The 144,179-nt window shown below is 39.7% G+C and overlaps 6 protein-coding genes and 1 long non-coding RNA gene across 20 annotated transcripts; 6 read left to right on the top strand and 1 right to left on the bottom strand.

The window, feature by feature from the left end:
- Nucleotides 1-17,707: 17,707 nt before the first annotated feature.
- LOC143888591 (uncharacterized) lies at nt 17,708-18,784 on the top strand. Its single transcript, XM_077393035.1, has one exon. The coding sequence runs from the start codon at nt 18,116-18,118 to the stop codon at nt 18,782-18,784; it is 669 nt and encodes a 222-aa protein (XP_077249150.1). The 5' UTR covers nt 17,708-18,115.
- A 4,325-nt stretch (nt 18,785-23,109) lies between these two features.
- LOC143888590 (uncharacterized) lies at nt 23,110-25,919 on the bottom strand. Its single transcript, XM_077393034.1, has 4 exons — nt 25,635-25,919; nt 24,180-24,774; nt 23,581-23,807; nt 23,110-23,436 (listed from the first exon to the last, which is right to left on the bottom strand). Exons 1-4 carry the CDS (start codon nt 25,917-25,919, stop codon nt 23,110-23,112), a joined length of 1,434 nt encoding a protein of 477 aa, XP_077249149.1.
- Nucleotides 25,920-29,749: 3,830 nt separating this feature from the next.
- LOC143887673 (Lactoylglutathione lyase / glyoxalase I family protein) lies at nt 29,750-40,053 on the top strand. Of its 2 annotated transcripts, none has more exons than XM_077391801.1 (5): nt 29,750-29,908; nt 32,857-33,028; nt 33,370-33,453; nt 33,535-33,738; nt 39,711-40,053. In XM_077391801.1, the coding sequence occupies exons 1-5, from the start codon at nt 29,858-29,860 to the stop codon at nt 39,800-39,802; spliced, it is 603 nt and encodes a 200-aa protein (XP_077247916.1). In that variant the 5' UTR covers nt 29,750-29,857; the 3' UTR covers nt 39,803-40,053. The 2 variants fall into 2 exon arrangements, with proteins under 2 accessions (XP_077247916.1, XP_077247915.1); XM_077391800.1 differs by having other exon boundaries at nt 29,754-29,908; nt 32,854-33,028.
- Nucleotides 40,054-49,261: 9,208 nt separating this feature from the next.
- On the top strand, nt 49,262-51,453 carry LOC143888589 (uncharacterized). The gene is made up of 3 exons (XM_077393033.1): nt 49,262-49,919; nt 50,016-50,821; nt 51,397-51,453. The coding sequence occupies exons 1-3, from the start codon at nt 49,262-49,264 to the stop codon at nt 51,451-51,453; spliced, it is 1,521 nt and encodes a 506-aa protein (XP_077249148.1).
- Nucleotides 51,454-60,167: 8,714 nt separating this feature from the next.
- On the top strand, nt 60,168-97,486 carry LOC143887671 (uncharacterized). 5 transcript variants are annotated; one of them, XM_077391795.1, is made up of 10 exons: nt 60,168-60,529; nt 60,705-60,755; nt 60,875-60,928; nt 65,150-65,257; nt 67,009-67,080; nt 67,176-67,226; nt 80,432-80,494; nt 80,648-80,772; nt 96,518-96,691; nt 97,176-97,486. In XM_077391795.1, the coding sequence occupies exons 1-9, from the start codon at nt 60,335-60,337 to the stop codon at nt 96,561-96,563; spliced, it is 765 nt and encodes a 254-aa protein (XP_077247910.1). In that variant the 5' UTR covers nt 60,168-60,334; the 3' UTR covers nt 96,564-96,691; nt 97,176-97,486. The 5 variants fall into 5 exon arrangements, with proteins under 5 accessions (XP_077247910.1, XP_077247911.1, XP_077247912.1 ...); XM_077391796.1 differs by having other exon boundaries at nt 97,164-97,486; XM_077391797.1 differs by lacking the exon at nt 80,432-80,494.
- A 4,393-nt stretch (nt 97,487-101,879) lies between these two features.
- LOC143887670 (replication protein A 70 kDa DNA-binding subunit D-like) lies at nt 101,880-117,120 on the top strand. Of its 9 annotated transcripts, none has more exons than XM_077391788.1 (13): nt 101,881-102,133; nt 102,396-102,467; nt 114,538-114,724; nt 114,841-115,108; nt 115,189-115,291; nt 115,353-115,480; nt 115,621-115,699; nt 115,787-115,916; nt 116,015-116,172; nt 116,243-116,357; nt 116,434-116,634; nt 116,757-116,817; nt 116,904-117,120. In XM_077391788.1, exons 3-11 carry the CDS (start codon nt 114,551-114,553, stop codon nt 116,629-116,631), a joined length of 1,353 nt encoding a protein of 450 aa, XP_077247903.1. In that variant the 5' UTR covers nt 101,881-102,133; nt 102,396-102,467; nt 114,538-114,550; the 3' UTR covers nt 116,632-116,634; nt 116,757-116,817; nt 116,904-117,120. The 9 variants fall into 9 exon arrangements, with proteins under 9 accessions (XP_077247901.1, XP_077247902.1, XP_077247903.1 ...); XM_077391793.1 differs by lacking the exon at nt 114,538-114,724 and adding an exon at nt 106,178-106,257; XM_077391790.1 differs by lacking the exon at nt 101,881-102,133 and adding an exon at nt 102,140-102,221.
- Nucleotides 117,121-120,584: 3,464 nt separating this feature from the next.
- On the top strand, nt 120,585-122,601 carry LOC143887491 (uncharacterized). The gene is made up of 3 exons (XR_013254203.1): nt 120,585-120,722; nt 120,889-120,960; nt 122,365-122,601. It is a non-coding gene; the product is annotated as an uncharacterized LOC143887491 (long non-coding RNA).
- The last annotated feature ends 21,578 nt before the right edge of the window (nt 122,602-144,179 follow it).

The following is a 144,179-nucleotide window of genomic DNA, read 5'->3' as shown; positions in this document are numbered from 1 at the left end:
TTTGATCCAGGCAGTCTATTGCTTCCCCTACATTGCCAACATAGCCTTTTATTGTCTTACTTAACCTAGACATTGTGGGATTACCCTTTCTGAGATTCCTACTCCGGGATCAAACTCTGTAGTCATCATTATCATGGAGGAAGGCATGATACCTTGAACCTTTAGTGCCAATTCATTACCCTCGAAGAAGTGCCCGATGTTTTGAAACTTGTCTTTCATTGAGTATACATCAATCCTCCACTATCAAAGTTGATAGAGTTTAGTTGTGTCAATGTCAACTTTAGCATGATGTTGCTGTCAGACTTTCTCATTGAGTCAAAGTTCAGTTCTTCGTGGAGTCCTTGTAGAGCCTATTGAGGTATGTCCAAAAATCATCAATGTACTTGAAATTTCTATTGAAATAAACTCTAGGTTTTAGCGTCATCAGTATTCTTGTGATTCACTCTTAGATCAAATGTTTAAATAACTAAAGACACCCTTCTCGGATGAGAATGCTGATGAAATTCTCCTAGAGATCTGAAACATGGTCAAACGAGAGGAAGAGCGTCATGCATAGCCACTCAAAGAAGAAATCAAAGCTATCGATAGTGGTATTGAAATCCAAAACTCAGGAAAGATGGATTGGCAAAACTTTATCTCCCGATGAGCGCGAGGAATTGATAAACCTATTTAGAGGGGTATGACGTAGTCCTGCTTGATCCTATAAGGATAAACTGGGTGAATACCCTGTCATTGAGCAAAGCAAGACTCCATCAGCTTTAGACATCAGTCGAAAAGCAAAATTTAAGAGAGTGAAGCATCAGACAGTCGAGCTATGAGAAGTTTAGAGAAGACTTTCAGAAAATGAAGTCATAGATTTGAGCCTTAAAAGAGCACTTGGGCTGCATGTTTTTAATGAGATTCCAAGGTGGAATACTTCAAGAGTAAGAACATTCTTAATATATATTTTTTTTTTAAAAGAAAAAAGAGGAATATGAGAGAAAGACAAGAAGGAGAAGGGAATGTGTCCCTAAGACAACTCCTTAAGAATACCAAAGACCCAAATGATGAAGTAAACGAGATAAATGGAATATGAGAATCGTATTCACCATTTGGAGACAAATGAGAGGTGCAGAGTCTTGAACATAATGTCAAGATCTCTGAGACAAGTGTAAATTCAAGGGAAGCATTATGGTTGAAGTCTTGCCATAAATACCGCCAGACTCCTCGACAAAAATACTCAAAGCCGTTGAACCTTATTCTTCAAACGCTTGTACATTAAAACACCAGGAGGCCATCCTTGGACGTTTGAGCCTTTATAGCCAAAATTCCAACGTTTAAAAAATCTTTTTGTGAGCCCTTTAACCCAATACTTTAAAACCAAACAATTCTTTCAACCACATTATAAATCAGGGGCATTTTATGCACCCGAACTACGCGGTCCTAATCCCCAACTCTTCAGGGGTACGTAGGCAACCTGATCAACTCAAGTTCGGTCAACCTTGGGGATAAAAGCTAAATCATCCCCCTTTCAAAATTTTGAACCTAAAAAGCTAAATCATTCTTTGACAAACCCCAAATCGAACTATGCGGACCTGATCCTCCATTTTTGGGGTACGTAGGCAATCTGGCAAGACCAGATACGGTCCAAATCATTTGAACTAACGAAACATTCAACCCTTTTGAACCTAAGCCCACCTAGAAAGTCCTCCTGGTGAAACAAGCAGAAGTTCAAGAAAAACAAAAATAGAAAAGAAAAGAAAAATGAGAGTCTGAAGTCCCACTAGGTTGAAAATCCGAAAGGGCCGCCTAGGCTAAAGCGATGATCATTTACTTGCTAAGTCGACAATAAAAAAAAAGAAGTTGGCTTATGCAGGAGTTAGGGTAGCGGTTGCTGTATCAAAAATCTGAAAAGGCGATCCAGTCAGGGGCAAGGACTTCTCATAAAGATGGAGTTTATGAGATGCAGAAAAAGTTCCTCAGCCAGGAAGAATTCCAAAGTACAAGTGGTACGGACAATCCAAGCAGAAGCCGAGGTAAGTGGTTTACTAGACCAAAAATCTGGAAAGCAAGAGTCATGAGTACTTGTAAGGAGTGAACCGATGAGATGAAAAGCAATCTCTTAGCGGGGTAGGATCCTACAGACAAAAGGTTGATGGGATACAGAAGGAGTTCCATAGTCATGAAGAATTCCAAAGCTTGAGTAATATAAGTGATCCAGGCAAATGTCAAGACAAGCGGTCTAAAGACTGAAGCCTTGGAAGACAATAAGTCATGCCCTCTTAGAGAGGAGAAATCAATGAGATGGAGAAGCAGTCTTCAAACAGGGCAGGATCCCGGAATCCAAGTAGTGTCGACAAGACCTACTTTGATGCCTTTCTAAACTAAGGGCATTAAAACTGAGCAATCCGAAGGGGATAATAACCATGACGAAAGTCTTGATGGAGGAAATTAGAACCTCTTGACATAGTCTTCGAGATTACTCTGAGAGCGGCTAGCCTTACCATAAAAAAATAATCAAACATCAGATCTGAGAGTGAATCAAAAGCTATTTGAGTTCTTGAAATAAATGTTGAGTCTCTTCAAAGTGAGTCAAGTTTATTGAAAAATCTGAATCCTCCTTGATCGGGTCCTTGGAAGTCTGCTCCTCATTCTTATTTGTTTCTTTCAAGGTCAAGAGTTGTCTGGCACTGGAAGAGCGGGTAGATACCTTCTAAAATGAAAAGAAAAACTCAGAATAGATCCTAGTTTAGGAATTAAAGAAGGCCAAGAGATATCTGGTTCAGACTTGCCAAAAACATCAGAGCCTCAAGCAGTGAGCAGTAACAGAAGAAAATTCTCAGACTCAGCCATTGTGGAAACTGTCCTACCACCAAACCAAAGAAAAAACCCATGCAAACACAAAATTTTCCTACATATCCTGGTTATGCTTTCTTAAGACTTTTATCATGGAAGTACATCACACTAGGGGCATCTTTTATGACCTATAAGGTCATAAAAGATACTAAGTACACAAAGATAACTGGGATAGCTATTCTCAGCAGATAGAGACAAGAGAAGCTTGAGTACATTACTTTGAGCCAAATTCCTCAATTTAAATCATCCTCAGCAAAGTCAATGTTTAGAAAATCAATTTTCCCATCGGAGTCTAGAATTAGCTCCCAAAGTTTCCAAAACCTAAGCAGAATGTTGTTCACCTTTTGAAAGAGTCAATACCTGAAAAACCCATCAAGTTACATGAATTCTGTTCTCAGCACATATCATGCACTGCCAATTATTCTCAGCAAGAGATAGCTATCAATTGAGAGTTTGTCTCACCATTTCAATGAGAGTCAGTCTCATCATTTCATTGAGAGTGTCTCAACATCCCACTGAGAGTCTGTCTCACCATTCCATTGAGAGTTTGTCTCATCATTCCAGTGAGAGTCTGTCTCATCATTCCTGCCAAAGTCTCCCTGAGAGCATCCAGCCAAAGTCTCCCTGAGAGCACCCAAACCAAAGTCTCCCTGAGAGCACCTGCCTTTGAGCAAAAACCAAATTGTCCCTGAGACCATTCGCCCTGAGCGTAAAACCAAATTCTCCCTGAGAGCATTCGCCCCAAGCATAGAAAGAAGAAAATTCTCCCTGAGAGCATTCGCCCCGAGCGTAAAATAAATATTCTCCCTGAGAGCGTTCACCTCGAGCGTAAAACAAAAATTCTCCCTGAGAGCATTCGCCCCGAGCGTAAAGCCAAATTCTCCCTGAGAGCATCTGCCCCGAGCGAAGAACCAAATTCTCCTTGAGAGCATTCGCCCCGAGCGTAAAATCAAATTCTCCCTGAGTGCATTCGCCTCAAGCGTAGAACCAAATTCTCCTTGATAACAGTCGCTCCGAGCGTAGAGCCAAATTCTCCCCAAGAGCATCTACCCCGAGCGAAGAACCGAATTCTCCCTAAGAGCATCCGCCCCGAGCGAAGAACTAAGTTCTCCTTGAGAGCACCTGCCCTGAGCAAACAACCAGAGTATCCCTTCCATTCAAGACCCCTGAGGCACCTATTCCATTTGAAGACCCTTGAGGCACCTATTTCATTTCAAGACCCCTAAGGAACCCATCCCATTTGAAGACCCCTGAGGCACCCATTCCATTTCAAGACCCCTGAGGCACCCATCCTATTTCAAGACCCTTGAGGCACCCATTCCATTTCAAGACCCCTGAGGCACCCATCCTATTTTAAGACCCTTGAGGCACCCATTCCATTTGAAGACCCCTGAGGCAACCCTTTCATTTGAAGACCCCTAAGGCAACCCTTTCATTCAAGACCCTTGAGGCATCCCTTACATTTGAAGACCCCTGAGGCATCTGATCCTTCTAAGATTTCAATATTCGCAAAATCATTTTCTGTATTCTTTTCTTCTTCTACTAATCTTGGGCCAGTCAAAATGTGATGTATGTTCAGCTTTTGCATTCGTGCGACAATCACGCTCTGCCAAAGAGGGGCATCTGTAGACATCCCATTTTGACCGGGCCCTATACCCTCCATGTTTGTACAAAATTCCTTCAAATTAAAGAATTAGGGCCCTAAATTTCACCCTAGTATAAGTTAGGGTCCCAACTATGTCCCTGCAAACTTTAATAAAAAACCGAGCAAAAATTTCTAATAAGACGAGCCGAATTAGAATTGTAGTGCGAAAGGGGAGTGAAATATCTTGTAAGGCAGCATGTTTTTACACTAGAGCAGAAAGGGGGGTGATTTATCCCAGTAATGTCGCCCATGAAAAGTTTTATTTGAAAATACCCCTCACTTAGTTAAAATACAACATATACACGAATAGGGGGTTGTCCAAGGTAACCTAAGGGGTGAAAATTTTCTTTTAGTTAATTTTTCATTAAACATTTTTCTAAATGGCCACCATTTTGCAATAAAAACCAAAGCAAAATTTTTAAAAAGGGGATTGTCCTATGATCTAATGGGGGACAAAAATTAAGGGAAAACTCTATAAATAGAGCCTTTGGGCTCTCATTTGAAAAAAATTAGGACTTTTAATCTAATTTTCGAGAGAGGGAGAGAGAGTTTTCTAGAGAGAGAGAAGATTCTAGAGAGAGAGCTTTTTAGAGAGAGAAAGAAGGAGATCTAGAGAGAGAAAGAAGGAGATCTAGAGAGAGAAAGAAGCTTTCAATTAGAGATCCAAGAGAAGAGCACAAGGTTAGTAGATTTTGAGTTTGATTTTGAGTTTTCTTTGAAAATCTAGCCTAAAATGGAAAATCTAAGTGGAAAATGCTTAAAAATTGTTAGATCTAGCAACCTAGGGCTAAAATCTACCAAAATATATTTAAAAACATGTCTCATTTGAAGATCTAAAGGAATTCACCTCAAATTTTGAGTTCTAGTTGAATTTTGATGTGAAAATAGCAAAATAAAGTGTTGTTCAGGTTCATTTTTATCATTTTTCATCAATTTTTAATAAAAATTCATGGAAATTTCTCACGTGAAAGGTGTAGTACTCGTTGAGATCTTCGATTTGGCGTATAAATGCCCAAAATTCGCCAAGAAACGAAGAAGTTATGGCCGTTTTTAAGATTTCAGCTCAAAATTCGGTGTAAAATGGTGAATCTATGTGTGTTTTTGTGAAAATTCCTTAAAGATCTTCAAAACTGAAACTAACATGGTTAGATCTAAGCCTAATCAGCATGTATTACCATATATTTGTGTTAAATTCCCATAGATCTTGTGTTTCAATGAAATTTTGATGTGAAATATCATGAAATTGTATTGAATTACATGCTGTCCAAATTTTATTTTTAAGTTTTTACTAAAATACGGTTAGATCTAGTGAAAGTGATACACATTGAAGTTGTAGATTTTTTTGCGATCTTCGATTTGACATCCTCCGGGCCTTGTAACGATGAAAAATGAAAAAGTTATGATGATTTTAAGATGTCAGCCAAAAACACTACATTTCCAGATTTGGACTTGATCAGAAATGGCCTTTTTCGGGCCACGTCCGGCAAGATCCAGCCAAAATTGTCAACAGAGAAACCTTTATTGGCTCAACTCGCTAAAACTTTGCAGTTGAACACTTTTCTTGAAAATGTATTGTTGATCCTCATTTTTGCAAAACCAAATCAAAACTTTTGAAAAGCAAAACTGCATAAATGAAATCAGAAATCAGCCCAAAGATGGCCTTTTTCCGGCCACTTCCGGCAAGATCCAGCCAAAATTGTAAGTCAAGAAAAGTTTATTCGATCAATTTTCTAAAACTTTATAGTTGAATACGTTTCTTGAAAATGTATTTTTGATCATCTGTTTTGCAAAATCAAATCAGAACTTCTAAAAAGCAAAACTGCAGAATTGAAATCTGAAAGTTGCCCGGAGATGGTCATTTTCCGGCGGCTTCCGGCGAGAACCGGCCGAAGTGCATAACTAATCAAAAATTTTATGATGTGTTTCCTAAAACTTTGATGTGTATCACGTTTACTAGATTTGCCATTTGGATAGCGTAATTTTAAATACAAAGTTTAAGCTTCCATTTAGAATGTAAATGTGTGCTTTTGATGTTTGATTCATGCTTAGCCTAGTCGGCAATGAAGGCGTTAGCCCAAGCCCATCCATAGAGGACTTGTTTAGTCCGAATAGCTATCCCCTATCTCATTTAGAAGACTTGTTAAGTCTTTTAGACGTGTTTAAACCATAGAATCCTTCCTTCATTGCAAACTGCAATGAAGGCGTTAGTCCAAGCCCATCCTTAGGGGACTTGCACAGCCCAAGTAGCACTCTCATCTTTTATTTAAAAGACTTGTCCAGTCTTTTAGATGTGTATCACTTAAGACATTAGGTTTCCTATTCATTGCATGGGCAATGAAAGAGTTATCTAGAGCACTTTTAGGAGACAAGCTATGTCTCATAGAGAAAAAGTCATACCCCTTGGAGACAGGCTTTGTCTCATTAGTGAGCCAACCCACAGAAGACTACCTAAGTCTCGTTGCTACTACACCCTTACTAGGTTAAAGACTAACTTAGTCTTATAGTTGCCCTAACCCTATTTATCATTGCAGGGGCAATGAAAATGATACTTGGAGCCCACTTTTGTGTCTATGAGACTTGCCAAATCTCGCTAGCACCCTTCTTATCTCCCCTTCTTCTAGAAGACATGCTTTGTCTTGATAGCACCCTCTCTTAGAGTTACCAGTTTAGCCAGAGAGTCAGTCCACTAGCATAGGAGTTTGTCCTTAGCCAGAAAGTCTTTCCTCTAGATAGGAGTCTGTCCTTTAGTGTTAGGAGTCACTCCTTCAGTTTCAGGAGTTTCTCCTATCATCATAGGAAGTTAGGATTATGTCCTACTTTTCAGAAGTCATGTGATTCTGTTCAACCCTTGCAAGGCATAGGATTCTGTCGAACCCTTGCAGAGTCGAGATTCGTTCTACCACACCCCTGTAGACACCCCTATTTTGACTGTGCCCTAAACCCTCCAAGTCGAGATCTGAAAGAAGCTTCAACACAGGTATTTAGATGATGAGGAGGACAATTTGCTGAAACAGTTGAAAAAGACGCAAGCCAATGTGTCCATTTGGGGTTTACTGATGGTGTCGCCAAAGCACAGACAGGTTGTGCTTCGTGAGCTGAATTCGTCCCAAGTATCAGTTGAGATTACTCCTGACGAACTGGTCAGTTTAGTGGCCGCGACAAGAGCTTCCCAGGATATGTCTTTTACTGACGAGGACCTTCCTCTGGAAGGAAGAGACCATGTTCGACCTCTCCGAATCACCATAATTTGCAACAAAACGAGAGTGCCGGAAGTCTTAATAGATAATGGGTCGGCTTTGAACGTTTGCCCATTAAATACTGCCACTACTCTAGGGTTTGGACCGCGAGATTTCATACCATCTGAGCAGGGTATATTGGCGTATGACGGCACTAGAAGGGATGTGATCGGGATATTAGCCACTGAGATTGAGATTGGAGGAGAGACTTTTGAAGTCGAATTCCAAGTACTTGATATCAAAACTTCTTTCTTTCTTCTCCTGGGCCGACCTTGGCTGCATAAGGTCGGAGTTATTCCTTCGACACTGCACCAGAAATTGAAATTCGTCCGGAATAACAGGGTGATTACAGTACGAGGAGATCCAGAGCCTGAAATTGGGCAGATAACTGCCGAATCAGTTGATGAAAGTGCCAAGGATGTCAGCTTGACAGGATTCTCACTAGAGGTCTCTACTATAACTATGAAGGAAGCCATGAATCAGGAAATCATGTTTCTATCAAGCACCAATGTTAGTGTCGCAAGGATGATGCGACAGTTTGGTTATATCCCGGGAGCTGGCCTGGGAAGAAACCTACAAGGTCTGACTGAGTGGCCATTAATGAAGGCGATAAATGGATTATTCGGGTTAGGGTATCAGCCTACTCGAAAGGAAGTCCAAGAGATGAAAGCATACATGTTGAAATGGGCTACATGTCGCCGCCGGGGTTTAGAGTTTCCGATGGGACCGTTTAGCATGGTCATGAATGGCAGGTTCAGAAAGGAAGGGGCTGATTGTCCGTTTTACGGTTTTTCTGAGCCTTGGTATGATGAGACTGGGAAGAAACTGCCAGGTCTAGAGATTTTCTTTACAGATGAACTGCCGAAGAACTTTTTCTTTGAGCAAATTGCAGAGGCAGCTGAATCAGAGAAACAAGACTCAGATTGGGTTGAGACATTTGAATCAGAGCTCCTAGATTCCTTGTTCCAAGTTGAGGCACCAGTCATTGCGATGATTGGAAGAGACACACCCTTCATTAACCCCAGAAACTCCATCACCCCAGCTGAAGGACCTCTAGATAACTGGACCTCACATGTTATACCCCAAGTATTCTTTCAGTATAGTCCAGTCCCTTCAAAAGAGTCAGTCGTTTCAAAATTTGTGTCAGTTTCTGACTCCGTCCCAGAGTATGTCATTTCTAACTTTTCTTTTGATGCAGGTACTGTAGAGGTTAGTTCTACTCCTGGAGTGGGTGACGAGTCTGTCCTTGGTGGTGTCAAGTCTGAATTAGAGGACAACTTCATTGATTCTTTGTCTGTATATATTTCCCATTGTGTCGATACTGATGTCGACTTATTTTTTCATTCTGTTTCAGAGTCTGTAATGCCTGATGTGGGCGAGTTATCTGATGTAATCATTGATTCCGATGAAATAAAAGACTCTTTTACTTATATTCCTGTACTTGTCTCTTCTACTGATTCTGCTTCTAAACCTGATCAAGTAAATAATAATAACAATCAAGACTCCCCCTCTAATGAGGTAGCCGACGAAACTCCTTTTGAAATCAAACATATGATTCAGCAAGAGGAGAATCGCCGGGCTAAACCACTTGAAGAGGAAATTGAAACCGTAAATATAGTTGATGAAACCTTAATTCGAGAAATATGAATTGGCAAAATTTTATCTCCTGAGGAGCGCGAAGAATTAATCGCCTTGCTAAAAGAGTTTAAGGAGGTTTTTGCTTGGTCTTACGACGACATGCCGGGATTGAGCGAGGACATTGTCCAACACAAATTACCTTTAATCCCTGGCATCAAGCCGAAGAAGCAAAAACTCCGAAAACTTAAAACAGAATGGGAGTTGAAAGTTCATGATGAGGTTAAGAAACTACTCGAAGTAGTTGAGTACCCCGAATGGCTTGCAAATATTGTACCAGTGCCCAAGAAAGACGGGAAAGTCAGGATGTGTGTCGATTTCAGAGATCTGAACAAGGCAAGTCCAAAGGATGACTTTCCGCTTCCGAACATTGATCTCCTGGTTGACAATACAGCTGGTCATGCGCTCTTATCTTTCATGGATGGATTCTCTGGGTATAACCAAATTAAAATGGCGCCTGAGGACATGATGAAGACGGCATTTATTACTCAGTGGGGGACTTATTGCTACAGAGTTATGCCGTTTGGACTCAAGAATGCTGGTGCCACCTATCAGAGGGCTGCGACTACTCTTCTTCACGATATGATTCATAAGGAGGTCGAGGTCTATGTAGATGACATGATTGTCAAAGGCAAGACTCGGCCAGAGCATACAATAGCTTTGAGAAAGTTCTTCGAGCGAATCTGAAAGTTTCAGCTTTGCTTGAACCCTAATAAATGTGTATTTGGGGTCACATCAGGAAAGTTGCTTGGATTTATGGTTAGCGAGAGAGGAATCGAAGTGGATCCTCAGAAAATCAAGGCAATCCAAGAAATGCAGCCACCAAAGACGGAAAGGCAGATCCGTGGATTCCTTGGCAAAGTGCAATACTTGAGAAGATTCATATCTCATTTAACTATGACGTGTGAACCCATCTTCAAGTTATTGAAAAAGAATTCTTCCAAGAAATGGAATGAAGAATGTCAGGAAGCATTTGAAAAGGTCAAGCAGTGTTTGTCTTTGCCTCCTGTCCTATCCCCAGTCATTTCTGGTCAACCATTGTTGATGTATTTGTCCATCACAGATACAACAATGGGATGTATGCTTGCTCAGCAAGATGCAGGGTCTAAAAAAGAAAAGCCCATTTACTACATTAGCAAGAAAATGCTAGAGTATGAAATCAAATACACTGTCTTGGAAAAGACGTGTTTAGCATTGGTTTGGGCAACTCAAAGGCTTAGACATTATCTTCTGTCGAACAAGGTATTTTTGCTCTCACGGATGGATCCGCTGAAATATTTGTTCGAGAAACCCGCTCTTACTGGAAGAACAGCCAGATGGTTGTTATTGTTGTCTGAGTTTGACATCACCTATGTCACTCAGAAATCAATTAAAGGACGGGTTATCGCTGAACAGCTGGCTGATGCTCCTGTTGAGGAGAATGCTTTTCTGAAGGCAGATTTTCCTGATGAGGAGATTATGGACATTGAAGAAGATACTCTGAGTTCCAAGTGGCTTATGTACTTTGACGGAGCTGTCAATAATCATGGTCAAGGAATAGGGGCAGTTTTAGTATCTCCAAAGAAGGAATACATTCCGATAGCCATCAAGTTGCAGTTTGAATGCACCAACAATATGGCAGAATATGAAGCATGCATCGCCGGACTTGAGGCAGCTTTGGCTTTGCGAATTCAAGACATAGATGTGTTCGGAGATTCAATCCTGATTATTTGTCAAATAAATGGGGATTGGAAAACAAAAGAGGCAAGATTGATCTCATATCACACTTATCTTGCATCTCTGGTCAGGAAGTTCAGGAATGTCACCTTTACTCATCTGTCGAGAACATGGAATCATTTTGCTGATGCTTTAGCCACTTTGGCGTCAATGTTAGATATTTCTACGACAATGGAGGTTCAGCCTTTAGCTGTAAGGTTGCAATGGGCTCCAGCACATGTGAATGCCATTGAAATATCTGCCAGGTGTCCAGATGGGAAACCATGGTATACAGATATCAGAAATTTCATTTCAGGCAAGGGGCATCCGCCTGAGGCTTCCAGCAAAGAGAGGAAAACTCTTCAGAGGTTCGCTGCCAACTTCATTATATGTGGTGAAGAGTTATACAAAAGGTCATTTGACGGAATACAGCTTCTGTGTGTTGATGAAGATCATGCTGCAGAGCTCATTGAGCAAACACATGAAGGTGTTTGTGGCCCTCACATGAACGGTAAAATGTTGTCAAGGAAAATCCTTAGACTTGGATTCTATTGGCCCACAATGGAAGCAGATTGCTTCGCATTTGTGAAGAAATGTCATAAATGCCAAGTCTATGCAAACCTTATTCATGTGCCTCCGTCAGAGCTACATTCTATGACCTCGCCATGGCCATTCTCAATATGGGGAATTGATATCATTAGCAAAGTCTATCCTAAATCGTCAAGTGGACATGAGTACATTTTGGTGGCCATTGATTATTTCACGAAATGGATAGAAGCTGCTTCATATGCTTCCATAACTTCGAATACCATTGCGAAGTTCATCCGTGCAAACATCATTTGCAGATATGGAGTACCTCATGAGCTGATTTCTGACAATGGATCTCATTTCAAGAAAGAGGTAGTGCGCCTGTGCGAAGAGTTCAAAAGCAAGCATCACAAGTCATCTCCTTACAGACCTCAGACTAATGGGGCTGTAGAGGCAGCAAACAAGAACATTAAGGTCATGATCAGCAAGATGACCGAGACTTACAAGGACTGGTCGAACAAACTTCCTTTTGCTTTGTGGGCTTACAGGACATCAATTAGATCCTCTACAGGTGTAACTCTGTATTCTCTAGTATATGGAATGGAAGCAGTCCTCCCTATTGAGCTGAGAATTCCATCCTTAAGAGTTATGATGGAAGCAAATCTGCCAGAGTCTGAGTAGGCCAAAGCCAGACATCAGGAATTACAGATGATAGATGAAAAGACGCTGAGAGCCTTGTATCACATCCAAGGGTATCAAAGAAGAATCGAAAGGGCATTCAACAAGAAAGTCAAGATCCGAGAATTGAAGCCAGGAGATCTCGTCTTGAAGTCTTACCGGGCACCAATATTTGATCCCAGAGGAAAGTTCAGACCAAATTGGTCTGGTCCTTACATTGTTGATGAAGTCCTGCCTAGAAAAGCCGTTAGACTCCTCAATGAAAATGGAGAAAAATTAACAGAACCTACAAGCCTGGACCAACTAAAGAAGTACTATGCTTAAATACACCAGGAGGCCGTCCTTGATCGATCAAAGCTTAAAAGACAACAACCTCAAAGTCAAAAACCATTTGCAAAACCCTTTTGAGCCTAAAAACGAAAACATTCTTTCTTTGATAAACTCAAACCAGGGGCATCTTTTATGACTTGCGTCATAAAAGATAATAGCCTGAACTACGTCATGACCTGATCCCTCTCTACAGGGTACGTAGGTAGCCTGATTAATTCAGGTTCGGTCAAATCCTTCAAATCTTTCAAATCCTTAAAAAGATGAAAGAAATAACAAAACAAACAATCTTTGAAACCCCAAAAGGGCGAACTACGCGGACCTGATTCCCATTTCTTTGGGGATACGTAGGCAATCTGGAGGGCCAGATTCGGTCAAATACATGAAAACTTACCAAAGGTTAACCTGTTTGAACCCAAGCCTACCTAAAAGTCCTTCTGGTGTACTTAGGGCCAGGTTTGTAGAGAAACAGAAAGAAAAGAAAAATGATGGAGTCTTAGACCTGCTAGACTGAAAACCCGCAAGGGCTGTTTAGGCAAAAGTTAGGGTCATTCACCCGCTAAGCTGAAAAACTGAAAGGGCGGCTTAGACAAAAATTAAGGTGCAGAGCCTGCTGGATGGAAAATCTGCAAGGGCAGACAGTCCAGGCAAAAATTAAGGCATGCGGTCCGCCGAATCGAAAACCTAAAAAAGGCGATTTGGTCATGGCAGTGACTTTATAAAGGACAAAACCTCTGAAAGCCAGCAAGATTTTTATTTCTTCGGCGGCACTACTCCAAAGTCTGAGTGAGCGCCAGTGGAAATTCTTCTGACGCTTTCTAAGCTAAGGAGGTTAAGACTAAGCAATCCAAAGGGATAATAACCATGATGGAAATACCGGAAAGAGGAATAAAACACCTTTAAATACGGTTTTCAAAAGATTCTGAGAGTGGTAGACTATACCATCTTAAAATACTTATCAGACTAAGAAAGCAAATTCAGTCTCTCTTCGAGTTTAGGTCATTGTGTCCATCGAAGTCTTCATGTGTCTATAGTCCGAGTCTTTTCTCTGCCAAATTGAGGCTAAGCTTCGGAGTCATGTGTGGGGAAGCCTGTGTAGTTTAATATCCCTCCCAAAGCTGGGGTAGCAAGAAGCAAGAAGGGAAAGGTAAAAAATGATGAAGTTGTGTCTCCTCAAAGGTGATACGCAGTGGAACGAAGTTCAGAAGATGGTAGATTCTCAAGTCCATCTGGCAGGCTTTCAAGCCCATATGAAATCGTAGAGATCATCGGCAATAAAAGGTGGTTGTCAGGCAGATATAGTCTGTTGTAAACCTGAAAGCTTTGTAACCTTAAATATTCAAAAAAATGAAAATATTTTTAACCATTTCCCTGTATGTTGCTCTCTTATGAATTTGTCATGGAAGTAAAATCATACTAGGGGCATCTTCTATACCCTGAGCAATCAGGTCATAAAAGATATCAAATGATCAGCATTGTTTGAGATGGCTATTCTCAACAAATGAAAATAGGAGGAACTTGAACACAGTCTTTGAATTCAATTCCTCAGACAAAATTCCTTTGAGAGTCTGTCTTGGCAATCCTCCGAGAGTCTTTCTCATCATTCCATTGGAAGTTTGCCTCATTATCCGCAGTGGAGTTTCTACTCGCAAATGAAGTTTGTAATCAAAATCGAGCATTCGAATAAATCATTTTCTCCCTGAGAGCATCCACCCCGAAAAAAAAAAACCAAATTCTCCCTGAGAGCATCCACCCCGAGTGAAAAAAAACCAAATTCTCCCTGAGAGTATCCACCCCGAGTGAAGAAATCATTTTCTCCCTGAGAGCATCCACCCCGAGTGAAAAAACCAAATTCTCCCTGAGAGTATCCACCCCGAGTGAAGAAATCATTTTCTCCCTGAGAGCATCCACCCTGAGTGAAAAAACCAAATTCTCCCTGAGAGTATCCACCCCGAGTGAAGAAACCAAATTCTCCCTGAGAGCATCCACCCCGAGTGAAGAAACCATATTCTCCCTGAGAGTATCCACCCCGAGTGAAGAAACCGAATTATCCCAGAAAACATCAGCACTAAGCAAAGTATCCGAATTCTCTTTGAAAGCATTCGCTCCAAGCATGGAAACCAATTTCTCCTGAGAGTTTTTCGTCCTGAACGAAAAATCTAAATTTTCCTTGAATATTGTTCGCCCCGAACGTAGAAAGAACCAAGACCCCTGAGGCAACCGTTCCAATGAAGACCCCTGAGGCAACCATTCCATTTAAGACCCCTGAGGTATCCCTTCCATTTCAAGACCCTTGAGGTAACTTTTCCAAATGAAAACCCCTGAGGCATCTCTTTCATTTAAAACCCCTGAAACATCCATTCTGTATCGTAACCTCTGAGGTATCTGATCCTTCCAAAAGTCCACTATTCACAAAAACTTTCTCCTATCTCCTTCATTCTTCTTTCTCTCCAATCAATTTTGGGCCAGTCAAAATGTGTTGTCTGTTCAGCTTTGACATTCGCGCGACAAGCACGCTCTGCCAAAGAGGGGCATCTGTAGACACCCCATTTTGACCGTGCCCTAAACCCTCCAAGTTTGAGCAAAATCCCACCAAATCAATCAATTAGGGTCCCAAACTTCACCCTAAGCTAGGTTAGGGTCCCATCTGGCTCCCCGCAAAATTTCGTCCAAATCCGAGCATGTTTACCTAGCGAACGGGTCGAGCAAAGTCGTAGTACGAGTTCGCATAAGGGGGTGAATTATCCTGGAACGGTACCAAGCGGCTTCCGAATAGGACACGATTCAATCGTGCGCCTATCAATTTCCGCGCAACCGCGCGCTCATAAAATCTGGGGGTGCCAATATCAATGCTCATTTTTCTATTATAAATATCAGGTTTTCTCTGTTTAAAAAAAAAGAAAAAAATCTTCGTTTAGAGAGAGAGAGAGCGAGAAATAGAGAGAGAAAACCGATCTCACCCAAACCTATTTCTCCCGATCTTCTCCGATCAACCCGTTATTCTCCGGCGAATCCTTGCCAGAAGTCATCCATCTCTTTCAACCTCCATCATCTTCCCTACCAGATCACAGATCCTTCAGATCTCGTTTTTCCCTAACCATCTTTTTCCCGATCGTCTTCTCCGGCAGATCTCCGGCCGATCCACCGGTGCTCTGGCTAGATCTGTAACCTCCGATCATATTCTCCATTCCTTCTTCACTTCATCACCTGCTAGCTACCGCACTACTTCATCTCCGATCATTCTATGGTCTCATTCCTTCATCAGCAAGATTTTCCGATCTACATCTTTTTACTTTAGAGATCTTAGATTCTAAAGACCGTAGATCTGCTCATCCAGAAGCTCAGATCTGCAAAAGAGAACCGAGACGAATTCCTTTTCTTGCCTTCTCCGATCATCTTCTCTAATAGCCTTATCGGAGCTCCGACCGGCTAGCATTTCAATCAAAGCTTTAGATTCGAACTTAAAGCCGTGGTTTAATATCTCAAATATCAGATCTAGTTTCCGAAAGAAGCTTCAACACAGGTATTTAAATATTTCTCTCTTAATTAGTTTGATTATTGATTATAATACTGAGTATTCTTATCCTTGAATTCATGATAAAAATTTTGATTTTAAATTCAAATCTGCATTAAAGAGAAGAACAGAGAAGAGAATAGCACTTTGATTTACTTTTGTTGTGGCTGAATTTGATAAGAAATTTTTTTTTGGAAAGAAATGGATATAGGAGATTCCGATGTACTCAATTTGTTTAATTTATAGTAGATCTGAAAGATTCAATGCACTTAAAATTCTAGATCCAAAGTTCGGTTCACAATTATGAAAAACAAGAATCTCAAATCTTGTAAATTTCATAGTTCATGTTGCTACAACTCAAAGATCGGTAATTCTTGTCATTTTACTATTCTTGGATCAAGTACTTGAACTTCCTGAGTAGAAATAACACTTGAATTCTGTTAGACATCATTGAATTAAATCTCTGTCGCCGATCTTGAAAATTTGTATGAATTTTTTACTAATCTTTTATCATTTATTTTTATATATACTTGTACAGTTTAACTGCAAATTTCTGCATTCAATCCATATTTGTTTTCCGCTTAACTTGTAATCTCATAATTGGAATTCATGTTAATTTCTTAAATTAGCTAAACTCTCTTCACTTCAAGTTCTGGCTGAACTAGCTCTTTACATGCATTATATCAAATAATTTCTGTCAGATTGCACAGTGAACATAGCAGAAACTTCAATTTCTGCTATATTCCTTTGAAGAAACCTACCAATTTCTCATCTAATTCCTTTGAATTCATGAACCCTGTCTTGTAGTCTGTCATTTCCTCTATATTATAACTGTTTGGTTAATTGTAATCTCTTGATAGTGTTTTCCACTTGCTAACTACCTATCTATTTCCTGAAAATTTTCTAACTGATTCATAGGATTTAGCAAAATAAACAAGTTTTTTTTTACTCAGATATATCTATATCAGTATCAATCCACAATAAATCCTCTATTCTGTTCACCTCTGAATTCCACTCATATACCTGATAGGTTCAAGGAGGATATGAAGAAGTATGACAAAATTCCATGGTCCAAAATCTGCATTGTGCATGTAATTTCAATTTAGAACCAGTGCCCCAAATCCATAGCCCTCTTGATAACAGCAGCCCTCACATGGCTTTGACATGTATAGCTCATTTTTTTTACTTAGTTTTATACTGTGCTTTGAATCTTATTAGAACTAGTATTTGAAGTTCTTTGCTCGAATAGAGAGGGAGAACAGTATGCAATTGTTGAGTCTCTTTGTTGATGTGTTCCGTAAAGTAATCTCCATGAACTTATATTGTAGAGTTATCCTGTAAAATCTCATTTTCCTTACTATTGTTTCCTTAAAATTGCTCGATGGCATCAAAGCTCTTTGTTGCCCTCTCCTCCTATTTTCTTAGGATTAGTTGAAAAGAAAGGGAGTATTGAAGGAATCAAGAAATCCCTCTCCTAGACTCTGTTTCGCATCACTCTTTCTATTATCTTGTATACATTCCTTTCTCTCTGTTGTTCACTGATTACTTTATGATTTTGTAGTTTTCAATTGGTAGTTGTGAATTAAGGTGTGTAATGAAGAGGTTGCCATTCTCTGTTCTCCTATTGCTTTCTTAGCTTCTACTTATCAGGTATCGATTTTAGGGCTTATTCAAGGTTCATTTCAGCTTTCTTGGTTTTTAGTTCTTGGGTTTTGCTGGGGTTAAGGGATTTTATTCAAGGAACGACAAAGTAATGGTGTGCCAAGCAGCGAGCCAGACGAGATTCCGGGCATTGAAAAATGAAAATGGGATTGCAGGGAGTGCTACCATAATCGTGAGAGTTATAGCATGCTTTCAACCTTTGCAGGATTGCCAGGCTGAGTACTTTCGCCATTTACTTAAACCTGTTACGTAGATTGTTTCCTTGTGTAGTCATTTGAATCAAGCTAGAGTTTTTAGTTTCTGAAAGAGGCTATTGTTTTCACTGCAACTAATCGAACCTGTGATACAATCTTTGGTTGAATGGGGAAAGACTGCAGCCCGTGGCATTATCGGCAGCATTCTCCATGGTATTCACTCAATTTGAACTGCCATAGCATTCCGTCCGATCCGGGACAGCAAAATATTAATCAGATGATGTTCCCTTCATACATGGCTTCTACAAGCAGAACCCTATCTGGGTTTGCTGCCTCTGAACTTTCACCTCTAAAATCAGTTGTCTTTAATGAACCACAAGCGTGGTATTGCTATGACACTCGCCAGAATGTCACTCGGGCTCCAAAGATGCTTGGGGAAAGTTCTGTTGTTTCCCCTTGTGGTAAGACTACAACTAATTTGGGTTCTGCTACTGCTAATAAGGGTCTCCTTTCATTTGATCAATCTGGGAACCAAACGAGCTTGATTTTTAGCTCGTTTGGTCCTCCCTTCCAACACCCGAAACCGATCAATGCAAGTGGGTGTTGTGCTGAACTGCCAATAAACAAGGATTCTCCCATCCCTGATCATGGGAAGACAGTGAGCTGGTGTGGTGAGTCAGATGAAACTCATGTCACGGGTGAGCATGAAAGCGAGATTCATGAAGATACAGAAGAGTTTGATGCATTACTGTACTCAGACGAGACTGACGATGATGAAGTAATTAGCACTGGTCATTCCCCAATCGAAATAGCAGGATATCAAAAAGGGCGTTGAAGGTGCTAGCCCAAGCCCATCATTAGGAGACTTGCTCAGTCCAAGTAGCACTCCCCTCTTTACTTAAAAGACTTGCCCAGTCTTTTAGGTTTGTATCCCTTGTACATTAGGAGCCTTATCATTGCACGGGAAATGAAAGAGTCATCTAGAGCCCAACCCTTTTAGGGAGACAAGCTATGTCTCACGAAAACATAATCAAATCCTTTGGAGACAAGCTTTGTCTCATTAGCGAGTCATACATAGGAGACTATCCAAGTCTCAAATAGAACACCTCCTTTAGGTTAAGGACCGACTTGGTCTGTTAAGAACCATTTCCTTTTTATCATTGCAAGGGTAATGGAGCCCATCTCTGTGTTTAGGAGACTGGCTTAGTCTCACTAGCGTCATTTCTTTATCCCTTCTTCTTTTAGGAGACTAACCTAGTCTCATTAGTACTCCTCTCTTAGGGTTGTACACTAGGAGTCAATCCTTTTCTAATTTCAGAGTCAGTCTTTAGCAAAGGAGTCTATCCTTAGCTAGAGAGTCAGTCTTTCAGTTGTAGGAGTCAGTCCTATCATCATTAGGGGTTAAGATTCTTTCCAACCACTCATCAAATCATGTGATCTTTTTCCACTCTTGCAAGGTATAGGATGCTGTCCAAACCTTGCAGAGTCGTGATTCTGTCATTTTTCCCCCGCAAAGCATAGGATGCTGTCCAACCTTTGCGGGATATCAGGAGTCTGTCCTGCCCTTATGATGATAGGATTTTGTCCTCTTGTGTCAAAAACTCAAAAAAACACTATAAAATAACCAAAATACCAAAAACATTTCAAAAAACCAAAAATCTTAAAAATCTTGAGTCTTTCAGAGTAGTTAGGAATTCTATTCCGAGCTACGTTGGCTTGATCCCTTTCAACAGGGTACGTAGTGCAGCTTGGGATCCACATCCCAAGTCCAGCCAAATCTTTAAAAACAAACATTTCAAACCTTCAAAAAAATACAAAAAAAAATCTTCAAAAGCCTTTTCAAAAAGATCTTCCCCCAGCATTAGGAGTCTGTCCTAGATATTTAGGTTGTTTTAGAGTTAGGAGTCTGTCCTGATTTGTTGATATGGTGTGTCCTGTCGTGTGAGCGTCCCTAGAGTTAGGAGGCCTCAAGTCGATCGGTTAGACATCCAGTCGAACCGATGGCTAGACTAGGAAGCATATAGTCAGCCCATGGTTTTCCTTAGGTTGCACAGCCTAGTTACACATAGGATGTAGGGTCCACCTGCATTAGCTTAAGGTTAATCAACCTGCATTAGTTAGGGCATATAGAGAGTCCCAAAAATTACAACTCACATGAACTTAAGCAATTGTACAAAAAAGCTTTAAAAATCAGTCGAGTCTAGTGGATCGAGTCTAGGATAGCGGTTCTAGATGGTTAAGCATAGTAGTGTAGAATAGGGCATCGAACTACGTTGACTCCGATTCTTCCCGAGGCCGGGATACGTAGAGCAGCTGGGATGGACGGCCATCTTGATCCGAGTCAAGTCGCATTACAGTTAGGATTTGTCTTGTCCTGTCATATATAGGATTGATTTGTGTTTTATATTTTGATGTGTTTTCTTACTTTCTTGTACTGATACTATACTTTTAGCTATAGTATGCATGTGTTTGCACACTAGAACTTAGACACCAATTAGGTATGACATTCATAACTTAGCTCTTTAGGTTTGTCACTCAGAATCTAGCTACCCTTAGGCGACACTTCTTTCATTTCTTTTATGTGTGCTTATTATTCATCTCCGAGACATGCATGATTAGATAGACGTCTTCTCGGAGATACTCGTTCCCATTTCATATAACTTTCGCCCAAAACTCTTCAAAATTATTAAATAAATGGCATAAGAGACCAGGTGTTTGCACTTGGGCGGACGAGGTGCTCTTCGGACCTTCCAAATTCGTAACTAGGCACGAACCTTCTTTTTATATCTCTGGTTATCCGTTGCAACAGAGCATAGCATGGGATCATTGGCCCACTTCCTTGGATGGCGACTCTTTTTTGTTTAAGATACGCCTCGAATCTGGGCTAGTCCCCGAATCGAGAGGTATCTCACCCTTTGTATTGCCACTCATGCTGTGAGGGGCACATTCTTTCGAGAGTTCCTTGGTAGAGCTCTGCATTCATGTGGATGATCCTGAGACTGCGCGTGGGGGCATGTCCCCCGCCTCTCTCTCTCGGATCGGGGTCCACAGGCTGGCTGCAAAGTATAGGATTCTGTCCAACCTTTGCGGGATGTCAGGAGTCTGTCCTACCCTTATGATGATAGGATTATGTCCTCTGTGTCAAAAACAACAAAAACACTTGGAAACATGAAAATTCAAAAACAACAAAAATTCAAAACCCAAAAACATTGAAACATTCTAAATGTCTAGAGTCATTAGGAGTAGTTAGGAGAATCTGTTCCGAACTATGTTGGGTTGATCCCTTTCCACAGGGTACGTAGTGCAGCTTGGGATCTTTATCCCAGGTCCAGCCAAACCTTTAAAAATAAACATTTCAAACTTTTCAAAAATACAAAAATTCTTCAAAATCTTTTCTCAAAAAGATCTTCCCCTAGATTTAGAAGTTTGTCCTAGATATTTGGGGTATTTTAGTGTTAGGTGTCTGTCCTAATTGTGTTGATATGCTATGTCTTGTCGCGTGAGTGTCCCTAGAGTTAGGAGGCCTCGAGTCGTGGTCGATTAGACACTTAGTCGAACAGATGGTTAGACCAGGATGCATTTAGTTAGCCCATGGTTTTTCTTAGGATGCACAGCCTAGTTACACTTAAGATGTAGGGCCCACATGCATTAGCTTAAGGCTAACCAACTTGCATTAGTTAGGGTATATAGAGAGTCCTAAAAATTACAATTCCCTTGAACTTAAGCAATCGTACAAAAAGCTTTAAAAAGCAGTCGAGTCTAGTTGATCAAGTCTAGAATAGCGGTTCTAGATGGTTAGGCATCGTAGTTTAGAATAGGTCATCGAACTACGTTGATTCTGATTCTTCCCGAGGCCGGGATACGTAGAGCAGCCGGGATAGATGGCTATCCTGGTCCGAGTCAAGTATTGCATTAGAGTCTTAGGGTTTGTCGTGTCGAGTTGTGTGTGGAGTCAAGTGGTGATGTGTGTTTTGTTGTGTTTTCTTACTTTCTTGTGCAGACCTTATACCTTTAGCTGTAGCATACATGTGTTTGCACACCAAAACTTAGACATCATTTAGGTATGACACTCATAACCTAGCTATTCTTAGGTGACATTTATTTCTTTTATGTGTGCTTATTATTCATCTCCGAGACATGCATAATTAGATAGACGTCTTCTCTGAGATATATGTTCTCATTTCATATGACTTTCGTCCAAAACTCTTCAAAATTAATAAGTAAATGGCATAAGAGACCAGGTGTTTGCACTTGGGCGGATGAGGTGCTCTTCGGACCATCCAAATTCGTAACCAGGCACGAACCTTTTTTTATATCTCTGGTTATCCATTGCAACAGAGCATGATATGGGATCCAGGGCCCACTTCCTTGGATGACGACTCTTCTTTGTTTAAGGTACGTCTCGAATCCGGGCTAGTCCCCGAATCGAGAGGTATATCACCTTATATCACCACTCATGCTGTGAGGGGCACATTCTTTCGAGAGTTCCTTAGTAGAGCTCTCCATTCACGTGGATGATCTAGAGAGACTTCCTGGGGGCTCGTCCCCCGCCTCTCTCGGATCGGGGTCCACACCAGCAGGGCTTCGTACTCGCCTCGTTATTGGAGTCCTTAAAGTCAAGTCACAAGGCATATTCTGCCAGGAACTCGTCTAGTCCCATCAGTAATATGCCTGCTCCACACCTGGCTTTGCTAGCCGAACCGTCCACATGTAGTACCCAGGAGGGCAAGTCTGCCTTGGTTTGTTCTACTAACCCTGGGGGCGGGGGGCTTCAGCGAACTCGTCATCTAAGGCCAAAGAGATGACTGGGACCACGGTTTCTTCCTCTACAGGGGAGTCTGGTGCGGGGGGGGGGGGTGAGCTCCACGATGAAGTCCGCGAGGACCTGTGATTTGATGGCTGGTCTCGGCCGGACCTGAATGTCAAATTCTCCAAGCTCGACCGCCCAGCTTATCAGTCTCCCAAGGTCTCGGGTTTTTGTAGAATCTTACGCAGGGGCTGATCCGTCAGGAGTACAATAGTGTGGGCTTGGAAGTACGGACAGAGTTTTCGGGCAACGGTGACAACGGCGAAGGCAAATTTCTCGATGTTATGGTACCATACCTCCGCACCGTGAAAGATCCGGCTCACGTAATACACTGGGTGTTCCCGTTTTTCTTCTCATCGGACCAAAACGGTGCTTACCGCAGTTGAGCTCACTACCAGGTAGAGGAATAGCTCTTCGTATGGCTCGGGTTTAGTGAGCACTGGTGGTGCCTGGAGGTACTGCTTCAGAGAGTCAAATGCTTCTTGACAGGCAGGTGTCCATTCGAATTCTTGTATGTTTTTCAGGAGCTTGAAGAAGGGCTGGCACTTCTCAGCCGACTTGGACATGAAGTGGCAGAGGGCGGCAAGCCGTCCTGTCAGCCGCTGAACTTCTACGACATTGGTTGGTGCTTCCATGTTCAAGATAGCTTGGATCTTCTCTGGGTTGGCCTCGATTCCCCTCTAATTGACCATGAAGCCTAGGAATTTTCCCAAAGCTACCCCGAAGGCGCACTTGGCCAGGTTGACCTTCATTTGCTAATGTCGTAAAATGTCGAAGGTTTCCTTGAGGTCGGCGATGTGTCGCCGGGCCTCCACACTTTTTACCAGCATATCATCCACGTAGACTTCCACATTTCTTCCTATTTGCTTCTGAAACAATTTGTTGACGAGCCTCTGGTAGGTGGCACCGGCATTTTTCAGGTGAAACGGCATTACTGTGTAGCAATACAGGCCTTGGTCGGTGATGAACGTGGTTTTGGGGACGTCCAGCTCGTGCATTTTTATCTGGTTATATCCGGAGAAGGCGTCCGGGAAGCTGAGGAGCTCGTGCCCTGAGGTGGCATCAATCAGTTAATCGATGCGAGGCAAGGGGTATGGATCTTTGTGGCAGACGCGGTGAAGTCTATGCAAGCCCGCCAACTCCCATTGGCTTTTTTTACCATCACAACGTTGGATAGCCACTCGGGGTACCGGATTTCCCTGATGAATCCGGCTTGTAGCAACTTTCAACCTCGACCTTGATGTGTGCTTGTCTTTCTACAACGAAATTTCTTTTTTTTTCTATCGAACGGGTTTGTGAGTCGGGCTCACACTTAACATGTGAACTGCCATTTCCGGAGGAATGCCCGACATGTCGGAGGGAGACCATGCAAAAACATTCTCGTTGGCTTTTAAGAAACTGATTAGCTGGGCTTGCAACATACCTGTCAATGAGGAACTGATCCGGACTACCTTTTCCAAGTGATCCTTGGACAAAGGGATGGAATCTAACTCCTCGATGGGTTCGTCCCTGACTGTCCGGGCTTGTTCCCTGGGCTCTTCGCTGCCAATCGCAAAATTCTTCATTGGAGCGTTGCTTCCTTTTAGGCTGGTGTAATAACATTGTCCCGCCACCATCTGTTGCCCGTGCACTTCTCCCACACCATTTAGGGTTGGGAACTTCATCTTGAGGTGGGGAGTGGACACTATGGCTCCTAAGTCTCTCAGGGCGGGGCGCCCGATGATGGCGTTGTAGGTGAATGGTACGTCAACAACCAAGAAGGTCGTCATGATCGTTCTTTGGAGAGGGTATGTTCCGAAGGTGACGGGGAGGTCGATCTTGCCACTAATCTGCACGGATGTCCCGGAGAATCCGTATATGGAGTATTCAGCATGTCCCAACCTTCCCTCACCCAACTTCATCTCTTCAAACGCTCCGAGGTGTAGTACGTTTACTGAGCTACCTGTGTCGACCAGGATTTTCCCGACATCGAAGTTGGAGATGATCAATTGGAAGACCAGAGCGTCGTCATGAGGGACCTGTAGTCCATCATAATCTAGATTGGAGAAGGATATGACCTCATCCGCTTGAGGGGGGTCCGTCCAGGCCCTTTTTTATGGCATTTCAAGGGAGAGCACCCTCTCTGCATACGCGCATCGCCCAGTTGTGGTGGGCCCCCTGGCCGCTGGTCCTCCGGTATACTATTAATCTTCCCAGCTATGGTGGGGGCTGCTCGGGGTCTGGCCCATGGCGTTGAGGCTCCTCCTGATGCCTCTTGGGCGATCGATGGTGTTTGGAGCTGTGGCGGTGGTCTTGGGAGCAGTGCCTGCTGTGGGATCGATGCATGCGTGTCTGCTCCTTGAGTGGCGAGGGGGAGAAGGGTGATGTGCTTCCGCTTGGTGATGCCAACGCTCAATCCGTGTGGGGCTTTTGAGATACTAACTTAGGTGGCCTTCCTCTGCCAGTTTCTCTACTCAGACTCTGAGATGGTAGCAACGATCGGTCTCGTGACCGTGGTCCATGTGGAAATCGCAGAATTTTCCAGTGAGATGCTTCTTGGGGTCTGTGCTCATCTTCTTGGGGGTCAAAAGACCTTGATCCCTAATTGCGAAGAGGACATGGGAGAGAGGGACTTTTAGTGGGGCGTTTCCCAATCTTTCGAAAACGGGAATCAGGTTCCTGTTTGTAGGCTTCTCCTCGGCCTGCACTCTTCCCACGCCTCTTAAATCCTCTCTTTTCTTTTCTCCGGACCTGCATGGCTTCTTTCTTGGCCACAGGCTTCCTCTGGCCGGATGAGTTTGTTGGTTCTGGATTCAAGTTCTTGCAGGTCCTGTGGTGGCTTTAGCGTGAGATGTACCTTGAGGTTCTAATATGGGGTAGTATGCTTTAAGGCTCCCACCGCTATCTGGATATCAATGTTGGCCAGCTGAGACAGTTCGGCGTTGAACCTAAGCATGAAGTATCTTAGGGTTTCGCTTTTTCCATGTCGGAGAGCTAGGAGGGCGTCAACGGGGTCATGACGAAGGCGGTTGTTGGCAAACTGTGTCATGAACTTCCTTTCGAATTCATGAAAAGACCCGATGGAGTCAGGCTCCAGGCGCAGGTACCACTCACTGGCAGTTTTTCTGAGCAAGGAGGCGAAGGCCTTGCACATGAATCCATCCGAGGCGCCGCGAAGCGTCATGACTCTTCTAAAAGTCTGTAGGAACTCCAGTGGGTCGGCAGTTCCATCGTAAGAACCAAACTACGAAAGGTCTATTCCCGTTTCCACGGGGGCCTTCATTATGTCAGAGGTGAAAGGGCAAGAGGTCTCCCTTTCCCATTCTTCCAAGATGTCGTTGGCATATGGCCTTTTCATGTCCTGCTTAACTTCCCGAATTTGTCTTTGCAATTCGGCCAGTTGGTCCAAACCTACCAGCTGGGCCGAGGTGGCTACCTCCTCAGCATGTGTGGGGGGCAACCCATGGGGATGAACGGTCCAGGTGAGGTCAACGAGACTTCGAGTAGCCTGTTTGAATGCGGGAGGCTGACATCCCTTAGCACAGTGAGCCCTTTCATTGGGGGGCATCGGGCTGTTAGTTGAAGGGGAGGCGGCCTGAGCCTGCTCCTGTTGTCGTCAATGGTGACAATCTCCTCCTGACTCCTCGCTATTTGTCCCGTAGGCCTCCATCCGCCCGTGGCGGGCATGGGGAAACTCGGGAACCGGTGACATGGGGTGGGGAGGCAATCTTTGGAGGATTTCTTGCTGAAGTTCGTTTAACATTTCCATGGTGGGAGCCATTTGGGGTGTGCTTGAAACGGGTGGCTGTAGATCCAAAGCGCGTAAGTTTTCTCAGGAAAGGGAAATGTTGGCCACTGCGTGCTGAGCCTGACTCCTAGTCATCACTCCAAGTTCCTGCTATAGGTTAGGGTTTCTCATCGTTGCAAGATACTCGAGCTCAAACGAGTCCCACGGATGGCACCAATATGATGGTGCGAGAATCGGGGTCTGTGATCGTGCGGTGGGTAGAGAGCCTCCGTCCGATATCTACAATCACAAACAAAGGGGTCAGGGGTCCGGGGTGGGTCCCGAACGACCACTTCAACACCCAAGTCAGATTCCAACTCGATCGTATAAATAACAACAGGACTAGGGAAGGGGATGGCCGAGTTTACAAGGATAAACACGCGGGATTTTTCTGTTACTTAGGTGGTCAAATTGGCTAGAGGATCCGGGGAAGAGGGGAAAGCGGGCGTCCAACACCTTTTTCCTCACCTCTCCTTGGGTCTGGCCGCCTTAATGAGCAATTAAAGCTTTCCTTTAATGGTGCTCTTTTTGTCTAGTTAGGTTTTTCCTTCTCCCAGGCAAGAGAGATCGAGAGAGGGCCCTTCTCTCAGGAGGCTTTGTCACGTGTTTATCCTTTCCTTCCGCACGCAATCCCCTTGCATGGTGCGCCACGTGGACATTTTCAATCATTTTGGAGAAAATGCCTTCTTTCTTTGGGTTGGGCCATGCTTCGGTTGTCAGTGGTTGGTGGCGTGCATGGCTTATTAGTGGCTCGCTGATCTGGTTTCTGATCTTCCCCATAATCGTGATGATGAGAGATTGAGATATTATGGGCAAGGTTTTGGTGATGAGAAGGTGCCACGTGGCGGAACCAAGCGGCTATGTCGTGTTTTACACCCTTCGCAAAGGCAGACGATTATGGATAAGATCTTGGTGACACGTAAATGACACGTGGCGAGATCCTACGGTCGTGCCATGTATGAACCTATCACAACCCACCCTCTTGAGGGAAAGAGAGGAGAAAGTAAGAGAAGTTTTTCACTCTTCTCTATTCTCTTTTCTTCCTCTTCAATAACTTTCTTCCCTTCTCAAGTTCTCTCTCTCCCTCTTTGATTCCCATGAGAAATCCTCTTTCCTTTTGGTTTAGAACCAAGAAGAGAGGAATGGTTCTTCTCAATCCTCGGTGTCTGTGGGAATCCAAGGAAGGCATCAATTTGATGTCCAGGGCACATGTAAAACTTCTCTATCCTCTCTTCTTCCTGTTCAAAAACTTTCTTCCCTTCTCAAGTTCTCTCTCTCCCTCTTTGATTCCCATGAGAAATCCTCTTTCCTTTTGGTTTAGAACTAAGAAGAGAAGACTGGTTCTTCTCAATCCTCGGTGCCCGTGGGAATCCAAGGAAGGCATCAATTCGACGTCCAGGGCATATGCTATGAGAAAGTATGAAGCCAAGCGGGGAGTAAATCAAGCACAGATTACTAGTCAGGTAATCAATTCGGTATTGTTTTCTTGTTCTGCTGTATTTTATTTTGACAACAAATGATCATCTAGAAACCAGGATCTTGGGAAAATGATTAAAGGGATCTAAAATTTTTGAATTAGTTCCACCAAGGGATTCCGTTGCGCCTGCGAATCCCTTTGGCCTGTCTAACACAATCTTCTCTTTCCGCCAACCTCTGGACAAGGTTGGTCAAGGTCTCCATCCGTTGATCCACCTGCCTGGCCAATGACTCGATATCCTATAGCAGGCTACTATATGATCTGGCATGGTTCTAAGAACCCTGCATGTTGGGCATTGGGTGTGAATTCTAGTGAACATTTCGGCTTCTCTTCAAGGGTGCCATAGTGCTCAACTCCTTTTTCTTAAGAGGACCTAATTGGGCCCCACAGTGGGCGCCAATATGTTGCGGCTCAGATCCGACGTCCTCGGATGGGTCCTGTGGTCTAGATGTGGAAGAAGGGTGGTTGTCTTGACTGGATGTCCCTGCTCTCAAAGAACTCGGTTAGGAATGCCCGGAGTCGAAATTCGAGGAAACCCTCCGATGCTTAAGTCAAACGAGGCAATAGATAGGAGCTAAATAAAGAAGGAAGGGCTCGGAGTCCTTACGTACCTGGGTTGTGACCGTACCTGGGTTGTGACCTTACCCTTTAATCAGAGTGGGAGCTTCCCTTTGATATATGGAGGTTCCAGGGATCACGGACCGGCGACATTGGCAGTTGTTATGGTCGCCGGTATGGACAATGTTATGGAGCGAATTGCAAGTCGGTGGCACGACGACCGATGCGACGTTGTATGGTCTTCTAGGATTTGCGGCTTGATAATCCGAGGCGATACTGCTATATGCCAAGATTTCCGTGCGCCGACTGGCATTGAGATTTCCGCCGAGAACTTCGGTTTGGCCAGGTCACGTGGCGGCATATTATTGGCAGATGGTGAGGCACTGTGTCACGTGTCAGCACGCTATGGGCACTCGGTTTTGATCCAAAGAGCACGAGAGGGTAGTATTGTCATTTTAAGGATAAACAGCCAAAAAAATAAAAAATAAAAAAAGAACAAGATTACTGACGTTGGAAGAGGGAGTTTGTTCGGTTCCACTCCCGCATTGAGCGTTCCTCATTACAATTGGGGCCGCGCCCAACTGAAGCGTTTTTCCAGGGCTGCAACTCGAGCCGGGTTTTACCCGACCCGCATCGACCCGACCCGAAAATAACCTGGGTTGGGTTCAGGTTTCATGGGTTTCGGGTCGAGCCGGGTTGAGCATTCAAAAGCCCGCATGAATCTCGGGTCGAGTCGGGTTTGAAGGGGCCCGACCCAACCCCGACCCGAGTTACATAAGTTATAGTATGTACATTTTTTTCTATTGTTAGTTAAAAGTTAAAAGTGAAAACCTACGCACCCACTGTTATTGTATGTGAGTGTAATTTCTACTTCTATGAGTTGAGTTGATTTAAGTGTTTGATTCAGCATTGTTTGATTCAAGTGCAATGTGAGTGTAATTACATCATTGTTTGATTCAAGTGTAATGTGAGTGTAATTTCTGCTTCTGTGAGTTGAGTTGCCTTGCCAAACAAGAATTTTCCTTAAAAAATTGCTTTAACGTGAAAAAACCCGACCCGACCCGACCCGAGATTTATCATGGGTAGGGCCGGGTTTGGGAATCGTGGGTTTTCCGAAAAAAAAAAACCCGATCCTACCCGCCCGACCCGAGTTGCAGCCCTACGTTTTTCTATCTTACTGTACATCACTGGATCTGGTGGCTGTCGTTTGTTGTCAGTCCTGACAAGAGAGGAACCGTCATCTGCACGAGGCAACAGCCAGAGTGTTCAAAGGGTGAGACCTTCTCTTCACTGGAATTGAATGGCGTCCGTTCTGGGTTTCTCTCCATTACTTGCCTTCCCTTCCACCGAGGTATTTTGGCTCATCTAGACTCTAGAAATTTGGGTTTTACAGCTTATGCTTTGTGTTGAATGTTTCATCTGATTTTATCTAATCCTTCGTTAGATTCAGTTTAGCGTCTGAATTTCAGGGATAAATGGGCTGTGGTTTTTCTAGGTGATGTATAAAATCGAGTTTGGTACTTCTTGGTATCTTTCTTGTGGTCAATTTGGCTTTGCAATTCTGGGTGCAATTTTTGTGTTTACTGCAATATAAAGAGGCTTTTCAGATTTCAGTTTACTCAGATTTGCACCCAGAATGCAAGTGGATTGCACATTCAAATTTTTTGATTGTTTGGGGGGGGGGGGGGGGGGGGGGGGCGGGGAGTGCGTATGTGTTCTGTGCTGCTAGAGGCTTTCTTAACATGCTTATCAATGGTTTGGGTGCACATATCAGTACAAACTGGTTGCAAACTGGAAATGATCAACACAGAATACATAGACTGAAGATATTTCTTCAGGAAGAATTTGCGACAAAGGACTTGGGTCTTCTCAGGTATTTTATTGGAATTGAGGTGGCTCACTCTAAACGTGATCTTTCCCTATCACAGAGAAAGTATACTTTAGATATTCTAGAAGAGACAGGCTCCATGGGAATAAGACCAGCATCTGATCCTATGGACCCGAATGTCAAACTAACTACTTCCTGATCAAGGAGATTTATTGGAAGGTCCAGGTCGATACAGGAGACTAGTGGGAAAGTTTATTTATTTGACTGCTACCCGACCTGACATCTCGTATGTTGTAGGAGTGGTCAATCAGTTTATGAGTTCTCCTCACACATCTCACTGGGCTGCAGTACTTCAGATTATCCGATACTTGAAAGGCACACCAGGAAAGGGATTATGCTTTAGGAAGAATGGACATGATACATGATACTATAGAAGGATTCACTGCTGCTGATTGGGCAGGTTCTCCAAGAGATAGGAGATCTACAACCGGTTACTGTACATTCGTTGGTGGTAATATGGTATCCTAGAGAAGTAAAAAGAAAGATTTTGTGTCTAAATCTAGTGCAGAAGCTGAGTACAGAAGCCGAGTACAGAGCTATGTCTTATACGACTGGAGAGTTAATTTGGTTGTGTTTCTTCTTGTCATAGATTGGTTTTCCTCCTTCGAGACCATCACGGTTGTATTGTGATAATCAGTCAGCTATTTATATTGCCAACAATCCAGTTTTCCACGAGAGAACCAAGCACATTGAAGTTGACTGTCACTTCATTCGTCAGAGGATCCAAAGAAGAGAGATATGCACCATGTTTACTAGATCCACATATCAACTGGATAATGTGTTCACCAAAGCGTTAGGGCCTACAAAATTAAAGGACGCATGTAACAAGCTAGGAATTGATATATACATTCTAGCTTGAGGGGGAGTGTTAAATACATAGGGGTATTAATGTCATTTTATATGTGTCTTCATATATACATATATAATAAATGGTGGAGAGGGAAATACGACTCTCTCTTTTTTTCGTATACGGTATCTTGTTCTTCTTCTTCTTCTCAATAACAATCTCTACAACCCTAGATCTTAAATCAACAGCCTTCATTGCTTGTTGATATGCGGATTTGCTTGTCGTGCTCTCATTCAGGGGGAGACCGATCGCTCTCGCCGTAGTGCTACTTCAGGGGAGCTGCACTTTTTGGTGGCCGTCGATCTCGCTGTTGTACTCTTTGTTGTTGCTGTCTTTTTGTTATGTTTTCATTATGTATTTACCACACTGGCTTGAGGATGAGTGTTATACCAAGCTGGATGTGTGTATGAGCTTCTTGTACCTTTTGATGTATGGTCCTTTTTTGCTGTATTTTTAGTTGTTTGTTGTAGTTCTTTGTAGCAAAGCTGGAGTTCCATAGTATATTTAATAATGTTGTAGTGTAGTTTAGTCAATACTTAGAGTATTAGGGGTATTATTGTCATAGCACCATTGTACCATTGTTGCCCTAGATGGGCCTATATATACATCGTATACATGAGGAGCTCCCTAGTGGTGACTCTCCATCCTTCACTCTTGTTCTTCTTCCTCTCTAACCCTAACTCCATTTCTAACAAACCCAAGCCTGACTCAAGGTTGATGAAACCCGAACTGAAATTAGGCTGGATGAGTCAGGTTCCGGTAGGAACCGACCCAAGTTGCACCCCTAGTATTAGCAAATATTATATCAGCCTTTTAACCCACTTCTCCTCAATCTACTTAGATTATATAGGGGATATCAATCATCACTTGCAATTTTGTGCTTGTTTCCTCATTTTGAATTTTTTATAGATCATATAATGTTATACTCGCTGACTGCTCCTTGACTCCTATTTGAGTTAGGAACCATCAATGGATCTTCTTTTTTTTTTTTACTCCCTTTTGTTTTGAGTTTTCTTACTGGCATTCATAATTAGTAGCTTCACCAAGAATCTTTTTTGAAGCATAACATTCTTCACTAGAATTACCACCCCTTTTGTTTCTCCAGGCCTGAGAATATGGAGAGACTCTTATGATTTTTGCCACAATGAAAATTTTCACTTGTATTTTCACTCCAAACTACCATATTCTTACACGATTTCCTGCTATTGTTAACTTGATCATCGCCTCTTTGCACCGATCACTACTATCATCTCCACTCAACTTCCTATTATCTTCATTACAAATTCCGGCATACTAAATGTTTATTTTGATAAAATTGAGGTCTAAAATCGGGAGCAATGGAACCCTCAGCACTTGAAATTCAAATTTGTTTAATTGACCTTATTAAATTTCTTTCGATATTAGACTATATCCATTCTGTATAGAAAAGCAGCAAGTACTCTGATCTATCAAAGCAATGGATGCAATGGATTTACTGCTTTGCAATTTTGATCTGAAGTTGTTGGTGACACTTATAATTCGTTGTTACTTGTTCTTTCTTACTGACTATGGACAATTGTAACAGGTGAACCGTGTTCCCTCCAAGCTTATTTCCACCAAATCGTCATTGAATAAGACTTGCCAGGCAATCACGAGAAATGGGAAAAGCCATAAACCTAGCTTACTGATAAAAGCTAAGATGTCCACTGAAAGGGATTTTCTTGTGAAAGAATCTACTATTATTGATGATAAGGATGGTTAGTTTTTCTGATTCACAATTGTTAATTAGATGTAAAATGTATACTACTGATATTTCCCTATATTTTTTGGAACTAAAATTAGTGTCACATGTCTTAAAAGATGGGAAATAGTCACTGCAGGCATTTTAAAATCATTAATGATCAATGTGCTGACCAATTCGTAGCTGCTAGCCTATGCAGATTTCATTTTATAAGCTTCAACTTTTCAGCTCAATTAAAAGATACTAAGAAACTAGAACATTTTGAATTTCCTATATAACATCAATAGTCTGCAGATCTTGGGTATTTGGTTACATTACCTTCTTGGTGTCCTTTTATTAAGTATGTTACTTGTGCAGGTATTGGAGTTGTTGGAGTCCACCATGTTGGATTGCTATGCCAAACCCTCGAAACTTCACTTGATTTTTATCAGAACCTTTTGGGTATGTCAGTTATCCATGCTAAATCTTTAAGTGATATTTTTCCTTCATCAGACAATTTATAATTTATCATATTAAAATTAGGTCTTAAGATAAATGAAGCAAGGCCACATGAAAAGCTTCCTTACAGAGGTGCTTGGTTATGGGTGGGTTCCGAGATGATTCACTTGATGGAGCTTCCAAATCCTGACCCCTTAACAGGGCGCCCAGAACATGGTGGTCGAGACCGTCATGCTTGTCTTTCAATTCAGGATGTGAATAAGCTGAAAGCAATTTTTGATAAAGCTGGTAAGTCGTCAATGTTATAGTAACCGATTGTGGATTGTTATGTTATTTTTCTTATTTCCTTGATGTAGTTCATATTTTAAAAGGTTCTAGAGGGTTTCTATCATAGTATTTAAGCAAAATTGTTTTGTATACATTAGTGTGTCACTTGGGCCATCGTATATCAATATAAGGGACTTGTTAAATTTTATCAACTGTACCTTTGTTATCGTATGTCAGTTTAAGGGACTTGTTAAATTTTATCAACACGACCTTTGTGGTTCTCATCCCCAGAGGAAGGGCGGTGTAGATTAAGGATTATAGGTCAGCAAGCTAGATGAATAGTTTATACTAACTTATAACCATGATGACTAGGATTTCGTTGAGTATCTATTGAGGAGGATGGGTTATGGGGAGCAATGGAGGAGGTGGGTGATAATTTTCAAAATAAAAATAAAAATGGAGGAGGAGGGTGATGGCCTGTATCTCTTTTCCATTTTTTATCCTATTTAACAATGGTTCCGTGGGTCTTTTTGAAAACTCCATGGGGCTATGGCAAGAGATCACCTTTCCCTTTGCTTTTCACATTAATGGATGAGATGTCAAGGCGATTAATAGCAGACAGGAAGAGAGGAGACTTATTGAGGCGTGGTGATGGATGATGGTGGAACAATGGATTTTGTTATGCATCTGCCAATTACACCCTTGTTTTCTATGGTGATTCTGGGACTCAAATCTAGAATTTGAAATTTACTCTTTAGATGGTTTGGAGCAGTGTTAGGAGAGTGAATATGAGCAAAAGCAGGGTTATGTGGTTAAATGTGTCAGAGGGTTGGATGAGTGAGTTGACCTATGCTTTTGGTTGTGAAGCCGAGAGATAACAAATTTTATATCTTGGACTCACTCCGAGAGTTGCTTTAACATTGTGTCGATTTAATGCCCTCCGTGGTTGAGAGAATGGAGAAGCAGCTGGAAGGTGTTGTCCAATCTTTCTACTTATTTTATTCCCTCTTCAGGATGCCTCATGAGATAGCTAAGATGCGAAGATTTTCTATGCGAAGGAAGGGAGGAAAGAAAGAAGATTAAAGGTAATACGAAATGGGAGGACGTGTGTCTACCACAGAAAGGTGGGAGTTTAGGCCTTGCGAATTTGTTGTTGAGAAACGTAGGTTTGTTACATAAATAAGAAGAGAGGAAACGTTACTGCAGAGAATTGTTGCTGGGTATGATAGGGAAGGGTGGGGGTTGAACATTAAAGAGCTAGGTATTAGTGTGTGTGTGTGTGTGTGTGTGTGTGTGTGTGTGTGTGTGTGTGTTGGGATTGGAAGGATTGGGGAATTCATGTCTATATTTTTGTGCAGATGAATTTATATTAGACCATAATTGGTCATGCTAAATCTAGAAGGATTTGGTGGGGGTTTATTAGAGTCCAAGAAGACTTTATGCCTCAATGTCAAGCCTTTCTGAGTCTCTAAGGATTGTCTTTGACAAATTGGTGAGGATTTGGGTTTGAAAGAGTCGCGAGGTTCAGGGAATTCTTGCATATATTTTTGTAATGTTTAATTTATATTGAACCGTCATTGATTATGCTAAGTCTAGGAATATCCACTCAAGACTATTTAAAAAGTACATTTTCGGGAGTATTATTTTAGTTAGGCTTTGTTAGAAGTGTATTTGTGTTTGTGTAAGTGCCTAAGGGCATAGTGGTCATTGTATTTACCTCCTTAATATAAATACATTAGCGAGGGGGAGAATACCCTAACTCACTGTTTTTTTTCTTCTCTTCTCTTCTCACCACTCTCAACACGGTATCAGAGCCCTAGGGCATGGATGCCTAGGGACCACCCTTGATTCTCCTTCTTCTTCTTCTTCTTCTTCTTCTCCCCACCTCCATTCAAAACCCTTTCAAAGCCCTAAAACCCTAAAACCCACAAAACCTCTCTTCTTCTTCTTCTTCTTCTTCTCCCCTACCTCCAGCCCCACCACACCACTCCCTACAACTTCCGACCCCCCCCGGGCGGAAACCCCCACGCCACCCCCCTGCAACTTCAGCTCCCTCCTCCACCTTTCCACCACTCCCACGCTCCTTGCCTAAGCCACCCTCGCCGGGAAATCCTTTTTCCTCTACCTCCAGCACCCCGTGCCACCCCCTGCAACTTCCGACCCCCTGTAAAACCCTTTTTTCCCTTCCTCCTGCCTTCTCTTCCCCCGTTTCCTCAATGGTCTAAATTTCTTATTCTCCTTTCCATGGTTCCGACTATTCGCCTTCTTCCCTTGTGCGGCCCTCATATGGCATCCCTTTCATTCTCTATTATCATTCGTTTGGGTCGTGGTGTTCTCTCTCGCCTTGTCTAGTGGCTCTGTATGTCTTAGTTGTGTTCTATATCTCTCGTTGGATGCCATATCTTTGCACTTGTCTCTTCATGGTTCTTTTTGCCCATCTTCTCCCTCGAGGCCGCGGTTTCTAGCACGCATTCTGTTGCTGATCTCTCGTCCTATCTCTCATTATCGTGTATTGGATGTCTTGGCCGTGAGACCCTCTCTCTCCTTCCTTCATGGAGCCTCCTGTTATTATGGACCTCCTTGTCAGCCCATCTCCTATTGGCAGTACTTCCCCTAGCCCCTCGGCACCTTCTTCTAGCTACACCCCTTGCTCTTATTCTCCCTCCTTGGTGCAGTCTATGCCTCAGATGACCTCTGAGAAATCAGATGGCTCTAATTATCTCAATTGGCGCCAGTCTGTTGAGACCTTTCTTCTGGCCAAGGGTCGGGTGTCCCTTATTAAGCGTGATCCTCCTCTCTCTTCGTATCCGACTTATGATCGTTGGCGCCAGGATGATGCTATGATCCGCACGCGCCTCTGGTAGAGTATGATACGTGCTGTTTCACGGCCGTTGATGAACTTGCCCTCGCCCAAGGCTATTTGGGATCACACTGCTCTCATTTACTCTAGGGTGGATAACCTCATCTGGATCTTTTCCACTTATTCTGAGTGGATTCGTCTTGAGCGTGGGAATGACTCTCTCTCTCTCTCTCTCTCTCTCTCTCTCTCTCTCTCTCTCTCTCTCTCTCTCTCTCTCTCCACCCACTATAGCCGCTTCGCTTCTCTTTGCCAGCAATTGGATGCTTTCATGCCCCTTACCTCGGATATTACGGTCCTCAAGCATCAGCATGACCAACTCAGGGCTATTCATTATCTTCATTCCTTGGGGCTGGATTTCTCACAGTTTTGTCAGCAGTTACTCACCTCGGGATCTCTTTATTCTCTTACTGAGATCTATTCACGAGCCTAGCAGTCTGCTCCTGGTGGCTCCTCTACTGCTCTTCTCATTATTGCTGCTGCCCATAGATTAATTACGTGTTAACTCAACCCTAGGTTAGTTGTTAAGTGTTCTTTTAGTTTTCCGTGTAAGCCCTAAACTGTCCTAAAGTCTTAATCCCATTAGGACTGTAGGATTTTCCCTATTCTAGGTATTGTCCTGCATCACTACCACCACAATCTAGGCTGAACTGTTAGGTAATCCCGCTAGTTTAAGAAGGAACTGATCAACCCTGATCTGTTACTGTAATTCAGTTCACTCATTGTGCAAGGAGTTGGCTAGTTCAGTAGTGGATTTTAGTACACCAAAAAGTGTGGCGACCCTCATTTGTAACTGTAATTCAGTTCACTCATTGTGCAAGGAGTTGGCTATTTCAGTAGTGGATTTTAGTACACCACACAGTGTGGTGATAGCATGATAGTAATTAGAAACTTAGATTTGTGATTGCACATCACACAGTAGTACCTGTACTGTATCACAGCATCAGTTAACAACATGTGTGCTGGTCACTTGGATGTCGCACAATTATTTTTTATATTGTTGCCGTGGAAATCGTGACAATCAATCAGGACAATAGTTGCCAATGTTGTTAGTGAAGTGGATGTTAACCATAGAATAGGAGCATGTTGGTTGAAGTGGAAGCTTGCCTCAGGAGTTCTGTGCGACCATAAAATCCCTACCAAGTTGAAGGGAAAGTTTTATAAGCCAGCCATGCTGTACGGCTCAGAATGTTGGGCCACCAAGAAGCAGCATGTCCATAAGATGAGTGTAGCGGAGATGAGAATGCTTGGATGGATGTGCGGCCACACAAGGTTAGATAGAATTAAAAATGAAGACATTCGTAAAAAGGTGGGGTGGCACCAATTTAGGAGAACATGAGAGAGCACCGCTTAAGATGGTTTGGATACATCCAACATAGGCCTTTGGATGCTCCAGTGAGAAGAGGCGACTCGTGCCAAGTTGATGGAGTAAAAAGAGGTAGGGGTAGACCGACAACAATTTGGGTAGAAACAGTGAGGAAAGACTTGATAGCTAGGAACATAACATAGAACATGACCTTGGATAGGATAGAATCGAAGAAAATAATCCACGTAAAAGAACTCAACTAGAGCCAGGATTAGAGCCGGGTAGATTCCTTTCACCTTCTTCATGAAATTTTTCTAAATGATTCATTTAGCCGTCCCCAACTAGTTTGGGACAAAGGCTTTGTTGAGTTGAGAGCTGTCAGTGAAGTGGATAATTTCTACTGATTAAAAGATTGAAATGTTTTTGCATAATTGCTCTTGCAACATGTAGTACACTAGACAACAGGCCAAGAGTGGATGCTTCAAATCCTAAAGCACAGGATAGTAAAAGGAAGAGGTCAATTAAGATGTAAAGACCCAGATTCCATTAAGTAAAGGATCACAGATCAGCAATTTGGGAAATGCAACAAATATTCCCGTCTTTGTGAGGCAAAAATCTTTCTCATTAAATAAACAAGGGTGAAAAGGAGTTACAATTAAGATACACCTTTGGTACTTTGTCCTTTTCTATAATTAAATAACATATTAAAAAACACAGTGAAAATATACACTGTTAACCCTTGTTACACAAACCAAAGTAAATACATTTGTGCATTTTGATGCCATGTGATTAACCTATCAGCTTCAGATGAACTTTTCTATTGCTCACAAAGTCACAATGCCATCAGTTAATAGTTAAATCACCTCTGCCAAATACCTTAATTTTGCTCCATTTGTCGCTGTCAATTTCCGTCTAAATTCTGTTTTGTTTAATTTTCATCGAGGCTGACACTGTCATGCATTCACTGTTTTCTTTATTAAGACTTATCTTGGCTCCTTCCATTGATCATCATCTGAAATTGAAATTTTATCTTTATAAATTTATCAAAAAGTAACCAATCCTGTTATATTTCACTTGCTACTTCTATTGGTAATCGATTACATGAGGTGTTAGAAATTATGCCAAACGTCGAGTTACCCCATTTTACTTGTTTATGTCATGAATATATAATATATATATATATATATATATATATATATATATATATATATATGTTAATGGTCCGGCGTTCTTGTTGGATGCAAAAGAAAATAGGTTGCACAAGTGGTCTCATTGCTTCCAATGCCACAATGAAAAGGAGAGAAAATTACAATTATAAGCTGGGAAACAACCAGTTACTCCGAAAGCTTAAGCTATTGGAGATGGGCATTATTTGATCTTTTACTCCTCAGGTATTTTCAAAAAAAAAAATACAATCCCCCTCAGGATTGCCCATCTTTGGCCTACACGTGGCACATGTGGCCCCTCTTTTGGGTTGGCTATTGCATGTGGATTCTGATATCAAGGAGTTCTGAACCCAAGCCAATTGCTCTGATACCATGTGAAACAACCAATTACTCCAAAAGATTAAGCTTGTGGAGATGGCGTTATTTAATCTTTTATACTTTAACATAAGCAAATCATTTACTGCATCATCTATCGTTTCTGTTAAACTGCCTGACCAGTGTGTCTACTTATTGGCCCATTACAACACTATTCTATTTGCTTAACAACTTTTATTACTCATTATCAACATATTAAGGAATCAGTACAAATACAGATGGGTCAGAATAGTTGTTTAATTGGTGAAAAAGCACGTTTTTCTGAGCTCGCTGTTTGCTTCTTTTACAGGTATTAGCTACACTCTTAGTCGATCTGGGAGACCGGCAATCTTTGCACGAGATCCAGATGGAAATGCATTAGAATTCACCCAAGTTGATTAACACTTCTCCTTAACATCTGAAACCTTATCATATAGTGTATGTCTCTACACGTCTTCCGTGGGGTGCCTCCTTAATTGTATATAAATCTTGATAGGTTATGCACAACTCACCATATCGTAGGTTCCATAAGTTATTGTCAGCTTATTTTCTTCCTTGTTTGTAAATTTCTGCCTAGTGACATCCACTACTATGCCTCTGAGGACTCAACTCTTGCAAGAATCCTGAATAAACTAGTACCAATTTACAATAAACCTCTTTTCTTCGTCTCGGGGGCCCAAAAAATCATCGACCCAAAATGGCTACCAGTGTATTTTGGGACATGTGATGTTGGGAGATTAACAAATATGTTCCAGGTATCATTGTTATGCACTAGATACAAATGTATTGGATGTTACCAGCCAAAGAAATTGAAGAGTGAGGACTGGTGTGGATTGATTACTCACCCAATCTTCACTGTACATCTGGCTCATTGTATGATGATTGGACTGGACGTTTGGTGGTTTCTAGCTCATGGCTTGCAGAGATGAATGACAGATGGCTTACATTCGGCGGGCAAACATCTATTTAGAATCTCATTTGATGCTGCCATATCCGATGGCCGCTAATAAGTTATCCACTAATTAAAGTAGCGATTGTAAACCAAGTCAACACGGCATGGTAAGAGGTCACCAACGTCTCACTAAACAGTGAAGTGAGGAAGTGAACCTCATATCACTCCTTGTATTTTTTATTTTTTCACAAGCAGGTTAATCTTTGTTTTTGAACTTACAATTCACTAGTTGACTGTTTGGTACAATCTAGGGCTGCAACTCGGGTCGGGCGGGTCGGGTTTTGGAGAACCCAACCCTACCCGAGAAATATCTCGGGTCGGGTCGGGTTTTTTTTCGGAGAACCCACGATTCCCAAACCCGGCCCTACCCATGATAAATCTCGGGTCGGTTCGGGTCGGGTCGGGTTTTTTCACGTTGACGCAAATTTTTAAGGAAAATTCTTGTTTGGCAAGGCAACTCAACTCATAGAAGCAGAAATTACACTCACATTACACTTGAATCAAACAATGATGTAATTACACTCACATCACACTTGAATCAAACAATGCTGTAATCAAACAATGTTGTAATTACAATCAAACAGTGCTGAATCAAACACTTGAATCAACTCAACTCATAGAAGCAGAAATTACACTCACATGCAGTAACAGTGGGTGCGTGGGTTTTCACTTTTAACTTTGGGATAATTACATTTACACCCCCTCTAGTTTCTGACACATCCACTTCCACCCCTATAGTTTAAAACGTGACAAATACACCCCTGTAGTTTCAATTTGTTTAAGGTTTGCCCCCTCAGCTGAAGGTTCGTCCATAGATTGAAGGGTTAGGATGATCCGATGGAGCTGATTTTTTGGGCACACCATATCTATGTCAGGACCCATCAAATGAACGCTTTGGATCATCCAAATAATGTGGGCCCCTACTCGAACGCTTTGGATCATCCAAATAATGTGGGCCCCTACCCGAATCCAAACACTACCAAAAAATCATCCAAATAATGTGGGCCCACATTGTTTGGATGATCCAAAGCGTTCATTTGATGGGTCCTGACATAGTTAGGGTGTGCCAAAATAATCAGCTCCATCGGATCATCCAAACCCTTCAATCTATGGACGAACCTTCAGCTGAGGGGGCCTACCTTAAACAAATTGAAACTACAAGGGTGTATTTGTCACGTTTTAAACTATAGGGGTGGAAGTGGATGGGTCAGAAACTAGAGGGGGTGTAAATGTAATTATCCCTTTAACTTTTAACTAACAATAGAAAAAAATGTACATACTATAACTTATGTAACTCGGGTCGGGTCGGGTCGGGCCCCTTCAAACCCGGCTCGACCCGAGATTCATGCGGGCTTTTGAATGCTGAACCCGGCTCGACCCGAAACCCATGAAACCTGAACCCGACCCAGGCTATTTTCGGGTCGGGTCGATGTGGGTCGGGTTTTACCCGGCTCGAGTTGCAGCCCTAGTACAATCATTTCCCTCTATGGGCACGCATAGCTACGAGTAATTTGGTTTCATGACAAATCGGTAGTATTCAGGTGGAGATGAGCTAAAAATCTGGAAACAAAATCCAGAAGGGAAGTGATATATCTGCCCCTTTTGATTACTTGGGACACCGAGCAGCAGTGTACCCGTGAAGCCATCTGGACCCCAACGATGCCGACTCCTATCCTTCCCATCGGAAGGTGGGATTGTGTGGAAAGGTTCCCACGTCTGAAGGAGATTAGCTTAGTTCAGGTCGAGGACAAGGTCCTCATGCTGTCCTAAAAAGAAAATATTGAGATGTCAATATTCGTATCGTCCAATGTCATGAAATAAGTGAGATCCCCGGATATACTTACTAACTGATAGTGTTGTGGGGCAACTTTCATTCTTCTCGTTTAGTAGAGGTCGCATAGTAGACGTTGTATCCCATCTTATACTACTTAACGAGTTGCGCAGAATTCCGAATTCATTATGGGCCCGTTTGGATGCCGAGAAGATTTGGATTTGGATTTCTCTCATTTGCAGCCCTTTTTGCATTGTAATTTGGATCGGATCAAATTCTTGGATTTCTAATTCAGCAGCTGACAGTGAAAAAAATCAGATTTCTAATTATGCTGTGGAAATAAGAAATTGGAAATCCACAGATGTGGCAGTTTCCTTTACCCTCGTTGCTCCTCAACCTCTCCCCTCCACTAGGAAGTACCCCCTTCCCTCTCTTTCTCCCTCTACATGAGCTGCCGGATCTACTCATTTTGTATTAAAAACTCAATTCCAAATCCAAATCCAAATACAAAATGAGAGGCATCCAAACGGTCCATATGTGCAAATCGAGGTCGTAACCACACGTGCCAATTCCTAGGTTTAGGGGCCTAGCCGGGCGGATCTAGGGGGGTCAAGAGGGGGCAGTTGCCCCCCTAAATTCTGATTTTTTTCCCAGTCGATAGGTTATTTATGGATTTTTCTTAAAGGTGCCCCCTTGAAATTGGGGATTTTTTTCCAAGTCAATAGGTTGGTTTGCAAGTTTTTGTAAAGTGTATCCCTAAAATTCAGGAATTAATCCTTCATACTATTAGCATTATCGTGTAAAGTTCCTATATTATAGGAATAAACCCTCGCAGCGAGCCATCTCTCTCACTCTCTCTCACTAAAAATCTAAATAAACGGCTAAGATAATGTCACCTTAGGTAGATACATAACTATGAGATTTTATATATTTCGTGCAAGTATTTTTCAAAGAGTACTGCAGGCCCACTTCATAGGATGATCCAAATTGTTCATTTGTTGGGTCATAACATAAATTGGATGCATCGCGTAAATCATCTCCATAGGATGATTCCTCTGATCTAAAATGGAATCACCCGTTCAATCAGATGGCTAGGATCAACCAATGGAGATGATTTACTCAGTGCGGTACATGAGATGTAAATAGTGGTGCCCCACCCATCAAAATAGTAGGTGTAAATAGTGGGCCCTGCTACATTGAAATATGAGGGGTAAAATTGTTGTCTCTACCTTAAGTGTGGGTTACGGGGAGATGGTGGGCCCATCTATCAAAATTGGAAGTGCAAAATGGTGGACCCTAACATGCTACAGCGACCATTTCCCACCCCCCCCCCCCCCCCCCCCCCCGCGCACAAAGCATATTCCTGGCTCCGCCCCTGAGTGTACGTGGCAATCATCACCATTGAATCTTTATGTCGTGAAGTACATCAGCCCCTCTGCAGTCATTGATACACTGTTGCTGGGTGTCCCAAGTAATCAAAAGGCGCAGATTTATCACTGCCCAGTCCAGAAATGATCGTCTCTGGTGAAGAGATGTGGCTAAAAATCACGAACACGAAACATAAAACTCCACTCAAAATCCGGTCAACCTTTTCTTGATTCTTAGATTCTTAGCCACATCTCATCACGGATTTATCACTTCCCGTTCCAAGATTTTGTTTCCCGATTTTTTGCTACATGACCCTTATCTCCACTTGGAGACTACCTATTTATCATGAAAACAAATTCTCCGTGGCCAGACATGGCCTAAATGATAAATTTTGGGCAGTGATATTCCCCCCCTAACAGAAATCGTTTTGACTTTTATGCTTATAGAGTTAACAGTTGCTTCTCCACGCCCTCATAAAAGTCAACTGAAACGGTTAGGGGGGGGGATATCACTGCCCTATAGGAAATGTGTAATGTTGATTCTGTTTGGATGTACAAAAAAGAAGAAAGAAAGGTTCCTTATGGGCGCTGATATCTCCCCACCCCTTGTAGGCTATTTCCGCCCCCTGGGCTGGCTAATGTATTCCCACCATTTGACCGGTCTCTCTCTCTCTCTCTCTCTCTCTCTCTCTCTCCACAGACACACAACAGGAACAGTTGGTGGGCCCAACAGAAACCGTTGGTGGAATGGTGGGCCCATCTTTGAACAACGTAGGCCCCGCCCATACCACACCATAGGATAATCTAAACCGTCCATTTGATGGGCCATAAACGTAAATAGGTTGCGTCCCAAAATATTTTTCCATAGGCGAATCCTAGCCCTCCGATCTAAATAGAAACTACATCTTATGCAACCTCTATAGATTGTAGGGTTGTGATCATCCTACAGAAATGATTTTTGGGGCACAACCTATTTACATTGTGACCCATCAAATGGACGGCTCGGATCATCCTATGGTCTGGACGGTACACTTCATTTTCAAAAATATGGTTGGGGCCTAAATTGGTACAAACCACACCATAGGATGATCCAAACCATGGACGGCTTGGATCATCCTATGTTGTGGACGGTATGCTTCAATTTGAAAAATATCGGTGGGGCCTACGATTGGGCCTTAATGTTAGTGTACGACCCACTCCATAGGATTATCTAAACCATGGACGGCTTGGATCATCCTATGTTGTGGACAGGCCTTAATGTTACTGTACGACCACAGAATGATCCAAACCATTCATTTGATGGTCTTAATGTTACTGTACGAACCACACCATAGGAGGATCCAAACCATGGACGGCTTGGATCATCCTATCTTGTGGACGGTACGCTTCAATTTGAAAAAAAATCGGTGGGGCCTACGATTGGGCCTTAATGTTACTGTACGACCAACTCCATAGGATTATCCAAACCATGGACGGCTTGGATCGTCCTATGTTGTGGACGGGCCTTAATGTTACTTTACGACCAACTCCATAGACTGATCCAAACCATTCATTTGATGGGCCACAATATAAATAGGTTGTGCCCCAAAAATCATTTTCATAGGATGATCACAACCCTACAATCTATAGAGGTTGCATAAGATGTAGTTTCTATTTAGATCGGAGGGCTAGGAACAGCCTATGGAAATGATATTTTGGGACGCAACCTATTTACGTTTATGGCCCATCAAATGGAAGGTTTGGATTATCCTGAAGTGGTATAGGCGGGGCCTACGTTGTTTAAAGATGGGCCCACCCGTCCACCAACGGTTTCTGTTGGGCCCACCAACTGTTCCTGTTGTGTGTGTGGAGAGAGAGAGAGAGACCGGTCAAATGGTGGGAAAGTGACATCCTAACGTTTAACATTAGCCAGCCGTCAAAGGGGGGGGGGGAATCAGCACCCTTCCTTATACTCTTGATACATAGGAAAGTTTAAAAAATGGCTTGCATAAAATTTAGGGAAAATGACCAAATAGAAGGGGTTTCTACTGACTATGACATTTGAAGAGGGGTGTTTTCTAAATCACCAATCAAGAGTGCATATGACTAAAATGCCCTTGACTCTCTCTCTCTCTCTCTCTCTCTCTCTCTCTCCCCCCTATCAAATCACCTTTTTGAAATGATTACATTTAGAAAACAAATCCAAAAACCTACCTTTTTCCCTCTTCTTCTTCTTCCTCCCACCTACCAAAAAAAAAACGTACGTATGAAAAACCCAAAAACCTCCATTTTTGAAACCCAAAAACCTCCATTGTTAGATGCCAAAAGCTCCATTCTATTGCTGAAAACCTCATTTTTAGATGTCAAAGCCTTCCTAACCCTTCATTGCATTGTATAACGCCTCCATTTACAACAACTATTGGAAAAAAACGTTATTGGATTTGGAAATCGCAAAAATCTTCACTAGAAACCACCATTCCATTGCACAAAGCCTCCATTGAATGGAAAGGTGTGTATTTTTACCCCTCTCCCTTCTCTTTCCATTATGAGGCATGTTTATATAAACTTGAATGAAAGTTTTCCATGTCAAACTACTGTCTTCCATTGCAGAAAGCCTTCAATCACTATTTAATCATATTTAAATTACTTTAAACACTTTATAATCATTGTTATTTTACTGTAAACCACTAATTTCTTAAGTTAAACAAGTATTTGACTACCATAAACCACTACTGAAGTGGGTGTTTATAAGTGGTTTATATAACTTCTTTGGTTAAGAATCCTCAGTAGTGGTTTATAATCGTAAGTAGTAGTTTATTAAGGCTTACCAGTGGTTTAGAGTGTTTATAATTGGTTTATAAGGATTAACAATGGTTTAAAGTGTTTATAAGTGATTTATACAGGGTGAGCAGTAGTTTATAGTGTTTATAAGTGGTTTATATGGGCTTATAAGTGGTTTAGAGTGTTTACAACTGGTTTATATAGGGTAAACAGTGGGTTATATAAGCCTATCAGTGGTTTAGAGTGTTTATAAGTGGTTTATGTAGGCTTATCAGTGGTTTAGAGTATTTATACATGGTTTATACAGGGTAAGAAGTAGTTTATAGTGTTTATAAGTAGTTTATATAGGCTTATCAGTGGTTTAGAGTGTTTACAACTGGTTTATATATTGTAAACAGTGGTTTATATAAGCCTATCAGTGGTTTAGAGTGTTTATAAGTGGTTTATATAGGCTTATCAGTGATTTAGAGTGTTTATACATGGTTTATACAGGGTAAGAAGTAGTTTATAGTATTTATAAGTGGTTTATATAGGCTTATCAGTGGTTTAGAATGTTTACAACTGGTTTATATAGGGTAAACAGTGGTTTATCTAAGCCTATCAGTGGTTTAGAGTGTTTCTAAGTGGTTTATGTAGGCTTATCAGTGGTTTAGAGTGTTTATACATGGTTTATACAGGATAAGAAGTAGTTTATAGTGTTTATAAGTTGTTTATATAGGCTTATAAGTGGTTTAGAGTGTTTACAACTGGTTTATATAGGGTAAACAGTGGTTTATCTAAGCCTATAAGTGGTTTAGAGTGTTTATAAGTAGTTTATGTAGGCTTATCAGTGGTTTAGAGTGTTTATACATGGTTTATACAGGGTAAGAAGTAGTTTATAGTGTTTATAATTGGTTTATATAGGCTTATCAGTGGTTTAGAGTGTTTACAACTGGTTTATATAGGGTAAACAGTGGTTTATATAAGCCTATCAGTGGTTTAGAGTGTTTATAAGTGGTTTATATAGGCTTATCAGTGGTTTAGAGTTTTTATACATGGTTTATACATGGTAAGAAGTAGTTTATAGCGTTTGTAAGTCGTTTATATAGGCTTATCAGTGGTTTAGAGTTTTTACAACTGGTTTATATAGGGTAAACAGTGGTTTATCTAAGCCTATCAGTGGTTTAGAGTGTTTATAGGTGGTTTAGAGTGTTTATACATGGTTTAGAGTGTTTATAAGTTGTTTATACATTGTAAGCAGTGGTTTAGAGTGTTTATAAGTGGTTCATGTAAGCCTAATAGCAGTTTAGAGTGTTTATAAGTGGTTTATATAGGGTAAGCAGTGGTTTGGAGTATTTACAAGTGGTTTATATAGGGTAAACAGTGGTTTAAAGTGTTTATAATTGTTTTATATAAGCCTAGGAGTGGTTTAGTGTGTTTACAAGTGTTTAATATAGGGTAATCAGTGGCTTAAAGTGTTTATAAGTGGTTTATATAACCCTATCAGTGGTTTAGAGTGTTTATAAGTGGTTTATATAGACTTAGCAGTGGTTTTAGAGTGTTTATAAGTTGTTTATTTAGGATTACCAATGGTTTAGAGTGTTTATAAGTGGTTTATATTGGCTTAACAGTGGTTTATAGTATTTATAAGTGGTTTATATAGGGTAAGCAGTGGTTCATATTTCTTTGTCATGACTTAGTAGTTGTCTAGAGTGTTTTAAAGTGGCCCAAATTATCTTAGTAGTGGTTTATGTTGTTTTATGGAGACTTAGCAGTGGTTGAAGTTGTGCATAATTCTAAAATTGGTGCTTTACTTGTTAATTGGAATGGTTTTTTCCAATTGGTTATTTTGACAATGGTTTAATTTTGTGTAAACAAAAGAACGGTAGAACGAAGAGCTTCTTTTATCTTACACGTTGACAGCTTTGTAAAGGATGCGGTATCATTGGAATACGTCGGCGGGAAGAAGTTGCCATTAATTCTGAGTCGGAAAATAAAATTTAGAGAATTTGACACTCTAATTCACAGCAAAATTGGGACTAATCGAAGTAATGTTTCTTTATCTATCAATTGTCGATATATTTTAGACCCATATCAGATCATCTTATACAATATTCGAGATGATAACGACCTTGATCTGGTGATGAAGCTTTTTGATAGTACGGTTATTAATTCTTTGAGCTTGTGTGTAACTAAAGAGTACAATTTTGGAGGAAACAATTCTCCTCACCCTACGAATGTCGGTCTGCCATATCGGTGTGGAGATCCTCCTGATGAACGAAGATGTTGTGATGGATATACGAGTGATAGGTAAAATAGTTGATTGTTTACAATCCATTCGTGAAATTGCCTTCCCTTTATTGTTACTCACATTTGCGCAGATGTCACGCCAACTTAAGTGAAGTTTATGAAGATCCTATTTGTTACCGGAATGTTGGTGTTGCAACGATCCCTACCTCATTTGCACACGCTTGGAGGCCAAAAATTAATTCTGTCCCTGCATCACCGAGTCCATCAGCCGTTGCTCGAAAAGGAAAAAAAAGAAGACATAGCGGTAGTCATAACATACATCGGTAAATTATAGTAGAGAGCAATTGTTGAGTGCTATTCATATTCCTTCCTTTCATTTATGAATCAATTATTTTATCTCTAATTGCTACCCGATGTGCAGCTACGAAGTGGACTTGAATCAGGATTTTGATGATCCCAATTTTAATGAGACCGAGTTTGAGACAACCCACCCAGGCCAATACGATGCGGAGTTGTCTAGGAATTTTGGAGGTGATGTTCATGCTAATGATTTGATTGGACCGAACGATGGCAGTAATAACGATGATGATGACTTTGGTGATGATGAAGAGGACTTCAGTGACGGTGAGGACATGGGTGATGAGCAGGATGAACCTACTAATTATCTAGGCAATGCTTTGGGAAATACCTATGAAAGGCAGTCGATGAAAGCAGATGAAATGGTTGTAGGGGCTGATGAAGTAAATGAGATTGTGTGACTTGAGGATTTCACGGTTGGGGCAATGTTCCCAAATCTTAAAGTCTTTCAAAAGAAAGTCAGAGACTACGCAATCCAGCATCATTTTGTGTTTGTCCCACAGAAGATAAATCCCACAAAGTATGGCGTTAGATGCAAGGAGCGTAGTTGCCCGTGGCGTATCACAGGGACCACTTACACAGATTATGTTAAGGTAAAAACATTTATCCCCCAGTACACATGCTCAGGCACAGTGAAAGGGAACGATCATCCCATGGCGACTGCAAAATGGGCTGCTGAAAATTGTGTAGCCTTATTCCCGCGCCCAGAAGACGTCAAGGCTACTTTGATAAGAGAGTACATCAAGGTCCAGTGGGGTATAACATTGTCCTATCGAAAAGCCCACATGGCGAAGGAGCTTATACACGAAATTAAGTGCGGAAATGCCGAGGCGTCTTACCGCATCCTGCCTGCGTATACTGAGGAGTTGGTAAGAAGGAATCCTGGCACAATAATGCGGTTGTGCCGATCCCGAGAGTTACGGCCAAGAGGGGATGATACTTTCACCCGTTTATTTTGGTCATTTGGCCCTAGCATACGTGCGTTCAACCGAACAGTTAGGCCCCTGGCCCTAATTGACGGGACCCATTTGCGGGGGAAGTACAGGGGGACTCTACTAGCCGCAACTGGGATAGACGGCAACGGTGGGTTATTCCCGCTGGCATTTGCAGTAGTGGAGGGTTAGACGTATGAAAGCTGGGTATGGTTTCTGCATTTGTTCCGTCATAATTTCATTTCAGCGGGCCGGGATGTCATCACGATTGGGTCCGACCGGATGAAGGGGTTGCCTAGAGCCGTAGCTGAAGATTTGCCCAGGTCACACCATAGCTATTGCATCCATCACCTCAGTGCCAAATTCCATTCAACCTTTAAAAATAAAAAGCTCCGGAAACTCTTTATGACAGCTGCATATTCACTAAGGGAGGGTGCTTTTAAGGATGCGATGGAGAGTATTAAAAGTCAGAGTAAAAGAGCACACCAATGGATATCGGACATTCCTAAAGAAAATTGGGTGAGCGCGTATTTTGAAGGATGCAGATATAACGTGTTGACAACTAACGCAGCTGAGTGCTTCAATGCCGTTTTAAAGGGAGCAAGGGAGTTGCCAATTGCAGCACTTGTTGAACACACAAGATGGAAAGTTTGCGACTTCTTTCAGTTCCGTCAGAAGACATGTGGCAAATGGACGACTCGTTTGACACCAAAAGCGGAATCCTGGTTGGCGGAAGCACGTAAAGAAGCAGGTGGCTATACGCCGTGGCAGTGTAGTTGGACCGAATTTCAAGTAACGTCCAGGTATCACGTTGACCAAGTGGACATAGGTAAGCAAACATGTACGTGTCGTATGTTCCAAACGATGGGAATTCCGTGCGGGCATGCGATAGCGGCCATGGGACTAAACCACCAAGATCCATACAGTTACTGCCAGAATTGGTATCTGGCCGATGCATATCGGAAGACTTATGATGGAGTAGTTTATCCCACGTTAGATCGATCGCAATGGCCAGATCCTTCCCATACTTTGCCGTTGGTATTGCCGCCAAAAGTAAGACGACAGCCAGGGCGACCGAAAAAAGTTAGAGTGGAGAGAGGACTGCAAAGAGGAGTGCATCATAAGTGCGGTACCTGCGGGCAACTTGGACATAATAAGAGATCGTGCAAGAATCCTCCCATCGTAAATCGTCAGCAAAACGAGGCTCCAATCGGGCCTTCCGCACCAATGGAGAACATGTATGATCAATCTAACATGTTTTTTTTACTAGTCCTCAATACAACCTGTGCGGGCTTTAATCGATTCTTGCAAATTTTATTGCAAGCCTGGTCTATCCTGCCTGCCTCCGTTTTTTCTATAAGTATGAATTGCAGGCCCGGCATTTTTTGGAATACATTAACATTTTTTGAAATAATTGTTTTGGAATACGTGTATGTTTTTTGGAATAATTGTATGTTTTTTGGAGTACATGTATGTTTTCTGTAATGGGGTGCTATAATTAATGAGAAATAAAGTTTTACGAAGCAAAGGGGAGCACGTAGAATCTACACAAGAACAACAAGCTGAATCTACAAGCATTGTGCATATCCTATGACCAATTACTCTTTAATTTATAAATACTTTGGTAGAACTGGAAGAAAAGAGACTCAGAATTGTATTACAGCTCTGAAGTAAGCATACCTTAATTTCCTTGTCAAAACCTGAAAGCGACTGATCATAGAATCTTCCTATGAGGTGCTTGGCCAGCATACGAACTACATTATCCAAATTATCATCCAAGAAGATAAGCCTAATACATCATATGTCACTATATATAAAGAGTCTGAGCAAAAAGTATCCATCATCATTAGAGAACTGAAGCCATCTACTGCTCTGGAGGTGGTGGTGGAGGATATGAGGAACTGGCAGGCTGCTGACCCCACTGACCACCGGAGAGGTACTGGTAATAGGTGGTCCACTGGTCATCAGTGTGTGTAGTAAGAGTCTGAAAGCGACTGCCCATCTCCGTGTCAACGTGAGTAGTGAGCGCCTGGAAGCGACTGCCCATCTCCGTGTCAACGTGAGTAGTGAGCGCCTGGAAGCGACTGGCCATCTCCGTGTCAACGTGAGTACTGAGCGTTTGGAAGCGACTGGTCATCTCCCTGTCAACGTGAGTTGTGAGCTTCTCAAACTGAGAAGCCATGGATAGCTGAAGGGCCTCCTGCATAGCGGTGAAATCCTGAGATGCCCGTGGTGCCACAGGTGCCTGAGTATCCTGATCCGCCTCTTCTTCTTCTTATCCTTCTTCTTCTCCTTCTTCGTCTTCGTCTCCAGGTGCAACTTCAACTACTTCTTTGTTTAGAGCCATGCGCCGGAAAGACTTATCATCAAATGGAGCGGTAGGAATGATGGTTGCCTCACTATCCAGAGCAATGCCAAAGTTGCGGAAGATACACGTAAGGAGCATGCCATATGGCAAGGAGGCTCTAGACCGCTTAAGTGTTTGGAACATAAAACGGAAGATGATATAGGGTAGGCAAACCTTGCGACGCTCAAGAATACAATAGATGAGGTAGGCCTCTAAGGGCCTTAGAGCATCGGTCATGCCCCCGCGAGGGGTGAAGTTGCTGAACATGAAGTTGTGAAGCATCTTAGCTTCAGGAATGAGATGGGAGGCTTTCACTATCATGTTGGATCTATAACTCCGGGTAATCCGACCATACACAATGTCGTGATCAAGATCATTAAGTGAATGGATCCCATTTCCAGGCCAAAAGTAATGCTCAAAACCATCGGGACTAATCTCAAGCATCTTAGCAAGTTCATGATAATTCAGTCAAATCATTGTTTTCTTGACGCGAGACTCAATTTGAAAGTACGAAGGAGTGATTGTGAGATTGGCATAGAAAAGACGTCCCAATCTAGGATAGATAAGCTCATCAATATGAAGAAATTGTGTCCATCCAAGAGCGTCAAACCGAGCTTGAAGGTTGAAGTGTTTAAGGACGTCGGGCTCTATGAAGCGTCTGGTGCGGACACCACGATTAGCCATTTTCGGCCATGCCTTCTTAGCTCGTGCAGATGAGAAGTAGGAATTTGGAATAAGCTCCGGTTCGGAAGCCGGAGCCGTAGCTTTCTTAGACCGCTTCCTCGATGGTCCTTCATCGTCCTAGCGTTGGGAAGAACCTCTGATTTGGACATTTTTTGTTCGAGGCATGTTGAGAACAGTTAGGGAATAAGAGAAGTTGTAATGGAGGGTAAAACGGAAGATGGGAAACCTTAGATTTCTGAAAATGGAGAAAATGAAAGAAAATGGAAGAGAAATTGATTCTAATGGAAGAGATGACGAAGAAAATGAGGAATGTGGAAGAAAAATTGGGAGTTTTAGCAGGGATGATGCATTTTATGGGTTTTTGAGTAAAAAAGAGGGTTTTGGAGGATGAAGATGATGAATTAAGGTTAGATTTGAAGGGATTTTGAGGGAAAATGGTTAATGGAGTTAGGGTTTGGAAAGGGTTTTGAGAGAGAAGGGAAAAAGAAGGAAAATTAGAAGAGGCAAATTAGAAAAAAATTGCACGTTCGAGGGTTTAAACGCGCTTAGAGAAGTCTCGGAATTCTGAGACTATCTCTCGGAATTTCGAAATAATTTTTTTTAAACCATCAAAATCGCTGCAGAATTCCGAGAGAAACTCTCGGAGTTCCGACCACATACGTTTTTCATTGTTAAAAAGTTCGATGTTTACTGCGGAATTCCGAGAAAAAAATCTCGGAATTCTGACCAGTTTTTTTTTAACAAACAATTTTATATATTAACTGCGGAATTCTGAGAAAAAATCTCAGAATTCCGAACGTTTTTTTTTTAACTGCGGAATTCCGAGAGAAATTCTCGGAGTTTAACTGCGGAATTCCGAGAGAAATTCTCAGAGTTCCGAGCAGTAGTAAAAAAAAAATTTCCTAAAAAATGTCCATTATTTTGGAGCCTTTTTCCATTCATCCTATCCCCATGAAAACATATAAATTGAATTTGTTTCGAATAGTGTATCTCACTGCAAGCAGCATATGTGAAGTCATGACCATGTGCAACAATCAAATCCTAATCCAACCAATTATTAGATGCCAAGGTCTTGAAAGTTACATTCGATTTGAACCTGCATTGGAGTTGCAAAATGGAAGAGACGGTCTGATCCTTACACAATGGAGAAATTTACACATTACAATTTGGAACTGAAGAAATGGAATAAGTGGTCTGACAATCAGCATAATACATTACAATTTGGAAATGATATGTCTCGAGAGCGTCGACTCACCATAAGCACTCGGCCTCACAATCAGCATAACAATCACTGCCCTCTAAAAGTGGAACATAAGGTGCCTAACCCTTCAATGGTTCCCTCGGTAACAATCACCTGCAACAACACCACCATAGCCCCTACAAGTTGACATTCGTGCCACACCGGGCATCTAAAAAATCCTCCAGTAGTTGTCTTCTCATGACCGTGATCTCTGCCTGACTGAACTTTGGCGGAACATCACGTGCCAGGCAATCCATCTCCTTCAGCACAAACAACCCACAATCATTGCTGCAAAAGAAGAAGACATCATCGACCAAGCTCGTGGAGAGCAAATAAGAGGCACAATGAATTTAAGTTTCTTAACACCTGATTCTAATGAAATTTAGTACCTGTTTCTCTGTATGGGCCTCTTGTCAAGTTCTTCCACTAGAAACTTACTTACATCCACCTTCCACTTTTCTAAGTATAGCCCCTCGAGGTATCGAACCTATGAAACAATCATTACAGGGTAACAGTTTTATATACTTACAAATTTAACGAAGGAAGGTGAGACTCGAACTCACCAATGGTCGAACCTCTGTCCAGTACTTAACATCTTTCAAGGAGTTGTAGATGTAGAACTTTTCGTCCACCATATCAAGGACCAGAAGAATCCAATGCTGAGGGACATGCACCGGGAAGAGGACTCTTTTTAGGCTATCCGGCGGGCATTGATTCAAGTGGCAAACGTAAGTCTCAACGGAGTCGGGGCCGGCGTAGCCCTTGTCAGTTAAACAATCCTACATAAGCAATACAAGCAAAGTGATTCGTGAGCAAAACACATTCAAAGCTTCCTAAAAAATTATAAAAAGAAAGTTTGGGAATGAAAAACGATTTATTCTTACGTAGAGGTAGGTGATGATGGAAACACAGGCTCTTTCTCCAAGTTTTCTATTCCGTTCATCCCGGACGTTCAGATACTCGGCGTATACGTTCATAAGCTACGTAAGATAACATATAGATATTAGACATGAATATCACTAGTGAAAGAAGTCAGTATTAGAAAAAATAACCAAAACACTTACCGGAGAAGTTAACCACGCTACGGGGTCGTTAAGAATAACCAAGTCTTCGGCACACATGTACTCGTTGTTCATCTGTATGACTCGGTGGCTGCAAAACTCCGGATTGTTTAGCATTTACAAAGGCTAGATAACTATATTACAGAAGAGCTTCAATCCAATTAACCTTTTGGGAACTGCAAGAAGCGGTCCGAGCAACCGATGGTTTTGCGGCTCTGTCACCGTCTGTTTATTGTTCGTCTTCTTACGCACAAAACCTGTATACGGCGAACAAGTGTATTGAGAGGCTTTCTTCCTTCTTAAACCCAGCTTCACTGCTCTCTCAATACTCCAAAGTTTCGGACCCACATGTTTTACTGGAGTGTCGTGGATGGAAATTACTACCGGCTCTATTCCCTCCCGTCGGTCTTGGCTTCCAAAAACGAGCAACTGCCGGTCGTCCCCTCCATCCGGACCTTCACCTTCAACCACCTCCGGTGTATCCTGGCTGGGAATGATGACCAACTGTCGGTCATTCCCTCTTTCATCATCTCCCCCCTCCTTCATCTCCATCCTGGCCTTCGGCCTCCTGCTCCCCTTCAGCCTCCTGGTCCCCTTCAGCCTTCTTCCTCTTCAACTCAGCTACTTCATCTTCCAACTCAGCTCATCTTCAAGTTGTCTTAACCTCCCCATTATGAAATTGAATTCAGCCCTGCTTATAGGCTTCTCTTCTCCATCCACTTTATTCTCTTCCCTATCAGTTTCTCTTTTTGTCCATCTTCTTCTCTTAACAGCTACGTTGCTCCGAAAAACGTAAATGTGAAGTTAATAACATATGAAATATATAGTTTTTGAAAATGAACTTAAAAGACCGTACCAGTAGACTCAGAGACACTATCGTTTCTTCCTCTGAAATCTGAATGTCTTGGAGGCTATCCTTGTCTCCAACACCTTTTCTCTTATAAACCTACGAAGATTAAAGGAAATTTAGATAACTTGAATACAATGACCCTATGTAAGCAAGAGATTGATGTTTCTTACCACTGATATCGGAGTAGAACATTTTGCGATCGAAACATTGTCGACATCTAAGACATCATCTTCTACGACGGACTGTCGCTGTCCCTCTTCTCGAGGAAGAAGAGGATCGTCGAGATTGTCTACATCATCTGCTACGATGGATAAAAGACTCTCTTCTTCAGGAATAGGTAGTAGGCACTTCAGAACCTGAAATCAAATAGTTCATTTCGGTTAGAATAAGTGAGACCTAGAGGAGTACAGAAGCTTTAGGTCTCACCTCCTTCTTCTTTAGCTTCCTATCACGGATCAGGGTAATGCGGGTTGTCTGCTCCTTCATCCGTGTATCGATCCTCGCGGTCCACTTCAATAGGCGTGGACGCGCATCTGGAACTGAAGGTTCCCACAGGGTAGTATGCTCGAATAGCCACACATGGAATGAAGACGTACGCTGATTAGAGAACAAAAAATTAACTTACATATGCCTTATATGGTATATACTATATGTACTCTTTACCTGTAGCACAATAGCACATCCGGTGACATATCCCATCCTCTTCTTCGAATATGAATCCAATGACTCTATGAGGATGTCATAGACGGGGTATGCCCAACCAATTCCTCCGATGGTCTCTGCTTCTAAGTAGGGGAAAATGGAGGATTTCGTCTTGTGATCCGTGGAGTCGGCATGTGCAAAAAGCACAGAGCAGCACAGGAGTAGCAACACATGTCTCACTGTCGCCTGGATCGATAAAATCTCTTCCGACATGGACTCTGCCCTAATAACCTTCGCAATCTCAGCGAATCTTGCCGTTGGACTGGCAAACCTCCAACCTTCGACCTCCTCTGTCGAATGCTAGTCTATCCGTATTCTATCCCCTATAAGGCTTAGGCCTAATGCTAATGCTACATCCTTAACCTCAAAGGGAACTACGATGCCGCCTACTCTTAATGCCCTGGACTTGGGTATCCAGGATCGCACGAGGGTGGTCAAAATTGCCTTGTGCAATTTTACACCTTCTAGGTTAAGCAAGCCCCCAAATGGGCTTCTACTTAGGATATCAGTATGTACATTGCTCAACTGCAGGGACTGGAAGAAGTCGTAAAACTTGGAGGGGCAGCATCTTGACGTAACATAAGACGGCTGGAAAATAAAGCATTATTAGATATATAGCACATTACCAGAAATACAACACTTAAAAGAATAACATGAGGCATTACCATGATTTCACGAGATGATTACTATATGCAAAAGATGAATTCGAATCCAAATAATCAGATGTGGACCTATTCAAACACAATGAGTGGAAACAAATTAACAAATATCTATTTAATTTCTTAGAAGCCTATTAGGGTGTTGAGCAAATCTCTAAGGAGAATTAAACCCCTAATTTATCTATTAAACCACTGTTAACATGAAAAATTAGGGGTTTAAACACCTGATTGCTCGCAAACTCAAACCCAATATACCAGTGAAATGTCTATTCTATTTTTTTAATAGCCTAGTAGGGTGCTGAGCAAATCACTACGGAGAATAAACCCCTAATTTATCAATTAAATCACTATTAACATGGAAAAGTAAGGGTTTAAACAACTGATTTCTAACAAATTCAGCCCCTATAGAGCAATGATATGTCCATTCATTTTATTACAAGCCTATTAGGGTGTTGAGCAAATCACTATGGAGAATAAATGCGTAATTTATGAATTAAACCACTAATTTCTCCTAAATTAGGTTTTTAAACCATCAATAGTTAGTTAAAACACCTTATTTATCAATTAAACGACTGATTACTCACAAATTAGGTGTTTCAACAAATAATTTCTCAGAAATTACGAGTTTAAACCACCGATTTCTCAGAAATTAGGTGTTTAAACCACTGCTTTCTAACAAATTAGGGGATTATAACCATCAATAATTAGTTAAAACCCCTCATTTATCAATTAAATCACTGAGATTGGTTTAAACCACTGATTTTTCATAACCCTAACTGACAAAACGACTAAATCATTGATTTATCAAAACCCTAAATGACAAAACGACATAGAGAGTGAGAGGGAGAGAGTGACAGTGAGAGAGATGGGTTACCAACCTGTGAGATTTGCCGCTGAGATTTGCAGAGAGAGAGAGAGAAAGAGAGAGAGAGAGAGAGAGAGAGAGAGAGAGATAGAGAGAGAGACGGAGAGACTTGCCGGAAAATTTACGCCGGCGAGGGTATTTGCAGCGACAGAGAGAGAGAGAGAGAGAGAGAGAGAGAGAGAGAGAGAGAGTAAAAACTGTTTAAGAGTAAAAAGTAAAAAAAAAACAGAGAGTAAAAACAGAGAGAGAGTAAAAACCGTCTTTTACACTTGAGAGCATTTTTGTCCCATACCAATCCAAACCAGTCAACATCACTTCAATTTGGTGATTTACAAAACACTCCTCTTCAAATGTCATAGTCAGGAGAAACCCCTTCTATTTGGTCATTTTCCCTAAAATTTACAGCCGAGAAAGGACTATCATTATCATGTGAAAAGTAAGTCACTAGACTTTATATGGTGTGCCCGTATTGTCCCTGTGTTTTTCAAAAAGTACTGTATGACCCAATTATATGATGATCCAAACCGTTCATTTGTTGGGCGACAATGTAAATAGGTTGTGCCACAAAAAGCATTTCCATAGGATGATCTTAACCCTCCGATCTATATGCAGTCCCTCTGTAGGTTGAATGGTTAGGATCATCCCCTAGAAATGGTTTTTGGGGCACAACCTATTTACTTTATGGCCCAATAAATGAACGGTTTAGACCATCCTATGAGTTTAGCCGTACAATACTTCTTGAAAAATAATGGACCAATAAAAACTCAATTACCAACCAAACAATATTTGGAGAAGGAAAAAATGTTGATTTTCACTATTTTTGGATTATATTTTTCTATGGGTTTTTTTGCAAAAGAAGTCTTAAACTTTACTTGATTTGCAAAAAGAGTTTTATAGTTTGAAAATTTGCAAATAGGTCACATTCGAGTGAAATTTGCAAATCAGGTCTTGCCTTTACACATGACGGATGATGGATTTCTTTTGACTCGTAAGAAGACAAAAATATCCTTACATATGAAAAGACAAAAGTTACCTAGGCCAAAATACCCATGACAATCAATTGATAAGTTTCCGGTCTAAGGGTGTGGTAATATCATTTTATATACTAGAATTCTTAGCCCATGCATGTAAAAAATATGGGTCCACCCCATCAAAACATTGTTGGTAACTGCAATAATATGAACTTAGAAAAAAGTGAAAAGACCAAACCTAGTATAGATAATCCTCAATAACTGTAGAGTTGTTGTACGTCCTGGAACGCTTCGCTTAAGATGTTATTCGGCCCTATTCAGGTGCAAGGATCTGACGACCGAACCGTCTCCAGGATCATGAACTAAATGTTGGTGTGCACCTTACCAAACACTTTGAAGGCAATGCTTCGAGTCTCTTTGGTTAAGCAAATCGGGTTCTACAATCTTCTTGTGGAACATAATCTCACAAGATCGTACTGTGGACCAATATCACACAACACTTTGAGGCTTCTTGTGCGGACCTTAATCTCACACAGAAATAGTGTAACAAATCAAACTAAAATTATGAGACACCCTTGGTTTGCTTTTCCTTTCTCACACAACAATGGTAGAAATCCTTTTTCTTCTCAACCCTAACCCGACCTATCTAACTTGAAAATTGGGTTCACCTAGGGCCAAACAGAAAAGTACAATGACTTAAAGAAAATCAAGATAAATTAGAGGCCAGAGGTCAGGTTCGGGTTCGGTTGCCAAGGCCTCAACCTAAACCCAACCCGAAATTAAATCGGATTTGCTAAGCCAACCTGAGCCAAAATTGGGTTGAACCCGCCTCTTCGGGTTGAGCCCGACCCAAGTTGCATACCTAATATTATTAGGGGACAACATTTTACCCCAATGGTTATTGTTGGGTGGCCCGGGCATTTGGGCATTTGGGTTAATGGGGTGGAGCCCACCATTTTACACCGGGAATACTAGTATTTTTATAGAGATTTGCTTGGCATTTGGCAGAGGGTCTGAGCATGACCAGCCACCTCGTGAATGATGACAAAGTCTGCTGAGAAGTGATCCTCTCCGTCAGTGAAATGCCTATTGGGATGGACGCTGGCAAATCTCATTTTTGTATTTGTTTTAGAAGTGTACAGGCCTTTGTTGGCGGGTGAGGGAAGACCAGAGCGCAGGGGTCTGAAATGAGAGTAAGTGTGTGGCCTCCAGCCGTAACAACTTCTCCTCTTCCCTTCCTTCCTCCATGCTCCTCTTCACGTCGAAATCTCTCTTTCTCGGCTTCCTCTACTCCTAATTGTTCAACCCACCACAAATTCGAAAAGTACCACACCAACCCCATCAAGTACTGGAACAATTTCTACAAGCTCCATCAAAATAAGGTCTTATTCCTTCTCTTCATCATAATTTTTAGGGTTTTGAGGTTTTTACTTGAAATCAGGTCGTGTTCCGTTTCAATTCGATACACTTAAAAGCCATTTCCTAACCTTTTTCATCATAATCTTCAAATTTACCCACTTTCTATCTGATACAATTAATTAATCACAATAATGCCAGTTTTTCAAGGATCGCCACTACTTAGAAAAGGAATGGGGACGCTATTTCTCTGTGAGTATAAAAAAAAAAAGCAAATTTGTTGTCTTTTCTTCTTTTTTTTTTTTGGTCTCTCACTCAACTCAGAGGAATGAACTTTTTTCTAATTGATCCTATTGTTCTCTCATTCTCAGTTTCACAACGACGATAAGTGCATTGATGCTACAAAAGGCAAGGTTGCATTAGAGGTAATTAAATTCTTCTCCCCTCTCTCATTATTGTACTAATGACTTCTCTCTTTTTCATGTAAATAAATTATAATTTAAGGCTTCATCCAAAACACTATGGTATCATCCAAGACAATGTGTAAAATTTGTTGTTTAATCCAACACTTTAACTAATGTAGTAACTTTACTGCACCGACAAGACAAAAATAAGTACCATTAAGCTTGATGGTAACTAATTAGGAATGAATGGCAAAGGGCATATCAGAAATGGGAAAGAGGACAAGAAAAAATAACTTGAAAAATGAGAAGATAAACAATGAGGAATTTATCGGGATAGAAAGGTTATAATATTGCATCATATTGAGAGGTGAGAAAGAGAAGGTGTGTAAATAAATTTCTATCTTACACATATTTTAAAAATAACCTTGTTTTTGGTTGGGTTTCTAGCACGTGCCTATTTTTAAGTTTGATTTAATTTTGTAGGACTGGAGGATAGGTGATTTGGAAGAGAACTAAGGTTGGTCAAATAAAATGATGGGAGGGAATAATGAGAGCCAGAGACATAGTCAGGGGAGATGTGAGAATAGAAGAAGAAGATACAAAAGTAGATGAAAAATATAGAAGAAACAAGGAGGAGAGAACTTTAGATGGTAGGAGCGAAAACATTAAGGCCGAGAGAAACCAATGTTGGAAGAATGCGAGGATTCTCGATCATGAACCAACCCTTAGGACATGTAGTATGAAGAAAGAGAGGGGGAGTGGAAACTGGCTCTGAAACCATCGACATTTGAAGGAATTAATAATTTACTGGGTGAACTACATGCACAAGTATTTGTGGGGTTGGCATGTTTAGCACATGCATGGGTTATACTAATGGAAGTACAAAGCCCATGGACAAAATAAAAAATAAAATAGAAGGTTGAATACTATGTAAATAGATGTCTTTAATCTCTTAATATCATTAGGTGGGTGAATAGAGATGAGAGATATCAATGTAGGTACAGATGCGTGAAACAACGATCAAGATTGTCACCATTAAAATAAAAGAAAACATTAGGACCCGAAAATAGCACACAAAATAAAATAAAAATAAAAATGAGTTCAAGTTGACACCCATCATTTTACACCACTCCATCAACAAGATGACACTATCACTAACTAGTATATTGCTCTATCTACACCCTATTTAGGTAGAGTCTCCGCATTCAAATTTCCCTCTTTACCAAGATGATGAAAATGAGAGCTGTTGCATTCAAATCATATATACAGCCTCATCTATGCAGTTTTCTTAAAAAAAAAAAACAAAAAAACAAAAAAAAAATCTATATAGTTTTCTAGTGGCCATGAGACAACCTCATCTATATGGTAGATGTTTCATGTAGTAAAATGTGTTGTTAAATTTTTTTGATGTAATGGCTTTTTTTTGTATTTTTTAAATATTTTCCTTTCTTTTTTCTGTGTAAAATTTTTTAACCACTTAAAAAATTCCACCGGCTTTAGCTTTTTCTCCAGATTGGATCACTAGAGTGGTCAATATACTGGAACTTTCTATTCTAGTGAGCAAAACGAAACACCCACCTGAATGGAATTAGTAACTAAGCCTAATTTTTCTGAAAAGTGGAAACATTCAATGGAAATTAAAAGTTTGAGAAGAAAAGGTGGAAGAGGGCTTGCATGAAGATGAAAGATGGAGATTATAAAAGAAACGAATGCCAATTCAAGATTTGAAGGGGAATAGATATATAAGAGGAGAGGAGATGAATTAAGAACCTGGAAAGTTAAAGAGGTAAGATCCTTTTTGCTATTATTGAGCTCTAATTCTGCTTCTTTCCTAACCTTTCCTCTCATACAAAGTTAGAAAGGAAAATAAGAAGAAGAGAAGAAGAGAAGCAATAAAAGGAGAGAGAAATTCACTCATGTTCTGTCACTCAAAACAATATTTTAGAAGAAATATAAGGTACGGTACAATATGAAATTATGGAAGCAAAATATGTTCAAAAGAAAAAAATTATGAAAAAAAGTGCCTTGGGGGTCATAAACGTAAATGACTAAAACCCCAACTTCCATATATATGAAGTAGGGGTGCAACTCGGGTTGGGTTGGATCGGGTTGAGGCCAAACCTAGCCCAACCCGAGATAGGATTCCCTCAACCCTAACCCGATCCAACCCGAGCCTTGGGCCGAGGATGGTCAACCCTAACCCAACCCTCCTCTAAATCTCTCAAGCCTAACCCAACCCATCTAACCTGTTTTTTCCAAATCGGGTCTGGTTGAATCGGGTTGGGTTCGTGTTCACCTAGGGCCAAACAGAAAAAAAAAACATAACCCTGAGAAAATCGCGATAAAATTAGAGGACGGAGGTCGGATTCGGGTCGGTTCCCAACTCCTCAACCCTAACCCACCCCGAAATTAAATCGGGTTGGCTTTCCCCAACCCTAACCTAACCTAACCCTAGGAAATGCCAACCCAACCCGAGCCAAAATCGGGTTGAACCCTTCGGGTTTGGGTTGATCCCGATCCAAGTTGCACCCCTAATATGAAGTTGGATGAATTCTTGATAAAGAACATTCATATGCCTCACGCTCGTGCGGAGTCTCAAGGAAAACTTTTATGAGTCACTCATACACACTCCATCGATTGTTCTCATGCTAGATATAGCCATAAATGCTTTAAATCTCTTTGGTTAGTTTCAAGGCCAATGAGTGCCAAAGAGTGTTTCCTTTTTCCATCAAATTCACTTTACAATAGAAGACCAAAATAAATTCACAAGCTCATCTTCACCAAACTAAGTTACTATAAGTGCATCAAAAAAAGTTAGAAAACAACCCATTCAAAAGTTTGATAATATGCCCAGGTGGATAAGTAACTTAAGTGTGTAAAATTTATGTTGCTCATGATCAAGCACATTTGAGCAAGCATGATAATTCCTGGTATGGTTATCATGGGATTATCCCACTCACACCGATTAACTTAGTCTAGTTATTTTCCTACCAATGCCACTTCTAGCCAACGTAATGATCATGAAATTTTATTTATTATACAGATAAAATGATAACATTAATGAGTAACAAACAAAAAATATAAAAAAGAATTACAGAAGGGACGATGGTTGCCTAATTATCAACCATGACCTGATACATGGTTTTAAATTTTGGTTTTAGTTTCAGTTTTGGTAACCACAAAAATGAAAGCATTTCGGTATTAGTTCGAAATTTTGGTAGAAATTCTGTAAAATCACGGAAATGTATAGAAACATATGCAAATGATAGAATTTTAAGGTGAAACTTCAGGAAATGCTAGAATAAGCACTAGTACACACATAGAAACCATCCATTTCAAAAAAAAACAAAAACCATCACATAATCCAGATAACCATCCATAATGGTCCAATAAAATAGAACACCTAGTGACGTGCTGTCGCGTATGTCTGAAAATTCAATACATTATACATTTCACATGTAATTCATATACATAATATGTACACCACATTTTAAATGCAATTCATATAAATGTATTAATGTAACACATACAGATGCAGTATATTACTAATGCACTTATAATTTTAGTTTTGTTATGCATTTTGGTTTCGGTTTTTGTTTCGGTATCCTTTCAATGAGGATGAAACTGGAAACATTTCAGTCATTTTGTGTCGGTTTTGGTGGAAATTTAAAACCATGCACGTGCTATTGCACATGTCTAATAATTCAGTATATAGTTTATACCACATTTCACCTATAATCCACTCACAGTGACGCACACATAAATACATTATATTCCACGTACAATTCATATAAAATTATAAATATAGTTACGTAACACGAATACATTTCCAAGGTGACAACTTTATCTTCAAAGATTCTTTTTTTTTTTCCTTTCAACGAAATTCCCTATAATTGCATGGAGGGATGGTATGCCATATAATTTACCTTTTGGCTCGACGTTGATTGTTGGTTCATACGTATTCCGTTGCTCTTTTTTCCTTACGACAAAACCTGTTTTATGTTTTATTATTTGCTATTAGTGTTTTTCTTATCATATATCTTTAGAATTTTAGTATTGGTCATCTGTTTGAGAGAGTGCTTACGAATTATAGCTCCAGGTATCTTCTATTCTATTCAATATCTGTTGCATGGTGTTGTAATATTTAGCGAATTTAGATAGGAAACTAGGAATCTGTGAGTTATTTCTGTTGTGTTGGGAAAACAGTAATCTGATAGACTTTGAATGCTAAACTTAATGCAGGCACATGAAGATTTCAGCTCCGACCAAGTCAATGCTTTTGTTTGTGATGTCACGGTGGAGGACATTAGCGAGAAAATTTTGCCATCTTCCATTGATGTTGTTACCCTGGTAAAAGTTGCACAAATTTTTAATCCAAGTTTGTTTATCCGTTGTGCTGATGTTTTAAACCGCATTTTATCCCCTCCCCATACAGTATCTTTTTCATATGAGGTAACTAGCCCCATTCACAGATGATGGACCATTAGTGTGGTCCTTAGGTTAACTCTTGATCCTTCCACTCAAGTTTCTCCAACCATGAAACCATTACTGGGTTGGTCTCGAAACCAGATACTCCAGTGTCAACCTACCCATTCGTTGGAGTTAAAATAAATTTTCATCTTAATCTGTCTCTCTGCTGTTTCGATTCCTCCGCACCAATGCATTCCTATGACTTCTTGCAGCCACAGAATCAGATTACGTAAAATACATCAATTTGAAAGGGCCTCATGAAATTTTGAAAGTCTTGACCTAATTAGAACCTGCTCTGGTTCCAAATAACTCACCAAAAATCAAAGAGAATGTAGCAGGAATTTGAAGTGGAATTGTTAGATTAATTCAAACAATATGGAAGAACAAAGTATGATGACTGGAATCTACAATAGAGTGATAGGGCTTCCAAGATCTAATACCTCCCTAAAATCCTCATCCAAACTCCAAGTCATGCAAAAAGTTAATTTGACAACTCATACTGATGTAACCAACCTATAAGCTAATGTAAGGAACTCCAAAACTGAATTTTATGCAAATCCAGCTTTTGAGCCTTTTGTAGTTGCATCAATTTGCAAAAAGGGGCCCAAGTGCCCACAAAAACCCACTTAAACTTATTCCACGAATCCTCGAAATTGACACTCTGGGCTCTACTGGATGATGTTGTGTGGAGGGTTCCCTTTTGAGCCTTTTTTGCTTCTTTCTTGTTTTATCGTCTCCATACGGTGCCTGCATCTCACTTCTCCTGCCGGACTCTTTAGAAAGATCTTACACTGTTAGAGTAAATCAGATTTAATGAGATAAGCATTAGATTTGAGAAGATAAATAACGCCTTTCTCCAACAACTTAAGCTTGTGGAGTAATTGGTTGTTTGACATGGTATGAGATCCAAAGGTCTCGAGTTCAAACCTCCCGGATAGCAAAAAGCCACATGCGATGGTCGGCCCAAAGTGGGACCACATGTGCCATGTATTTGGCAAGTGGGCCACACGTGCGGGGGAGTGTTAAATTATAAAAGATAAATAACGCCTTTCTCCAACAACTTAAGCTTATGGAGAAGTTGGTAAGTTAACAAACACAATAGATGTCTACTGAACTTAATTTCCACAATAGACAATCCCTACACTTGCACACATGTAACCTCCCGAAAGCTAGCAAAATCAAATATAAAATCAACTATCTCCAGATCCTTGAGATTTCTTTGAAAAAATAACTACTTGTGTACCAGCCTCTGGCTAAGCCCTCGTCCTCAACTGCCTAATGTAGATAGCCTAAATAAACAAGGAATTTTCACGAACAAAGGAATATCAGCCTACTGCATGTCCTCCCAGTAATTCACCACACTCATAGATGGTAGAAAAATGTTATTTTTTTTCTTGGCACAGGTCAAAAGCTTGCTATTTTTTGTTTTGTAAGATATGATGACTCCTCCTTGAGAAACTATTTCTTACCATTTATGATTTTTTCACGTTTATCTTATTTGAATCATACTAGCCTAGATCCTTTTACTGTAGTGATTCTCTTACAGTCTACATTGATATTTGACTTGCCTCCGTGTTTCATTGTAGATAGGTTCTGATGTTACATGAATCACCACCTAACATGTTAGACAGATTTTTATGTTGTCTGCAGTGTCTCCAAAGAAGATGCACCTCATATTGCAGAATATAAAAAAAGTTCTCAAGGTAACTGTCCAGCATTGACTGAAACTATTAATATTTCTTTTCATGTCATTTTTACTACTCTAAGGTGGGATGTAATTGTTTTCATTGATTTACAGCCAAATGGTTATGTGCTTCTTCGGGATTATGCCATTGGGGACTTTTCGCAGGTGAGTCCCCCAGTTCTCGACCTTATTTTTCACATTTCCTCTTTGATTAAGTTTCAGAATTCTACACACCAGTGAAATTTTGGTAAGTGATAGTCCAGAGCTGCACTTGGAGTGAGTAATTCTTTTGATCCCTTTCTAGTTCATACTACATATAATAAAATTAATAGAATCTGTCAGATAACATTGATACATTGTCACTTTTACCTTCCTTAAACCTGGAATTTATCTAGGAACCCAAACTGGCAGGAACTGAAACTGGCACCTTACATTTTATTAAGATGGGAAAAGAGTACAAAGAGGGGGTACACCACCTTCCCTCCAAATCCACAAAACTAACACAGAAAACTTACCGACTCCAACTACTGGAATGCCCAAGGAGTCACAAAAGTACTTGAGGGGTTCATACCACTTTACCTCAGGAAATGAAAATAACAACAATACCCAAAAAATCTTACCTGCTACGATTGCTAGGGATTCCCAAGAAATCACATCTCACAACACTTTTAGCCAATGTAGATCTTTCCATTGCTAAAACACACTACTTTTATTACACTTGCATAGTTAGCGAGCTGATTCGCAACCTGGTTACCCTCTCTAAACTGATGTGTCATTTTACGCATCAATTGAAGGACTAGAGGCTAAAGCTGTTGCCTATAGTATTTAATCGACCCATGAGGATCTTTTTGAAAAACGATCATGTCAATTAAGATCTTGTCTGATTCCACCCATACATTCAAGAATCTTAAGGTTTTAAAACATCTAAGGCCTTCTAGAGTGCTTCTAGCTTTTATCTGGATATTACTTTTGCACATTGTTGAAGTATACATTTTTTTGAAAGATGACATGTATATTCATACTATGAAAGTTACATTGGGGACAAGTAGTCCCACCCGGTTTTCACTTTACATAACATGAAGATCCAGGATCATACATCTTGGGCCAAAAACATAAAAAACCAACTCATCTACACCCACATCCGTCTAACATAACCACCATCATAGCTCTCTACAGAAACAAACCACAGTACTTCCAATCCCCCATATAAACATCTGAACATATTCATAAGCTCAAAGAGCATACAGTATCTACACAGAGAATGTACTTATCCACCATTTGTCAAAACCACTACTAGTCAATTGGAGCTTCATTCAGAAGCACGAAAAGACATTTCTTAAACAAACCATTTCATGTGTATCCTTCTGCCCTTGGTAAATTAGAGATTAAATAGAGGAAAAATTCTCGAGCAGCGAAGGACCTAAGGTCCCTGAAGCACAGTCAAATAATCTCATTTAGCGTCCACCTCCTCAATAAGGGCAAAGGTTTCCATCTCCAGACCATTGACGACATCCCTCTTCAACCTTCAAGAAAAACAAGAAAAAACCTACACCACCCTTCAAAAAAACAGAAAAACTCTTAGAACAGAAACATAACAAATCCCAACAAGGCATTTACAACATAGAAGTAAAAAACCCCTTATTTCTTGAGAGCCTTTAGTTCCCTGCTACCCTTGGCTGGTTTTTTCTCCTTCTCCATTACATCCCTCTTCTCAATTCCTAGAAGCATCTCCTTTGTCTTGGACACATTTTCCTCAAATCCAATTCCCAAATTCTTGCCCATTTTCGCCATTTCTGCAAATTCTTCCTGAAAAGCTTGCTTTCCTCATTCAATATTTCCACACTCGTTCTCCACTCCTTGTTCGGCCCTTCTCATATAACTCTTGATCTTCCTGCTAAGGTCTGCATCCATGGAGTCTCTGGATTGAGCAGTCTCATGGCTAACAACAGTCTCCCACTCTTCCTCTCTCGAGTCTGTCTCCACTTCCAAAGCCTTTTTTTCTTCAGCCAGGGCTTTTTTGAAGTGAGGTAGTTCGTGGAAAGGGATATAGACCTCCTCCATTGATCTTTTGCTAGTAAGGGCCTCGATTTCATCTTCCTTCCCCTTAGCTTCCTCTAAGAGTTTTTTCCATTGATGCTCCAAATAGGCTTGTGTGATTTCACCGCGTGAGGCAGATTGTTGGTGCCTTGATCGCTTGGCATAGCCATGTTTTCTGAAGGATGTTGTTTCCTCAACTCCTAACCCTTCTTCCTTCTCCATTTTCTGTTTTCCATTTTCCGGTTTGATCCAGTCTTCTGTCTTCGTCAGAGGAATTGCAGCCCTCATCCATATTGAAGGACTCCAAGGGATCCAGGAAGGTAGAGACGAGTTCTCTTTTTTGGTTTGTACCTTCCATAGCCCGTACCTTCCCCTTTTTTATATTGTTTGTGTCGAACCGACTCTTGAGTTCTTAAAATTACTTTTCTCGATTCCGTAACTACGTCGCATGAGGGTTGCTGATTAGCACGAAATCCTTTCATATACCTTTTTGAGGATTTTCCTTGATACTTGGGACCAGGAAGCGATGTAGTGAATCTATGGTTAGCCTTTTTAAGATTGAAATAATTGTTATCATTTATCTGTGAAAAGACTTCTCTCTCCATCTTCAGGACTCGACGAGATTTAATATCTTGATTTGTCGCCCTTTGGCTTCGACTCCTCATTTTCTTCTTACCCCAAACAAGGTCATTATATGCCTTAGGCTAGTCTTTTTCGGGAGCCAAACATCTGCAGTTGCATGATGCTGAGGTTTCAGCATCCTGGCCAATGGGGGCGTAACCTCCTCAGATTCAAAATCAAATTCAGAACTGGGGTGCAACGTTCCTATGTCCTTCCCTTGATCTAAAGCATTTTTATCTCTGCTAGCTTTTGAATGCCTCATTCCTGCCAGTGAGGTTTCCGCTCAATTGGACCCCAATTCAAATTTGAATTCCGGGTTCTTCAACGGTACACACGTCTGGACAAAAGCAGGTTTTCCTTTACACGTCTTGCCGGAGATTATCCTTTCCTCCGGTATCAATACGCCGGAGGTGGATTTACCCCCTTTCGCATGGTTGGACATGTCTTAGAAGAGAGTATCATTAATGTTCTAATCACCATTAATAACCTCTTCATCCAAGCTGCTCTTGAAATTTATTAAATAAAGTTTATTTTCAACCCTCGAGTTAATGAATGGACTAAAACATTTCCACTGTGGAGTTAGAACTTTTGCATAAGCAAAAGCCATACAATGATCATGGTATGCATGCATTTTAATTTGCAGGACCTGACCAAACAACCAACCAAGAGACTCAATCGTCGAGGGTGTCCATGCATGAAGTGGAATGTCATAGAATCTAATCCTAATGGATTTAGCCCCAGTATTAAAAGCCGGGTGCCATGGTTACAGAGATGTAAGGCAATTTCCATAGCCTCACCTCCCCGATATAGCAATTCACTTGCTTGTTTTTCCAATTCAAATCGGAATAGAATTTCTCTGGTGCTAGTTGACATAGGTTGTTGGAGGTTGGGCATTCCCCACGATTTCTTAGAACATTCCCAAACCTCTTCAGTCTTCCGGCTTCTAGTTTTCGTACGCCTCACCAAACACGACCAGGGAAACCTCTTGCGTTCCTCAATCTCTTTACTGGGGACATTTAGCTTCGGGAGTTTGCCATGAATGCCGGTGACATCGTCCGCTACCTCCCAACATTTAGAAAGATCTCTGCCATCAAGCTCCGACATAGTGGTGCCTTCCATGATCTTCACAAAGCATCTTCTGCATCGACTTCGTCCTCTGAAATTGTAGTAACCACAACTAGAGAATTCCCAGTCCTCCATGGGAGGCTTTGGCATTCGCTTTTTTGGCTTAAATTCAAACACACCACTAACGTTTCTTTTTCCCGTCGCCGAGATCCTTTGTTAAAAAACATGATGCTCATCTTCACTACCAGATCCATAATAGAGCTGGATATTATCAAGATTGTAGCCCTCATCCCTTCGACCATCTCGGTTCCCATTCCGCAAGGTCCTTCGCCGAGAGATTGCCACTAACTTTCATTACAAGACCCATGAGGGTAATCATGATTACTTCTAGGTGATGAGCGAGTCGAATTACTGATCTTCTTCCCATTTCCAATTAGGATGAGGTTTTTCCTACAACAGTCTCTATTAATCTCCAAGGTTTGAAGCGCCTCTTATACGGAGTAGCCTGCCTCTACGATATCAAGGTAGGTTTCTTTCATGCTTCCAATGTTGTATCCATAGCTACAGACTCCCCTTCCTATCGAGTTACCCACACATATCACACCCGGAGATCTATCCCGCTTGTGTGCAAAGAAGTTTCTCACCGTCATCTCTGGTTCTAAGTGCATGAATTAATGAACTTTGATTACATAACACCATTCTAACAGCCTTAGCTTTTGGACTAATTGGTTGTTTCACATGTTATCAGAGTTATTGCCTCACAACAGGTCCTGGGTTCAAAACCCAACATCTTGATATTAAAAATCCACGTGTACGACCAACCCAAAAGAGGGACCACATGTGCCACGTCTACGGCCAACCCAAAAAATGAGGGGCCCCACGTGAAGGGGTGTTGAAGACAAATGATTAAACAACACCAACTCTAACAACTTAAGTTTTTGGAGGAATCGGTTCGTTTCACACACTCCATAGACGATGCGAAACTTGTTTGCACACAAACGGGATAGATCCCCGGGTGTGCTCTGTTTGGGTAACTCGATAGGAAGGGGAGTGATGCAGATTGTAGGCCCCATAAGCAGCATATGTGCCCATTAGGACTTTTTTAGGAGTTTATTTTCTTGTTTAGTTCTAGGATTTTTATTTCCACGTTTTAGTTTTTAGGGCTTTTATTTTACATGTTATTTTATTTATTGGTTGATTTAGTTGCCGATATAAGGCCCTCATGTATTAGGGTTTTCAGACTTTTGATGTATTAATGAATTGAGAACAAAGATTTCTTCCCGATCTCTCGCTTCTTCTTCCCCTCTTATTCTTTTCTTCTCTAATTCTTCTCCTCCTATTTCTCCCCTCTAATTTCTTGTCTTTTCTCTTCTTTCTTCCATTTCCCCTTCTATCTTTGATTCCCCTGCTTGGATCACATCAATTTGGTATCAGAGCAAAAGATCCCTGTTCTCTTTCTCTCTCTTTGTTTTTGTATCTCTCTGTCTCTCTTTCCCTCTCTCCCTTGCCTAGCACAGACCCCACCATCTCCACCATCTCCTTCATCTAATCCAAGTCTACAAACCGTAACCCCCCAAAAACCCCAATAGTCCCTTGGTCCACCCCAATTCTTTGCCTTCATACAATTCTCAGACACCCCCATATACCACTCCAACATCCTTTACAAACTGTTACTTTCATCACTCCAATATATCCCATATACTATCCCCATCCAAAACTTGTAGGAGACCCAGTCTTATCTCAGTTGAACTAGCCCATCATCTTTACCCAGCCACTAGCCACCACTTCCGTTTCAACAACCTTCAAACCACCTTTCATAAAGCTTGATGATTTTGAGTGAGGGCTGCATAAAGAAAGACTGAAGGAGAAGCTAGCAGATTGCAGAAGAAGGTAGTGGTCTCTTCGAATTAAATGACTGCAAATATTTTAGGTGGTGATGCCACCAAAAGGAGAGACCATGTGACCCTCACGTTGAGTCACAGTTATTTTGTGGTCCATTTCATCTGTAGCCCTCAACTTACTACAAGGGTTTGCTTTCATGTGTTCCCATATCCAACAAAAGCACAAAATAAGCCCTTATCTATTAATTTCCTTATCAAACATATTTTGAACCCCCCTTTTCCCCTAGGGCACCCCCCTTATTAATTGAATTTGCTGAAATCGTATCTGTTCCGCAAGAGTTATTCCTCTAAATAGAAAGAAAGAAAAGGAAAAAAATAGAAAAGAAAAAAGAAGAAGAAAGACTACGTGACCCTGACGTTGAGTCACAATTATTTAATGGTCCATTTCAGCTGTAGCCCTCAACGTACTACAAGGGTTTGCTTTCGTGTGTTCCCAGATCCAACAAAAGCACAAAATAAGTAATAGGATAAAAAAGGGGGCAAGTGGAATCTGTGAGGAACTGCAACTACAGCCACAAAAGGAAATGTTTGGAGGAGGTTACCTGCAAGTTACTAAAGAGGGGGACAAGTTGCTGCCTTCGTCAATCTTTTGACAGAAATGCTAACTTGCTTAACAAGTTAATCAAAATAAAAGGCAAAGGGTATCCCCCTCTTTCCCCTAGGCACCCCTCACACTAAGTGAGTTACTTATCTTTTTCTTCCCCCCCACCTACTTTTTTTATGTTTTTTTGAAGAGTGGTGTAGGTTTTTTCTTGTTGTTCTTGAAGGTTGAAGAGGACTGCCGTTAATAGTCTGCAGATGGGAACCTTTGCCCTTATTGAGGAGGCGGATGCTAAACGAGATTATTTGAGTGTGCTTGAAGGACCTCGGGTCCTTTGCTGCTCTAAGATATTTCCTCTGTTTAATCTCTACTCTTACCTAGGGCCGAAGGATACATGGAAATTTTTGTTTAAGAAATGTCTTTTCGTGCTTCTGGATGAAGCCTCCAATTGACTAGTGGTGGTTTTGACAAAAGGTGGATAAGTGCTTAATCTGTGTGGATTCTGTATGCTCTTTGAACTTAAAATATGTTCAGATGTTTATATGGGGGATTGGAAGTACTGTGGTTTGTTTCTGTGGAGGGTTATGATGGTAGTTATGTTAGATGGATGTGGGTGTAGACGGGTTGGTTTTTTATGTTTTTGGCCCATAAATATGATCCTAGATCTTCATGCTATGTAAACTAGGTGGGACTACTTGTCCCCAATGTAACTTTCATAGTATGAATATTTATGTCATCTTTAAAAAAAAAAAACACACTCCATAATAGTGGGAGAACACAAAGATAATCTTTCCAGCATGATTTATAACATTCTCACCACCCCTGGATATGCTAGGATTGTCCTTGGATGCCCCATCCGTATTTAATTCTAGTTTGCCTCGCTTGGGCCTTTCCCATCACACAAGAGTGACTTTAAGGAATTTTGATGGTTTAGGAAATATCTCAATGTCACCAAGAGCCATCTCTTCTCATGAAGAGCAATCGAAAGATGGAGAGAATGAATTGTCAAGCGTTTTTGCCTAGTTAGTTACAACTTCAATTAACAAACTGATTGGCTTAGAGGAACTCTCCATCCGCCTATTACATCACTTCCGCCGTATCTCCCAGGTTATAAGTGAAGGAATTACCTTCAGAGCAAAACTGAAAGTTGTCCTACTTTTCCTCATGGATAGCTCGAACCATTGAATCATCCTAGCGATAATGGATTGGTTCTCAAGAAGAGGCATCCCAAGATAGATAGAAAAGTGACATTATATAGTGCTCACCACATCGCTGTCAATGAATGCATGATTCTGCTCCCCTTCTTTAGCAATGTCACAACACATACACCTGGAAGAAAGATGGATGAATAGATCTTTTTATCAGCTATCAACATGGACTGCATTCATAAATTTTTTTTCCAAATGAAGCTTCGATTTTTTGCTGGAATATCCATCCAAATGAACGTAGACCATATTATCTTAGGAAATTCAGTCTGTACCATATTCCATACTGATTTAGTAGTGAAGTTGCTCGATTTGTTAGGAGTCCAAACTAGCACATCTTCATTATCAGTTGTCCCTAGTTAATGTGTGAAAGCCTTGGAAAAATAGATGATGTAAGAGTGCAAATAAGGTATACGGTGATGTCCCACACTCCCAGTGTGGAACATCCAAGAAGTCATTATTTTCATTTGTTGAATATTATATGATATGTCGGGGGATAGACAAGCTAGTTGACCACTGCCCCATAGTTCCTAATCCTTCTATGCATACCGAAACATCTACCAAATTTCTGAAATGGCATGGTGTTTGCACAGATGATGCACAATTAACATAGAATTGTTAGGCTAGAGGCTTCCATAAGCTAAAGTTTTATGCAACAACACCAAGGTTATGAGAAGAAAGAGATATTAATAGCCTTTTAGTAAAGAGAACAGAATGAGAAATATTTTCTAAGAAATGCAGAAGATGTGGATTTTATCGTCTTTACAGCCACTTAGGTTGTGTGTTTTCATTCAAAAAACTTTCTTTCTCATTTTTTTAAATACAGAAAAAGGGCAGCTAACTTGTTTCCAAAAATTCTTCCCAACTCTACAAAACATCTTTGAATAACATTCAAAAATAACTTGATGATCAAAATATGGATGTGCAGATAACATTTCCCTAAGGGGTGGAAGTTGACTATCAGGGACGTCTTCAGAAGTCGTCGGCCTCTTCCTACGGCAGCCGTTGTTTCTGGATTCCCGGTGGATTCTCTTGTTTGCTCGTGTGGCTTTAACCCTGACAACACGGTGGATCATTTCCAGAATTCCCTTGAAGCAGGGTACCATTATGTGGAGGTATTTGTGTCCTTGGGAATCCTCAATATTTGTTGTCGAAGGACTCTCAGTTTATTTGGGCAAAGTGATAACCTGAATTGGTCTCAATGGGCTCCTTCCAGATCCCACTCGGGGTCCTTGGGTAGCATCGAGGACAGGGATACCAGAGCGAGATGGTTGGAATTCGGGGCCAGAAGAATCCCTCGTCGCAAAGCCTCTAAATTTTACCGTTGTTTGGCCCCTATCGGCAGTGACTGGATGTGTCCCAAATGTCAATACAGAAACTTTGGATTGTGAAACGACTGCAAAAAATGGTTAGGCCTCAAAACTAACTTGCCCCCAGCCATGGTTTGGAGGCCTAAAGTCGCATCCTCTCAATCTGATGTACATGCTGACCCCTTAGCCCTTGAGATCCCGGCTATTTTGGTAGAGGAAAGAAAGAAATACCTAAAGAGCTGCCTCATTGGAAGCTTGAAAGCTGGAGCTTGGCTGCTAGAAGATGTATGGGAGTGGGCTAAAAAATGTTGGGGCCTGCCGGGATTGCAAAAGCCTTTCTTTATTAATTTAGTGGACATCCTTTTTTGTTTTGAGTTAGAATCCCAGCCGACTACCATCCTCAGGCGTGGAGGTGTTGCTCTGGGAGGGCTTGTTAAAGTATCAAAGATAAAGAACCCCTTTCTCCAACAGCTTAAGCTTTTGGAGAAGTTGGTAAGTTAACATGGTATCAAAGCCAAAGGTCTCGAGCTCAAGCCCCTCGGATAGCAAAAATCCACATGCGATGGTCGGCCCAAAGTGGGACCACATGTGCCACGTGTTTTCCAAGTGGGCCACACGTGCGGGGGAGTGTTAAAGTATCAAACATAAAGAACCCCTTTCTCTAACAGCTTAAGCTTTTGGAGAAGTTGGTAAGTTAACAGCTTCTTTCTTCCCTTCAGTCGTGGTTTCCAGCCTATAATACGGGTGCTAGAACCATCAGAATTAGATTTTACGATATTCCTCTTCATGCCTGGTCAACGTCAAATGTGGAGTCTCTTGGGCAGCATCTGGGCAGGTGATCCAGACCCAGCTTTCTGGTAATCATGACCATTGCATGTCTTTTGCCTCAGCCTTGGTCATAACTCCCCTTTGGAAATCTATCCCCTCTTCCATTAATCTAAGAGTGGATTCCAGCATTTATTCCGTTGGAATTAAGATGATTTCTGAGGATAGCTTTAATAGTTTGCCGTTGTCGGTTATAGGAGAATCAAGCAATAAGGATAATTTGGATGTTTGTGAGGGCACCGACCAAATCTCCAGCGTCCGGCTGCCGGCGATGGTTGTCTGACTAGAAAAGGCGACGGGCGCTAATCCTGATACTTTCGACCCATCCAAGGAGCCGTTGGTGGGCCCCGATTTGAATTTTGAATCACCCAAGCCTTCTGCCACCAACTCACCTAGATTGTCAGAGAGTAGGACAGCTGCGGTGCTTGGAAAGTGGGGCCAGAATGAAAATGGATCGACACGGAAATCATTAAATGCAGAAACTCGTGGTGAGAAAGGAAAAGCTTTGCCGAAAGGATGTTGCTGATAGTCTAGGAAGCACGGGTACTCTCCTGGGCCTCCCGTACCCGTACCCGTACCCGACACGTATGGGGTGCGGGACGCACCCCCATAACTAAAAAAAATAGAAGCATTTTTCTAGTACTGGGTGCGTGTCGGGTGCGCACCCACGCGTACCCGACACGTCCTGCTTCTCTAATCTGTTTTGTAAATCCTTCCTGCTTGTTCTCTCTAATTTCCTGTACTCAGTAGTTCTCTCTCCTTTCATGTACTTAGTATTTACATGTCTTTACTATTTTATTGTCCATTTACTTAAGATTTACATGTAAATAACGGAATACCTCCCATTTGGATTTATTAAAAATAGTTTCAAGACCAAAATCTAAAAGGAAAAAAAGTCAACTCTCTTGTTCTAGTACAAAATTCGCAAAAAAAGGGTCGGGTCAAAATTTTAACTTTCTTAACCTCCAAACGGTGGGTTTTTTTTCAAATTTTAAAAATTCATAAAATCTATCATGTCCAAACATTATTAAATCCCAAAAGTCCAGTATAAAAAATCTCATAATTTGGTCTCTAAAAATTATTCATCTTGTCAGGCATTGGTCAATACACTGGCGACAGACTTTTTTTCAAATGAATGATGTATTGATGCCTCATGTTATGAAATATGGAACTTAATCACTTATGAAATGAAGAGTAATATTAGAATTTTCCATTTTGGTGATGTTATTGTTATTTGATTGTTCTCTAATTTTTTTATAAAATTTTTATAAATGTATAATAAAATAATAAAATATATTATTATATTCGACGATCCCGAACGTACCCGCACCCGATTTTTTTGGAAAATCACGTACCCACGTACCCGTGTCGTGTCGTACCTGCACCCCGCACTCGTGCTTCATAGCTGACAGTTGTACTCTGACTTCAGCTAAAGAGAAAAAGGCGCTAAAGATAAAAACTAGATTTAATTGTGAAAATAAAAAAATTAAGGAAAAGTGCTCACTTACAGGAAAAGGCATCGTACCCCGTAAAAGTATTAACCCGGAAATACAAGTACTAGCTACTCGAGGTGGTCTCTCAGTGTTTATAAGAAAACTCAAAGGTATCTGTAGGAAAGAAGATCATAGGAGAAGGAGACTGGTTACTGACACTCAAAAGCTCCTTCAAAAGTTCGACACCCACCTCCAGTTCGCCAGCTATGTAAGGAAAGGGATCGGTTCAGGGTGGAGATTCTCCGATCGCCCAAGATTTTGTATATGAAGCTTAGAGATATTGAGCTCCTGAAAGATCTTCGCTATAACGAAAAGCTTGCTAGAAAAGAGTCGCCTACCCCTTGTGAGACTTCTCTTAGCTCGTTAAAAAAGCATTAGGCCCAGCTAAAGAAAATATCTACCAGTAACACTAGTCTCGACCATAATTTTTAATCGACAAGTGATAAGGAATTGCACCTTCCTCTCCTTGACCTCCCTATGTTCAGCAAAGTCATAGAAAAGGAAAGATGCACCCGACAGTGCATCTGGGAGGAGGAAAGAAAGTCTGTTATCAAAGACCTGGAGGATAATCGATCTAACCCGAATCCTGAGGTATCTGTTACCTCGGTTGGTTCAGGACGGATTGAAGACCTGCTTGCTGGGGGGGCCAAGAGGACTAGTGGGGATGATAAAGGTAAGGCAAAACAGGTTGATGATAGCTCTGACGATTCAAGGAGTTGGGGATCGTTCTCGGAAGAATTCAAAGATTTTTTATCAATGGGGGATGTATTTCGGATTGAATATGATGAAGACTTGGGGGCAACCAAAGACATGTTTCTTGCAATAGAGGGAAGAGAAGAAGATAAGAGAAAAAGAAATTGAAAAGAAGATTGGAGAAGGGGTTTAAACGACTAGGTTAGAAGTTGGATATTGATTTCTCCCCCAGTATAGTGCCTGATGGAGGTAATGAAGTTTTGATTTCATCTGATGGCTTTTGTTGAAGTTCAAAATTTGGGTCGTAGTACCGTAGAGGTAAAGTCCATCCATAATCATTCAAGATACCTTCTGTTTAATAGCTTTGTGATTTGTCTGTCGTTATCCAGAAGTTTTCGATTTTGAGTAGCCATAGCTTGAGAGATTCGTTCTTTCGCTTAGGTTCCCTTGTCTGGATACTCTAGCTTTGCTATATTTTATTGGAGGTCTATATCAGTCCTGGAGTTTTAGAGTTCAAATTTGCAAGGTTAAGAAGCTTGAAGATTAGATAATTCTCAGGAATTTCTGTTTACCTGTTCCTTCAAGAGGTACTTGTCTAGAGGACCCATAATCATGCGCAGCTTAAAAAGGTGCAGACGAAAGGTTTGAAAGAATGCTATGAAAAGATGTAAAAGAAGATACTATAGAATAGAGGAAGGGAAAGGTTGTGTTCATCTGCAACTTATTTTGGGTACTTTTCAATTGGCTTCGGGTATGCCCGGGCCAATCCAACTTATTAAGATGTGTTGAAATCTTAATAAAAATCTAAGGCCCAAATGTTTTGCTGCGACTATGCATACAGTCACTTGTGAGGGTGATATATTAGCACACTGTGTACAGAGGTGGTATTCACGTGTTTCATGTTGAGACCCCGGGTTAAATTAAGAAATCCATGAAATATAGAAGAGGGACACATATGAGATGGCTTTTTGACACAATTCTCTCAAAACACTCTAAAATAATATGACAAAATGACTAAAAATACTTCTTCGATTTGCCCCTGATAAAACCCTAAGACTACAAATCAACTAACCTTCTGAGACCTACTAAGGGATCACTCGATCAAAGAAATCATTTTTCTGAAAATTACGGACGCAGCTTTATGACTCACCATAAGAAGTCTCGACTAATTTTAAGAGATTTCATTTCTCTAAAATTTGAGATATGTTGAAGGTACTCATCTCAATCAAACTAGTAGGACACCACATTGTGACAATGATGGTTAGCCTTACAGTGCGATATAAGAAAATAATCCTGAATTCAAAAGACAAAAAATGTAAATTTGATATTCGTAGTTATATCTTTCATGTGATATTTGCCGATATGCAAAGCTGTTTTCTTTTATACCATGCTAAGAAAGACATTAACACAAATATAACACTGATTGGGCTGACTAAATAGTGCTAGTGCTATGTGACCATAAATAATAAACTTCTCCTAAACTATAGAAAATAATCAAATTACTACAACATATTTGTATCCCTCATCTCTTTGATATTTCTGTAGATTTTATAATTTTTTATTGCCGTCTTTGTGCTGCTTTAATTTTCTCTGTCCTCTTAATGCATCTGTATTTTCTATTGAAAAATGATATCAATGATTAATGGTTTGCGGAAGTAACCTGTCTGTCAACTGTATAGGAGAATCTTGCCAAAAAAAATCAGATGATTAGTGAAAACTTCTATGTCAGAGGTGATGGTACTGTAAGTTCTTTTTAGCTAATCTTATTAGCCGACCTCAACTAGTTTGGGACAAAGGCTTACTTGATTTGAGTTGAGTTATTATATTGTTTATTGTAGGAGATAATATATATGTTCCTAACTGAGTTTTTTGCATTCTTCTGTTTATGATTCCAGTGTGCATTTTACTTTTCTGAAGATTTCTTGTCAACCATGTTTGAAATGGATGGCTTCAACACTGTTGAAATCAGTGTTTACAGCAAACAAATTGAGAATCGATTGCGGAAAATAGTCATGGATCGGTACAATCAACTTTGATTTAATCATTCCAATCATTGCATTTATTTTTTAACGTTGGTCGTAATATGCTTTTTGTGTTCTTATGTTTGCATTTGAAGCTCCTGATATGGATGTTATGCAAGAGCTTATGGATTCATCACGACCTTCATTAGATAAATACGCATGGTTTGCCCAACATGCTCTGTTCTGATGTATCTGTTATGTTTTGTAGGTATTTCAATTAATATAGAGCTGTAGAAAGGGTTAACAACAATATTCTTGATTTTCATCACAAGAAGGATCCTTCCTTTTAAAAAGAACCTTTGATTTTAAATGAGGTTCTGATGTGTTCTTTAAAGATTATTTTTTAGGTTATAGATACAAATGACAAGTAAAAGGAACAAAAAGAAAAATATATTGGAATGATTCATTCCGTGAAGTTCCCCATAAAGGAATGGGTGTGAAGTTGGTTTCTGGGTAGTGATTCCGTCTCGCCCCTCATTTTCATGTCACATTTGTATCCATTGTTTTGTTGAAAGATTGTTTTCTAGAAATAGATGCTAGCTGTTGGTCTTTAAGATCTTGGTTTAATTGATTTTAAGATCGCACAACTCCAAATTCTCTCCTATCGGAAAAAAGCTTTAAAGATTTTGGCCAACCTTCAAGTGTTCACATGTTCCGATCACCGTAAACACATATTTCCTTTGTGACAAAGAAAGGCCATGACGAGAGCGTGCTGCCTCAATACCAAGGAAATATCTGAGCTGACCCAGATCTTTAGTGGAAAATTCTCCTTGGAGAAAGGACTTCAAATTGTGTATGCCAGACTTATCATCTCCTGTATTTACAATGTCATCAACATACACTATCAGGAGAATATATCCAGAATCAGATTTGTGATTGAACTCGGAATGATCAACAGCACACTGCTTCAACCCAAAATACAAAACCGCACCACTAAATCGTCCAAAGTTCCAAACCAAGCCTTGTGCGATTGCTTGAGTCCATAAATCGTTCTTCTGAAGACGGCATACTTATGAGTACATCTCCCCCTGAGTAATATACCCAGGAGGTGCTCCATATAAACTTCCTTGAAAGATCGCCGTGAAGAAAGGCATTCTTGACATCAAGTTGATACAGAGTCCAACCGCGATTAACTGCCAGAGAGATCAATACACAAACCGATGAAATTTTAGCAACAGGGGAAAAAGTCTCCTGATAGTCGACACCAAACGTTTGAGTGTACACCTTAGCAACAACGCAGGCTTTGAGACGTTCAACATACCCATCTAGAAGCTTTATGCTCAAATGTGGCAGCGGGCCTCTTTCCCTTGTCCCAAATACGTAGAAGCTCCTCATATTCCTCACGAGGGGTAACAAGGGCGTCAGAAGGCTCAGATGGAGCAGCAGATGAAGAAATACCAGCATAAGCAGCAACAGAAGCATTCACAGGTCTATAGGGACGAAGCTCAGGATGTAAATCTTAGCAATAATCAATAATATGGCCATCCATACGACAATGAGTGCAATAACGGGACCCACGTCCATAGCCTCCACCATCTTTGCCTCCCCCAGACTCTCGACCACCACCACGCCAGCCACCATCGCGGCCGCTCCCAAAACAACCACCACGACGACCACGATCAGCCCCAACATATGAGACATGAGCTGACCCATTCACTATAGGTTCACCAGGCTGAACCACTCACATACGCTGTATACGGGAGAATGCATCTGCCAGGGTTGAAGCAAACCGAAATTAACAAGCTGCTAACAGAGCTGGAGATATTCGGGCCCCAAAGAATCAAGAAACCGAACAACTCGCATCTCTTCCTGACGCTTCTTGAAAACCTCAGGATCAACAGTATACGACAACAATAAGTGTGCAAGATAATCAGTGTAGTGGGATCGTACCGGCTTGTCTCCTCGCTGAAGACTAAACCAATATGAAAAATGATCACAGATAAGAGTCGGTTTATCCACTCCTGAATACATCGTAGCTATCTGCCCCCAGATTTCTTTCGAGGACTGAAGATACATCATGGAAGTAGTGATATGGGGTTCCATACAACCCCATAGAAAGGAGCGGATCACAGCATCATCCTCACACCAGTCGTCATATGTTATGTTAGAACTAGTTGGAGGGGAGCGCTCATGAAAATAGGTTTTCCTATGGCCAAGTAGATTAGTTTTTTTTTTTTTTTTGAAATGGCAATATATTAAAAAGGAGCCGAGATGGTCCACAAAGAGAAATACAAGGAGAGGAAAAGAAAAGAAATTAAAAATAATAATTATGACAATCACGACGGCATATAATCAAACCACTCCAAACCCAATCTAGTGATGCCTGCTTTTGCCAAAAAATTAGCTTCTCCATTAGCAGACCTCCTAAAATGCACAAAGGAGGTAGATGATCCCATCACCCAATCTGAGATTTCCTCAACCATGCTGAGAAATCGCCATGGAGGGGGAGCGGAACCCGAAATCCATCTCACAACATTGGAATCTCCTTCTACTATCACTTTATCCATAATTTCTTTGTCCAAATGTAAAATACCCGAAAAAGCAGATTTTACTTCCGCCTCATTAGAGTTTGTAATACCATAAGGGCCAAAGAAAGCCCATATCACCTGACCATCATCGTTCCTGAGGAGGCCACCCACTCCCAACGGGCTTGGATTCCCAAAACTAGCACCATCAAAGTTTAGCTTGAAGTATCCAATCGGAGGGGGAATCCACTTTTGAATTACCTTAGATTTGACTGCCGCCTCATTACAAACTATTTGCCACCCCTCCCATAGATCGAAGGCTGAGACGCAACAAAACATAGGGATGCTCCTCGCCCACTGGATGGATATTGCAATTATTCTCAAATAAACCCCATAAGCTGATTTAACCTTCCCTTCAAATACTCTTCCATTTCTTTACTTCCAAATCGACCACCATGAGGCCAAAAGACAAATCCTCCATAAAACCTTCCCCTTCTTCTTCCTAGGGACAAAATCCCAACAATTAAGCAGTTGGGCGATTGATCTTGGGAAGACCCAATGGATACCAATTCTCGACAGAATCATACCCCAATTTTCTCTGGCAAACCTACAATGTAAAAACAAATGATCAATGGATTCACCATCCTGCAAGCATAAAGGATAGTGGTCGACTAACCACATTCCTCTTTTTCTTAGGAAATCCATAGTCTGAATTCGACCACAACTCACCGACCATCCACAGAAGCCTACTCTTGGGGGGCAATGAAATGACCAAACCTTCGCCGATAAACAGTCCTCCTCGCCAATAACCAGTCGAGCATAACAAGATTTGACTGAAAAAATACCAGAAGGGCACCAAGTCCATATTCTTTTATCCATTCCCGATCTTTTTATATAGCATTTTTCAATGACCTCAAACAAATTCGACAGGGAGGACAATTCTCTCTCAAAAAAGTTTCTTCTGAATCTCGGGCACCATACTACCTTATGCTCAACTCTTTCAAAACAATCACACACTAGCACCTCCTTATCTGCAGCCACCAAAAATAAATCAGGAAATAACAAGCTCGAGGGATCCTCGGAACACCACGCATCGAGCCAGAATCTGATCCTATGGCCAGAATACACCTTGAAGCAACAACCCTTTCGGAATTCATGCCTTAAACCAAGAATATCCCGTCAAGATGTAACTCCCCTCTTCTCATAAGCGTCATCAGATTTCCAATTCCCTGAAAGAAACCCATATTTGCTTCCAATTACCCTCACCCACAATGAAAGCTCCTCTTCCCCAAATCTCCAAAGCCATTTACTCAATTGGGCATTATTGAAACCCTTAATTCTTTTAATGCCCAGACCTCATTTTTTTATTGGAACACAAACCTTGTCCCATTTAACTAGTGGAATTCCATTTTTGATGCTTGCTCCACCCCATAGGAATCTCCTTTGAATCTGCTCAATCCTCAATGCCACACTTTCCGGGCACTTGAATAATGACAGGAATAAACTGGAATATTAGACAACGCCGACTTATCAACGTTAATCTCCCTCCTTTTGAAACAAGGTTTCTCTTCCAGGTCTCCAATCTTCTTTCTATTCTTTCCACTACCGGTTCCCAAAGATTTTTACTCGGTCTGCCCACCCCCAGCGGAAGTCCAAGATAAGAAGAAGGAAGAGCATCAATCTTGCAACCCAGAATTTCAGCATATATCCTTACATCCTCCAAAGGGACATTTAAAGCAAATAACCTTTACTTTAGGAAGTTTGATCGCTGCCCAGATATTAGCTCGTAGCATCGAAGAATTGCCTTTAAGTTCAATAATTTAATCTTTTCTGGGAAACTAAAAAGAAGAGTATCATCTGCGAATTGTAAAATTGTTACTTCAACTTCGTCCTTCCCAATATAAAAACCTTCGATCAACCCCTTTTCACTTCCCTTGTGAATCAACTTGCTCAGAGTTTCTGCAACAATCACGAAAAGAAAAGGAGATAGAGGATCCCCTTGCCTTAGACCCCTTGAAGATTTGAAGAAGCCTTTCGCAGATCCATTAACTAAAACAGAAAACCACGCCGATGACAAGCACTTTCTAATCCAGTCTCTCCATTTGTTGCTAAAGCCCATTTTCCCAAGAATATAGTCCAAGCAATCCCACTCAACACGATCGTAGGCCTTCTCCATGTCTAGTTTACAAACCACCACTTGTTCTCCATTCCTTGAATAAGAATCAATAACTTCATTTGCAATTAACAAACACTCCAGAATTTGCCTATTGCTTACAAAAGCACTTTGACTGATGGAGATAATATTGGGGAAGAACCGCTTTTAAACGATCTGCCAAGACTTTTGCTAGGATATTATAAAGACAACCTACCAAGCTAATGGGCCGAAACTCTGAAACTTTCGAAGCACCCTCCATCTTAGGAATTAAGGTTATGAATGTAGCTCCCGTGCCTTTATCAAGACTAGCCCCCTCCTTGAAATTCTTTGAAAAAACTCATAATATCACCCTTCACAAAAGACCAACAGGACTAGAAAAAAGCAATGCACAACCCGTCTGGCCCGGGAGCCTTATCTCTAGCCATGAAGAAAAGAGCTGTTTTAACCTCTGCTTCACTAAAAAGCCTATACAACTTAGAACTTTCCTTTAAAGTTAGACTCTTGAATTCAACTCCCTCCAGAATTGGACGGACTATGTCCTCAGAAGCATACAAAGAGGAGAAAAAAAATCACTATTGATGTAGAAATACCTTCCTTAATAGAAACCATGCTTCCATTCTTGTTTAGCACTTCAATTCTATTATTTCTTCTTCTGACACTAGCCATCGCATGAAAGAATGCTGTATTTTTATCTCCCTCTGACAACCACTTCACTCTAGACTTCTGGCGTCAAGTAATTTCCTCATGCAGAAGAATAGCTTGGTGTTCTTGCTTCAATCGGCCTAACTCCTCCCACTCCTCTTCCCTCCCCAAACCACTATCTTCCAAGGCTTTCAACTCCGCCAACCTGGACTCCAACTCAAGCTTTTTCGCAGACATCTGTTCTTTTTTATCTTTCACCCATACTTTGAGTTTATTCTTGATAAATCTTAACTTTTTTCCTATTACAACATCCGCTTGCCCCTCCACCAAACAAGCCTTCCACCATCCTTCTAACCTATCCACCATTTGAGGGTAATCAAGTCATGCAATTTCAAATCTAAAAGGGGCGGGCCCCAAGATTCCAGTCTTGGGTCAAGCAGTATTGGGCAGTGATCCGAGACCGAATGAATCAGAGCTTGCTAGAAAACATCCGGAACCAGAGCCAGCCACTCAGCTAATAATAGAAAACGATCTAAGCAGCTACGACTCTTACCTCGAGACCACGTAAAAAGCGATCCAGATAATGGCAAATCAATAAGCTCATTATCTGCAATGAAATTTACAAAAGCCCTCATATTTTGATTTGATCTGATGCATCCCAGTCTCTCCCCTATAGATTTTATTTCATTAAAGTCTCCTCCAATGCACCAAGGATGAGAACACAAACTTCTAACACCATTCAATTCACCCCAGAAAGCCTCCTCTGCCCGAAGAACTGGACCATAAACCCCCTAAAATAACCAATGGGATGCATCTCCAACCTTGCTAAAAGCCACTGATATTGAGAATCTCCCCCTCCAAACTTCAACCTTTTTCCAACTGGATTCATTCCAAGCTACCACAATGCCTCCAGAAGCCCCCACAGAGGGGATAAAATCAAAATCCCACTCTGATCTCACACCACAACCCCTAATAATTTCTCTAGAAATAAATTCCAGTTTAGTTTCCTGAATACATATCAAATCAGGTTCCTCCCTTTTAATCATCTCCTTCATTTGGAGCTTCTTCCCCTGAAACCCCAACCCATTTGAGTTTCAAGAGATTATCTTCATTAAGAACAAAATTTTAAGGTGAGCCTCCCCTTTCTCCCTCTTGATTTCCTTCCTCTACGACCCAAAATGGCACCATCTTCACTCCAACCCTCACCATAATTTACCCCTGACCTTAATCTTCTTAATTCCCGATCTTTCTTTTTACTTGATTCCTCAGTCCAATGCACTATTGCCTGTGCATCCAAATCCCTTTGTTCAGCAGATTCTATTTGATCCTTAAAAACCTTCTCTTCCCCACCAAACACAACCCCCAATTCTTTGCTCACACTCAAAGTATGATTTATGAAAAAGTCCACTCCAAATTCCTTGGACATCTCCCTTTCTTGCAGACCTTCCAAGGTTTCCCACATCGTAACTCTGGAAGAAATTCAGTAGAGCCCCGCTCCACCTCCCATAATTTTTGAGGGCCACTAACAGCTTCTGACATCACCCCCACTTCTTTAGACACAGCCCCATCACAGCCATTGCCTTTAGCTTCCGATGAACAATAAATTTTTCTTACAGATTTTACCATAAATCTTGAGTCCTTCGTTCCATCTGCCCTAGCACAAAGACTTCCCAAACCATAGGATTTCTTCCTCATTCTGAACAACAAGTTATATATAGGGTTAATAAAGAACAGCCCCCCATCAATTTCTTCAGGTCTAATCTTCACATAATAATTAAACATTATCTCCCCTTCATCCCTTAAAAAGAGATTCTTCATTTCTTTGGAGTTTTCACAAAAACTCCCCCCTCTAGGATGCCTCTCCTCTGGCCTTCGAAACCCTACATTCTGATTCCATGATGAGGCCCCTGTTTCTCCACCTTCATAATCAATCCCTACCTCAAGCTCCTCCTCGATTTCAAAGTTCAAACAAGTTACAACCTCCTCTAGGGCCATTCTCCTGAAAATCGAGACTTGATAGCTTTTGGATGAAGAAACCCCAACAACGACTTCACGACTTAAAGCAGAAGATCTAGATAGATTAGAAACAGAGATAGAGCCTCTAGATCTCACGCCGCTACCAAGGGTGGTCCAAGATAAAATCCTTTTGTTGGGCAAGGACCCATTACCCTGAATTTCCGGAGAAAAGTCCAATGGGCTTTCTCCCAGTCCAAGAATTGAATCATCTGTTAAAGGGTCCATACACCAAGATCCATTCTCGCCCATTGGGCTTTCAAAATTCGAGGCCCAGTTGTTCTTTGAAAAAGACGGGCCCCCCAATATTAAAACAATTAGGCATAAAATCTTGAAATGAGTCGAAATAACTATCAATTGCAGATGTGGGTCCCAGAACTGGCACCTCAGCAGGGCTTCCCCCCACAATACTCCTCCATCTGTATCCCACTAGAGAAAAAGAATTTTGAATTTCAAAAAACTCGTTAGGTGTTGGACTTCTAACCTGTGCCCCTTGAGGTGATGGCTAACACCTTTTGCTAACTTGCGCCTCCTCTATCCTTCCGCCCACCTCTGCAACGATCCAGCTTCCAACTGCCACGTTTCCATCTATCGAAACCCCTCTCTCAATGTTATCTTCTTCAGATTGAGAGCAATCAGACTCCTCCATATACCCAAATTTCTCCCTAAAAGCTAACTCTTTACTACTTTCAGAAACATTATCCCTCTCTTCCTCCTCCTGGAAAACCCTTACCTATCTGCTAGAACCCCTTAGAGAAACTTGGAAAGATAATTCCTTCCCCAGTTTCTCTTTTGTAGCAATTAACATTTTAGCCCTCAGGTACCCAGATCTCGCGTGACACAACAGATCCATCTCCACCACTTTTTCGATCCTTTCCCCAATCCTCCTGAAATTTTACCTTCAATAAGCCACCATTGATTAATCCCTTCTATCGGAAATTTATCAACCCACAAAGAGATCTCAGTGAAAGGAGAATTGACAGCCTTCTTCCATACCTCCATAAGCTTTGATCTATTAGCTCCTACCGGAGTAGTGATTAAGATCTCCAGTTCTGAAAACTTGTAAACAACTACTTCTCCAGGGGATACAACTTCAACACGAAAGCCATAACTCCATTGCCTGAAGATTTCCTGACCACCCCACCCTGATCCTACCCCCAAATCCCTAAATCCGCATTATTGATTGATTGCAATGGAATCACTTCAATGTTAAAAGCCACTCCTTCGGAGATCATTGGGGAAACCCTCAAATTTTTGCTTAAGTTTGGTCTTACTCCTCCCAGAGAGCCAGAACCTGATTCTGCCCTTCTTTGTTGAGGAGGGAAATTGAAATCCCTATTGGACTAGACATTTTTGCACATCCAACACTGCAATCGTTTTTTGAAATTTCTGAAACCACATTTACAACACCTCCAATCCCCAAAACCAACACCCCTTCGCCTGTTCGCTACTTTATCAACCCTCTTGGGTCTCTTCCCTTTAGCAACCACCTAGTTTTCAACCGGCGAGCTTCCACCCACACGGAGATCATCCTCAACTTCTCCCCCACCCCCCAGAGGGATTAAATTACACCCACTAGCAAAACTAAGAGGGATCCAAGCTCCAGGACCAGACATATCTCCAAAAGAACCCCCGCCTATCAAACAGACAGACGGCAATTCCACCAAGAGAGGAGACTTGAAGGGCTTGGGCCCTAAACCCCCAGCAGTAGCTAAAAACTCAAGAAGATTTCAGCGAATCGAAAATGTGCAAAGGGATACACATACTAGATTTCACCACAACCTCCGACTCCAGCGCCTCTTTCTCCACTGAGTCTGAAGAAGAGATTGGAGAACCAGAGGTGTACTGGGCAGAGGCGACTACCTCTTCAGAAGAGACAAACAAGGGAGACGAAGAAGAAGAGAGAGACGATGAAGAGGGCAAAGAAGACACCGGAGATGAAGAAGAAGAAGAAGAAAATGATGAAGAAGAAATCGAGAGGGATGAAAGTAGCGACGCAGACGAGGATGAAAACTCAGAGAAGATTAAGGAAAAGAGATGGGAAGATGAAGAGGAAGATGGAGAAGAAGGTGAAGGAGAGGAAGAAAAAGAAACAGAAGAAGACACTGACGAAGAAGACCCAGAAACGCTCCTAGCGAGCTATCGCCGGAAGAGAGAATCGTCAACAGGATCGACAAGCTTAGAGGACAAACCAGTCCCCTGGAGAAGGAGATACTCCCCCTAGCTCACCGGAGCAAAAGCGTCCACCCTGGAGAAGAATCGCCACGTCGCTTTTCTCCTCTTTCCCAAAATCATGTTTTCCATTTTCTACTCGCTATTGTGCTTGATCCCTTGTATAGACCTCAGTATTAGATAACCATCTTCCACGGGGGGAAATTTGTCCCATCCAATTTTATTGAAGTCATCTGAAGAGGAGGCTCAACATGAGTATAACTAGACTGAGCATCATATGACGACGAATGGATCTCATCAACCTTGAGAGCCGACGGTTGCCGAGTGGAGGGCTCCACAATATCCATAACAAGAGCACCACAAACAGAATAACCAACAAGTATACCCCAACAACGACAGAAATAAGAGCCTCCAAGAATGCAATCAACAACCTACTACAATAGCAACACTAGCACCACTAACAAGCAGAAAGAGCCTCCAACACTACAACTACATATGAAGGCGATCACTACCAACAAATACCACAACACCCCCAACACAAGCAACCATAAGGAGGCCAGAACACATGTAGCAAACCATCAACAAATCAATCACCACAACTGCGCCAACAACAACTACCAACAACACATGCAAGAAAAGAACTATATCTTCCAGTAATCGTCAACCACCAACCACAACACCTCCAGCACGTGTCCGAAATAGAACGAACCACGAATACCGCACACCGCACAGAGAGCCTGACAAGAAACATCCAATAACTAATGCAAAAAACGTAACAAATAATAGCGCACTAGAACCCAATGGTCCGGAATCACAAACTAAGAAGATAGACATGAAGAAGAGAATCTAGATCATGGAGAAAAGGTACCTAAGGTGCTGATTTGTAAAGAAGGGAGGTGATGATAGGGTGTAATCATAGTTTTAAATTTTGGCCAAAATCCGAAATTTCGGCCGAAATATTTCGGTTACGGTTTGGACCAAAACTGAAATTACATTGTCTGATATTTACATGATTTCCCCAAAATTTCGCTGAAATCTGAAATTTCAGCCGAAATTTTAACCGAAATTTCGTTTTTCACCCTTATTTACAAAATTTCTACCGAAATGTAAAAGATTTCCACCGAAATTGCTGAAATTTCCACCGAAATTTTGTACTTTTTGGTGGAAATTTTAAGGAAACCGAAATTTTTGTCAAATTTTGCATGATTTCGGCCGAAATTTCCGCCGAAACCGAAATATTTTGGTTTCCATTGTGGCCAAAACCAACACCGAAACCGACATTTAAAACCTTGGGTGTAATCACCCACCTCGGTTGTAGAAATCCCAAAGAAAAAGATTACATATAGAAACTAGGGTTAGGGTTTGAGTCAAGTTGTGTAAGTTGTAGGGATGAGGGAAAAACTAGGGTTTGTAGACTGGCGAAAATCAAGAGAGGCTTGGGATATGTGGTTTGATCAAGGTTTGGTTTGAAAACACTAACGGTTAGGGTTGAAATAGAAAACCCAAAAAATTTAAAAATAAGACAGAAGGGAATAAAGAACCTTTGTTGTTGATGTGGATCTCTCACACCATCCGCTCTGATACCATGTTGAAGTTCTACATGATGGTAAATGAGGATACATAGAGAGAGATAGAGAGAGATTAAGTATGAGAGAGAGAGAGAGAGAGAGAGAGAGAGAGAGAGAATGGGCACGAGTTAGAGAGAAATGTTCGTTCTCTCTAACCATGTTATATATATATATATATATATATATATATATATATATGTATATATATGAGAAAAGAGAAGGTACTCCTTAGAGTAGATAGCTTATCTACTCCCTACCTTAAAATAACAGTTGGGGCCACATTGTTTGGGTGATCCAAAGCATTCATTTGATGGGCCCTCACATAGATAGGGTGTGCCCAAAAATCATCCGAACCCTATGAACTGTGGACGCAAAAAATGGACAGATTTGTGCAGGTTTATACACGTCCATTTTTGCCTCCACAGTTCATAGGGTTAGGATTATCCTATCGAGCTGATTTTTTGGGCACACCCTATCTATGTGAGGGCCCATCAAATGAATGCTTTGGATCACCCAAACAATGTGGCCCCAACTGTTATTTTAAGGTAGGGAGTAGATAAGCTATCTACTCTAAGGAGTACCTTCTCTTTTCTCTCTCTCTCTCTCTCTCTATATATATATATATATATATATATATATATATATATATTCCCATACTACCCTTATTAAACTTAACAATTAGCATGAATCGTATGAATTGTACGATGTACCATCGAATCGTAAGAACCAATAAAAAAATCGCAAGATTCATACAAATTTTGATTCAATCATGGGATTCAAATTAAAACCCATCATATTTGATTTGAATTGTAAATCGTAAGATTTTCAAAACAATGCATATTGGTATGCCACTTGAAAAAAATGTTTGGAGTTTACTTTAGAATATAAGTTTCATCAAGAAAGTAAATTTTTTTTTAAGGTAAGAAGTAAAATGTTTGGCACGTGTAAATATAATTTGGAGTCATTTTGTACGATTATGTGATTATTCAGTAGCCATTCTTGCAACTTATAATTATTGTTCAGTGAAATCTATAATTATTGTTATGGCATTTTGACTTAACATAGTTCTGTGTTTTTTTCCATGCTAAAGGTAATGCCACAATGATATACAGAGCATATAAATTAAGGTTATTCTGTTGGATCAGTTGTACTAGTAATATACAGAGTATATGAACTAAGGTTATTCTGTAGAATCCGTTGTACCCATATTAGGTGTTCTTTACTTACCAAAATGCTGTGAGCTACCTACTCGACTAGAGATTGTGGGGGTAGCAAAGGTAGGTACCATGAAATCTTGAGGATACATGGTTCTGAACTGTTTCTGCCTTTGAATGAAATTTTGGAATCTGCTAGAGCATGGTACAGCCCCATCCTTTAGTGAAAATATACAAGGTATAGAATGAGATGACCATAAGGGAAGTATTCAGGGGTTGGAGGACTTTCCCTGCGGGACCCTTGGGGTGACATCAACCTCCTGGATTAGTATGTGATTGTGGAATTAACCTTGAGCGAGTTTCGAAGCCCTATCTGTCCTGCCTGGATGGAGGCTATTCGGTTATGGAAGTTTTTGAATCGCTTGGGATCTCCAACCCCTGTTGTAGAAGATTCTTATTCTCTTTTGGGCACAAGACTAATTTGGAGAGGCCCCATTGGGCCCAATGGTATCCACCGAGATCACATGCGGGTTCTTTGGGAAGCTTGGAGGACTGGGATACTAGGGGAAGGAGATTGGATTTTGGAGTTAGGGAGTTCCCTAGTCGGCGAGCAATGAAATCATCTCGCAGAGGTCACTCGAATGAGAGCGATTGGTTATGTTCCAAATGCAATTACAGGAACTTTGGTGCACGTACCGTCATCAGAAAATGCTTACTTCACCGTAATAAAGACAATTCAAATCTAGTTTGGAGACCGAAGCAGGCCCAAGTAGCCCCCTCCGAGAAGAGAATGGTTGTCTGGAGATCCCGATGTCGGTGGTGAAAGAAAGAAAAAGACATCTCAAAACATGTCTTATTGGAAATTTGAAATCTCGATCCTGGCTCCTAGAGGATATCTAGGATTGGGTTGGGCCATCACTGACCTGGAAAAACCTTTTGCCATCAATCCTGTGGAGATCCTCTTCTGCTTCTCTTCGGAAGCCCAAGCTTTGACCGTTCTCCGGCGTGGGGGGAAGCTTTTGGGGAATTCCTCTCCTCTCTCAAACCTTGGTTCCCTGCATATAATTCGGGAAGTAGAACTGTTTGTTTAAGATTTTATAATATCCCTCCTCATGCTTGGTCCTCTGCCACGGTGGAAATTCTGGGATCACATCCGGGTCAGGTCCTTGAGACTCAGCTTTTTGGTAATCACTCTCATTGTCTAACTTTTGCCTCTGCCCTGGTTATTTCCCCTGTATGGAATTCCATACCTCGTTCAATTAATCTAAGGGTAGATTCCACCATTTACTCGGTGGGAATCAAAGTTGTGTATGAAGACAGTATTAATTATTTGTCCTTGTCGGTTGTGGGAGAGATTAGCAGTAAAGACAACCTTCCTCTTTTTGGGAATATCGAACAATCTCTCACTGATAAAGGCTCTCCGGCAGAGATTCGCTTACCAGAATCTGTGGCCGTGGCCACCGGATGTGAATTGGATCCGGTGGCCCTACTTTCAAATTTTGAAATCCCCACCTACCATCGTGATTCTCCAGATCCTGTCATTGTCTCGTTAGTGAGTAGGAAGGCCCAGCTGATGGGACCCGTGACCTTGCCATGTACTATGAAGTCAAAAAGGGAAGCGCCACGTGGCTCAAAGGGCAAGGCGGGTAGAAAAGAATTTGTGGAATTCTCCAGCTTTAAATCGGTTGAGGAGCGGAAGGCCATTGAATTAAAATAATAGATTTTTAGATCGAATTTGAGCCCTGATATTAAAACTACACGTGGGCGCAAATATAGACTTACAAAAGGTTCTGGACCGAGTGTCCCGTCTTGACTACACGCGGCAGCCTTTCATCTTTGGGTTGGAAAATCAAATGTGCCTATCCTAAAAAGGGGTTTAGGAAGAAAAAGCCTCACTCAGAAAGCCTCCATGAATTGAGAATCCTACAACCCTCTTCTGGTCCAGCTATGTCTGAAAAAACATGTCTTGAAGGCCCCAGTAATGTTGGGGGGGGGGGGGGGGGGGTCTACTTTGGTGGACGAAGGCTTGGAGCTCCTAAAGACTCTTAAATATAATGAAAAATTGGCAAGGAAAGAATATCCCACACCAACTGAGGTGGTAATTTCTCCACTAAAGAAGCAATGGTTGGAAGAACGGGAAGCAATTCAAAGCATGGGCGCTCCCTCTTCCCATCTCACCATGACTAGTGAGGAGGAACTTCATACACCCCTTCGTAATCTGCCCATCTGCAAAAAGTTGCTGGAAAAAGAAAGACAAATGCGAAAACGGTTATGGGAGGAGGAAAAACAATCAGCGATTGCAAATTTGGAATCAAAGCGAACAAATCTAGATGAAGATTTTCAGGGCTTAGGGTCAGGAATTCCAAGGGTTGAACAAGGTCAACTACAGCAGTCTGAGACTCCAGATAGGCTAGATAAAGGAAAAGGAATTTTGCTCTTGAACACTGAGGACGAATCTGGGAACCCAGACTTGCAAGGCTTTAATGATTTCCTGACAATGGGTGATGTATTAGGGATGTCATATCAGGAAAGCATAGGAAAGACTAGAGAAATGTTCTGGTTGATGAAAGCGGGATCTGCAGCGGATGCAATCGAAATAGCCAAAGAGGATGACCCATAAGCTGATGTCAAAGAAGAACCCTTAGAGAAACCGATTCCTTATAGAGGAAATAGTTGTAGGGAGAGAATGAAGGTGGAATCAAGAATGAACTAACCAGGGGTGCTGGAGTCAACCCCTTAAAATGAAGGTATGACGGTTACTCTTATAGCTAGGTTTTTTTGGGGATGCAGGAACTTGAAAGAGTTCAGTTCAATGGGGGTAACACCACAGTCTTGCAAGATGATGTTCCAAGATCCTTAGATGGTGGCTAAGTAGTATTGGTGGACTCATGTTGTCTAGATGGTACATATTTTGTGGATGCTAGAAGATGTACAGAATACGGTATTTTTGTCTTTTGTGCAGTATAGGGATGTCTTTTGTGTAGTTCAGGGATGTATTCAAACCAATGCCTTTGATCCACTTATCTCTTTGGATTGGATCCGGCATGTCGGTCCAGTCCGCCTTAATATTTTGTAATTGCAGGATGGGACTACTAGTCCCGATTGCTAAACTTAATATTAATGAAAATTGTCAATTTTCAAAAAAAAAAATGCTGTGACCTATGGATTTCGGATTTATTGTTGTGTTGCACTAGTCTTTCACTATTTTCTTTTAAATATATGGAATTTGGTAACTTGTTAAAGAATATTTATAATCTCACCGGCTTGGTTCTTTAGACAACTTAGTTTCAAGTTGTTTTGAATTTGGGTTCTCCAATGTTTTGGGCTTCTAGTCTCCGCTTTTACCAAAAACCAAAAACCTATATAGCATATCTGATTATAAACTTTTGCCCTATTTTCCTGAATAGTCATGCTGCGTTAGAGTTTGTATAAATGCGTAAACTTTTAATTGAATCCAATTGATTCTCAAAACCTGTTTCGGGTTATTTAATTTTCTTCATAACAATTGAAGGGATCTGAATTTCTCTTGTTTAATTCTGTGGTTTGCCTGTTGCTTTTCTGATCGACATCTGTAGACGATGGATAAAAGGCGTATTTTACAGTTCACCATGCTTTTCCTAAGCCTGCACTTCCTTCAATGAGTACGATGATTTTGTTGACTCCCGGTATCAATAGTAGATTATCCTGGAATGCAAGCATTGAAGTTACAGGCTATCTCACAATCTGATGACATTGGTTTGAAATCTTAGGTGAGATCTTTGCATTCCATTTAGTTTTACTTCAGGTTACTTTGTGCGAGGGCATGCTTGGCTGCCAGGAATTGTTTTTCATGATAAATCGGGTATCTCCCAGTGGTGATGAGGATGAAATTGCTAAAAATCAGGAAACACAACCCCAGAAACCAGTGTATTCGGTGATGAGAAGTTGCTAAGAATCTGGAAACCATACTCAAAACCGGACCGACCTTTTCCCGAATTTTAGCAACTTCTCATCACCGGAGACACTAGTTTCCGGGATTGTGTTTCCTGATTTTTAGTGATGTCACCCTCATCTCCACTCAGAGATGCCCAAATTATCATGAAAAACAATTCCGGGCAGCCAAACTTGCCCTTAGTTGGCTTGCCAATGAAGCAACTTGCTCTTGTTTCATTTCATAGAAACAGAAAAATCCAAAGCAGTAACTACAACGCTGCCTCTTCTTCTTTTTTTTCCGAGTAACAGTCCGAATTGCAGGGATCTGGTGCCTCATGTTCAGCTTACATTTGCAATTGAGTTACTTATATGGAATATAGCTCATTCCTGAAACACAAACGGGGTTGCCTTTCTGCCACATTCAACTCACCATTTTCTGATTTTCTCTCTATGGAAAGAGTATTTTAGATTTTTAGATACAGTAGGAGCTTGCAGTTTTGTGCGTTACTGTTTCACAGCCTTGGTTTCTTGCCAAGCATGCTTCCAAGACCCCAATGTACAGTAACTGTGGATAGACATATATATATGACGTGGCCGTTGATCAATAAAAACCCATATCAGATTTCGTGTTACCTGACTTGTCTTTTCCTGATTCAGTCAAGTTTGTTGTCTGCAACAAAACATATGATATTATGTTGTTTGTTTGTTGCTTAACATCTTTCTTTACGGTAGAACTCAAAAACCATCTCTCTATCCTTGATCCATGTCTTACTCTTGATTTACTTTTACAATGTAAAAATGTTTTGAAGGAGATATGCTTACCACTACCCTTGTAGACTTTCCCAGAGTGGGAAAATATGTTATGTTACAATTACTTGTTACTTGCACAACCTGTTTCTGTGTAAGTGTTGGGAAATCCGCCACAAAAACCGATCTGATTTTGCATAAATAAACGAAATAGTAGAAATAAAAGCAAACCACAAGATAAACACCGAGATCTCTGTCACAATTACCTCCGATATTTTCAAATAACATGATTTTGTCTCAATGTTATGTTAGAAAGACAAAATCCTGAAATACTCTCGAGATTTTAAAAGTTAGTGATATTTTCATTTATATATTATACCCTAAAAAGACGATATTTTTTGTTTTATATTTTTTGTAATATATATAGGGTGATGATAAATTCACCCCTTTGATGTGTATTGACGTCAAAAAGCGTCAACAGGCTGATGCTTTTTTATGTCAATTCACATTAAAGGGGTGCGAATCATCAGGGGTTCGAATTTATCATCTCCCTATATCTCTATTTATATTTTTAAATAATTTTATTTTACAGTTTTTACTAATATAAATCTAAAAATAAATAAAAAAATTAATATATCCCGTGATTTTCCCTTTAACGATATTTGTGACCTTGACCGAGATTTACGTTATTCGGCCATGATATCTATGTCCAAGATGACAATGGCTTTCATATCCTACAAATGGGGCTCCCGGACGGGAGGGGCAGACACTTGAAAGGATGAGCGTGCGGGGAGTATGGAAATCAAAAGGATATTTTCAGTAACAAAAGAAGAAATATCAGTCAGGTTCTCCTACTTAAAAAAAAAAAATGTGAGGTATTTTAGTATACTTCTTATAGAACTGAAAGGGACATTTGGTACCACAATCCATCAGGGAATTGAACATGAAACCTAATACAAGGTTTGGTAGACCCTTACCACACACAACGGTGAGGGATTGGTGTCCAACTTACCCATAGATTGTATTTGAACCTTTTGATTGAAATTTTCTCATCTTAAAAAATAGTGGGATGCACCAATATGAGACACTTATGAGATGTTTTGATATTGGGACCACAACATAATGATCAGGACAGTTAATCTAGTGGGTCCAATATGTAGCCGTAGTAGTCTTAAAATCATTTAAATTGGACAGTTCAAATATAAAGAATTTGCAAGTTTCACAGTGCTTTAACCTTGTCTATTATCGAGCCATCTATGAGATGGGTCTAATCGAGTGTTACATTTAGGTACATCTTGGGTAGCAAAGTAGGAGATTTTATATGTTACTTGGGGCTAGGGGTGTAAATGGATATTCGAAAATTCGATTACCGTCTGCATCCGAATCCGTTTAAAGCGAATATTATCCGGATCCGTTTCAAGCGGATATTATCCGAATTCGTTTATGAGATATCCGGCTCTTAGTGGATGCGAATCTGGTAAATGGTATATCCGATCCGTTTAACATCCGAATCCGAGAAGTAAATCCTTTTTATTTATTATTAATAATATCATTAATATTTATTTTTAGTAATGACACACTATCTTTTGTTTCTAAAAGAAAAGTGAATTTTCTTCTTAGAAAAAAACAACAACAAAAAATGTTTTGGGTAGGAAATGAAGTAATCTCTCATTTTAAGGGCATTCTTGGAGTTTGACATGACTTCTGTATGAAGCAATAAATGTGGGCTGTAGGATGAAAGAGACAAATGGATGATGGTGATTGAAAGAAGATGTCATAGTTTCTAGAGAATTCTAGAGCAAAAAGGCCATATTCATTGATGGTAAATAGACGGCTCATATCAATTTTTCAACTTAGGGTTATATAAAAACCCAAAATGTAATTAAAAGAGGGACCTTCTAAGGTTTCCAAGGAGAAGCAAGAGAGAGGAGAAAGGAGGAGGCTGAGACACCATCTTCGGCATTCCTTGGTGCCTCCAACCCCACCAAAATCCACCGCCACCCCTCTCCACCTTCTCACAGCCACCTCCATCACCGCCAGTCACCTCCATCTCTAACCCAATCGCCATCTCCATCCCCATTTCTCTTCATCTTCTACAATCAGCACTCATACTTCCCATGTTCAAAATAGTCCAAACCCATTCCATCATGTACATAAAAAGAAAAAGAAAAACCCAAAGACTACTACCAACACCATCATCCATCCCCACCGCCTCTCTCTCTCTCTCTCTCTGCCTTTGTTTTAAAAGGAAGAAGAGGATCTCATATATTTTATGGTTTGAGAGTTAATTTTGTGAAGAAAAGGTAGATGTTTGGATTTAGGTTTTGGAAAATTTATTCGAGGAGTAAGATGGAGAAGAAAGATAAAGTGCTGCAATAAAATGTTAAAATTTACCGGATAAACGGATACGGATAATATCCGAATTCGAAAAATATCCGACGGATACGAATTCGGTAATAGATATTAAATATCCGTCAAATTCGAATCCGAATCCGAATTCGGATAGTGTATACTATAATCGAATTCGAATATAGCCATATCCGATTCGAATTCGATCCGTTTACACCCCTACTTGGGGCGTGTATTTCAAAATTAAAATTGTGGGGTCCACTAATTTGAATCGTCTTAACCATTCATTTGTTGCTCCCTGAAGTAGATAGGCAGGACCCCAACCAGATGTATTAGATAAAATGGAAAGATATATATGAAGCTTGAAGAGTAAAACCCTCTACATGCAGAGGGAAAACCGACAAAGGATAGAGCCAGTGAAAGGGCCCAACCAAACACAAAAAGGATAACAAGAAAGAAAAACAACATCAAGAACAAAAGCAAAACAAACCAAAACACAACCCCAACAGGGGGAACAACCCAAAACAGAAGAGATAGCTAGCAGATCCCAGAGGGGAAAAACAGCCCCAGCATACAGATCGACCAAAATTAAACCCCAAAATTTTCTTAATTTAGGGGATAACTTTGAGAGGGATGGTAGAATGCATGTTGAGGAGGGTCGAAGGAGGAGAACCGGTGACTTTCCTTTTTTCTTCTTAACTGTTTGCCAAGCCTCATCATCATTTGGAAGCAATTTCAAGAGTTTCAAGAGCCGCAAACTGATTTGAATGAGGCTGGATTTGAAGAGGTTGCTGGATATCTTTTTCTTATACTTGTAAATTTGAGGATCTTTTCAAATGCTGAGATAAAGACGCACTAGAATGGGGGGTATCTTTCCCTTTTTGATTGCTGATCTGAACTTGAGTCTTAGAAGGATGGGTTTTTGACCTCCACATTTGCTTAGGCGCGGGATCAGTGATGCACAACTTATCAGGGCAGAATTCAGAACTACGGCTGAAGTCATTGCAGGATATACAAGCCTTGGATTTCTATTCGTAGATCACTTGTTGGGAAATTTCCCCCGAAGAGGTCTTGAGACTAATAGAATCCGGGAGGGATTGAGTTGCATTAATTTTCACACAAAATCGAGCAAAGTTCAGGCTAGTTGCCTCTGCCGTATATGAATACATGTAGAAGGGTTTTCCAAAGAGGCTAGCAATCCGGCTCAAACAGTGGTGAGTCCAAAACTTTAGGTGAAGACCTGGGAGCCGGATCCAAACAGGGACCTCAGCTAAACGATTCTTCTTTAGAGGAGAGAGTCTGGATCCCATCGATGTAAAATTAAAGGTCTCCGTCCGAAGCTATGAGTGGAATCTTCGAGGACTCGGATACAATCTTCCGAGTTTGAAAATTTAAATAGGAAGAAACTATTTTCCATCGTAAACACTTGAAAGTCACCACTGAGTTTCCATTTTCGAGAGACGCTTTGCTTGAGACAAATAAAATAGGGTCTCTTACCTAGGAAGTAGCCAACCAAGCAGTGCCCCAAGAATCCTTACTATTCTAAAAGCGTAAACGAAGGAAAATTCGTCAACCAACTTTAGTGAAAATTCCCTATGCATCCTGCCGTTTCTTTTTGTTGAACTTCCAAATAGGTCCCAAATTTTCAGCCCATTATCGGCATATCAGCCTCCTTATTTGCCCCTCCATATATGTCCAAAAAACTCACGTGAGGCAAATTTGTTGATTGTTTGCCCTTCATATGCCCTTCATATTTCCATTTGTATCCCTTAATGTTATACCCCTTAATCTCCTTTTATAAACTATATACTGCACACAGGAATTCTGCCAATTTCACAAGGGCATCTAAGTCATTTGATTCATAGGTATATCCGCCATAATCGAAGAAGAAGAAACGACCAGGTATCTTCATCTACCTCTCCTCCCCTCCTTTTGGGCAAAAAAAAGATGCCGCGTGGGCTTCTCTGCACAGTCTTCATCTACCTCTCCTCCATTTTTTCCTAAAATACCCTATCTCTCTCGACACTTGCTTCTTCCAAATGTACACTTGCTTCAATCGATCCTCCTTTTGGGCAAAAAAAATGCCGCGTGGGCTTCTCTGCATATGGGGCTTCATGCAGGACGTTTCCCTTCTGAGTGAATCTCCTTTCAAGCAAGAAACCCTGGTCAAGCAAGAAACCATGGTATGTAATTTCTATTTATATTAAATCGTCCAAAACCATTCTCTTCTACCTGCACTTCTCATCTCCTTCATTTCTTCTGCAGATTTAGGTAAAGTCTGGTTTTATTTTTTTTATTTGCTTATTTTGAAAGCAGAAACCAAGGTTTTAAATTTCGGTAATTTGGGATTTTTATTGGCCGTTAGGTTGTTGTAATTTCTGGAAGAAATGCCCATTGGGTTGGATTGTTTTGGTAAACTTGTTTTTAATGGTTGCTTCTTACCAGCTTCCAAAGATTCTGGAGTTAGTTGGGCTTGGATACACTGGTTGGTTTGTCTTTCGATACCTTCTCTTCAAGGTAACAGAAATGTCTACCAATGCTTTAACTCTTTCAATCTAAAGAAAAAGAAAATAAAAATCATTGATTGACTCCCAAGCATGCCAAAATTGAAACCAACCTGAACTAATTTTACTTAATCACAAACCATTTATTTCTAACATAGAACATCTGTTTTATCAGTCGAGCGTGAAGAACTATCGACAGATATTGAATCATTGAAGAAATGACCAATTTTAGGGCATGCAAATGTAGTTACACTTGCTTTTAGTATGTATTTCATGTTGGCTCTCACAATTGTTCAACTTTTTAATTTTTTGAACATACTTTCTTAATAAAAATAATAAATATTGTTAATCCACTGAATAAATTTATTTCCTTTTATTTTCGTTGTAGTTACAGAAAGCTTTAGAGAGATCTCTAATTCCTTTTTTTGAAAATCCATCAAAACTACTTGTTCAATGTGCCTCTACGAGGTACTTGACTTTCAATTTTGTTTTTGGCTCGATAAAGAGCTTGAATTTGAATTTTGGTTTGGTGCATATCCTTTCAGTACTTCCTTTATTCATGTAGGCCGTTAACAGTTCCTTGATTATGATGTAGCTTTGCACCATTACAAATCATGATATGTGCTTACCCATTTTGAATTGTTCTTCTAATACATAAGGATTATGTGAAGTAGCATAACAGATGGAACCTATAATACTCAGAAACACAATGCATTTTTACTAATATTAAATCCGAGATGAACCTCTCTGTTTGTACATTATATATGGTGTCTTGAATCCATTAGTTAGACTCGATCATGTGTTCTCTACAAAAAATCTCAAGGAATTTGAATTGAACACAGTCACAATGCAGCTATAGTAGGTTCTGTTATGGAGTCCCTGTTCCTTGTGGTCCACATATAGATTGCTAAAAGTTCCTACTTTTTTTAACACGAAAAAAAAGATAAAATGAACCAACCTTATTCAATTTTTACCTTCAATTTATGATGATATCCCTGTAAATTAACCATAATCATATTATTCTCCTCTAAATTGTGGAAAGAAAATAAATTCAAGAAAAACCTTTTTGCAAGAAATGTTTTTCTTACAATCCAAACAGGGCGAAGAGTTTTTAATGCAGAAACTGGGAGATCAACATTCAGAACTATGAACTAACGAATCCCTTTTGAATTCAAAGACATACGTTTCCAGGTTGCACAAGTTGTTTCCAAATAACAGAGATATAGAGTGCTATTGAATGAAAATTTAGATAGTCAGTTACAGGGAGGAATAGGAGGTTTTTTTCACAATTCTGATGAAATCCCACAAATTTCTGTAGCTCCCTGAGCAAAGCAATAGCTTGAGATGTTGAAGACTCGTTGAGTGAATCTCAAGCTCCTTCCTTGAATTCTTGAAAATCTGTTGAAAATTCAATAGTAAATACAGTCTAAAGAAGGAACCCCCATGTCATGGCAACAAGTAATGGATTCACACCCTTGTAGGTTTTGCTATTAGAATAGGTACTGATCATGGCAAGTTCTTCACAGATGTGATAGATCTCTTCAAGAAGACCACTCAAGGATAGCTTTGGCCGCAGATCTAAGATGATTCAAGCTCAAATTATGCTCCTTAGTCACCCTTTTCTTGAGTTTGGAAGCATGCTCAACTTTGCTGTCAACCTCCTTGGGTGTCTATTTTCTTACTGGAAAGCTACCAATCCTGCTCCAAAACTCCTTGCATCTTTTAGATATGAGTATAGAGAAGACTCAGAGATGGAGTTAGCCTCAAGGTCTGCTAGGTTTTGTAAGCTGAATTTTCAGCTTTTATCTTCCTAATCTGCTTTTTCATCTTCTTGTTATTAAGTATCTATACACCATCTCCAGCACTCATTGAAAATGTACATATGAATTGAGTATTCTCTTACAAAAAAGATATGGTGAGGAGCTATGCTTACCAAAATTTGATAGAGCCTATCTTATTGGACTAACTTCTCCATTTAGAAAAATACCAACAATAGGAACCACTCTCAGCCCTCCATGAAAGAATGAAATGCCTTGGGAGACATTAAATGAACTCTCTTTGTAGTGGGCTGACTTGAAACCACATATCAGTCCAAAAATCAATATGCAAGTGGGAGTCATTGGTTTGAGTAAATTGATCAAATGTAAAGAAAGAATAAAGGAAAGATTAAACTTCCTTCCAGATGTGGTACTCTATGGGAAGGCACCTAATCCGTCGTCACATTCTTGAAGAGCAAATAAACGAAAGGAAGAAAAAGTCTACATGGATCGCAATTACTAATTCTATAAATGGTTTGGGTTTTTAAACATACGCCTTTCATCTGAGACTCGTCGTACCTACTTTTTCCTAAGACAATGGTTCAGAAATATTGTTCAAATAGAAATTGAATTAACATCAGTGTCACCCACATTGCAGTTTCAATGGTGCGCATTAAGCAGACAGCTAGAAAAACATGTACAGGAAGTGCTCGGATGACTGCCGTGCAGTATAGAACATGGTTGTTAGGACAGTCAGATGAAGAGAATCCAGAGGAGGTGGAAGAAGAAGAGCCAGAAGATGAGGAAGAAGAGGAGCCAAAGGAGGTCGAAGAAGAAGAGCCAGAGGAGGTCGAAGAAGACGAGCCGGAGGAGGTCCAAGAAGACGAGCCAATGGAGGAAGTAGAAGAAGAGGAGCCAATGGAGGAAGTAGAAGAAGAGGAGCCCATCTCTCTTTCCTTAGAATACTATAGGGAGGTAATAAGTGGGCTCGACACTGTCATCTTAGAGGATGGGAACTTACAGGATGTTAAAAAAGAAGAAACCCTTGATTCAGAAGATGAGGTGACAAGTGTGTTGAGGCCTCCAACACGCCTACCATTGGTTCCAGGCGAAGTTGTGGATGACAACTTCGATATTGTAGATGCTCAATAGATGTTCTAGATAGTCCCCCGTTTTTTTTAATGGAAGGAACAATCTTTTTGTCTTTTTGAATTTCTTCCACTTTTACAAGTCCACGATGTACTCCCTCTTATGTTGTTTAAGGTGGTTACTTTTTGGACGTTTATGTAAGGGTAGCTTGGAAGATAAAAACACTAAAATAGCTTAAGTAATCGGACGGAAGCGGTGACATTTACCCAATAATTAGGGAATCTAAGGTTGATAAAAATTACACATGGCAGGATAGAGGGCATTTTTAAATTTTTACTGTAACCTGTTGTCAATAATGTGTATACGGAGGACCAAGATGGAGAGAATTGATAAAAGGCAGAGTAAATCCTGAACAGAAAATTCTTCCCAAAACCCACACATAAGCATGTAGAAAACCCTCCTAATTGTAGCCAAACGGGGAGCAGAACCAATGTAAACAGCAAGGGAACAGAAAAGTCTACCAATGCTTTAACTCTTTCAATCTAAAGAAAAAGAAAAGAAAAATCATTGATTGACTCCCAAGCATGCCAAAATTGAAACCAACATGAAAATTTTACTTAATCACAAACCATTTATTTCTAACATAGAACATCTGTTTTATCAGTCGAGCGGGAAGAACTATCGACAAATATTGAATCATTGAAGAAATGACCAATTTTAGGGCATGCAAATGTAGTTACACTTGCTTTTAGTATGTATTTCATGTTGGCTCTCACAATTGTTCAACTTTTTAATTTTTTGAACATACTTTCTTAATAAAAATAATAAATATTGTTAATCCACTGAATAAATTTATTTCCTTTTATTTTCGTTGTAGTTACAGAAAGCTTTAGAGAGATCTCTGATTCCTTTTTTTGAAAATCCATCAAAACTACTTGTTCAATGTGCCTCTACGAGGTACTTGACTTTCAATTTTGTTTTTGGCTCGATAAAGAGCTTGAATTTGAATTTTGGTTTGGTGCATATCCTTTCAGTATTTCCTTTATTCATGTAGGCCGTTAACAGTTCCTTGATTATGATGTAGCTTTGCACCATTACAAATCATGATATGTGCTTACCCATTTTGAATTGTTCTTCTAATACATAAGGATTATGTGAAGTAGCATAACAGATGGAACCTATAATACTCAGAAACACAATGCATTTTTACTAATATTAAATCCGAGATGAACCTCTCTGCTTGTACATTATATATGGTGTCTTGAATCCATTTGTTAGACTCGATCATGTGTTCTCTACAAAAAATCTCAAGGAATTTGAATTGAACACAGTCACAATGCAGCTATAGTAGGTTCTGTTATGGAGTCCCTGTTCCTTGTGGTTCACATATAGATTGCTAAAAGTTCCTACTTTTTTTAACACGAAAAAAAAGATAAAATGAACCAACCTTATTCAATTTTTACCTTCAATTTATGATGATATCCCTGTAAATTAACCATAATCATATTATTCTCCTCTAAATTGTCCTTTTTGCAAGAAATGTTTTTCTTACAATCCAAACAGGGCGAAGAGTCTTTAATGCAGAACCCACACATAAGCCTCTAGAAAACCCTCAGTAACAAAGAAAAAATGAGGAGAGATATTTTAAGACCGAGTCTGAGTTGGAACTCGCGAGAATCGGATCGTCCGAGTCGGAATCGGTGATAATTTGGGCGAGATCGGAGGAGAAATCTGAGTGACTACCGACATGGAAGACATTTTTGTATGGAGGCACCGGTCGCTAACAATCTCTGTACACACAAAACACAGAGACTGCTTTCACACCTCTTCTTGATTCTTGTTGGGTTAGGCAAGGTACTATTTTATAACTAATTTTTCTTAGGGCTGTGATAAATCGACCTCTTAGTATCTTAAGTCGACCCTATCTCTCTCTCTCTCTAAGCACTGCTCTATACGGGGTCGATTTAAGATATACGGGAGTCAATTTATCACTGCCCTTTTTCTTATTAATAAAATTTAAGGTGCCGTCCTGGTTTCCTAGATGAATTTTGGGCACAAGAAAGTATTCAAGTTCTATGCTCCAATGGTTAGAACAGAGATTTTTTTTTTGTTCTCGAGCTTTGCCAAGCAAAAAGTTATACATGAGCACACGCTTTAGAAATGAATGCATTGGAGAAGGTGTTACCCGTTTTAGGATCATTCCATGTGTGCTTTTGGGGTGTCTCCTTGTTTGTTTATTTCCACCTAACAAAGGCCAAAACTGCATGAAATTAGATAATTGGAAAGTACTTCTGATGCTTGTCAATTCCACCTCATGTTTCACTCTCCACCATACACTTGGCAATGATGAATAGCTATTGAGCCATTGATCTTGCGAACCAATATCTGGATGAGCTATATCTTAAGGACTCTCAAACATTATAACCGAGCAGAGGTAAAACTGATTTCAGGGAAGGTGGTACATGGAACAGAGGGGAGTTATCGATTGTAATTAATGTTACATTCAATGCATTTTGAAGTGAGATGTGATTTTATCGGAGGAGTGAACATGATGCCTCGGGAGCGCAACAAAGATGACAGGCATCGTGAATGATTTGGACGAGATGATATTTGGTAAGAAAATAAGTTCATCTGAAAGACATGATACGAAGAAGCAGCAACAAAAGGATGATCTCCTCTCCCTTTGCGTTTCTAAACATGCCCAATGTTCAAGGACAAAAGCCTTTGGTGTTTATATTAGGCCTTGCAGGTGAAGACTTTCAAGATGAGCTGCAGAACAGATATTGCAAATTGTTATTGATGTTGCAAATTGTTCCTCCAAACAAATTGATGAGCTGCAGAACAGATACAGCAATGGCATTTCTGAAAGAGCTTGAGAGAATTTTCCCTCCGTCAAGCTCTCCCTTGGAGCCCAATTATGTATACTTGATGTAGGCCATTTTTTTTAAAACGGATCAAACCTGGAAGGAGAAGAAAAAACTAAAAAATAGTCCTATTTCTTGCTTGTAAGAAACAAGATGCCTCTTCTAGGAATATCATGGATAAAGGCATAGAGCAAATACGCACTTTAGAGTTATGATAAAGAGAGAATAGAATCTACATGCATTATAGAGAATTACAAGTTATCACAATTAATGCTCTTGACAAGGGCAGCTGGAGTCTCGAGAACTCCCCTAGGAGGGGTCGTCTTCAACCTCTCACCCAAACAAGGTTCTAGGAAAAGGTCCAAAGTTGGCATGGGGGGTGATGGTTTAGAAATTTCAGGAAAGGGGTTAAGCAAAGAGGGACTACTCCTGTTTTTTTTTTTTTTACGTTTTTGCTTCTGATTTTCTGAAGTAGATTTAGGAGTAGGGATTTTCTTTTGACCTGAAGAGGTCTCCTATAATTCTCTCATGGCAAGCATTGCATCAAGAGGTTTGATGGATTGTCTTTGAGGATCGGGAGGTTTGGAAGAGCCCATCCAGTTCACGAGGGTTCGAACTGAACTGAAACACACATATGTGCTCTGAGCTGAACAAGGCAGAACAAATGTGCACTGAACTGTGTGTTACCACTTGAACTGAACAGACCTTGGGAGAAAATAGGACTAACTTCTGAAGCAAAACTTGAACAGAAATGGACAGAATCGCCTAAAGAAAAATAAAAACCAGGGAATGAAGAATCTAAAGTAATAAAAAACCAGGGTAGCTAACCCATCTCGTCCAACAGCTGAAGAAGAACAGATTCTCTTGGTTTGACCTTAGACAACCCAAACATCTCTCTGAAGTCATGAGTCACCCTCTAAGCTCTATAAACATGGGCAAACCAAGAGGCATATTGTGAAACCACACAAAGTTTTTCTGTTCGAGAGTATCAAAGATTGTCTGGTCCTTGAGACACATGGGCCTTGCAATGAAAATTTTACAATGGTTGAAGAATTCTACTTGGCAAACAAAGAAAAATCTTGGAAATCAGAACATACGAATCAAAAGAAAAATAATTCAGACAAAAGAAAACGATCTCATAGATTTAGATTTCTATCAAGAGATTATATATAGTGTAAGCCCTTATAGTCCCTTATTTTTCAAATAAAAACATGGTGTCTTCTATGTTGTCAAATATGTTTGGAGATTTACGCAAGCAAAGGTAGTCTTGATGGAATTAGAGGAGTACTCTACAACACCGAATTCTTCCTTCTGCATAATATAGTTTGGATGGTTTGACAATGGCGATTTTGGCTTGAATTAGGTGTTTCTGTCATTTACTTAACTGTCATATTCTTCTTCTTTTTTCTGAAGTATATTCATCATGCTCTGATTGCCTGTTACACATTGCTTACTCATGCAAATTTGTTTATTTATAGCAGCTATCTCCGTGTATTTAATTTACTGACTGAGATAATAACACCTCACTTAAAGACAATGTTTGTTTGATACTTTATAATTAAAAAAAAGCGCTATGGAGACTTATATTTTAAATGTATCCACCTTTTTTGTTTTATCAAAGAATTTTATTATGTTAAATTTGTTGCTAAGTTATAATTACAGAAAACAATATGACAAAAGATTTTGGAAAGAAGCTATCTTCTCATGAAGAAACATCTACTGAGAGGTTATATCGTTGCAATAAACAACGTGAGAGATATGCAAACTTGTCACATGAAAAAAAGGAAGAGTTGCGAGCAAAAAAGAGAGATGCATATAGAAGAAAGAAAAGCCTAGATGAGGGAAACCAAAATGTACTGACAGGTTCGCATCTACATATATAAACTATGTACAACCCTTGTTCTTGCTCATACTTCATATATGACATAACAATATGATGAAATAAAAGTACGACTAATTTATACCTAAACGATTTCAGAATTCGTCACCCTACACACGCTACAACAAGATATCGATTGTGCTTATTGTAAAGCTAAGCGATTCCGAGGTGAGCCCCCAACATTGTGTTGTCAGAATGGAAAGGTCATCTTACATGTTAATGAGATACCGGACGAGCTCTATCAATTGTATACTGGAGAAGGAAGAGACTGTAAAGATTTTCAAAAGCTTATTCGCGGTTATAATAGTATTTTTTCCTTCACTTCAATGGGTGTACAAGTGGATAATAATACTACAAATTTGAAAAAAGGTGCATATACTTTCAAGATTCATGGGCAATTACACCACTACATTCCTTCATTGGTGCCAACTGACGGCTGTGCAAAATTTCTACAGTTATATTTTTATGATACAGAACACGAAAGCAATAATCGTTTGCGTCATATACCTGATCTTTCTCTGGAAATTGTTGATAAACTTATATCAATTTTAGAAATGAACCCTTATTCCCAATTTCTAAGGAGTCTAAGACATCAATAGTCTTTAGAAGACTGCAGCATCATCATAAGGAAAGATTGTGGTATAGATCAACGGGTGTATAATGCTCCTACTGCATCACAAGTCGCCGCGATATGGGTCGAAGGAACTCACAATGAAGGCCTACGGACAAGGGATATTATTGTTCAGTCACAGTCTGGTCATTCTTATAAAATTCAATCCTACTTCGGGTGTTATGATCCATTGCAATACCCATTACTATTCCCACGTGGAGAAACAGGCTGGCATAAAGGGATAAGGAGATCCAATCAATTGAAAATCAACAATAGTATATCAAGTGTCCCTCGTGAGAATATTGCAGAATTCGAGACATTATTATGCCATGAAAATGGTAAATATATGTTTAATAGTTTTTCAGGTTCGAACTATTATTCTTTAGAAAATTATAAATTCTAATCCTGTGTGGAAAATCATTACGCAGCATCAACCAGTAGAAGCGACAACACAAAAGATGTTACTTGCCGAGAATATTATGCTTTTATGTTCCAGATGAGAGATAGTAATAAATGGAATGTTATCCATAGTGGCCGATTATTTCAGCAATATGCAGTTGATATGTACGTAAAAGTAGAGACAGGACGGTTAAATTTTTTTTACACACATCAAACTACCATTCATGCAGATTTGTATCAAGGTATTGTGGACAGTGTTGCCTCCGGGGAGACGCATGGGTGCAAAGTAGGGAAGAGAATAGTGTTACCAGCATCATTTATTGGAGGTCCTCGAGATATGAGACGCAGGTATTTGGACTCAATGGCTTTGGTGCAACGCTACGGTAAACCTGATCTTTTTTTGACAATGACGTGTAATCCAGAATGGGAAGAGATAGTGTTGCAATTAAAACCAATAGAACAAGCTTACAATAGACCTGATCTGACAGCAAGAATATTTCGAGGAAAACTCGAAGATCTCAAGAAACAATTATTCGAGAAAAATATTTTTGGTCGTATAGTAGCTCATGTTCATGTTATTGAATTCCAAAAGAGAGGATTGCCACATGCTCATTTATTACTTGTAATGGAAAAAGGAAGTAAAATGTTAAATCCTGATGAGTATAATACAATTGTGTGTGCCGAACTCCCAGATGAAGATAATGAACCTATATTGTTTGAAAGGGTTACCAAACACATGATGCATGGCCCGTGTGGAAATTTGAGAACAACTTCGCCGTGTATGGTAGATGGCCACTGCAAATTTCACTATCCACGGTCATTCTCTGAGACAACCACACAGGCAAAAGACGGTTACGCTACTTATCGTAGAAGATGCAATGGTCGCCAAGTGCATATCCGAAATAGATACTTGGATAATCGATGGGTTGTCCCATATAATCCTTATCTGCTTGGTCGGTATAACTGCCACATAAATGTTGAAATCTGTTCCAGTATCAAAGCAGTTAAATATTTGTATAAATACATATACAAGGGACATGATAGAGTTGCAATGCAGGTCATGCAAGCTGATGTGGAAACTACGGTTGATGAAATACAGTGTTTCCAAAATGCTCGATGGGTATCCCCCCCTGAAGCTATTTGGAGAATATATGGGTTTGATTTATGTAAGATCTATCCGTCAGTGATAAATTTACAGCTTCATTTGCCGAACCAACAATTTGTTACTTACTGGGAAAATCAGAAGCTGCCGCAACTTCTACAACAGGAGCATGTTACTCGTACTATGTTGACGGAATATTTTAATATGAATATTGTAGATGTAGACGCTAGAAAATATCTTTATCGTGAGTTCCCTGAATATTATGTTTGGAACGAAACAGGTCGTTTCTGGACCAGAAGAAAAAACCAAAAAGCTATTGGACGGATACGGGCTGCAAATCCATCTGAGGGTGATACTTATTACCTAAGGCTGCTACTAAATCACATTCGTGGGGCTACATCTTTTACTTGCTTGTTGATAGTAAACGAGAATTTATGCACAACATTTAGGGAGGCAGCACAAAAAAATGGGCTTCTCGAGGACGACACTGACATTTTTTCTTGTTTGCAAGAGGCATCAACTTTTGCGATGCCATCATTCCTACGAAGATTATTTGCTACAATTTTGGTCTTTTGTGAACCAAACAATGTCAGATTATTGTGGGATGCAATATTACCTCATATGGCCGAAGATTTGAGAATCATTCCAGAGAATTGTACCAGCATAAAGGCTTCCTATGTATTAAATGAACTAGATCCCATCCTCAAAAGTATGGGAAAGTCGTTAAAAAATTATGATTTGCCGAAACCATCAAGAAAATGCATTTCAGATGCTGCATTGTTGAAAGAAATCCTTGAAGAAAAATCTATTATAACTCCTCCTGAAGATGTGGAGGGCATTTCACAGTTGAATGTTGAGCAAGAATGTGCCTTTCAAATAATAATGAAGCGTATCAATGATGGTAAGCATGGGATTTTTTTTATTGATGGGCCTGGTGGAACAGGCAAAACATTTTTATATAGAGCATTGCTTGCCAAAATTAGAGCATCAGGTCGCATTGCTATTGCCACAGCTACATCTGGTGTTGCAGCTTCTATTATTCCAGGTGGTCGTACTGCACATTCACGATTCAAAATACCAATTGATGTTAAAGTCGATACCGTATGTGGGATTCCTAAACAGAGTAGTACGGCAAGATTATTGGCAGCAGCTGCCATAATTATATGGGATGAGGCACCTATGTCTAAGAAATATGCAGTCGAGGCATTAGATCGTGCGCTTCAAGATATTATGGAATCGTTGTTACCATTCGGTGGTAAAGTTATTGTCTTCGGAGGCGATTTCCGACAAGTTCTTCCGGTTGTACCACGAGCCACACGAGAAGAAACAATTAATTCAAGTTTGGTGAGATCTTATTTATGGAAGGAAATGGAAATTTTACTACTCACCAAAAATATGCGTGCAAAAAATGATTCTGGATTCAGTGATTACTTATTACGAATAGGTAACGGTGATGAAGATACAATTTTTGGTAATCTTGTCCAAATTCCAGTTGACATGTTGATCGAGTACGAAGATAACGTAGATAATAAGAAGAAATTGATTGACATCATTTTTCCAGATTTGGATAGGCAGATATTGGGTAGTGATTACCTTGCAGAAAGAGGTATATTGACCACAAAGAATGAGTATGTTGATGATTTGAATAAAAATATTATTGGAAACTGTAGAGGTGATGCAGTTACATACTACAGTTATGATACTGCTGTGGATGATACACATACTTATTACCCAGAAGAATTTCTCAACTCACTTACTCCAAATGGATTGCCTCCACACAAATTGGAATTGAAAACATATTGTCCAATTATGTTATTGAGGAACTTAGATCCAAAGAATGGACTCTGCAATGGTACGAAGTTAGCATGCTTAAGCTTTAAGCCGAATGTGATATTTGCTGAAATTTCTTCTGGAAACCACAAGGGAACAAAGGTCTTGCTGCCCAGGATACCTTTATGTCCAGCTGAAGATGAAACTTATCCTTTTCGATTTAAACGAAAACAGTTTCCTATACGGCTTGCATTTGCAATGACGATCAACAAAGCCCAGGGCCAAACCATTCACCATGTCGGAGTATACTTACCAGAGCCAGTTTTTTCTCATGGCCAGCTGTATGTCGCGTTATCTAGAGGCGTATCAAAGCATACAACTAAAGTGTTGGTAAAGCCAACAAAAGACGTATCAAGACTATCCACATATACTAAAAATATTGTTTACAAAGAAATATTTTATAAATGATGTGTATGTGGAAGCAATAGAGTTATTCTTTCTCGTGGTTGATATATTACGTATTACAAGGTAAATTTTCTCCCCACACATATTTCATGTATTTTATTTATATTATAAGTGTATTAATTTGGAAGAAACTACTAATGTGATACAGATAGATATTGAATATGGATAAGGACAAAAGCAATCGTCTTGCTGATCAGGACTCTGTAGCAAGCTTGATTCCTGGGGACTTCAAATGGACTTTAAAATGCTCTGTGTTACATAAAGCACATATTCGATTCTTTAACACTGAAAAAGGATATGGATCTGTCATGAATATAACTTTAATGGATGAGAAGGTATAAAAAGTAATAAGGTGCTATTATTCTACAATTTTTTATATTGTTGTTATCACTAAACAAATGATTTCTGATTTCTGTATACTTACGTTCTCTCTACTGGTATTTTTTTTAAGCGTACACAAATCCGAGCTGCATTGTTCACCGAAGCTATAAATTTATTTGCCGACAAGCTACATATAGGGCGGACATATTATATTTCAAATGCTTTGGTGAAAATGTCAAATGCTCCTTACAATTCTGGGTCTGGTAAGGAAATCATTTTCAACAAGCACACCATTGTAAGAGAAGCTGAAAGTGAACAACAAATTACTGAGACAGTCAACTATAAGTTTGTACCCTTGAAGATGGCTGAGCAATATCTTGGAACGAACAATTATATAGGTGAGCATATTCATAGATATTTAATAGGATATTATTTAAATAAATTATTTGACATATGCTTCGATGTTTTATTTCTACAGACATCATTGTAATTGTGGTCAGCATGGGTCCACCATTAAATACAACTCGGAAGAGAGATGGGACAACAACTACTCGACGACAACTTCAGATCATTGACTCAGGGTATGTATGTCATTATTTATATTAATCTCACCAAATATATTAATCTCTCTAATCATTGTAGAAGCACATTGCCTATGCAATTAACGTTATGGGGAGGATTGGCAACTGAGGAAGGAGAAATTATAGCTGAGAAAGTAGATGAAAATCCAGTTGTAATTATGACGTCTATTAAGGTTCAACAATTTCAAGGTAAATATTATGTATGTCCTATATGTGTGTCTGTGTGTGTTTGTATTTGTCATTGCATTTTTATCCATATTTAAGCTTATATTTATGACTATATCAAATAGCTTTATTTTTTAGACTTATCTTCTTCATTTGAAATATAGGAACATCCCTTTGCACAACTGGAGATACAATCATACAGATAGATTCAGAAATACAAGAAGCTAAAGTCTTAAAAGAATGGTAATATTATTTATTCATTTTTAAATATTGCTTAAATTTGAAGAAAAAAACTTTAAACACTATAACTAACTCTATATTCTCTAACAGGGCAAGCACTCATCCGCTATTAGTTGAGATGCACAAAGAACAACAAAAAAGTCAGATACCATCGATACGTAGGGCTTCTACTCCAACCAACATCAATGCAATTATTAATGGTACACTGCTTGATAAACAGGTATTACAATATACTTTACAATGTCAGTATTACCGTGTATGAAAATTATGATTCAAAATCAGCATTTTAGGCTATAAGCTGTTGTCTCATTACTTCAGGTCCAACTCTACAAAGTACACGCCTGGATTATTGAAATCAACAATAGACAAGATCCATGGTATCCAACATGCACGGTTTGCAAAAAGAAATTGGAAAAATTTATTAATGCAGAAAAATGTGAACATTGTTTTGCAAAAAAGTTTGAGGTTACTGATCGGTAGGTAGCGTTTACCCTTTATTAGAATTTGAAAATATAATTATTTTGCTCACAAAATTTCTTTCAACAGATATTTACTGAGGATAAAGATTGGAGATAAAACTGGGACATTTTGGATAAGTGTATTTGATAAACAGGTGGAAAAAATATTAGGCTGTGAAGCATATGAGCTGAAAAAAATGAAGGTGAACTTTATATAACTTGCCATTAATTTTTTTTTTAAATATTATTTTTAAATACTCTGTCTCCTTGTTAATTTAGGAAACAGACAGTATCAACTTCATTAATCGTGTAGAGAAATGCTTGTGGACGTCATATGCTTTTACCATAAAGATTTCGGAAAGACAAGTTAAGGATGAATCTTCACGGCAATACACGTGTGTTGACATTGAAGAAATAGATGATGAAGAGTGGAAAAAGCCTCCAGCAGAAATAGCTGCACTTCTGCCAGATAACTAGATTGTATTAGTTTGTAGCTCATCCATTTCTTTTTGCAAATCATTAAAACTTCAACTCTTTCATATTATTTTTTGGCAATATTCACTCCTACAATTGATTTATCATTTTCAAATGATGGATTCCAGGGTATCAAAGTTGAAATGAACTCAATGGCACATGAAGATTACGAATCTTTTTTGATGGAAAGTAACTTTTTGTCCCTAATTCTTATTATTTGTCTTTAAGTTCTTATTTGTACAAATCATTTATTATTTTCAACTAATTTATTTCAGGATATGCAAAATTAGGTGGAGGCAAAGGAGGATGACGAACTTACAAGTGTTTTTTGATATAATCAAACTTTTTCTCCAGAACAAACGATGACTTAAATTTGCATATTTTAAAAATTGAACTCTGTTTGTATGTAAATATGGTTGCTTTAAATACGGTCTATATGTAAATATGGTTGCTTTGAATATGGTTTATATGTAAATATGGTTGTTTTGAATATGGTTTATATGTAAATATGGTTGCTTTGAATATAATAACCTCAAAAAAATGGTTGTATGTGGCTGCAATGGCTGTCCAATTTTACAACCTACATTTTTGTGCAGATCAAGGAGAAAAAATGATGTATAAGAGGTACAAGCTTGTAACATGTGTGTTATATATATGCATTTTCAACAAACATGCATGTAGTCAATTAGTTATTCTTTCTGCTAGGCCGCTTAGGCCCATATCTCAGTTTCACCGTGTGTTGCTTTGCAACTGCTAGATTGTGTTGGAACAAAAAAAAACACTTCTGTCTTTTGCTTTATTTTTTTAATTTATTTTGAAGCTATGTTTTGCAGATGGAAGAAGAGAAGGCAGTGAAACAAATGAGAGGGACAATGGTGCCCCATGCAAGACCCATTTCAAACTTCGCCAATCAATTCCTTCCACTGGGCAAGACGTGCAGCTGGGTGGGTTGGTTATATAATCTTATATGTGCATTCCTTCTTCTAACCTTTTGGTATGTATGGCCCCCTAACTATAGGTCAGGTCCAACGGACGAGAAACTCAATTCCGCATTGTTCCAGTGTCTGTCCAGCACTTTCCGTTGCTCTCATCAACCCTTATCTCTAGCAGTTGATGTTGTTTGTTGTATGTTGCTAGCTTAAAGTAAAGTTGTGGACTCAACCTTGCTGATTATGTGACTCAAGACAATTGATCTGCTAAAACTGTAGGTTTAGTGATCCATATTTTGTCTATTTTGAGTTTTGGATCTCCCTCTCTCATGGGTTCCAAGTTAGCTTCAAGGAAATAGACTTATTGGGAAGATCCACCATGTTGCTTGTCTAATCTTAGCTGAATTTCCATTTCCCCTTTCCAAACTTTCCTAATGACATTGGTCTTAAATTTCTGTTATTTTCACTTCATAATCTCCTCCTAGGTAATTTTGTAAGTTGTTTCCTACCTAACATAATGATTGTAATTTAGCAACATCTTATGAATGTATCTATCTATCATAATGATTGTAATGTAACAACATCTTATGAATGTATCTATCTATCATAATGATTGTAATGCTTGAACTCAATTGTGTTTTTTAACCATGATATTGCATCCTCAACATTTCTATACAGAGAGAAATATGGTAAGAAGCACATGGCAATGAAGTGGTACATTGTGGGTCCAATGAAATCAGAAGAATAATGTACTTGTACTCTCATGTTTTTTTAAAATGGTATTATACTTAAGGTCTTAGGTCAAACGTGCAACGCACGTGCACTTTTCCTAGTATAATAGAAAGGTTTAGGGGTTTTTATATCGTAATATCACTATTTTATGACAAATATATAAGAGGCTAAGGATCTTCATATGGATAAGATTTTCTGGGCATGACCTATCTATGTTAAGCGACCAATAAATGAACGGTTTAGATCATCCGAAAAAGGGGTTCCACTCTAAATTTTCTGCAATTTCTTTGGAAGTAGGGTTGTAAACAGATCAAATTCGAAGCGGATATGGCTATATCCGAATTTGATTACAGTATATAGCATCCGAATTCGGATTCGGATTCAAATTCGACGGATATTTAATATCTATTACCGAATTCGATTCCGGCGGATATTGTTCGAATTCAGATATTATTCGTATCCATTTATCCGGTAAATTCGAACATTTTATTGTAGCACTTTTCATTATTCTCCTTACTCCTCGAATGAATTTTCAAACCCTAAAACCAGACCTCTACCTTCTCTTCTCAAAATTAACTCTCAAGCCCTAAAATATATGAGATCCTCTTCTTCCTTTTAAAACAAAGGTAGAGAGAGAAAGGGAGTGGGGATGGATGATGGTGTTGGTAGTGGTCTTTGGGTTTTTCCTTTTTTTATGTACATGATGGAATGGGTTTGGGCTATTCTGAACCGGGGAAGTGGGAGTGCTGATGGTGGAAGATGAAGAGAAATGGTGATGGAGATGGGGATTGGGTTAGAGATGGAGGTGACTGGCGGTGATGGAGGTGGCCCTGAGAAGGATCGTTGGTTTTGTTTTGGTGAAGATTGGATTCACATGGATTGTTTCTTTTCTAAAGATTTCATCGTTTTTTCCCTATATTTAAAGACCCTAATCAAGTAAAGATTTAAAGAAGGATTTAAATAAGTGTTTTGTGAGTTTTTGGGGGGTGAAATGGAGGGTTCAAGAGGGTGATCACGCAGCAGGAAAAACGCAACCTGAGCCTTGACCGAACCGGCCAAGGTTTTGGTCAGTTGACCGAGACATGGTCGGTCGACTATTACAGTCAGTCGACCGAGCAGAGCCAGGGTACATTGTGTTGGGATTTATGGAATTTTATATGGCCTTGCAAGACCATTTCATTGCCTCTAATCTCATTCCCTCTTATTGTACTCTAATACATCATGTGATTGATGGAATCCGGGAAAATCCCCTTAGCCAGTTCGGACATATATTTCCAAGGCGAGAAGGGTGTCAAGAATGTGGACTAACCTAATTAGTGCCGAGACAAGACCACGGAACACACCGCAGTGGTGGTAGGACCATGGGACCTGTGAATGGAATATTTTTAAGCCCTGGAACAGAGTACTTAGACTCTTCTGCTAGGGTATGTCTGAAGGGATTGGCTCTTGAAAATGGTTGATCCTATGTGTTTGAGGAAGCACATGGATTAGTATGTTTGGTATGTCCCATACTAGAATGTACTGATTCACAACATGTGAAGATGCATACATGTGCATGGGATCCGATGTAGTAATTCAACATAATTGAGCTCTTTACATTTTTTCCAAAATAAGTTTGAATTACGTTCACTGTAATACGATAGTGTGTACGCGGTAAACTTAATTAGAGAAGTCATTGTTGTGAACTCTTTGGTATGGGACATAGGGCATTATAAGGGACAGAGTGACGAATGCCCATGCTGGGACTCATTGCAATGTATTGATCAAAGTTAAGGAATTAACCGTGGAATTCCTAATTACTTTTTATTTAATTACATTTAATTTAAATGCTTTTAGGGTACCCAATAGATGCACTATAATTAAGTATAATTACCCTGGTTATACTTGATGATCGATGTATTATTAAATATTTATTTTCTCAAATAATTATGTTGTGGCAATTTGCAAAATGATTAAACTTTTTGGATGATCAAGTCGAGGACCATTTCTGAATTGAGGAAGCATGAAAATGTACAGAATTGGAAAAACGTTAAAATCTATTTGGTTTACTCACTTCAAAATAGGGGTTTAATATATGTATTTGACTAGGAAACTATCAGATGGTGGTACACACCATGGCTTTATAGGAGCAACAACCGATGATGGCTAAGTTGGTTATTGTAGCATTGTTAAAGGGTACGCTAATTTGCCACTCACAAATTGGGAAATGACAGACCTAGCCCTAGCTCCAGGGTTTTAGGGACCGTCTATAAAAGCCAAAGAGATACCCCACTCCCGGACACTTTCTGGATTGCACAATTTTTGGAATTTGGAAGTTGGAAGAGAGCGCCGTTGGACTTAAAGGTGAACATGGAGGGGATCGATTGGTTGTCGATTCAAGAACGTTCTGAATCCGCTATCCACGATCGAAACATCGGTTGCGCACAAATAGAGGTATGTTTTTCTTGATTTTGGAATATTTTATCTATTACACACCACTTGGGTTTGGCTTCACCGATTTGGTTTTCGTCCCTCGGAAGGGGTTTTGGGACCTGTTTGATCCTTCTAAACAACTTAGAGTGGTTATTTGGATCCTAATATGGGATCATATGTATTTTAGGTGACTTTCATGGAGAGTTGGAAAACTCTTGTTGAGGACTTGCGCGTGACGAAACTTCAAATTGATTTAATTGTGAGTAGACTTGTTCTTTTATCAGTTACTTCATCAGACATGTGATATTTATGCAAGTTGTGAATGTGCTAAGGTCACATTGATGGACAGTTATGTTTTAGACTTTTAGTTTACCCAAATCACTTGTTTTCATCGAATCGATGATTTTAGGCAAGGACGTGCATGGGATCAAGTGTAACGTAACGTCTTACACACACTTATTGATTATACTCGAATTGTTAACCGTAACATGTAGCTTAGTATAGAAATACTTAGTAAACCGTTTCCTACAGTGGAATCACTAGATTTGCATGGATATGCTAGTATTGACTTAGGTTTAGTCAAAGATATCATCTAGTGGGGAATGGGTATGCCCAAGTTTAGCAAACAATAGTTAAGGCCTATTGGCCAATCCTAGATCCGGATGGATCGGCACGGTCCAATCAAAACTTATGCCTTAGTCTATGTGGCATCTTAGCACGAGCTACAACTAATAGTCTCTCGCAGATATTGCGAGGATGAGATTTATCACGGGATCGCGAGCAGCTGTCTATCGCAAGTACTATTGCGACGATGAGATATCTGCAGGATTTCAAATAGTTATCTTCCGTAGGTTTAGCAGGGATGAGATCTCTCACAGGTTTGGTGAGGATGAGGTCGCTCACAGTTTTAGTGAGGACATGATTGTGCACGGGTTTAATGGGAATCGGGCCTCCCACCGATTTAGTAGGGACCTATCTTTTTCGCAGGTTTAGCGGAGGCGTGCCTTGACCATGTGGACCAGTGTACCAGTTTCACGATGCGAGTATAGTAATGCCCCAATTGCGCCATGCTAAGAACCAGCCACAGTACACCAGTTACAGTATGCCAGTGTGACATGGACTAGTCATGCATACACAACAGGACATTGTATTTATCCGAGTATGATGCAAACAATTGAGGTCATTATGGGATAAGATTTGGATCTGGATGGGTCGCCATAGCTTGAGGGAGACTTTCACTAGTCTACAGAGGGTCTTGGTTCGAGTCGCAGTTGTTGTCTCTCACATTCCCTTCGAGAGCATGATCCCTTACAATACTCTCGAGGGTGAGATCTTCCATAAGCGTAGTGGGGATCGGCTTCCCACAGGATAGCAGGCAGGTTCCTTTACTATGTAGACCAGCAGGCTACTCTCACCATGGTAGTTGTAATATGTCAGTTACAGTTTGCCAGCATGTTATTACAATTTATTATATCAGTTATGCCATGGCCCATTATTTATGGCAGTTATACAGTAGTTGCGGAAATTGACAGTGAGATTAAATTGCTCGTGTGCATGCTATTCTCAAAGTTCATAATATGATATACTTGTTGATGACTTACCTGTTACATAGAACTTGTCTATCTCATTGGTCGTTAGCTAACTCTTTATTATTACATTATAGATGTTGGAAAGTAGACGGTCATGTTCTTGCGGGATTGGCGAAGGTTAGAGGATTGTTTACTAGACTTTATGTCACAATTATCTAGAGACACCGTCAAATCTTCATCAGTTGAGTTGTTATGCTATTCATTGTAGTCCAAGTTGGACATTTAATTTAGCTTCCACAATTGTACTTTTATTTATGACAGTTCATCTGGTTACATTTATTAGATGGCTCATTTAATTTATGCTCTGTATATTGCGAAGGTTGTTGGAATGCCTTGCATGACTATGTACTTGATTCACGGTCGTGCGGCATTGTTGCGTGTTGAAGGCTGGGTCCCTGTTCAGACCGTGATAATTCTTATGCTCTTTCTAAAAGAATGAGTGAAATTCCACTTAGCAACTTCAGACAGAGGTGAATTGGGTGTCTTTTAAAATTTTAAGAAACTTTGAAAAATTTTCTTCAACTTGTTTTAGATTAATTAGTGTTAGCCCAAGGGTTCTCATGGGTTAATCATTTACCTTACCTTCTTGTTTTGATGATAGCAAACTAAATTGATTAGCATTTATAGACTGATGTGTTGCTTTGAGGTGTTGTGTTGTATACATGAATTTCATGTCATAATCGCCATTACACAACTCTTCACAACAGATGGCTTGTGGATCAAGAGACAAAGGAACAAAGAGCTTGCACCTACATTGGAGTCATCGCCATTTGGAGATGATCAAGTCTAGAAGCTTAACATGAAGATCCCACAAGTTTCTAAGCAAGTGTCAAGAAGGAGCTTGGAGTTGAACATGCCATGGTGACACCTCATGAATCATTCAACATGCATTGAAGATTGGAGGGAGTCACAAGAGCTAGAACAAGTTCAAGATGTTCACTCAAGCACATTCCAAGAAGACTCAAGGTTTACATCTTTTAAATTGTATTTGGAGTCATCTTGATTTTATGTTTAAATGCACTTTCAAAAGGTTTTTAAATGGTTTTCATACTTAACTTTTCACATCTTTGAAAATCATGCACACACCCAAAAATGTGTTTGAAAATCTTGGACTTAAGCCTAAAGACCATGGCCCAAAAGCCCATGAACTTTAAAGTTAAAAATATAATTTTACACAGGGCCAGTTGACCGGGCTAGTCCGGGCGACCTCGGGACGGTACCTGGAATTCCAGGACATCTCGAAATTCATCGGGCCGGTTGACCGCGGAATATGTTCCTTTTGAAACAGAACAATCCGTCATGGGTTTGGGCGGGCGACCGCCTTGGGTCAGTCGATCGGGATAGGTTTTTGAGCTTAGATTTTGAGCAAACAGGTTGACCTCTCCGGGCGACCGCCATGGGGCCGGTCAACCGCGACGGTAAGAAATTTAAAAATATAAAAGGGCATCCGATAGGGGCGGACGACCGAGATGGCTTGGTCGACCGTGACGGTATGACAAACTAGCCGTTGGGGCGTTTTCTTCTTGACTTTTTCAAGCCAGCTCTTTACAGTTTTACCCCAAACAGTCATATTTCAAATACATTATATATACATCATTAAAACCTATCTCTACAAGCTTTTTGAACATTTGAGAAAGATCAAATTCTATTTTCTCTTTGAGCTTCAAGTTTTTAATCAAAAGCTAAAAACCTCTTTGATCTTCCATTTCTACATCTTATTAAGAGGCACTTCATAGGGCTTTACATTTGTATTTTCTTGGAGTGATTGTGAGCCATTAAAGTTGTAATCTGCCTATTAAGTAGGGCTGCAACTCGAGCCGGGTTTTACCCGACCCGCATCGACCCGACCCGAAAATAGCTTGGGTTGGGTTCAGGTTTCATGGGTTTCGGGTCGAGCCGAGTTGAGCATTCAAAAGCCCGCATGAATCTCGGGTCGAGCCGGGTTTCAAGGGGTCCGACCCGACTCGACCCGACCCGAGTTACATAAGTTATAGTATGTACACTTTTTTTCTATTGTTAGTTAAAAGTTAAAAGTGAAAACCCACGCACCCACTGTTACTGTATGTGAGTGTAATTTCTGCTTCTATGAGTTGAGTTGATTCAAGTGTTTGATTCAGCATTGTTTGATTGTAATTACAACATTGTTTGATTACAACATTGTTTGATTACATCATTGTTTGATTCAAGTGTGATGTGAGTGTAATTACATCATTGTTTGATTCAAGTGTAATGTGAATTGTAATTTCTGCTTCTATGAGTTGAGTTGCTTGCCAAACAAGAATTTTCCTTAAAAAATTGCGTCAACGTGAAAAACCCGACCCGACCCGAACCGACCCGAGATTTATCATGGGTAGGGCCGAGTTTGGGAATCGTGGGTTTTCCGAAAAAAAACCCGACCCGACCCGACCCGAGATATTTCTCGGGTAGGGTTGGGTTCTCCAAAACCCGACCCGCCCGACCCGAGTTGCAACCCTACTATTAAGAGGCATTGAGAGTTTTTATTTTTATCTTTTTTCTTCATGAGGGTCTTCTCTTCGGCCCAGTAAGAATTGTGAAGATGAGGGTCTTCTCTTCGGCCCGTTAACAAAGGTGAAGACGAGAGCTTTCACTTCAGCCCGTTAAGAATTGAGAAGACATGGCGAGGGTATCTGATTCGGCCTGTTAATAAAGGTGAATCATGTAAGAGGGTGTGTCCCCTCTCAAGGCTTTGTGCAGAAAGGGTTTGTTCCCTTTGGAGATGGAGGAGTCGGGTGTACGGCTTCATCATTTTTAGTGAAGATCCCAAGGAGAAAAACTTGGAAGAGTGGAGTAGGTCTTGTGATAGACCGAACCACTATAAATCTTGTATCTTGTGGATGATTTCTCTCTCTCTCTCTTGCACGTGTGGTGATTGGTAATTTCTAACCCTAACTTGTATTTGTGCTTTTAATTGAACAAGGGTTAGTAAATGCACTTGATTGAAATGTTTAAACCGTAATTGTATTATAATACCTATTTGAACAAGGGTTAGCAAATGTGCATGATTATAATGTCTAAACCTTAACTTTTATTGTTATACCTATTTGAACAAGGGTTAGATTAATTAGTGCTTAATTAAAAGGATTAATTTTTAATCTTCTCCTAATTAAGCCTAAAATTTATAATTGACCAATTCACCCCCCTCTTGGATTGTCACACCTATATTTCAATTAGAAAGATGGATTTGATTTAAAGTTAATAGTTGACGCACTTACCACAAGCGAAAAAGAGTAGAGACAAGAGAACCTTGGACACAATATTTTTAAGCGGTTCGGTCTTAAACCTAAGACCTATTCCACTCTTCCCAAGTTGATGTCTTGAGGAATCCGCTAGTAATCTTCTTTGCCCACTCGGCCGATTACAACGAGTACCAACGCTCCAAGAGACTTAAATACAACGCCACTTTCGTCAAATACAATCAGAGCACAAACGCTCTAAGGGACTTAAATACGGCTCCCCATTCGCCAAATACAATGATGAAGAGAAGGGTGTAGCTCACTTTGCCTCTTTGTAGGCTGATTACAATGTATAAAGCACTCACTCTCACTCTAGAAAGAAAAGAACAACTAAGTCCTAAGGTCTCTCACTAGTATTCCAAGATTAAAGGGACGAGAGAGAGGATGAGATTGTGATTATGAATCTTAATATGATTCTCAGCTTTGTATGTACTCAAAGTATGTTATATGAGTACTTGAAGGAGTCCTTTGAAAGCCTAGAGACCCATATTTTTAGAGTAAAGTGAAATATGGCCGTTATAGTCTCTAACGGTCATTACGGAAGCATCACTCGGAATTCTGTAGTAACCGTTGGGTCTTTTTTATTTTTCAACCAGAACACTTCACTGAATTCCATGGGATCCCACTGAATTCCATGAGGCCTCTGGACAACAAAATTTTCTTTTTGTGTGCTGTTTTGATTGGGCCTTCGGAATTCATTTCTAACTTGTTGAATGAAATGCCATATGGGTCCAAACATGTGAGGACACCACCATGGTCATTCACTTGTCCAATTAGGTTCATTTTAGGTTGATTTTAGTCCTCTTTTTGTGCCTTTAAAATGAAATACAAATGATGGACCAAATACAATCTAAGTATGATATGCTCTTCAACTTGATGGCACTTCAATGATGCATTGACTTGGCTTCAATCAACTCCCTTGATTATCTAGTGCATGCCTTTGGTCTTTGTAGTGATCACCATCTTTTGAGCTTACATTTTGTTCTTGCCTTTGAGGGTTCTTGATCATGCTTTGATCTTACTTTGCCCTTGCTTAGCTCTTGCCTTCTTCATGCCTTTGAATTGTCTTGAACTTGAATGGTTTATCCTTTGAGGTACAATCTTGAGAGTACTTGAACTTGAATCACATTCACTTAACTATCAAAGAGCATTAGTCCAAATAATCTTTATTTGACAAATTGAGTTTGTTGATCATCAAAACATAGGACTAGGAGTACTTGTTGAACCCTTGGGCTAACAATCTCCCCCTTTTTTATGATGATAAACATAATTTTCTTTAGGGTAGGAGCTCCCCCTTATAGGTTGATTAAGACCGCTCAAGGACAAAATTAGAAGGTGAAAGACGAAGATTGGTGTAGAACAACCTCACCAATCGAGGGTAAACAAGCTCGTTGATGTGAAGAATCGGAGTCCACCATAGGTTGTTGAAGCAAGTGTTGACGCCAAAGTGATCAAGGATGCTTTCCGTGAGAATGCCTCAATTCTCAATCCTTTTCCATTGCTTTTTCTTCGCTTGACCGTTGAAGTAGGAGGAGGGAATGATCTCCGTGTCCGTGGCCTTAGATTTCTTGCGTGATGGCCCTTCGTCGTCATGGCTGTGGGAGGACCCTTCAATGATCAGATTTTTGTGCCTAGGCATGGTTTTGATGTTAGGGTTTGAAGAAAAATAGAAAAATCTAGGGTTTTGAGGTGGAATCCAGGGTTTTGATCCTAAGATTGAAGGGGATTGGAGGAAAAAGATGTAGAAAGAGTAGATATACAAAAAAGAATGAAAATCAGTGAGAAAATGAAGGAAAAGAGAGAGAGAAGTGCAAAATTTTGGGGGTAAAAGATGAAAGTAAAAAATTTGCAGGTTTTGAGAGAAAAAAGAGGGTTTAATGGAAGAAGATAGGTAGATTAGGGTTTGAAATGGAGTGATTTTGAGATGAGAAAGGTAGAGAGGTTAGCTAGAGTTTTTAGAAGGTGAAAAAGTGAAAAACGAAGTGAAAAAATCGTGTTTTATGTGGCTCGACCCAGATAGGTAGATTATGGTTTGAAATGGAGTGATTTTGAGATGAGAAAGGTAGAGAGGTTAGCTAGGGTTTTTAGAAGGTGAAAAAAGTGAAAAACGAAGTGAAAAAATCGTGTTTTATGTGGCTAGACCCGTCGGGTTCCCCCTTTTAAAAAACGTCCAGAGCGCATCACGGGATTCCGTGACTTTTTCACAGAGTTCCGTCCGTTTTTTTAAATTTCCAAAGCGCGCTCGGAATTCAGTTGATATTCACGGAGTTCCGAGCACAGGGTTCCGTGCACAGGGTTCCGTGAATATTCATGGAGTTTCGTGGAGTGTTATTTTCCAGATTTTTGGATTTTCTAGTTTTGTTTCATTTTGCAATGGATTTTGCAAGAATTTTTCAGTTTTCTAGTTTTCTAATATTTCTTTTGTGGTTCAATTTTTTCAAGGATTTTATGTTATTTTTCAAGTTGTCTCGATAGATAATACATGGAAAGGTATGAATCAAGCACAAGAAATTTGCAATTTGATACATAATTCATAGAGAAAGGCATAGGCGAGCTATATTATAGTGTAATTAAGTATGAAGGGAACATGCATAGACTTAAGCATGGCTTAGATGATGGCACAAAGCCAAATGGTTAAGTGTTTTGATTCAGAGTGACGGTGCTGACTCCCCTTTTGATCAAAGTGGGCTATGGACACCAATTGTGTAGTTTTTAGCAATTAGGTTTAATCATCTTGAACCGTGTAGTCAATAACAAAACAAGGATGATAAATTTATATACATATAAAGCACAAGATTATCACCTTTTCATGCTTCTTTGTCAAATTCTTTTACTTGATCTAGACTCCAAATGTTTAGGCCACTCCTAATATCACAAAATCTATCATCATTTAGGGGTTTAGTGAATCTGTCCGCCAATTGATCATTTGTATTGATGCACTCTATGAAAATATCCCCTTTTTGAGAATGATCCAAGAAAATGATGCCTAACCTCTATTTGCTTGGTTCTTGAATGTTGAATTGGGTTCTTAGTCAAATTTATAGCACTTGTGTTAGCATAATGGATTGGAACACAATTAAATTCAAGATTATAATCCATGAGTGTGTTCTTCATGCATAGGATTTCTGCACAACAAGCTTCGGCCGCAATATATTCGGCTTCGGTAGTGGAAAGGGCTACGAAGTTTTATTTTTTGCTAAACCAAGACACAAGAGATCTACCTAGGAATTGACATGTCCCACTAGTACTTTTCCTATCTATCTTACAACCAGCAAAGTTGGCATCCAAATAGCGTATTAGGTTGAATTATTTTGTCCTTTCATACCACAAGCCTAGAGTAGGAGTTCCTTCGAGATATTTAATGATTCTCTTAACTGCACTCAAATGAGACTCTTTAGGAGTTGATTGAAATCTAGCACAAATGCACATACAAAACATTATATCCGACCAACTAGAAGTTAAGTACAATAGGCTTCCTATCATTCCTCTAAATTTCTTTTCATAAACGGGTTTTCCAATTCCATCTTTCTCTAATTTGGTGGATGTACTCATTCGAGTTGGCTTGATTTGTGAACTATCCATTCCAAATATCTTTAGAAGCTCTCTAGTTTATTTCTCTTAATTGATAAAAATTCTATTTATGCATTGTTTAATTTGAAGTCCTAAGAAATAGGTGAATTCTCCCATCATACTCATCTCAAACTCTTTTTGCATGAATTGAGCAAATTCTTCACACATGCTTTCATTAATAGCATCAAATATAATATCATCAACATAGATTTGAACAATAAGCATATCATTTTCTTTTCTTTTCATGAACAAGGTTTTATTAACCTTACCCATTTCAAAACCACTCTCTAATAGGAAGGAGCTAAGCCTTTCATACCAAGCTCTAGGAGCTTGCTTTAGACCATAAAAGGCTTTATCTAACCTATAGACATTATTAGGGTATTTGAAATCTTCAAATCCGAGAGGTTATTCTACATAAACTTCCTCCATGATATACCCATTAAGGAATGCATTCTTCACATTCATTTGGTATAACTTAAAGTTTTTATGGCACGCGAATGCGAGAAGAATTCTTATGGCTTCCAATCTAGCAACCGGAGCAAAGGTCTTATCATAGTCGATGCCTTCCTCTTGGTTGTAACCTTAGGCTACTAATCTACCTTTATTCCTTTGAATATCTCCATGCTCATCTAATTTGTTTCTAAACACCTATTTGGTTCTAATAACCTGGTGATCACTAGGCCTAGGAACTAATCTCCAAACTTTGTTTCTTTCAAATTGATTTAGTTCCTCTTGCACTGCAAACATCCAAAACTCATCCTTTTTGGCTTCTTTTATGGATTTGGGCTCTATTGGGAGATAAAGGCCATGTTATCACACACATTTCTAAAATGTGATCTTGTTTTAACTCCTTTTGGGGTTTGCCCTATGATTTGACTAGGAGGTGTGGGACCCGATCCCGCGAGAGGGGAATGGCCCATGAGCCGCCTCCCTCTCTCTTGGTCTCTCGTACCTACGCAGCTGGCGTGTGCCGTTTATTATTTGATTTAATTCATCTTTTCCGTGAACTTGGGATCACTAAAGCAATCCGAATTTCACGCAAAAGAGAATGACAGAGTCGCCACCTAGATGAGAGATCTAGGACCCGTAAATGATCAGAAATCTAGATTCGCTACCTGATTACAAGAATGAAAGGTATGTGGAGTTACCACCACAAGCACCATTCTTCCCCGATAATCTGGTCTTCAATTCCAAAAGTTAAATCTCTTGAATTTCTTTTAAATGGCTCATTTAACTCTTTATTAATGTGTGAACTATGTGACATGCATCCTTAAATCTAATTTCAATGTATTTTCTAATGTGTATCTTGATTTTCTTAATTTGTTTGGATTCAATCTCAGTAAATGTTCTCCTAAAGTTCTAATTTGAGGGAAATCCTATATATTTAGGTTAATTTAATTAAGAATTTAGAAAAAATTAATATACAAAACCCAACCATTTGTGGTGGACTGACTCGTGCTTGGTATGCCATTCAAAGCATCCAAAGCTGCCTACGTATCCAAGCCTCACTGGAATCAGAGTCGATCGTAGTTCGATGCCTGAACTAAGCTACATGCCTAAGACATCTAGGACGCAAATCTAGACTGTAAGGACTGTTTCAACAGTTTTTCAAGAAATTATTTAATTCAAGTTGAGTTGATTTTATTATCCTAGGACTCCATCTAAGATGCTATATAGTCCTATCTAAGTGCAAGACATCCCTTAGACTAATGCAGGTGAACCTACATCCTAGGTAACTAGGCTTCTCCTATGAGAAAAAAAGGATAACTAGTGTAACTAGATCTATGACTCAATTGCTAATAATAGCAATCGGTCATGATGAGGCTGAACTCCCTAACTCTAGGACACACTAAAACCTAGAACACGACATGACATAAGTGTTCCTAAAGAGGGCTCTAAAGGTTCTTACGATGGAGACCGCAATCCAACGGTTCCGAAAGACATAGGGTAAATTGATTCAATTTGTTAAAGTTAACGATTTTTAGTTCCTTAAAGGTTTTCGAATCCTAAAATCTAAGGAATACCAATGGCTCTAATATTGGCAAATTTCCGCCTCGAGTTGCATCCATGGAAGGGAATCGTAATTTCCACCCTTGAACAATTTAGCACGTAAGTTATAATATGTTATTGCCTGGCATATTTCTCAGAATTTTCGTGGACAATAGACCTAGGAGCCAATAACATACTATAATTTAAATGCGCAAATCATCGAGGATTGATCGTAATTAGGATACGAATATGAATGTAATCTTGGCGGTTAAACTATCTTACCCATGCCATTTTACAAAGGAAATCTATGACCCCTAAGGTTTCTATTTCAATGGCTTAAGAATTGAATACATGATATAAAATCAAAGTCTGCTGGAAGTTTTTATGATGTTTATGATTAATTTCGATTTTTAAGAGATTTTATCAATTTCAAACTACGTGGGTGATTTTACAAAGCAACCCATTGCAAACGAATTCCAAACAAGTTGAAATTTATACAGTAACATGATATGGACGAATATAGCTTACTGAGAAACTTTCATGGATTCTTATGATAATTTTCTATTAATTTCTGATTTAATAATAAATATAACTTACTGTGAAAATGTCATGAATTTTGACCACGAGTTACTATCAATTTCTGATTTTTTAAAGATTCAAGTCAGATTATGAATTTACACAGTATCTTATAATAAATCTTGTCAAAATAATCTCACATTTTTACAGTAGTTTCATCTTAACAAGGGAAGATTAGTGTAACATTTTCATGAATTTGGGAGGTGATTTACTATCAATATTTGATATCACAAAATCAGACTATTTCGAAAGAAAAATCACAAACACATGATTGCTACAATCCTAAAATGATGGAAAACTCACATATGATATAAAATGAATTATAAGATTTTCTACCAAAATTTTAGAATCTAAAAATTAAAATTCCTACATAAAATTGATTTTAAAAGGAAAAAAGATCAATATGCTTTCTTGTAATCAAAATCCGTTTATTATGAATAAATAAAAAATTATATTAAATCATTGTAAAAACCTTTGAAATTTTTTCTCTAATGTTCCAGTAACCTAAGTTACTGGTTTGTATAAAAAAGTTTTGAAAATTATTTAATTTGATACAAAAAGAATTATGGCATGCAAAACGGAGCATTAATTAAAAAACAGTAAATATAATATTTTTTTCAAAATTTTCTTTAATAAAAAAATCAATTTATAACTAAACTTAAACTCTGAAACATTTCATTAATTTTCAAAATGATTTGATATTTATTAAAAATAGGCTAAATTTAAAATAATTTAAATTCAGACTAAATAAATTTAAAAAAATATGAAACTTTTTAGGTGATCTACAAATCCTAAATAACCACCGAAAATAAAATTTCACAAAGTTTGGACTTAATTTGATATACTCTTGGTTTCATTAATCGAGAAATAACCCTTTTCGGGGTTATTTTTTGAAAAATAGAACGAAAGATGAAACGATCAAACCGTGGCTGAAAATTAAGTTTCCTGTGGTTTTTTTTATTTTATATTAAATAAAAAAATATCATTTTTTTAGAAAACCCGATGTTTTCAAACACTTGCTTTGAAAACCCGATTCAAATCCATATTGAATAAAGAAAGAAAGAAAATCATTATTAAATGGGGAAAATTAATTTTCCCATAAAATTCTGGATTTTGAAAACTTATTATTTATTTCATAACATACTGAAATTTCATTCAAAAATTCACTGATTTAAACCATATACGAAAATAAAAATCCTAGCATGATTTTCTACTTTTGATATTACAAAGATGAAGGAACCTACCGTTGATTGCGCTCATTGTCTCTAGGGTGCGTAGATCCGGGGTATACACTTTGTCGCATCCTTTTATACGCTCTAGAAACCCAAAAGAATCATAAATTAGCCTACAATATGTTGAATGTATTGAATATGTGAAAGCACTTTGTGAAGAACCAAGTGGAAGAGATGAACACCAAAGCAACAAAAGAGAGGAATGAATTCTAAGGAGGAAAAGAGATATTGATCAATTTTCTAGAGCAGGCCAAAGGTTGTGCTTGCTTTGTTTTTATAGAAAAAGTTAGGGTTAGATTGGATTTGGAAGTTTCCAATGTGAGGACTCCTGCTTTTAGTTAGTTTCTAATTCTCACCTATGGCTTGCTTTTCCCTTACCTTCTAAATTGTATTTACTTCTAATATTGATTTCTTGTAAGCCAAGCAATGCTAAATTACACAATGGAGATCCTTCAAGATCAATCTAGAAGTCTTCTCACATAGGAAACTCGCTTTTATGAATGATTTTCGTCCAAAATGGGCTGCCCGACGTTTGAGCTCATTTTTGACCTATTAGAGGCTGATTCAGGAAAAGTCATAAACTAGAAAGTTGTGGCTCTTTTCGAGATGTTCAAAACAAGTAAATTTGCAAATTTCTTAGACAAAAGGGTAAAATGTTATGGCAGTTTTAGTAACCTGACCACACAAGCCATTTCTAATTATAACTCTTCCTTTATTTATTATTTTTCCAGTACAAATATGATGTCAACAACCATCTTATCCCATTGTGGACGTTTTTGCATGTGGCCTACTCATGTGGGGTGCTCACTTATGTGGCCGACCCACATGGGTGGGTCCACATGGACCCCACCTTGTGGGCTTTAGCCCAATAGGCCTTATGACATGTATTTTGGGTTTTTTTCAATGAAAATTCAATAAAATCCTTTAAATTCAAAATTTTTATTGATGAACCCAACACATATGATATTTATAGTGAACCCCTAACACGTGACCGAACCATCTTTTTTGGGAAAATAACTTTTCGGACCAAAATGCTCCTATTTGACCATTACACATCCAAATGCGACCAAAATACCCTCAAATTGGTTCACCCCTAGAGGGAAAAATAAAAAAAGGAAAGTCTTTCTGGTCAAACTTAAAAAATAGAAACTTTTAAAGTTGGGTCCTTTCGGTGAGCAATATCAAACATGATAATTTGGTATGCCCTGAAAATACCCAAAATGCCCTCAACACTCAGAATTTCCAAATTAAGCGAAACCCCTAAGAAATTCTAAATTTAGCAGGTTTTCCAAAATTCAGGAAATCATTCATAATCTCTCAGACACCTTTCGAGGATCAAAAGAATTACACTGGAAAAGACCAAATTACCCCGAGGTGCAAGAATTTGGCGAGACTAGGGAAAACCCCGAAAATTCTAAAAATAGCAGGTTTTTTCACTTGCTTGAAAACTTGAATTTTCATCTTCTAGATACCATTGGAACACCTTAGAAACCTTTAGGATCACGAATCAACTTCAGAATTCCTTCAACGAGGCGAAATCTACCATAAAATGCACAGATGTCTAATCCTAGGTGGAATAGAGACTCGAAACTTGACAAACTACCGATTCTTTTACTTTTTTAAAGTGTAGCAAAATGGGGGTGTCTACAGATGCCTCTCTTTGGTTGAGATGACGTAGTCATCAAATGCCAAAGCAAAAGTGACAAAACCATTTTGCTTAGCTTTAATCAATAAAAATATTCACTACTCGCGATGCAACCTAAATGCTTTCTAATGCAAGACCTTAGATGAAGTCCTAGAATTAAAAAGTTAAAAGAATCATTTACTTTGAACACCCTGAGTTTGGTGGCTCAGAATGAATGGAGAAATGAATTCAATCTAAGAGCGAAAATCACGCAACTTAGAGTGAAAAATAATCCCGATGCGGAGGCAATGAGAGAATGAGATATCATTTTCGAATGGATTTCGAGGAGAAGAAACAAAGATCGTTCTCAAACGGTTTTTAGAAGAAAATGAGACACCGTTCACAAGCGGGCTCAAGGAGGATAAGAGCCCATTCACAAATGGACTTGGAAAACGAGACATCGTTCACAAACGGGCTCAAAGAGGATATGGGGCGATTCACAAATGGACTCAGAAAATGAGAAACCGAATAATCGAACAACGGGTGGACTGGAGAATTGGAAGACTTGGATGACTTGAAACTGAAGAATTGAAGATTTGATGAACTGAAGAATTAGAGAACTGGAGAAGTAGAAATTTAGGGACTGGAGGATTGGATAACTGGGTAATAAGGCACTGGATACTCGCAGAGCAGAAAACTGGAGAACTAGATAACTAAGGGACTTAATAGTCGGATAACTGGAGAATTAAAAAATTGGGAAATTGAAGAGCTGATTCACTGGATATTGTAGAGCTTGATTACCGAAAAACTGGAGAGCCAAAAATTGATAATTGGTGAACTGGGGATTAGATTGGATTGACAATTTAATTGATTCCTCTGGGATTAGAATTTGATCATTGAATGTTAGGACTGGAAACTGGAAAACTGGAATTTTGATCTAAACACCGAGAACTGGGAATCTAGAACAAGGACATACTGGATACTAGAATTGGAGTACTAGAACACTGGATTTCCAAACAATGGAACTGGGTATTGGAATTGGAGTGTCGAAATACTGGGATACTAGAATTGAAACTCGATATTGGAACTGGAATATTGGAATATTGGAATACTGGAATACTGGATATTGTAACTGGAATACTAGGATACTGGATACTGGAACTGGAATACTGAAATTGAAATTGGAAACTGGAAACTGGATGCTGGAACTGGAATACTGAAATACTTGAACCGGAATATTGGAATACTGGAATATTGGGTACCGGATGTCGGAACTGGAATATTGGAATTGGAATACTGGAATACTGCAATCGGTGAACTGGTACTGGCGAATTAGGAATTGGTAATTGATGAACTAGTAAACTGGTTTTTACACAAGTTTATTCGCATTTTGAATTGTTTACTGGAGATGAACAAGAAAGTCTCACAGGGCTTGAAATTTCTTAGATCAAGATCTTCTTTACTGGGGATATGAACTGGGACCTTGGAATATTTGGACACTAGTACAGAGGATTCTTCTTTTTATAAGCATTCAGACAAATATTCAACTGACTGGAAGGAGATTCCGATTTTTAATGGTTCATCTTTCTGAGAAACTGGCTCAACCACCATTGCATCTAAGGCTCTTCCATGCTTAAGGTGATTTTCTAAGGTATGATCTTCTTATGGGAACTGGTCTTTCTAACTTTGCTTAGGCTGGATTTTTTTCTTAAATCCTGAAGTTCTTGCATGCAGATTAACTTGGCTCTGAAACAATTGTAGGGGGTAGCTACACTAGGCATTTTTCACCGAGACAGTTGCATCATTTGGACACAAGGACGGCTGTTGACTCTTCTTAAAGAGAAAATTCGGGTAAATGACACTATTCAAAGGCTTGAGGAACTCTGAAAGAGTGAACTTAGAATGAATAGGAATTGATTGTTTACACTGACAAACACAGCGGTGCTTCTGACTCAGTTAATTTTTGATAGGTAAGTCTGGCCTTTCAAAGAGTAGTTTCTCAATTGATAAACACTGGACTTCTTCCTTAAAACAGTAATGCCTCAAGGATTTGGTTATCATTCCTAGGATTGCTTGGTTTCAATGCCCCCAATTTCTAGGATGACACTTGATCTCGCTTGAACTTCTGTTGATCTTCAGTCTTGATACCGGCTGTAGCCTTCTTATAATGATTCTCTTATCGTGACCAAGTCACCTCTTTGGGGTTTTTAACTTGGCGGACCGTGTTAGCCTTAACTTTTTTCTAAACCACTTTTCTAGGTTTTCGATCCAGCAGGCTATCCCCTTAGCTTTTGCCTAAGCCGCCCTTTCGGGTTTCCAACTTAGCAGGGGAATGATCTTAAATTTTGCCTACACCGCCCTTTCAGGTTTTTAGTCTAACAGATCTTCAAAGTCCGTTCTTTTTTTTCTTTTTCACTTTTTGTGTTTCGGGACCTAGATCATTAATTCTTAACACTGGGAGGACTTTATAGGTAGGATAGGGCTTTTCAAAGAATGGCTTAAGGTTAAACAAAGATTTCGACCGAACCTGTGAACAGGTTGCCTACATATCCCAGGGTAGGAATCAAGTCGTGTGTAGTTCAGGGCGAATGCCCCTAGTTTGAAGGTAAATTGTTTGAAGGTTAATTGATTTTTCTTTTTATTTATTTCTTTCTGGAATGATTGACTTCTCTTCTTTTGGACCCTGTTCCTCTTTTTTTTTTTTTCTTTTCTTTTCTTTGAGAACTTGTTCTTTTCCTCTTTTTTTTTCAATTCTGGAACTATTGGATTTTGTTCCTTTTGAAATAATCGAACTCGATTTGACCGAGCTGCCTACGTACCCTAGTGTAGGGATTAGGTCTAGCGTAGGTCAGGGCAGATGCCCCTAGGTTGATGGGTTTTTAAGAAAATTTCATTCAGGCTCAAAGGGTTTGCAAACCGGTATTCTTTTGTCGCTGGGTTATGATTTTGGGATTTATTTGGCCAAAGAAGGCCTTCCGATGTTCAGATTGGGAATCGATCTAGGTTACTAGAGTCATTCTGATACTTATTATTATTATTATTATAATTTTTTTTTCACGAAGTTTGACAGTATTTCCCGGTAAGAGATTATGATTCTTTTTCCTTCTGGATATTGATATGTACTTTGACTTTGAGAGTGCATACTGGTTTTTGGACATCCTTTCATCCTTGAATCGGTGACTCTTGATATTTTGATGATCGCTCTGAGATGATTGCTCTTGCACTTTTCATATTGAATTCGATGGCTTTACATTATCACGGGTGAAACCAGTGACCAGGGCCATTGATTGGAGATAAGAAAGTTGTTTCCAATCCATGCCCCTTGTATAGCATGTGACATTCACTTCCTTCATTCTTTCTTGAGCCTTCTATCAATGTCTTTCTCCTGGCATTAATGGTAGCGCTTACTGGACCATCTCTTTATCCTCGAAATGGGTTTACCAATTCTTCACACTCTTCAGAGGGTATTGTATTTCCAATAGGCATTTACTGAATCAAAGTTTCAGTGCCAATGTTTATCATTTCAATTTCATCTTTTAGAGGCTGGGCTCGGCGCTCCTCCTCTTGTTTAAGCATAGGCTGCAACTCAAGAAGAGTTTCGTCGGCATATTTCCTCATTCGAGGAGGGAGTATTGTTCTCATTGTTTATTAAAGTCAGAAGCATACATTGGAATGTATAGAGAAAGCAAATTTCATTAAATTGAAAATGACTACATCTGATAAGACTTATCCTGAACAGACTTAGGATTCACATTCTTGACTCAAAAATAAAAGTAAGAAAAGACTCAATTGGACTAGGAATTTATTCAAACTTTTAGAAGACTGCACTCAATAACTGGACTCGACATCATAACTGACTGACTTAAAATAACAAAAGGACTAAGACTGCTGCAACTGTCTGGTTTTGGAGGCTCGGCGAGTGCTGGCTCATAACTAGACCTGTGCCCTTTTGAATCTAAGCACCAAAATCGGTTGGCGACAAGGGATCAAGGAATCCTTCCGGCAACACTACGTTTGGTTCTCCTCCAGCATCTGAATCACTGTCATTGTCACTGTTACTGAGCTCGATTATGTGATTTGGTTTGGATGGTCCTCCGTGATCATGCTCATGAGTCAGAGACTCGAGTGGTTCCTTAGAGCTTTGACCGGCCGAGTTCCATATAACAAAGCTTTGCGCTTTATCAGCTTGGTACTTGGAGTCCTGAGGTTGGAAATAATTTGTTTGCATTTGTTACTTCATTTGATGAATCTCCTGTGCGAGGGTGGCCACTTGTTTAGAGAGATTCAGAATCAATCTTTCAGAATCCATAGCCGCGGAATTTTGAGAGCGCCCATGTGCCATGGAGAAGCTAGGCCTTTTGCCTTTAGAGGTAACATCAGCTGAGCCAAATATCCCATTCAATTGAGCCCTGATAAAGCGATTCTCTTCTTTAAGCTCTTGCAATTGTTGGAGGATAAGACCCAAGGTATCAGTAGTGGTATTGGACTGGGTATTTCTCGAGCTTTCGGCCATAGGAGCTGACGCAGGAGGTGGTGCAGAATCTGGATTAACAACGGAAGGTTGTGGAGAGCCAGGCCTCATTTGTAATAATGAATTGATCCGAACCCGAGAAATGATGGACATGCCTATGACAACTTCTGGAATAGAAACAAGGAACATAAGATGTAAGCTTGACATTCAAGGAGTGCTCTCTACTTGACGACTGAAAGATGATTATGGGTTAAACAAGCAATTGAAATGACAGAATGAATCCTATAATAACTGAGACACGATGATGGCGACACGAATGCACTAGGGGATGCCCCTAATTTAAGGGTCATGGGAATAGACTCTGAGGGGCTTATTAAAATAATCTTGTAATAGGTTACCCCTGGAGTGAGAGGAGACCAATGATATAAACAAGATTGGATCATCTGGACAAAGTATGATCAGATAATGAGATTGCATAATCGAAAGATTGTGAGACTCTATTCCTACCAGTTGGGGGATGGTGTGAAGATACGATCGAATCGTATGATAGAAGAATGAAAGACACACGATCAAAAGATTAGATGAGATTGCATAAGATTGCTTTTAACGGGTAGATCAGGAATGACTAATCCTATGAGATCTTTGGAAAGGTGGGATTTATATCCTAATCCCAAAGGAAAAGTTTTTTAATCTTTTTACATTTTAACAAGGCTTACCTGAAGGCATCAACCCAAATCCTAATCTAGCGGAGTGGAAAAAGAATCTCAACTCTTAACTTTGTTTGTGTACCTAAGGATCGATCGTAGCCATTAGAAGATGAACTACGGCCTAATCTAGACACAAATGGGTAGGATATCCTAAGCTAGGCTCACACACGTGATGTACGTGTGTTCGTATACTATATGCATGTGTGGGTTAATCTAGGGGTAAGGCCAAGAGTTCCCTTAACGCGAATCCGTGTTCGATATACTGTACCAGTGTCCGGCGTATCAGTACGTGAAGCAACAAATCTGTTTACGCACCATAAAGGTACTAGGCTAAGGGTGGAATGCTTCTCTAGCACAGAGGCACCAGGTGATGAAATCCCAGTCAACCATGCTAGATAACACTCCGGCTTCCTAAAAGGACATGTGTGCATGTGAGATGCAGTGGTTTAGATGCGAGTGATGTAAGTGTGTGCAATATGTTGGTGCAATCTATGACGCCTTCAGGTTTTGTTAGATTAAGTTTGAGTATGATGTGATGAGAAAATAAAGCAAGACAAACGAACTAATCTAGCAAACATATAAGATAGAGTTTTCATGAGCCAATTAAAATAGATTCAAATGAGTTATGCTTTAAAATTTTAATGAAGTTAGGTGGTCCCCAGTAGAGTCGCCAAACTGTGGGACCCGATCCCGCGAGAGGGGAATGGCCCGTGAGCCGCCTCCCTCTCTCTTGGTCTCTAGTAGCCACGCGGTTGGCGTGTGCCGTTTATTATTTGATTTAATTCATCTTTTCCGTGAACTTGGGATCACTAAAGCAATCTGAATTTCACACAAAAGAGAATGACAGAGTCGCCAATTAGAAGAGAGATCTAGGACCCGTAAATGACTAGAAATCTAGATTCGCTACCTGATTACGAGAACAGAAGGTATGGGGAGTTACCACCACAAGCACCATTCTTGCCCGATAATCCGGTCTTCAATTCCAAAAGTTAACTCTCTTGAATTTCTTTTAAATGGCTTATTTAACTCTTTATTAATGTGCAAACTATGTGACCTGCATCCTTAAATCTAATTTCAATGTATTCCCTAATGTGTATCTTTATTTTCTTAATTTGTTTGGATTCAATCTAAGTAAATGCTCTCCTAAAATTCTAATTTGAGGGAAATCATATATATTTAGGTTAATTTAATTAAGAATTTAAGAAAAATTAATATACAAAACCCCACCATTTGTGGTGGGCCGACTCGTACTTGGTATGCCATTCAAAGCATCCAAAGCTGCCTACGTATCCAAGCCTCATTGGAATCAGAGTCGATCGTAGTTCGGTGCCTGAACTAAGCTACATGCCTAAGACATGTAGGACACAAATCTAGATTGGAATGACTTTTTCAACAATTTTTCAAGAGATTATTTAATTCAAGTTGAGTAGATTTTATTATCCTAGGACTTCATCTAAGATGCTATATGGTCCTATCTAAGTGCAAGACATCCCTTAGACTAATGCAGGTGAACCTACATCCTAGGTAACTAGGCTTGTTCTATGAGAAAAAAGGGTAACTAGTGTAACTAGATCTGTGACTCAATTGCTAATAATAGAAATCGGTCGTGATGAGGCTGAACTCCCTAACTCTAGGACACCCTAAAACCTAGAACATGACGAGACATAAGTGTTCATAAAGGGGGCTCTAAAGGTTCTTACGATGGAGACCGCAATCCAACGGTTTCGAAAGACATGAGATAAATTGATTCAATTTGTTGAAGTTAATGATTTTTATTTTCTTAAAGGTTTTCGAATCTTAAAATCTAATGAATACCAATATCTCTAATATTGGCAAGTTTCCGCCTCGAGTTGCATCCATGGAAGGGAATCGTGCTTTCCACCCTTGAATAATTTAGCACGTAAGTTATAATATGTTATTGCCTGGCATATTTTTCAAGATTTCTGTGGACAATGGACTTCGGAGCCAATAACATACTATAATTTAAATGCGCAAATCATCGAGGATTGATCATAATTAGGATATGATTATGAATGCAATCTTGGCGGTTAAACTATCTTACCCAGGCCATTTTACAAAGGAAATCTATGACCCCTAAGGTTTCTATTTCAATGGCTTAAGGAATGAATACATGATATGAAATCAAAGTTTGCTGAAATTTTTCATGATTTTTATGAACATTTTAGATTTTTAAGAAATTTTATCAATTTCAAACCAAGTGGGTGATTTTACAAAGCAACCCATTGCAAACGAATTCTAAACAAGTTGAAATTTGTACAGTAACATGATATGGATGAATATAGCTTACTGAGAAACTTGGATTCTTATGATAATTTGCTATTAATTTCTGATTTAATAATATTGAGACCAGATTGTTCGAATTACAAAGAAACCCTTAGTAATCGAACTCGAAATTAATTACAATTTTGACAGTAATAAGGAATGAATGAACATAACCTACTGTGAAAATGTCATGAATTTTGAATACGATTTACTATCAATTTCTGATTTGTTAAAGATTCAAGTCAGATCATGGATTTACACAGTATCTTATAATAGATCTAGTCAAAATAAACTCACAGTTTTACAGTAGTTTTATCTTAACAAGGAAAGATTAGTGTAATATGTTCATGAATTTTGGAGGTGATTTACTATCAATATTTGATCTCACAAAATCAGACTATTTCGAAAGAAAAATCACAAACACATGATTGCTAACATCCTAAAATGATGGAAAAATCGCATATGATATAAAATGAATTATAAGATTTTCTACCAAAATTTCAGAATCTAAAAATTAAAGTTCCTCTATAAAATCGATTTTAAAAGGAAAAAAGATCAATATGCTTTCTTTTAATCAAAATCCGTTTATTATAAATAAATAAAAAATTATATCAAAACATTGTAAACATTTTTGAAATTTTTTCTCTAATGTTCCAGTAACCTAAGTTACTGGTTTGTATAGAAAATTTTTGAAAATTATTTAAGTTGATATAAAAAGAATTATGGCAAGCAAAAAGGAGCATTGATTAGAAAACAGTAAAGAAAATATTTTTTTCAAAATTTTCTTTGTTGAAAAATTCAATTTATAATTAAACTTAAACTCTGAAAAATTACATTAATTTTCAAAATCATTTGATATCCATTAAAAATAGTCTAAATTTAAAATAATTTAAATTAGAACTAAATAAATTCAAAAAAATCTAAAAATTTTTGGGTAATCTACAAATCCTAAAACACCACTGGAAATAAAATTGCACAAAGTTTGGACTTAATTTGATATACTCTTGGTTTCATTCATTGAGAAATAACCTTTTTCAGGGTTATTTTTTTAAAAATAAAACGAAATATGAAACAATAAAACCGTGGCTGAAAATTAAGTTTCCTGTTGTTTTTATTTTATATTAAATCTGAAAATATCAATTTTTAAAAAACCCATATTTTCAAACACTTGCTTTGAAAATCCGATTCAAATCGATTTTGAATAAAGAATGAAAGAAAATCATTATTAAATGGAGAAAAATTAATTTTCCAATAAAATTCTGGATTTTGAAAACTTATTATTTATTTTATAACATACTGAAATTTTATTGAAAAATTCCCTGATTTAAACCATATACGAAAATAAAAATTCTAGCATGGTTTTCTACTTTTGATATTACAAAGATGAAGGAACCTACCGTTGATCGCGCTCCTTGTCTCTAGGGTGCGTAGATCCGAGGTATACGCTTTTTTGCACCCTTTTATACGCTCTAGAAACCTGAAAGAATTATAAACTAGTCTCCGATATGTTGAATATATTTAATTTGTGAAAGCACTTTGTGAAGAACCAAGTGGAAGAGATGAACACCAAAGCAACAAAAGAGATGAATGAATTCTAAGGAGAAAGAGAGAGTTGGATCAATTTTATAGAGCATGCCAAAGGTTGTGCTTGCTTTGTTTTTATAGAAAAAGTTAGGGTTAGATTGGATTTAGAAGTTTCCAATGTGAGGACTCCTACCTTTAGTTAGTTTCTAATTCTCACCTATGGCTTGCTTTTTCCTTACCTTCTAAATTGTATTTACTTCTAATATTGATTTCTTGCAAGCCAAGCAATGCTAAATTACACAATGGAGATCCTTCAAGATCAATCTAGAAGTCTTCTCACATAGGAAACTAGCTTTTATGAATGATTTTCGTCCAAAAAGGGCTGCCTGACGTTTGAGTTCATCTGTTACGTATTTAGAGACTGATTCAGGAAAAGTCATGAACTAAAAAGTTGTAGCTCTTTTTGAGACATTCGAAACACGTATACTTACAAAGTTTTTGAACAAAAAGGTAAAATGTTATGGCAATTTTAGTAACCTGACCATATAAGCCCTTTCTAATTATAACTTTTCCTTTCTTTATTATTTTTCTAAAACAAATATGATGTTACCAACCACCTCATCCCATGCTGGACATTTTTGCATGTGGCCTCCTCATGT

The sequence above is a fragment of the Tasmannia lanceolata genome, unplaced genomic scaffold, assembly GCF_043159265.1.
Source record: "Tasmannia lanceolata isolate RefF3 unplaced genomic scaffold, GAP_Taslan_0.1 ptg000012l, whole genome shotgun sequence".
Taxonomy (NCBI): Eukaryota; Viridiplantae; Streptophyta; class Magnoliopsida; order Canellales; family Winteraceae; genus Tasmannia; species Tasmannia lanceolata.
This window is presented reverse-complemented; position numbering and strand designations above follow the sequence as displayed.

What these genes read in the sequence shown, in the direction of transcription:
- LOC143888591 (XM_077393035.1), top strand. Translation starts at nt 18,116, where the DNA reads ATGGGGAAAGACTGCAGCCCGTGGCATTATCGGCAGCATTCTCCATGG.
- LOC143888590 (XM_077393034.1), bottom strand. Translation starts at nt 25,919, where the DNA reads ATGACGCTTCGCGGCGCCTCGGATGGATTCATGTGCAAGGCCTTCGCC. An exon ending in GATCAGTTCCTCATTGACAG is followed by an intron (nt 23,808 to 24,179) that starts GTATGTTGCAAG and finishes ATGCCACCTCAG; the next exon opens with GGCACGAGCTCCTCAGCTTC. An exon ending in TCTACGTGGATGATATGCTG is followed by an intron (nt 23,437 to 23,580) that starts GTAAAAAGTGTG and finishes ATGGTCAATTAG; the next exon opens with AGGGGAATCGAGGCCAACCC.
- LOC143887673 (XM_077391800.1), top strand. Translation starts at nt 29,858, where the DNA reads ATGGCGTCCGTTCTGGGTTTCTCTCCATTACTTGCCTTCCCTTCCACC. An exon ending in TTGCCTTCCCTTCCACCGAG is followed by an intron (nt 29,909 to 32,853) that starts GTATTTTGGCTC and finishes GGACAATTGTAA; the next exon opens with CAGGTGAACCGTGTTCCCTC. An exon ending in TATTATTGATGATAAGGATG is followed by an intron (nt 33,029 to 33,369) that starts GTTAGTTTTTCT and finishes TTACTTGTGCAG; the next exon opens with GTATTGGAGTTGTTGGAGTC.
- LOC143888589 (XM_077393033.1), top strand. Translation starts at nt 49,262, where the DNA reads ATGTTCCCAAATCTTAAAGTCTTTCAAAAGAAAGTCAGAGACTACGCA. An exon ending in AACTGGGATAGACGGCAACG is followed by an intron (nt 49,920 to 50,015) that starts GTGGGTTATTCC and finishes ATTTCATTTCAG; the next exon opens with CGGGCCGGGATGTCATCACG. An exon ending in CGTTGGTATTGCCGCCAAAA is followed by an intron (nt 50,822 to 51,396) that starts GTAAGACGACAG and finishes ATACTTTGGTAG; the next exon opens with AACTGGAAGAAAAGAGACTC.
- LOC143887671 (XM_077391795.1), top strand. Translation starts at nt 60,335, where the DNA reads ATGAGAGTAAGTGTGTGGCCTCCAGCCGTAACAACTTCTCCTCTTCCC. An exon ending in CCATTGATGTTGTTACCCTG is followed by an intron (nt 65,258 to 67,008) that starts GTAAAAGTTGCA and finishes CATGTTAGACAG; the next exon opens with ATTTTTATGTTGTCTGCAGT. An exon ending in ATGTCAGAGGTGATGGTACT is followed by an intron (nt 80,495 to 80,647) that starts GTAAGTTCTTTT and finishes TTATGATTCCAG; the next exon opens with TGTGCATTTTACTTTTCTGA.
- LOC143887670 (XM_077391786.1), top strand. Translation starts at nt 101,990, where the DNA reads ATGTACACTTGCTTCAATCGATCCTCCTTTTGGGCAAAAAAAATGCCG. An exon ending in TTCGATACCTTCTCTTCAAG is followed by an intron (nt 102,468 to 114,840) that starts GTAACAGAAATG and finishes ATTTTTTTTAAG; the next exon opens with CGTACACAAATCCGAGCTGC. An exon ending in GTACACTGCTTGATAAACAG is followed by an intron (nt 115,917 to 116,014) that starts GTATTACAATAT and finishes TCATTACTTCAG; the next exon opens with GTCCAACTCTACAAAGTACA.